The 143,191-nt window shown below is 50.8% G+C and overlaps 1 protein-coding gene across 1 annotated transcript; it reads right to left on the bottom strand.

Moving 5' to 3' along the window:
• Positions 1 to 61,511: 61,511 nt before the first annotated feature.
• On the bottom strand, positions 61,512 to 129,036 carry COL6A1 (collagen type VI alpha 1 chain). Its single transcript, XM_077829994.1, has 35 exons — positions 128,928 to 129,036; positions 127,738 to 127,867; positions 119,791 to 119,991; positions 114,439 to 114,598; positions 113,326 to 113,445; positions 113,165 to 113,185; positions 112,282 to 112,302; positions 112,136 to 112,180; positions 110,802 to 110,855; positions 108,413 to 108,457; positions 108,254 to 108,280; positions 107,269 to 107,295; positions 107,124 to 107,168; positions 106,150 to 106,203; positions 103,417 to 103,479; positions 101,216 to 101,278; positions 100,421 to 100,474; positions 100,301 to 100,336; positions 99,409 to 99,471; positions 92,377 to 92,439; positions 82,073 to 82,135; positions 81,249 to 81,311; positions 78,410 to 78,460; positions 78,288 to 78,323; positions 77,652 to 77,714; positions 74,864 to 74,929; positions 72,574 to 72,609; positions 71,734 to 71,770; positions 69,800 to 69,808; positions 68,765 to 68,898; positions 66,383 to 66,492; positions 65,413 to 65,599; positions 64,795 to 64,969; positions 63,064 to 63,093; positions 61,512 to 62,122 (listed from the first exon to the last, which is right to left on the bottom strand). Exons 1-35 carry the CDS (start codon positions 129,034 to 129,036, stop codon positions 61,512 to 61,514), a joined length of 3,072 nt encoding a protein of 1,023 aa, XP_077686120.1.
• Positions 129,037 to 143,191: the final 14,155 nt, after the last annotated feature.

The following is a 143,191-nucleotide window of genomic DNA, read 5'->3' as shown; positions in this document are numbered from 1 at the left end:
CCCCTTGAAGTGGGACTTCCCATGATCTGTGTCCACAGTGGGCCAGAGGTAGTGGAGTGCAAGCTGGTTACAGCTGCTGCTAGGTGGCAGCTCTGCAGGTTCGAGACCCCACCCCAGCCCTTACAATGCCTATGCTGCAATCACAGCTTTAATTTAGCCAGCTCAGGTACTGCAGCGGTGAAGCCACAGCGGCATGGTCTTCAGTACGGGTGGTACAAGCCTGCCTGGATCCTTGGTAATTACTTCAGGAGCTGGCCATGCTGCCGCAGCTTCACAGCTGGCTTCGGGCTGTCTATGTGAGCTGCAGTCATGCCCCAGGACTGGAATGTAGACATACCCATTGGTGGAAAAGGGAAATCGTTTCATGGAGGTAAGTGCCATTACCCCAGATTCACAGCAGCGTGGCGGAGTGTGCAGCTTAGCATGGTACGTCTGTTCCATCACATTGTATGAGGGATGGCTGTGCCTAGATACATTAGAAAATAAACGATAAATTACCCGGGACCCTCTCGAGAGCCCTGATCCTCACCGCTAGCCCAGCTCTGCTTCATCCTGTCATGCCCCTGGGCTGCTTGAAATTGTACTGGCTCCTAATGGCCCCCAGGGAGCTTTACCCAGCCAGCGCTACACCTCCCAGGATTCCTGCCTGCAGAAGGACTCTGCAGCTGCCAACATAGGGAACCCTCTGGCCCTCAGAGTGTGCAGTCGTGCGGCTTTGCATGGTAGCAGTGAGATGACTTCGAAGCGCACTGTATATTTAAGTGTAGGATAGTATGCAAGTGTGCTGACGCTGGCCCTATGGGCACAGAGTCACAGGACTGGAAGGACCTCGAGAGGTCGTCTAGCCCAGTCCCCTGCACTCATGGCAGGACTAAGTGTTATCAGTCTGTGCCTGACGGGTGTTTCTCAACCTGCTTTTAAAAATCTCCAATGATGGAGATTCCACAACCTCCCTGGGCAATTTATTCCAGGGCTTCACCACCCTGACAGTTAGGAAGTTTTTCCAAATGTCCAACCTAAACCTCCCTTGCTGCAAAGTAACCCCTTTGCTTTTTGTCCTGTCCTCAGAGGTTAAGAACATTTTTTCTCCCTCCTCCTTGTATCAACCTTTTATGTAGTTGAAAACTGTTCTCATGTCCCCTCTCAGTCGTCTCTTCTCCAGACTAAACAAACCCAGTTTTTTCAATCTTTCCTCACAGCTCATGTTTTCTAGACCTTTCATCATTTTTGTTGCTCTTCTCTGGACTTTCTCCAATTTGTCCACATCTTTCCTGAAATGTGGCACCCAGAACTGGACACAATACTCCAGTTGAGGCCTAATCAGCACAGAGCAGAGCGTAAGACCTACTTCCCGTGTCTTGCTTACAACACCCCTGCTAATACATCCAGGGGTGAAAGTAAGTCTAGGGACTTACCGGTACGGGGCTGGGCTGGGGCCGGCTCTGAACCCCGGAAGGGGCGGAGCCTCGGGTGGAAGGGGCGGGGCTGGGGGAGGTCAGAGCCAGCCCCGGCCCACCCTGTACCGGCAAGTGCCTCCTTCTCCCTCCCCGGGGTAACAGCGGCAGCCGGGGGCTCTGGCAGTGGTTTAAAGGCCCTGCGCGGTAGCGGCGGCCGGAGCCCTGGGCCCTTTAAATCGTCCCCGGAGCCCCACTGCCGCTACCCCAGGGCTCCGGCAGCAGTTTAAAGGCCTGGGGGCTCCAGCCGCTGCTGGGAGTTGCAGGCCCTTTAAATTACACCTGGGGAAGCCGACCCACCCCGGTACGCCCCACCGGCGTACTTTCACCTCTGAATACATCCCAGAACGAGGTTTGCTTTTTCGGTAACAGCGTTACACTGTTGACTCATATTTAGCTTGTGATCCACTATGACCCCCAGATCCCTTTCCGCAGGACTCCTTGCTAGGCAGTCATTTCCCTTTTTGAATGGAGTACTTTGCATTTTTCCTTATTGAATTTCATCCTATTTACTTCAGACCATTTCTCCAGTTTGTCCAGATCATTTTGGATTTTAATCCTATCCTCCAAAGCACTTGCAACCCCTCCTAGCTTGGTATCATCTGCAAACTTTGTAAGTGTACTCTCTATGCCATTATCTAAGATATTGAAGATATTGAACAGAACCAGACCCAGAACTGATCTCTGCGGGACTCGACATGTTATGCTCTTCCAGCATGACTGTGACCCACTGATAACTACTCTCTGGGAACGGTTTTCCAACTAGTTTTGCACCCATCTCTTAGTAGCTCCATCTAAGTTCCATTTTCCTAATTTGTCTATGAGAAGGTCATGTGAGACAGTATCAAAAGCTTTACTAAAGTCAAGATGTACCATGTCTACCGCTTCCCCCTGTCCGCAAAGCTTGTTACCCTGTCAAAGAAAGCTATCAGGTTGGTTTGACACGATTTGTTCTTGACAAATCCATGCTGACTGTTACTTATCACCTTATTATCTTCTAGATGTTTGCAAATTGATTGCTTAAAAATTCATCAGCCAAATAACTAGGATTAGTCATGGTCCATTTTCTAAACACTGAAATTCCAGATAGAGACAGAAATGATGTTAACTGTCTCCTCATCATAAATCCGATGTGTCATTTGTTGCAATACTCTGCTCAGTGCCAACTCCTTGGGTCATAAAATAGACCCCTGAGAGACTGACATTGCCGTATAAACTCCAGCTGTGCAGCACCAAACACAACATGTACAGTCTGCACTGGAGCCGAACAGTTTTCAGTTTGCATAGGCTGTTTTCTCTAAATATTATCTGAAAAGCAAATGTACTGGGATCAGGAAGATAGAGAGGGGGGAAAAAAATGGTTGAGGAGAAAACCTTTTTGTCATCTCTGGCCGCATATGGAAGGGAACTCCTGAGCCAAACAAACTCCTTTTGAGGTTCAGAAATCTCATTATTGTGGTGGTGCTCCCAGACCCCCATCCTGGACCAAGCCCCTATTGTGCCAGACATGGCCGAAACAGATGCTCCATGCCCCAAAGAGCTCACAGTCTGAGAAATACCTGCCAAAGGGCTGCACCGGCCTCCCCGAAGCATCTACAAAAGCGGTTGAGCACAGTGACCATTGCACCTCCCTCACCCACGTTAGGGGCGAGAGAGAAGGAGCGAGGGGTGATCCAGCTGGTAGAGTCCCAAAAGTTTCAGTAGGAGCATCCAGATGTGTGGGGCCTGGCTCCTTGTGTAACCCTTCTGCCAGGTGAAGCTGGCAGCAACCAGGGCCGGGTTCAGTATCTAGGGGTTCCTTTTCAACAATACAACACAGAACTGGCTTGAACCCCTACCCAGTAACCTGGGAAAATTACACACCACCCCTGGGTGCCTGAGAGGCAATCCTTCCCCACTCACAGGCACAGGGTCTGAGTGTAGCAAAGAAACTTTTAATGAAAGGAAGGAAATCACCCAACAATAATGAGGGAAAATACCACAAGCAGGATTCATAAACCTAAAACTGTGAGCAGGATGCCCACCCCAGAGTGCATGAGGCAGTACCTTCCACCTCACGTTCTTGACTTCTACAGCCAAAAGTTCCTTTTTCCGTGCCCCCCTCTGCTCCCTCACCATACCCCACTCACAGTTGTTGTCCTTGGTCAGTGAGGATCCAGGGTTCAGAGATTCATCTGTGTGAGTTCACCTCCCACCCAGGGAAGAAGGCACCTGGCTTGCTCTGCCATCTGAGCACTTGCTTTGGCTGGCTGCTTGTCAGCTACCTTCTGCTGCCTCTCTGCTGTGACCTCCGCTAGTCAGCCTCTTAGTGATCGTCAGCTCTTAGCATTGCAGGCTGGGCAGAAATGCTGACCTACCACAAGTGAGTTCAGCTCTTTTGCACACTTAAAATAACAAAAGGCTCCTAATGAAGCCTATCTTTGAATAGTGGGGAGAAACAAGCTAAATCCAACCAAGGACCGTTAGGAGTCTACATCTCCTAGCTGAGATACCTATCCCCACTCCTCTTACTTTCACAGGGGTCTGGCATTCGAGCCCCTGGCTTAATGAGGTCCTTTCAGCTGAGGGTGACCCTCTCATTTGGGACAGGTTAAGCACAGTTCTGCTCCCCTTTATTCATACAATAAAGACAACACTGATAACAGCATTTCACTACCCCCACATTCAGCGATTTGTAACCCAATACCCGTCAAAGTTGGTTACTTTGAGCAACAGCGCTCTATCTGCTAGATATCTAGGCAGAGTAGATGTGTTCATGTAAATACAGTTTGCTCCTGAAGTCTCTCCCCCTCCCAGCTAGCTGTCAGGGGAGAGCTCATTCATACCCTGCTTACACTTGCATCGGCATGCCCCCCATTTGCTTTCTGACATAGGCAGGCAGCTGGCAGTGTCGTCCTTGGGAGGATGCTGCAGCCAATCTGCTTTTGGAGCCAGACCAGGGCTGTAAAGTCTAAAGCAGAACTCCACTAGGCATGTGACAAGAGGCCCTGAGCATGCAGACCTTGAATTTGCCCACTTCATGGGTGAGATCCTCAGGGTGTGAAACCCCCTGGGGATTATGCATGGCTAATTTTAAAGAGACAGTACCATGATATACTATACCCTTTGTGGAGAGTGACTGCAAATGATTGCACCAGCTAGAAATTCATGTCCTTGGATTGACATTAATTTCATTGGGTGATCCCTGGTTCCTGTGTTACGTGAAGGAGTATATAGCACTTCCTTGTTTACTTTCTCCACAACAGTCATGATTTTATAGACCTCTGTCACATCCCCCTGAGTTGTCTCTTGTCCAAGTTCAACAGTCCCTTCCTTTTTAATATCTGCTCCTATGGAAGCTGTACCATATCCTTTGTCTTTTTCCCCCCGCCCTTCCCTGTACCTTTTCCATTTCTAATATGTTTTTTCTTGAGATGGGGCGACCACATCTGCAAGCAATATTCAAGATGTGGGCGTACCATAGATTTATATAGCAGCGTTATAATATTTACTATCTTCTTATCTATCCCTTTCTTAACAATTCCCAACATTCTGTTCGCTTTTTTGACTGCCACTGCACGTTGAGTGGATGTTTTCAGAGAACTATCCACAGTGACTCCAAGATCTCTTTCTTGAGTGGTTACAGCTAATTTAGACCCCATCATTTTGTATGTACAGTTGGGATTATGTTTTCCAATGTTCAATACTTTGCATTTATCAACATTGAATTTCAACTGCCATTTTGTTGCCTAGTCACCGAGTTCTGAGAGACCCTTTTGTAGCTCTTCACAGTCTGCCTGGGACTTAACTATCTTGAGTAGTTTTGTATCATCTGCAAATTTTGCCACCTCACTGTTCACCCCTTTTTCCAGATTATTTATTAATATGTTGAACAGCACTGGTCCCAGTACAGACCCCCTGGGGGATACCGCTATTTACCTCTCTCCATTCTGAAAACTGACCATTTATTCCTACCCTTTGTTTTCTGACTTTTAACCAGTTGCTGATCCAGAAGAGGACCTTCCCGGTTATCCCATGCCAGCTTACTTTGCTTAAGAGCCTTTCGTGAGGGACCTTGTCAAAGGCTTTCTGAAAATCTAAGTACACTGTAGCCACTGGATCCCCCTTGTCCACATGCTTGTTGAACCTCTCAGAGAATTTAATAGGTTGGTGAGGCATGATTTCCCTTGACAAAAGCTGTGTTGACTCTTCTCCAGAAAATCGTTTCCATCTATGTGTCCGATAATTCTGTTTTTTTACTATACTTTCAATCAATTTGCCTGGAAATGAAGTGAGGCTTACCAGCCGGTAATTACTGGGATTGTCTCTGGAGCCTTTTTTAAAAATCGGCATTACGCTAGTCTTCTGGTACAGAAGCTGCTTTAAGTGACAGGTAATTGTCTTTGCCTCAGCATGACTGTTAGAGGCTGGCTCTATGGTTTCTCCCTTTCTCCCTCTCTGTCCCTGAACTGGAGATGTTGATAATAACGTTGTGAGGGGCACTGTGATGATCTAATAATGGAGCTTTCATAGAATCATAGAATATCAAGGTTGGAAGGGACCTCAGGAGGTCATCTAGTCCAACACCCTGCTCAAAGCAGGACCAACATGAACTAAATCATCCCAGCCAGGGCTTTGTCAAGCCTGACCTTAAAAATATCTAAGGAAGGAGATTCCACCACCTCCCTAGGTAACGCATTCCAGTGTTTCACCACCCTCCTACTGAAAAAGTTTTTCCTAATATCCAACCTAAACCTCCCCCACTGCAACGTGAGACCATTACTCCTTGTCCTGTCCTCTTCTACTACTGAGAATAGTCTAGAACCATCCTCTTTGGCACCCCCTTTCAGGTAGCTGAAAGCAGCTATCAAATCCCCCCTCATTCTTCTCTTCCGCAGACAAAACAATCCCAGTTCCCTCAGCCTCTCCTCATAAGTCATGTGTTCCAGTCCCCTAATAATTTTTGTTGCCCTCCGCTGGACTCTTTCCAATGTTTCCACATCCTTCTTGTAGTGGGAGGCCCAAAACTCGATGCAATACTGCAGATGTGGCCTCACCAGTGCCGAATAGAGGGGAACGATCACGTCCCTCGATCTGCTGGCAATGCTCCTACTAATGCAGCCCAAAATGCCGTTGGCCTTCTTGGCAACAAGGACACACTGTTGACTCATATCCAGCTTCTCGTCCACTGTCACCCCTAGGTCCTTTTCTGCAGAACTGCTGCCTAGCCATTCGGTCCCTAGTCTGTAGCGGTGCATGGGATTCTTCCATCCTAAGTGCAGGACTCTGCACTTGTTCTTGTTGAACCTCATCAGATTTCTTTTGGCCCAATCCTCCAATTTGTCTAGGTCACTCTGGACCCTATCCCTACCCTCTGGCATATCTACCTCTCCCCCCAGCTTAGTGTCATCCACGAACTTGCTGAGGGTGCGATCTATCCCATCATCCAGATCATTAATAAAGATGTTGTACAAAATTGGCCCCAGGACCGACCCCCGGGGCACTCTGCTTGATACCGGCTGCCAACTAGACATCGAGCCATTGACCCATTGAGCCTGACAGTCTAGCCAGCTTTTTCTAAAAAATCAAATTCCTTGCTCTTTGGTATTTGGGCTGACTTTTCTGCTAACACCTTTGACTTTGCATAGGTCGGGCTTGACATGAACGAGTCACAGCTGTTAGCTGTTAGTCATTCATCTGCATTCCCATGGTAAGTAACGTGATTTATGAAGCATTATTATGTTGTTACTCAAGAGGCTGGGTAACTGCTGAGTTTTTTCTTAAAATTGAGCAGCAGCCCCGCAATACAAATTAATCTTTCCTGTTTAACTCAAATAGGTCTGCCCCAGGGATGGGGACCAGGAATCTCATGTGATTTCAGTGGTTCCATTGCACACACTGTGGTTACTCTGCACTCTACTTCAGTATCCATGTACTGGGAAATTCACTGTGCGTTGGTGCATTTTCAATAGCATGCACTGCTCCGTTGCAGGGTCTTGCTTGATAAATGTATATTAAGAGACCCAACAAAAGGTGTAGTCTTTGCATTATCAGAGCTGTCTCCCCTGCCTATATGCCGAGGAATGGAGTTTGCTTTCATGGTTTTTTGCAGGTGTCTGAAATCCCTGTTGTTTCCAGGTCAACCTGGAAGCACTGCAACCATCTCTCCCAACTTCCCTCACAAGTTCTGTGCCAAAGTGGGAATTTTCGGTAATATCTTTAGAAATTCTACACATGCCTCAGTTTCCCCCTGCACTTTGCATTGTCTTGGGGCAGGGCAAGACATGGGGCCTGGGTGTCCCCCTCTCAGAAGGGAAGCTGAGCAGAGACCCCAGCTCAAGAACAAAGGACTGAGACCCGTGTCCAGCAGAGGAGAAGTGTCGATGTTGACTGCTCTCCCCTGGGACTGAGTGGGCGGGGGGGCGGGGGTCAGAGAGAGACAGAGCATGAAATGGAGTCATTATAGCTTGGCTGCTGAATGGTGCTGGATTGGCCAGAATGGACTCTGCTTGAACTTTTATTTCTCTGTGCTAACCTATGGACTGCCAGGGTTGACTAATAAACCCTGCTCTGTTTTAAAAACACTGCGGCTGCAAATACTAGTGGCAAGGCAAATGCTGGCGGAGGTGCCTGACAAGCGTACGGGTCTCATGGGAGAATAACATGAGGGGAAAGGAGTCCAGGAGAACTGGCTGTATTTTAAAGAATCTTTATTGAGGTTACAGGGACAAACCATCCCGATGTGTAGAAAGAATAGTAAATATGGCAGGTGACCAGCTTGGCTTAACAGTGAAATCCTTGCTGATCTTGAACACAAAAAAGAAGCTTACAAGAAGTGGAAGATTGGACAAATGACCAGGGAAGAGTATAAAAATATTGCTCGGGGATGCAGGAGTGAAATCAGGAAGGCCAAATCACTCCTGGAGTTGCAGCTAGCAAGAGATGTTAAGAGTAACAAGAAGGGTTTCTTCAGGTATGTTAGCAACAAGAAGAAAGTCAAGGAAAGTGTGGGCCCCTTACTGAATGAGGGAGGCAACCTAGTGACAGAGGATGTGGAAAAAGCTAATGTACTCACTGCTTTTTTTGCCTCTGTCTTCACGAACAAGGTCAGCTCCCAGACTACTGCACTGGGCAGCACAGCATGGGAAGGAGGTGACCAGCCCTCTGTGGAGAAAGAAGTGGTTCGGGACTATTTAGAAAAGTTGGACGTGCACAAGTCCATGGGGCCGGATGCACTGCATCCGAGAGTGCTAAAGGAGTTGGCGGATGTGATTGCAGAGCCATTGGCCATTATCTTTGAAAACTCATGGCGATCTGGGGAAGTCCCGGACGACTGGAAAAAGGCTAATGTAGTGCCCATCTTTAAAAAAGGGAAGAAGGAGGATCCTGGGAACTACAGGCCAGTCAGCCTCACCTCAGTCCCTGGAAAAGTCATGGAGCAGGTCCTCAAGGAATCAATTCTGAAGCACTTAGAGGAGAGGAAAGTGATCAGGAACAGTCAGCATGGATTCACCAAGGGCAAGTCATGCCTGACTAATCTAATTGCCTTCCATGACGAGATAACTGGCTCTGTGGATGAGGGGAAAGCGGTGGATGTGTTGTTCCTTGACTTTAGCAAAGCTTTTGGTACGGTCTCCCACAGTATTCTTGCCAGCAAGTTAAATAAGTATGGGCTGGATGAATGGACTGTAAGGTGGATAGAAAGTTGGCTAGATTGTTGGGCTCAACGGGTAGTGATCAATGGCTCCATGTCTAGTTGGCAGCCGGTATCAAGTTGTGTGCCCCAAGGGTCGGTCCTCGGGCCGGTTTTATTCAATATCTTCATAAGTGATCTGGAGTACGATGTGGATTGCACCCTCAGCAAGTTTGCACATGACACTAAACTGGGAGAAGAGGTAGATACGCTGGAGGGTAGGGATAGGATACAGAGGGACCTAGAAAAATTAGAGGATTGGGCGAAAAGAAATCTAATGAGGTTCAACAAGGACAAGTGCAGAGTCCCGCACTTAGGACGGAAGAATCCAATGCACCGCTACAGACTAGGGACCGAATGGCTCGGCAGCAGTTCTGCAGAAAAGGACCTAGGGGTTACAGTGGACGAGAAGCTGGATATGAGTCAACAGTGTGCCCTTGTTGCCAAGAAGGCCAATGGCATTTTGGGCTGTATACGTAGGGGCATTGCCAGCAGATCGAGGGACGTGATCGTTCCCCTCTATTTAACTTTGGTGAGGCCTCATCTGGAGTACTGTGTCCAGTTTTGGGCCCCACACTACAAGAAGGATGTGGAAAAATTGGAAAGAGTCCAGTGGAGGGCAACAAAAATGATTAGGGGACTGGAACACATGACTTATGAGGAGAGGCTGAGGGAACTGGGATTGTTTTGTCTGCGGAAGAGAAGAATGAGGGGGGATTTGATAGCTGCTTTCAACTACCTGAAAGGGGGTTCCAAAGAAGATGGATCTAGACTGTTCTCAGTGGTAGCTGATAACAGAACAAGGAGCAATGGTCTCAAGTTGCAGTACGGGAGGTTTAGGTTGGATATTAGGAAAAACTTTTTCAGTAGGAGGGTGGTGAAGCACTGGAATGGGTTACCTAGGGAGGTGGTGGAATCTCCTTCCTTAGATATTTTTAAGGTCAGGCTTGACAAAGCCCTGGCTGGGATGATTTAGTTGGGGATTGGCCCTGTTTTGAGCAGGGGGTTGGACTAGATGACCTCCTGAGGTCCCTTCCAACCCTGATATTCTATGATTCTATGAGCAGAGTCTGGCTCAGTGGGACTCGCTGGGCACCGCTTACCGGGTGAAGCAGGAGGGCTGGGGCCCAGAGGCTCAGTCTAGGAGGCGGTGAGACTGCATGGCCTACCCTGAAAGAAGAGTGGGATCCCTTGGGGGGTCTGGCACACTAATGGGGTTCCCCCAGAGACCATTTAAAAGCTGGGGCGTAGCACAGATCCTGTGGATCCGAGACAGGGTCGCCTTCAGACTGAGGGATGCAGGTGGTTTCATTTGCTCCAGGCTTGCGCAAGATTTAGCTTGCCCCGGAGACCATGCAGGAAGGGGTCGACTGTTACAACAGTAATAACAAGCCTTGGCCTGACTGAGCACTTTTCAGCGGCAGGTTCCCGGGTGCTCCGAAGTAGGGCTGTCACAGGGTCCACTCGCTGCTCGTGGCGCCTCCTCCTGGCTGTCCTGGGGGCGAGCAGCATTCCTCCAGCAGTGTCTCTCCCCTCGTCCTCTCGCTGTTTGCTGCTCCAGGGGCTCCCTCTCCCTCCAGCCCGGCCACCACAGGTGTTTCCCCTTCATGGAGGGTGTCAAAATCTCTCTGTACACAATGGCAGTCCTCCTGTTACAGCTCCGAGCGTCCCACCCTCCCGGGGCTGGCAGGGGGATGCGGGGCTGCCCTTTCCTCCAGGTTCCAGTTCAGGGGCCCCCGGTCTGCAGCCACTGCCGGTGTCGGGGGGCTCTTGGCCCACCACTGACACTTATCAGGGTGTTTTAGTCAGCCCTCTCCCAGTACCAAAGGAAGGGGAATGGCCAATGAGAAATCAATCGCCTGAGACCAACAATAGCCGGGGGCAATGGGGAGAGCCCAATGATCCAAGTCAGCCTGATTGACAGGGTGGGCAGGCCAATGAGGGAATCAGGAGCGCGGGGTCCCATCCTCTGTGTGAGCTGGAGCTGCTGAGCTGGGGTAGGGCAGAGTTAAGGGGAGAGCAGCAGCCTGAGCTGGGCCGGAGGAGCAGCAATCAGAGCTAGACGGGCCAGAGCCAGAGCTGGGCTTGGGGCAGGGCTGGGCTGGGGGCGGTGCCGGAGGAGCCAGGGCTGGGCTGGGGGCAGAGCAGCAGCGAGGTGCCCGAGGACGCAGAGTGGAGCTGGAGCTGGGGCAGCGCGGGCCGGCTGCATGGACAAGCAACCAGGGCCAAGCTGCAGCGGGGAGCCGCGGGCCTGGAGCTGGGGGCAGAACCCGCTGTGCCAGAAGTGACGCTGGAGCCGAGCACGGTGAGTGGACGAGAGAGCAAGGGGGGCTCTGGGCCAAGGGCCCAGCACAGGGAGATGTCTCTGGACAAGGGGTCTGGCAGGCCGGACTCGGAGGGGGGTCGTGACCTGACCGGGGGGCGATGCTGGGGAGAAGGGTCCTGCCACCTCGTGCCTGAGGGCGAGTGGCCACCGCCAGAGCAGTGAGGAATGGACTGTGGGTTTCCCTCACGTCCCAGAGGCAGGGGTTGTGGCGTCCTCGCGCCACAGAGCAGGGGGGTGACCGGTTTTCCTTTAAACTTCCCCATTTTCCCCTTATTTTTTTTCCTGGTTGCTGGTTAATAAATTGTGTTTGGCTTGAACTCAATGCACTGATCAGTGGGCCCGGGAGGCGTCTGGTGCAGAGAGAGCACCTGGAGGGGGGACACCGTAGCCACTGCACAAGAGACTATGACAAGCCTGGGGGGGTCGAGACCCCGGGACTCTTGGGCCCAGCCTTGTCGGGGTTATGAGGACTCCGCCCCACAGGAGAGTGGACGGGGGGCCCTCGAGGTCAGGCAGGGTCAAGGGAGTGGGAGCGAGGACTCAGATCCTTTCGCTAGCCCACCCCACCGGGGTAGCGTATAAGCCAGGAAAGTTCTCCACAATAGCGGGACCATTCCCCTGCTTACACCTCCACTGTCCTACCTTGCTGCTTCCCTCCTAAGCCCTTTCCTGGCTTCCTCCCAACTCCCTCCTCCCAGAGAGTGACTGCAGCCTGCTTCCCTGCAGCCTTCTCAGCTCCTGGGCTTCACCCAGCCCGCTCCTGCCTCGCTGAGCTGCAAACCGGGCTCCGCTTCCAGGTGCAGCCTGGGGAGCTAATTGGCCCTGCGGACACCTTAAGCCTTTCAAGCCCGGTGTGGGGTGGACACCCCGTCACAAGGGTGGATAGCATTGTGCACCGAGGTATGTGAGGCACGCCACAAAGTGAAGAGAATTGCCCACGGTCAGCCAGCAGCTGAGGTCGAAGAAAAACGGAGGTCTTCAGTTGTCCCGTCTAGTGTCCTACACACCAGACCACGCCACCTCCCTGATCTCCATGCCAAGCCAAGGGCCACAGTCTGCTGTGCAGGATGCAGGAAACCCCCAAAGGCCCCAGATACATCGTTCCTGCTGCGTGGTCCACCCGGCCACTAGACACTGTGGAAGCCCTTTCAGATGGGGGGCTCTGTGGGCACAGGCTGGGCAGGAGTCAGAGCTCAGCCGAGTGTGTCTGAGTGGAAATCTGCATGGACATTCCCGCTGGGCATGCCCCAGAGGGAGGGTCCTGGAGCAGGGTCACCAGGAACAGTGCAGAGTCACTGCAGGGTTGCCTGGATGCTCCTGACCCTAGATGAAGGCGAGGCCTCCTGCTGGTGGGGTGTGTGTGTGCGTGTGTCACAAATTCCACCCCCCCCCCCCGGCAGAATGATTCAGGGCACATCTGCCGGGGAGCTCATGGAGTCACCTGCCTGCTTGGGGGGGTTGTGCGGGTGCAGGGTTGGAGTTCCCACCTTCGCTGTGTGGCTGTGAAATTGGGCACTGTGGGGAAGGCAGAGCTGACACGCTGTCAGATCTAGGCACAGATCAGTTAGTCCAGTCACAAGGAGCAGCTGTCAGCAGAGCCTGGCCCAGGGCCTTTGCCAAGGAGTATTCACACAATTTTAACAAAAATTTTCTATCACTCCTCCCCCCTCCTTCTCCCTCAGTATCTCACCTCCCTTCCCAGTTAGTCCTTAGCTGTAAAGAATGCACCTGTAGTAACACAGATATTCTCCACAGTCTCACCCAGCAGAGAAATTCATTCAGAAATGGCAGCTTTAAACATAGGCCTGGATTCTGGTTCCCCACCTTGGGTCTCCCAGATTCAGGAGGTAGCCAGACAGTTCTCACTGTAAGCTAGAGCAGCCCCAGGGTTACTCTAACCTCTTCTGCCTGCACAGCTTCCTATGTAGCTGGCAAGCAGCCCAGAATAGCTGGAGTGCAGTGTGCCGCGGCCACACCTCCCCCTCCCCTTCTCAGCTAAGCCCTGGGCCTCTGATGGAGGCTGGCATAGGTCTGTTGTGCCAACCTTACGCCACCAGAGAACTTCCCTTTGCTGTGATTACTCCCTGATTCTGTAGCTTCTCTACACCCCAGAGTTATCATCTATGGGCTGCGGAAGAGCCCTTAACCTTTCTACTATACTGATACGTCAGTTGTTACTTGAATGGTGATACAAGTGTTAAGAGGGTTGGCTGGGCCCCAGTCAGAGACCTGGGTCAGTTCCCTGCTCTGCCACGGACTTTTAGTGTGACCTTGGGCCAGGCACTTGGCCTCTCTGTGCCTCAGTTCCCCTCTGTCCAATGGGGATAACAGCCCTTCCCTGCAGAACGGGGGACGGGGGGGGGTGAGGGTAAATCCGGGAAAGACTGTGAGCTGCTCATGTACCATGGTGATGCGGGCCAGATAAGCACCTAAGAGACATAGAAGGGATTTAAATTCTCAAAATCTGCTCTCCTTACCTTCCTAACTGGGAAGACTGGAGCTGGAGGCCAGTGGAGTTCAACAGTGGGAGGAGAGAAGCAAAATCTGCTCTGAATCCAGAAATATGCATCCATTGCCCAAAAGATGAAACCAGATTAATACCCAGGATCTCTGCCCTTGGCTGGCAGTAAATCGCTGGATCCCCTCACTGCCGGCATGGAAACAGTTCCTCCCCAAAGGAATTTCTTAGAACAACAGGGTTGGAATGGGAGTGGGACCGCCCCGTACGTACGGCTCGGGCTGGGCGTGCACACGGGCAGTAGAACTCCTGCAGTTAGGGACTGGCGCACACCCTCCGCACAGCTCCATAAATGCTGCACCGCATGGGCCCAGCCTTTCCAGAGCAGCCCAGGCTCCCTGCAAGTCCACCTGGAAAATGCTCATTTACTGCAGCCCAGGGCTGTGAGAGGTTTCTCCACCCCTCTCTCAGGCCAGGAAATAAACATGAAGCAGCCATCAAAAGCAATTGTTTGACTGGTCTAGCCTGGGTCATTTTGGCGCCGGACCTGATAAGAGGGAGGAGGTGAAGGCTACAGGGTTGAATGGGAGGCATCAGCAAAAAAAGGCCGTGGAAGCTCCGTTTCAGCTGAATTATCCGGGGGGCAGGGGGCTGGGGGCCATGAAAGAGCAGAACTGAACCGAAGTGCCTTTGAATTGTTATGGCTGGTGGTATGACCCAGTGGGTGCTGGGAGACTGGCATACCACTGCATGGGATTTGAGGCTGAGATGAAAGAGAGTAGAAAAATGGTCCAGGGATTAAGGGGCTAGCCTGAGACTTGGCATTATTCAGCTGCAGCATCCTGGTGTCATCATGGTCCAGTCACTTAGCTTCTCCGTGACTCAGTTTCCCCCTCTGTACAATGGAGATACTAGCACGAGCTGGTGTCCCGGGAGTGGTTCTGATCTGGTCCTTTGCTCTAGCAATGGGGCTGCATAAGTGCCAGATAGAGCTCCTTGGGAGCAGCAGTGATATGCCCACAGCAGCCACTGGAAGGTGTGTAAGCTCTGAATCGATAAGCCAGAGACCCCGTTATGCCTGAATCTTGGCGGGCGGTGACAGCACCGACAGTCTCTCTAACAGCCGTGCAAACACGCACTGGCCAGCTCCCGCTCTGGCTCTGTTCCCTGGGAGTTCAGCCACTCAGCCAAAGGCTCCAGGATGTTTAGAAAGTTAACATGAACCTCCAAGTGCAGCTGGAGGCTTTGTATGTTCCTTTGGCTTTAACATGAAAATCCTATGTGCTCCTAGAATTGTACTTCATGTATTCAGCACCTGGGTGTATTTACAGATAAAAGAATGTTTATTAACACATGAAAGTGTACTGTTTAGAAATGGCTAGGACTGTATTTAAACATGGCTTAAGGGTTTTTCAACCTCCACTCACGCTATCTGGGCTGCCCAGTCCCGGTCCGTGAACTCAGGCTCTTTCACCCCAGAAACAGGCTGTATGTGGATAATGGCCCAGCTCCCCTGCTACACCAAGTTTGCACTGGATGGAGTGGTGGGGCTCTCATGGAAATGGGCAGAGAGAGATTCTTTATTTGCCGGCTGGTGCTGCACCCCGCACACTCCTGCAAAGCCTACAGCAGCCTGGGAGTCGCTCTAAACTCTGCGGGTTCCTGGGGCCAGATGGAGAGCAGCATGCTCTGGCCACGCCCCCACACTGACACGCCCCCTGGAGGCAGGGCCTGGAGGACAGAGTGTGGGTTGGGTCTGGACGCCAGGCAATGGGGTGTGTGTGGGGAGTTGGGGCCTAGGGCTGGGCAGAGATGATTGGGTGCAGGAGGGAAAGTGAGGGGGACAGTTGGAAATGGGGGCTGGGGAGTGGGTCCCCTCACTGCTCATGCCCAGCCAGGAACAGAAGATTCCTTTACTAGGACACCGGAAACGAAAGGTGCGATCCCCTGGGTGCTGGCATGCTAACTGTGACAGCACCCAGCGAGCCAGCAGCTCCCAGAAGGGGGTACCTGGGCACTTGTGCCCTCTGCAGCCCCTGCTCATGGGCAGCTCCCATGTGTCCCGCTTGCAGGCTGCCCTGTCCTCCTGCTGCTGCTGCAGCCCCAGGCCAGGCAGCTGCCTGCTTCCCTACCCAGCTCTCTGTTGCCAGCACCTCCTAGGGAGCTGTCTGCCCAGCCTTCCCTCACGCTGCCACCTCCAGCAGGTAGGTCCTGCTCACAGCCAGTTCCCAGGCTAGCCCGGCCCCCCGCCTGCAGGCACTAGCTGCCTCTCAGAGCTCAGCAAGCGGATTGGTTGGGCTGAGTTGAACTGAAGCTGCCTTCGGGTCGAACGAACCAGTTCAAAGTTTTTTGAAATTTTTCTCCTAATTTTTCTGTGGCCAAAGCTATCCAGTGAGCTCGACCCAAATTCAGAGCCATGCCCGGCCCCCCGCAGCAGCATTGTTCAGCCCATTTCCTGTCGGAATGCAAAGTTCTGCCCAGCTCCCCGGCCTTTCCCTGCACCTGGGGCTTGAAGAGCCCTCGGCTGGCTGCATGCAGGGTCCCTCGCAGACGCCTTCCCCTTCAGCGCAGCCGGGGAGTGGGAAGGTCTCACTGCCCCGTGTTCCTCCCTCCCCGGGGCCAGCAACGTAATTTGCCCTGCAATAATGACAGGCTTCGCAGAGTCATTGATGTCAAGGCCAGAGGGAAGCACTGTGACCGTCTAGACTGACCTGCATTGCACAGGCCAGAGACCCTTAGCGCGCAATTCCTGCATCCCACCCATCACTGCTGGCTGGGCTGGAGCAGATTTCTCTGGATATGTCCACACAGCAAAGAAAACCTGCGGTTGGCCTGGGCCAGCCGACTCCAGCTGCAGGGCCGGTTCATTGCTGCGTAGACTTCTGGGCTCGGGGACCCTCCCACCTTGCAGGCTCCTACAGCCCAGGCTCCAGCCTGAGCCCAGACATCTGCACAGCAGATAAACAACCCCCAGCCTGAACCTCGCAAGCCTGAGGGGGCTGGCAGCCCCGGGTGTTTAGTTGCTGTGTAGACATACTCTCTGAGTGTGGCTGCACTGCAGGGCAGGGGTGGGACTGCTGCGTGTGTGGATGCTCCCAGGCTAGCTTTGATCTAAGTAGAGTACCACTAGCAGTGAAGCCAGGGCAGCGTGGGCAGGATCCTGGCTGCAGATTCGAGTGGTTACCCTGTGCCATCTCTCCTGGTGCCATGGCTTCACTGCTCTTGGTACTCGAGCCTGCTTTGATCTCGGTCAGTGCTGGTGTGGGTGTCTACCTGTGCGGCCATCATCCCACCCCCCCTCCACTGCAGCATGGACCCCAGAGTCCTACGTCTGAGCATGGGCCAGAAAATTCTTATGTAACCACTCACGCCCAGGGGTCGCTCACGTGGGTCAGCTGATTCCAGTCCCACTAGCCCGGGGCTTCCGCTGCAGTGCAGACATACGCCGCCCCACTGATTTGCAGTGCAGTTCCCACAGGGCATTGCAGACCAGTTCCCCTGTCCTCGGCCAGGGCAGTACCAGGGTTAGCACTGTCGGTTTCGATGGTGGGGTGCACAAGATGGCTTTTTCCTCTGCCTTTGGCGTTCCATGGTGAAAGACAGCTCGAGCCGAGTGACCCAGCTGCATGTGTTTTGTTTTCTTGTCACCAGAGGAACGAGGGGGAAAATCCTGATCTTCCCAGGCAATCTTAACAACTCACGTATGTATTTTTTATGGAGAAAAGCCCGCTCCCTTCTCCCTGCCAGGCCCAGTGATGGTCCAACCCACATACATTTCTGTACTCCCTCCCTCTCCACCCCCCTCACTGCATACACACGCCTAAGAAAATGGATCTGAATTCCCTTTTTCTTCCTTGTTTCTAGGGAAGCATTTGCCTTTTACTGCCTGAACCTGAGGCAGCAACACCCCATGAAGTAATGCCTCGGGCTAAGGTTACGGACCCCATCCAGTTTCTCTGCTGTTAGCCTGCGTTGACTGAATGAATAATATCCCCTCGGGACACACTGGCTAACTCAAACCATGAAGCCACGCCGCCGCAGTGACTAAGCGGTTATAAATAGAGAGGAAAGGTTTTAATCGGAGCCTTAGCCATCAGAAGAGGCTCAGCAGTCTGGGAAAAGAGGGGGCTGAAGCTTAAAGGAGTCAGGGAGAAAACAAGACTTTCCTCTGGCTTTGTAGATGCGACCAAGCGATCTTCGCAGCTCTGGAACTGGGAATAAATCGTTCCCAACTGGAGTGAGTGTGGCTTTTCTGTGTCCATTCCCTGGGCGGGTCACTGGGCTGGCAAGGAAGTGTTAGGGATGAGAGACTGAAATCTCCATGGGAATCGCTTTTCTTGCCTTTAATCCCAGAGTCCGTGCACTGCCCCGCTGTTCTGCTTCTTAAAGGAACGTCCCCCCGTGTTGGCTCCTGAGTGACTGGGACCCTCGGGACAGTAATTCATGTTGTGTGGGCAACTCACATTTCACATGGCACTGGAAAAAAGGAATCATACAGCGGGAAGGAGCTGATCCCAAATCTGGTGAAGTCAGGGGGAGCTTTTCCATTGATTTGGCTGAGCTGTGGGTCGGGCCCTAGAAGACAGATAGGGAGTGGAGTTCAAGGTTATGCCTGTGATCAGGGCCACTCAGCATCAGCAACGGAGTTAATTAGCAAAAGGTACGTCCCCCCCCCACACACACACACACTTGGAAAAGGGACTGGCAGTCCCCAGCTGCCAGGCTTGTCTTTAGGAGCATGTGGGGGTGTGAAAGTGGAGCTGTCCAATGGGAACTGACTACAATCCTGAATGCAGGTGAGCACCCCGCATTGGTGGGGTTTGGCGGATGCGATCCTAGGCTGGGACATCTGTGCAAATACCTTTGTGAGAGACACCAGCTCGGACACTGACTCCTGAAGGGTAAAGGGCCAGCAGCCGGGAACGGAACCCAGCCTGGGCCAGAGAAAAGGACCTGAGACACTGCCTGGCACAATGGCACCTCCTGCTGGGCGGCTCAGAGGAGAACGCTCTCCTGAGACAGTGCCTGCTGCGAGGTGGGCTGTGGGCTCTTTAAGGCAGGGGCTGCTTCTGTCTGGGTCCCTGCACAGAACGTAGCACAAAGGGGCTCTGATCCTGCCAGTAAAAATATTAAATAATAAAAATAACGGAGAGATCTCTGCCCCGCTCTGACTTACCCTCTGGGCCTAGGGAGAGGACTGCAGTGCGGGCAAGCGTTGGCTTCCCTTCCAGCTGATTGGAACGCAGCCCTGCTTCTTCAAGCAGCAAACCTCAGCAGCGCCAGGCAGGCGAGACCCACTGACCGCTTTGCTGGCGGTGCATGGCCTGTGGCCATATTGGAGGGCCCCTGGAAAGCCCCACCTTTAGTTAGTTAGTTAGTTAATTAGTTAGTACCCATTATGTCTCTGGCGCTAATGGCAGCTCCTCCGCTGCCGCCTGTTTCTGGCACGTCTTTCAAGCGTTCCCCAGCTGTGCCCCAGGTTTTTCAGCTCGGCTTCCGCAGCCCTTCACCATGTTGTTTTTGGGTGGCCTCGTTTTCGCTTGCCTTCAGGTGTCCATCTGATTGCTGCTCTGGTGATGGAATCAGTTTCCATCCGAAGCACATGACTGATCCATCTCCAACGTCTCCTGGCAAGGATGGTGCTCAGATCCTCTTGGTTTTACTGTGTGAATAGGTCTTGGTTTGAGATTGTTCCGGGCCAAAAGATGCAGAGGATTTTCCTGAGACAGGTTGTATGGAATGAAGACAGTTTGGACATGTCAGACTCTCTCATTCCCCAGCATTCTGCACTGTAAAGTAGTGTTGAAACTACACAGTTCTGATAAATCTTGAGTTTGGTTTTGGTGTCGTATTTTCATGATTTCCAGACTGTATTTAAGCTCCTGAAGGTGTTCCTGGCTTTATTGATTCTGTTCCGGATGTCCTGGCTTGTTCCACCGTCCTGGCTGATGGTGCTGCCCAAGTATGTGAATGTTTCTACATTGGTGAGAACATAATCCTCTATCCGTACTGGTGCAGGTGAGGCAATATTAAAGGTCATGAGATCTGTCTTACTGCTGTTGATTTTCAGTCCGATTTGCTGGCTGAATGTGTTGAGTCGAGTTGTTTTTTCTTGTATATGGTGTTGGGTATATCATAGAAGAGCGAGATCATCTGTGAAGTCCAGGTCCTCAAGGGATGAGAAGAGTGTCCATTTCATGCCTCTTGGCATGTCTTCTGTTGTACGCCGCACCACCCAGTCGATGGCAATGCTGAAGAGGATGGCAGACATGATGCACCCCTGACGTGCTCCTATTTTGACTTCAAAACTGAGCTCACTGTGATCAATACTGCATGTAAAGTTGGAATAGAAGCTTTTAATGATGTTGATTATATGGAGAGGAATTTCATATACCCGCAGAATGCACCATAGGCTGGTCCTGTGACTGCTATCAGAAGCCTTCTCAAAGTCTACGACGTTTATGTAGAGTGGCCATTGCCATTCTAAGCATTGTTCTATTGTGTTTTGTACAGAGAAGATCTGGTCCATGGATCGATGCCCTTTCCGAAAACCGGCTTGCTCTTTTCTGAGAACACTATCAGCTGCCTCCGATATACGCTGGACATTGATCTTACACAATACCTTGTTTGGCACAGATAGAAGAGTGATACCACGCCAGTTATTACAGTCTCAGAGAGTTCCTTTCTTTGGTATCTTCACTAGAACCCCACTGGTCAACTCATCTGGCACCTTTTCCCTTTCCCAGACTGATGTAAATAGAGGAGCCAGGATAGATGCTGCTAACTCAGGATTTACCTTGAACTATTCTGCATTCAAATTGTCCTTGCCAGGAGCTTTCCCCTTTTTTAAGGATTTGATGGCTTGGATGAATTCGTCCTTTGCTGGGGTATCTGTAACCCACACATTTTACCTGGGGTTTATAACTCCAGCCCAGTTGCTGGTGTCGTCCCCAAGGCTTCCACCTCCTTGCGGGAATGGAAATGTGTTGCAGAGCAGCAGTACCTGACCCGGGGCACCCCGGGAGCCCAGTGATGCACATTCCTAGCCATACATGTGCTCACACGATTGCACTGCTTCCCACGGGCACTTGGGCCAGTTGTGCACACGATGGAAAAGCCTGCCCAAGCCTTCTCCAGAAGTCACTCCCCAAGTACTTGTCAGGCTTCCCCCTTCTCTCTGGTGGAAGTTATCAGAAAATCCTATCCCTTCTGTTCCAAGCTGCTGCACTTCTTGGGGACAGTGAGCGCGAGAGCCCCGAGCCTGGAGGAGGGTGTGACTAGCACACAAATGCCTCCACAGACAAAGGGCCTGATTCTTCTCTCACTTGCACTGCTGCAAACTGGGACTAACTCCACTGAAGCCAAGGTGACCAGCTAGCTCTGAGCCACTGGCTCCTTCTTGGGCCACCCATTTGTACTGCATGCGTTGCGGGGCAGAGAGTTCTGATGTGTTGATTCAGCACCTGGCACAAAGAGCCCCAGTCCTCACTGGGTTCTTTAGGTGCTATTATAATGCAAATAATCAATGTAGATGTAGCCACCGCTACACTCTGTCTGCATCACTGAGATTCGTGAGTCTACTGCTCCCTCTGGGCTAATGAGATCTCAGCCTTTAGCTCAAACCCGAAAGCGCCCAGAGTACCTCTTTTAATGATGCTCTTGGACAGGTTGTGAGCCGGGACTGAACCCAGGACACAGGGATCTGGAAGCACGCTGCTCTACTGCCTGAGCTAAAGAACATAAGAACGGCCAGACTGGGTCAGACCAAAGGTCCACCAAGCCCAGTATCCCGTCCTCTGACAGTGGCCAGTGCCAGGTGCCCCAAAGGGAATGAACAGATAGGTTATCATCCAGTGATCCATGCCCTGTCACCCAATCCCAGCTTCTGGCAAACAGAGGTTAGGGACACCATCCCTGCCCATCCTGGCTAATAGCCATTGATGGGCCTAGCCTCCATGAATCTACCTAGCTCCCTTTTGAACCCCGTTATAGTATTGGCCTTCACAATACCCTCTGGCAAGGAGTTCCAGAGGTTGACAGTGTGTTGCGTGAAAAAATACTTTCTTGTGTTTGTTTTAAACCTGTGGCCTGTTACTTTCATTGGGCGGCCCCCTGTTCTTGTGTTGTGTATAAAAGACCAGCTCTGGCACCTTGAGCCTGGCAGCAGACTCCTAAACCGTTATATAAAGTCTCGCTGCTCAAGGATGGCAAAGCACATTGACATCACGAGAGCCGGTTGCAATCCCACAGATAGATGGGGCCACCCGTAGATACACGCATGCCCCCTCCACAGTCCAATAGCAGACTCCTTTGGAAAACTGCTCCAGCAGCAGGGAAGCCTGTCATGGCAACCACTGAAAGAAGAGGCCTGTGGCCTGAAGATAACTCTGACATTGTCCTAGGTTACACAAATCACTTGTGCCAGGCACCCGGAGATGCACTTGCAGTCCTGCTGTACCCTGGGGAAACTTTTGCCCACAGAGGCCCCTTTCTGTCCGTCTACCTTGTAAAGCAAACGGATGAGGGGCTCCTGCCAGCCGGAGCGTGGCAGCACTGTGAGAATCCATCACAGCATCACCAGTCAGCGAGGCCTCAAAGACCGTGGCGAGCCATGGCTAGAACGCCATGCTGAAACCATTCGTCACTTTCACGCTGGCGTCTCCAAATCAGGAGTGGGAGCATGCGTGAGAGGGGAGTGCTGTGCGGCGAGCTGAGAGGCCTGGTGAATCCTCATCCCTGGACGCTAGGGCAAGCTAGGGGGTCTACCTTAGCTAGCTGGGTACACAAAGCTAACAGTGGGGCGCTTTTCCAGCCTGGAGGGACTTCGGTTTCTTTGCTCTTTCTGGCTGTTTCAATCCGGAGAGCTGCCCTGCTCTCCAAGCAGCGCTTGGCTGGGGATCAGGATGGCCTGTCCTTGCAGGAATCCAGCCATTGCTGTTAACGCTGCATAACCCTTCCACGGGTAGGTGGTACAGAACGGTAGGTTAGATTTTCTCCTGGCTCATGGGGGCACCATGGAAATGCAGGACGCCGTCTGCAGGCCAGTGGTGGCTGGGTTTTCACCTTTAGCGCATGATGAACAGACAACAGGTTCTTCGAAGGTGAAAACTCAAATGATCATTCACCCACTGATGAACAAATGATCGTGCACCTCCAGCACCCCTCTTGCCCTCTCGCCCTGCAGCTCAGCAGCAGCAGCTGCTGCCATGCAGGAAAGAACAAGGACGAGAAATGAACAAAGAAACCTGTTTACATTGTTTCATTACAAACAAATTGGCTGAGACACAACGGGCCCAACTCTCGGTTACACTATGGCCCTTTCGTAACTCCTTGGCGGCCGAGAGGGGACTGGAAGTGGGTGGAGAAAGCCCCCGGGGAATGCCACCTTGTCCGGAAGAGAAATAGCATCCTACTCCCAGCCCCTGGAGGGTGGTGGGGTGGGTCGGGGCGTGGCTGGGCTACACTATGGCTAGAGAGTGCCATGGGAAGCAGAGCATAATTTAGAGCAGCCTCAGGGCTGCTTACACCAGGGTTTAGGCAGGCCCTGGCACAGCCCTATAATGGAGAAGCTCCAAAGTATTTTGTCCCAGCTCTCCATCCCTGCCCCAGAACCAGACCCAGCAGTGGTGATGGTTTTACACGTGATTTTATACACTGTATATGTATAGAGCTAGACCTTCAGCTGGTATGAATGGGGGTGGCCTGAGTTCAATCCAGCCACACTGTTTTGTACCAGGCCCATAGCAACAGGGAGCATTGTACGTGTGTACTGTGTACAGGTTTCAGACATGTACAATCCCTGCTAGCTTGGTCCCTGGCCCCTGCTTAGCGGAGGCCTGTCTGCTCAAATGACAATGAGGATTCCTGGCCAGTGTGGAAGTAACTGTAGATATTTAAATCTCAAAAGGCCAAAAAAATCCCTCCGTTCTCCCCAGTGTTCTCAATGGACACCACACTGTCAGCCAGCGCAGAGCACAGGGTCTCGCTCCTTGCCCATTCCAGCTGCTGGGGGCTGGGCCATTGCCGCTGATGCTCTGGGGTCCGGCCGGGGCAAGTCAAGCCTGCTGTCCCAAGCCTGAAGACGTGGCTAATCCTAATTGCAGGACCACAAGTGCGCCGTGGAATGAAGCGCTCGTCAGCCAGCGCCGTGCACCTGGCTCAGCACAAGGTCGAAGTCACAAGCTGAGCTGTTCTCGTCTTCCTGCTCCTCTGTGCTCGCAGAGAGTCACCGGGCAGTGAGGTGCGCCTGGCTAGGAAAGTCTCCTAGGCCCAGCAGTCGTGCCGTATGTCAGGGTAGCTGCATGTGGGGAGGCTGCCCAGTGCACTGAGGTCGTTAGCACCTTCCTAGGATCAGACCCGTTTCCAATCGCTGGCTGCTTGTCAGCCGGTCGGAAGAGCTGGGTACCTGCAATACGAGGGACACACTTCTCCTTTGGGGTACGTCAGCCACACAGCTACAGCCCTGCCTGCAGACAGCTTCTGGTCTGGGCCACAGCATGTCAACCGCAGCCCGCCCCCTCCCAAAGCACCAGGAGCGAAGGGCCAGTTCTGGTGTGAGCCCATGGTGGCGCCCCCATACAGATGTGTGTACTTATGTCAACCACCTGCTTTCAGCTCTGCCTCAGTGAGCAGGGTAGCACGCGGTTGTCCAGCTCGCTTTGGCCAGGCCCCTGGGCGCTGCGCTCTGTAAGGCTCAGAGGACAGGTCCGAGTCTGACTCCCCAGGAGGAAGGATGCACTTGGGGTGGGGCTCAGGGGACCCAGGTTCCATTTGTATCTGTGCCCTGTGTGACCTTGGGCGAATCACTGAGTCTCTGTCTCAGCACCTCGCACAACGGGACCCATAGCTTGCTGGAGGGGGCTGGGCACCACCGTAATCCAAACCCTAAACCAACAATCAGGTGGAGTGCGGCACTGTGGCATGTTACTGGGAGACTGGAGGAAGAGCAAGCTGGGGACTGGGGCGGGTGGGGCAGCAGGCAGGCCAGGAAACGAGGCTGCAAAGGGGAGTGGGGAAGGAGGAGTTAGTAGGAAGTTGCGGGGCAGGGGGAAGGTGCACATCCCGTTCGGGGATCCTGCTCACGAAGACTGTGAGAGCAGCCGATGGAAAAGTCCCGACCACGTGCGGTTAAATTACTCAAGCCTTGACTCATGAGCGTCCAAATGCCATTGCCAGACCACTGCGTTGGCGGAGCTGGAATGTCGTCCTCTCTCAGGGAGAACTGCCTGGCGAGAGGAGACGCCATGGAGCAGAAGGAGGCGGTGTTCGGTTTTGAGAAAACCTCAGTCGTGGTTTGTGTTTTAAGCAAATGGCCAAACCGCCCCTGGTTCAGGGTTTGGCTTTTGGGGCCACGTGGGTAAGCGGAGGTAGTGGGAGACAGAGGAGAGAAAGCACCGTGTATCATGCAGGATCACAGCTAAGAGGAGCAGAGCCATAATTGCCAAGAAAGGAAAAAGCACATCTGGAACGGCATTAGCCTCACTTTTTCGTGTTGTCATTCGTTTACCAAAATGTGCTAGGTTATAAGAATGGCCAGGCTGGCTCAGACCAAAGGTCCATCTGGCCCAGTGTCCTGTCTGCCAACAGTGGCCAGTGCCAGGTGCCCCAGAGGGAAGGAACAGAACAGGGCATCATCACGTCCTCCATCCCCTGTCGCCCATTCCTAGCTTCTGGCAAACAGAGGCTTAGGGACATGGGTTCTGCCAGCAGGACTGTGAATTAGTGAGGTCCTACTGTAATCATCCTGTGACTGATTTAACATGCAGCTCCCTGTTAGGCCTGACTTGGGGGTGCTGCTTCTTGCTGCTTTGTCCACTGTTGATCTCTGCATGGGGGCGCAATTTGCCCTTCTTTCCAGCTTAGCCTTAGTCAGTTGGCTGCCAAGGTCGGCGTGCCCCACGTATACACTCAAGTCAGGGGTCTTGAAAGTGTTTTGTAGTGACATGCCCCAGCTAAGGAATTTACTGCCGGCTGCCATTAGAGATGCATAGCTTGCCCAGTGCTGGCTGGCCCGATCCAGCACCCCCTGAAGCTAATGGAAAGATGCCCATTGACTTCAGGGGGAATCGGATCAGACTTGGTGCGCTTCCTATTCCTAGGAACTGGTCTCTGCACTTTGGGTCCTCTTCCAGGGACCTAAGACAGGAGGGTGAAGGATGGAATATAACAACAGATTCTTCGTGGATCTCCCTCCCTTTAGGGAGCGCTGGCTGTGCCAGAGGCCCACAGCGAAGCAAACTCCATTTCATTAGGCGTTACCGGATTTGTTAAGGCATTCATCCATCCCGGGGTGGCTTTACCCACCCCCAGGCCTGTGTTTGCGGGAACGGAACGCGGGGTATCTCCTGCTAGACAGGATTCAACAGAAATCAGATCTGCCAAGTGTTGTCAATTTTGGCTGGAAAACTGAGGCCCCGTTTTCCAAGGCTTCTGCAGAAGTCACAAGACTCTGCACAGAAACAGGCCAAATATTTTAAGCAACTTTTTTTAAAAAGTTGAATAGTTTATCTCCAGTCTGTGTGGAAGTGAAAGGAGCCAGGGCAGCATCCTAACTCAGGGCTCTTTGCTCCCCTCTGCCCTGGCCAACCCTGCTTCTCAGTCGTGTCAAACATAAGCTGCTTGTCTTCATTTTCCAGTTTCCTGCCTCCCAGCGGCCTGTGACCTCAGTCCCAGCTGTTATATTTTCATACAAGCAGCTTCGTGCTTTCCCCGTGCTGCCCCTCACACTTGGGAGGTGTTCCCCGTATAGTCACAAATACAGCTGTGCAGTTTTCCACTTCACAACGCTTGGAAAACCCCCCATTCATTTCAGGGGAACTCAAAACTGAACCTTTGGAAATTTCCGGTGAATCAAACAATTCGTTCTGGGCCCAGTGAAACACTTTGTTTGACCTAAAATATATGAAACAAAATTAAAGGTGTGAAAGTAGAATGAATTATATTGAAATTATAATTCATTAAAGAAATGCTACTTGAAGGGTTTGTTGAAATACAGTTGTCAGGAAGAGAAACATTAAGGAGTGTGAGACAATGGATCCTCAAACTAATTAACTTAGAGCTCCTACTGAGCTAAGAGATTGGTAAACATTAGTATGCAAATAAGATATGTATGTATATTTGTCAGTTTCTGCTTTCTTTTGTCTCTTATGTTAAATTGGCTTTGGCTTAGCTGTATAAATAAGTTATCTTGAGCCTCAGAGAGGGGCTCACATCTGGGTGCATTAGCAAAGCGCTTTGCTAATAAACAGAGTGGTCTGACAGATTATGTGAGTCCTGAATCTGACTTTGACAAAGGAAATGTTGAACTGAAAAGTCAAAACGTTTCGTTTGGGAAATGTGGAAACTGTTTTGACTTTTCCAGTGTGTGTTTTACTATGAACAATTTGGCGAAACCTGATGTTTTGGCTGAAAAAGGCCACCCAGCTCCCACCACAAAGTCACCTCACAGCCCCCTGGCCCCCCTTTGCTGCAGTGCCTGCAAAGAGCTCAATGAGGACGAGAGCACTGCCCCTAAGGCTGACCAATGTGGTCTCATTGGTTCTTTTTATCGCATCTCTTGTCTTGTACTTAGAACATTGGGTCTGCAGAGCAGGGCCCATCTCTGTGTTCTCTGTTTGTACAGCGCCTGGCACCCTGGGGCCGTGGTCCAGGACTAGGGCTCCCAGGCTCTACCTCAAAACACACATCAATAAAATAAAATACCAATCCAGCTCTACCAGGACTCCAGCTGGCTTCGATGGCGGTTTCATGGCGTGGGAATTGAGGGGGAGGCTGTGGGATTTGGTGTCACAGGATGAAGTTCGGCCCTGTGCAGAGCCAGAATGAGGCCAATGCCCTGTTTTGATGGCTTCCCCATGGAGAATAGGTACATATGTTGTGAGCCAAAGCCGAGTAATCTCTCTCTCATCACCCCACCACATCCCTCCTGCTCCTGCCTTTCTGGGCGGGACCTCCTCCAGGGGGCCGGAGACTGCAGCGCTCTGCAGAACGCTCATTCATAGAATCATAGAATCATAGAATATCAGGGTTGGAAGGGACCTCAGGAGGTCATCTAGTCCAACCCCCTGCTCGAAGCAGGACCAATTCCCAGTTAAATCATCCCAGCCAGGGCTTTGTCAAGCCTGACCTTAAAAACCTCTAAGGAAGGAGATTCCACCACCTCCCTAGGCAACGCATTCCAGTGTTTCACCACCCTCTTAGTGAAAAAGTTTTTCCTAATATCCAATCTAAACCTCCCCCACTGCAACTTGATTCTCCCGGGCCAGGGCCGCATTCAGCCAGGCACTGAAGGATGCGCTTAGCACTAATCACGTTCCTCCGTTCCGTTGACGTCACTGGGTCTGAAGCACCCACTCAAGTGCTTGGCTGAATCAGGGCCTAAGAGGACAGCATCCGTCCTCGTCCCAAGCCCAGCGCTCTAGTGGAGCAGTGACACGCACGTTGTTCATTGAAATCGCTTCGGCTCGGCCGAAGCCCAAACGTTGCCCCAGGTTAGCCACGTAGCCGCACAGGCTGGATGAGCAGCGCTGCAGAGCCTGCCGGCGCGTGTGAGGGAGATGGGAAGGGGAACGCCTGATGAGGTGCTTACGACAATCCCGTCCTACGCAGTATTGAACACACCTCTTCCTAGCACCCGGAGCAACAGGCTTCTCCACCACCAGCTCCAGCCAAGGGCCTTTGGAATCTGTCCTTCAGACATTCAGAAGCCGTGCAGGTTTTCTTCCAAAGAAGCACCGGCCGGCTTTTGTAATAGGCACACGTGTAACATAGAGGAGGTTTGAATCCCAAATGCCGTACACCTGTGCACCCATTTCCTTGTTTGCTGAAGCTACAGCAATGGCACAGAGCATTTTGTTACCCCCCTGCCACCCCGTCACATTGTTCTGTGGTTACAATGCCAGGGCTCTCACGGCACAGAGCTCTCTCTCTCTCTCTCGCTTGGCCTGGGCTGGGCTTGCTCAGTAACCCCTTGGCACCATTTCCAGTACCCATGCAGTAACTCTAACAATCAGCTCAGTGGTTTTGGAGCATAACGAAGCCCCCGCTGCAGCCTCCAGTCTGTCCTGACAATATGGACTAGCAGCGCAATCTGGTCACTCTCCACTTCTCTTCTACACTGCACCCTGGAGATCCTGGGCCAGCCCCTCAGTGGGTGTATGTTGCTGTTTTACGCTGATTTACGCCAGCTGAGGAAATAAGAACATAGGAGCGACCGTACTGGGTCAGACCAATGGTCCACCTAGCCCAGTATCCGGTCTCCTGACAGTGGCCAATGCCAGGTGCCCAGAGGGAATGAACAGAACAGGTCATCATCAAGTGATCCATCCCCTGTCACCCATTCCAAGCTTCTGGCAGAAAGAGGTTTAGGGACACCCAGAGTACGGGGTCACATCCCTGACCATCCTGGCTAATAGCCATTGATGGACCTATCCTCCATGAACTTATCTAGTTCTTTTTGGAACCCAGTTATACTACTGGCCTTCACAACCTCCTCCGGCAATGAGCTCCACAGGTTGACTGTGCGGTGTGTGAAGAAATACTGCCTTTTGTTTGTTTGAAACCTGCTGCCTATTCATTTCGTTGGGCGACCCCTAATGCTTGTGTTACGTGACGGGGTAACTAACACTCTCCTAGTCACTTCCTCCACACCGCAGTCATGAGTTTATAGACCTTGATCAGATCCCCCCTGAGTCGTCTCTTCCAACCTGAACAGTCCCAGTCTTGTTACTCTCTCCTCGCCTGGAAGCTGTTCCGTGCAGTTGCATATGTAACACAAAGCCCCTAATCTCAGGACAGTCCCAAAAATATCAGGATGTCAGATCACCTAGTTTTATTGCCCAGTCACCCAGTTTTGTGAGATCCCTTTGTAGCTCTTCGCAGTCTGTTTGGGACTTAACTGTCGTGCTGTGTACCAGCTGCAAATTTTGCCACTCACTGTTTACCCCTTTTTCCAGATCATTTAGGAATATGTTAAATAGGACTGGTCCCAGTACAGACCCCCTGGGGGACACCACTATTTACCTCTCTCCATTCTAAAAACTGACCATTTATTCCTACCCTTTGTTTCCCGTCTCTTAACCAGTTACTGATCCATGACAGGACCTTTCCTCTTATCCCGTGACAGCTCACTTTGCTTCAGGAAGCCATATTGGTCCCAGGATATTGTCTCTCTCACCAACAGAAGTTGGTCCAATAACAGCTATTACCTCCCCCACCTTGTCTCTACTTTGCTTAAGGACCATTGGTGAGGGACCCTGTCAGAGGCTTTCTGAAAATCCAAGTACACTCTATCCACTGGATCCCCCTTGCCCACGTTTGCTGCAGCCCTGTTTTCCTTCATACCCACACTGCACATAGAATAAGCCATAGGCACATAGTGTGCTGGCAGCCTGAAGGACATGCCCAGGTTAGCATCATGCTTCTGTCTCTGGATGCCCTTGTGCCTGGACTCAGCAGGGCTCCCTGAGTCACTCGCTTTGTGCCAGAAGGACCCTCACGACGCTCTGGGAAGCTCAGCACGCCCAGGGTGGGCTGGAGCTGTGTGCTTCCTGGGCAGGCATTGGAAGTGTACAGTCTGGTGTACGCAGTGTGTGTTTCCCGCCACCTCCTCCCTTGGCTGCTGGAGATGCTCTTAAGGCTGCTGCCTGTCCAGTTAAGCTTTTCCATCTGTGCGCTGGTTTGAGGGAAAGAGAAGTCAAGATCCCGGCCATAAATGGAAACATTTGGAAGGGGCAGGCAGAGCTGCCAAGTTCCTGGGACGTTGACTGAACAGCGCAATTAAAACAAGCTATGGCCCCCTCGGTGGAAGTGCTGCTGCTCCTCCCTGCCAGGCACACGTGCTAGCAAGTGATTTTAGGACGCTCCGTCCTGCACTTGGAGAACGTGTCATTCGGCCTCAGGGGGAGGCTGGCAGCTCGTCAGCCTCCAGGGAGCCTCACCCTCCAACCCGTGCCAAAGCGGCCCGGCTGTAGTACGGGCCTCAAACCTGGCCGGCTTTAAAATGGTTCAAATCTGGCAGAGTGAGGGAGGAGGGACGCGTCAGGGAGTATAAACAGCGCTTCCCATCTCCGAGACTCGGCCTGAGCCAAAGGGGGGGAGGCAGAGGGCACCCCTATTTCTTCCCTTTTTCTCACTGACCTCCCCCATCCCCCCCCCCCCCCAAACGCTTCTCTGTGACATCTCAGAGCAGAGGCTTAACGCTTCCCTGCAGGCTCTGGGGTGGGGGAAGGTAGGTGGCCGGCAGCCCCAGCCCTGTGCTGGGCACCAGCCCCTCTCATTCACACAAGGCAGACAAGCATGACTTGTGCCTTGAATGGGTATTTTTAGTAATAACCCAGTTCCAGACGCAAGGCAGCATCCAGCACGAAAGCGAACCCTTGGGCCACTGGAGGAAGGCAATGTCTAGCGATAGGGTCACGTTTGCAAATGCTGCAAGTAGCAGTGGGTGTGAGCCAGCACTGGGTATACCCACGACCTGCAGGGAAGCTAGGGTCCAGGTCCAGGGCTGACCTCGGGCTTCGGCCCAGCTCTGCGAGGAACCACGGCGCTGAGGAGGAAGAGGAATAGGCAGTGGAGACACTCAGCTGCAGATCAGCGTACCATTCCTCACACACTGGGATCAGACCTCTGAGTAGGGTTGCTAACTTTCTAATCACACAAAATCGAACACCCTAGCCCCACCCCTTCCAGAGGCCACACCCCTGCCCCACCCCTTCCCTGAGGCCCTGCCCCCCTGCTCACTACATTCCCCCTCCCCTGGTGGCTCACTCTCCCCCACCCTCACTCACTTTCACTGGGCTGGGGCAGGGAGTTGGAGGGCAGGAGGGGGTGAGGGCTCCGGCTGGGAGTGTAGGCTCTGGGGTGGGGCTGAGCAGCTTGGGGTGCAGGAGGGGGCTCCAAGCTGGGGGGTGGGGCCGAGGGATTCAGCATGTGGGAGGGGGCTGCAGGTTGGGGCAGGGGGTTGGGGTGTGGGAGGGGTTGAGGGCTCTGGGCTGGGAGTGCGGGCTCTGGGATGGGGCCAGGGATGAGGGGATTGGGGTGCAGGAGGGAGCTCTGGGTTTCGGGGGGGGCTCAGAGCTGGGGCAGGGGGTTGGGGGTTGGGGCTTGGGGTTGGGGCATGGGTTTACCGCGGGCAGCTCCCAGTCAGTGGCACAGCGGGGCTTAGGCAGGTTTCCTGCCTGTCCTGGCACCCAGCCAGCAGGTCCAGTTCCTAAGCAGGAGTGGAGGGGGGGGTCAGGAGGCTTTGCACGTTGCTCTCGCCCGCAGGTACAACCCCCCCAGAGCCACTGGCTGTGGGAGTGCAGAGCTGGTGCTTGGGGCAGGGGCAGCGTGCGGAGCCCTGTGCCCTGCCCCCCCGCCTAGGAGCCGGACCTGCTGGCGGCTTCCGGGGAGCGGTGCGATGCCAGGACAGGTAGGGACTAGCCCGCCTTAGCCCCGCCGTGCCACTGATGGGACTTGTAACGGCCCGGTCGGCAGTACTGCCAGGGTCCCTTTATGACCGGGTGTTGCGGTCGAAAAACGGACACCTGGCAACCCTACCTCTGAGTTATTTTAAAAAAAGTTATTCCTACAGCATCAGAAGTGTCTGTGAGACAGTTTCTCATTGAATAATCTTATACAGGTGGCAGTAAATGTCCATTTTAAAAAACATAATAAAGCAAAATTATTGTCAAGTGGCCTAATGGAAATTTCTGCTTCCCGGAAAAGATCTGCACTGTAGCAGATCTATTCACACTAACGCAGCACAAATGTTCCCATAGTGTTCCAATGGCGAATAACTGTTTGCTAAAAATCAGCTGAAAAAACAGTGTTTTCATGTCAATTGTGGGCGCTGGTTTCCAGTTTCACAGCTCTATAAAGAGCACCAGCCTTTCATTTTGTTTGGCTGCCATGAGCCAAGGAGAATAGGAAGCTGAGATAAAGTTCTTACAGACCAGACACAACTGGCCAGGTTCCTGCTAATCCACCCAGAAAACACCGAGTAACATTGACAAAGTTCCTGTGTGACTGAGGGGCCAGAGCCCCATTTACACCAGGGCACGGCTACACTGGGTTTTAAAGCCTGCTCCAGCGAGTCTCAGAGCCTGGGTGGACGGACTCGGGATCGCACTACCGCGCTAAGAACAGCTGTGTAAAGCTGGGGCTCCGAAGCCCACCCCCTCCCTAGGCTCCTGCCCGAGCAGCAGTGTCTACACGGCTCTTGTTAGTGCTGTTTTAGGGTCGGCCGACCCGGGCTCTGAGACTCGCTGCCGCGGGTTTTTAAACCCAGTGTAGACGTACCCTGTGGCATTGAGAAGCTGCAGTCCTGTTAAAAGTCAGTGGGGACACAAGCCGCTGAGGACCACAGCCACCAAGGGATCCAGCCCCTCCAGATGCAGACAGGCATGTGGCGGGATTGCCAGCACACCCAAGCAGGGCAGGGGCCTGGCACCATTGACATCTCCTGTGTCAATGCCACCAACTGGCATCTCAGAGCCTCTGGAATGACTCCTTCCATCCAACATGGCCTTTTCTCAGCTTTCTCTTTTCACCAAACATCACTGGAAGATGCTCCTTTGGGGGTGACTTGGGGTTGAATTGTTCAGTTCAGCTCCCCGTCTGAAAAATCAGCTCGACAGGTACACAGTAGGTCACGGATCGTGGCGTGCACTCGGTGAAAGTGCCCTCCACGGGGTTTTGAGCCATAAACCATGTAACAGAGGCAACAGTTGGCTTGAAGTGCCTAATGCCTGCTATGTCTTAGAGGGGCCTCTCCCTCTGGCCCCATACAGGTGGGGGTAGAGGTTTCTCATGCTGTGGTCCTGCCCTCCTCTTTCCAAGACGGAGCAAACTTTCCTGCCTGAGCCCCCGGGCAATTGACCAGGTGCAAGTGTTTATCAGCCAGCTCCTCCCTGCCAGGCTACCCACCCCGCAGCCAGCCAAGAGGCAGCGCGGTCTCTCCGGGGTGTATACAGAGGACATCCTGCTGAAGTGCTTTCAGCACATTCTTCTTCCCGCCGCTCACGACATCCGCGTGTTACCCAGTGGCGGCCTCTGTCTTTGCTGGGACGAGGCGTCGATTTTGTAGCCAGAATGAGTACGGAATCGGCTGTCAAGTGGCAAGCCAGCCTGAAAGCGAATCAGAGAAACAACGAAACTGGGGGATGCCGTTGGTTCAGCTCCGGTACAGGCAATGGATCCTTTGCTGAGCACGCTGCTGGGAACAGCTCTGGCTCGCACACGAAGGGCATCCAGCCACCGAACCCTGCCGTGGACGAAGCGGAGAAACCCTGCGCCCTGCCGTAGTGTCACTGAGTCCAGGGAGCTCCACCCACGTTGGCTGCGGAGGCCTGCAGAGCCCATGGCTGCTGTCCCTCCCCTGCCCCACAGACACCGGGGCCAGTCCCAGCACCTGGCCAAGGGTCGGCTGCCATGGCCCGACGTGTGCCGCTGTGCTCTGTCCTGCCCTCCCTGCCCAGGCCAACCTCTGGGCTCTATGGCTGCAGGTCCCTGCGGTCTCAGGGGGACCCCAAACAGTTTGTGGCCAGGGGGAGGGTTGTGCTGCTCCGGCTGACGTGACGGCACTCGGGCTGCAGCATGTTCCTTGCCACAAGCCCGCTGTGGGTGAACCCAGGGGACACGAGCAAGTCCTGAGTGCACCGGAATCAGGTACTTTCTGGAGTGCCGAGGAGACACATTGTCCCCAAAGCCCAGGGGACTCTGGGCGGGGCTGGACGGGCCATGGGAGGTATGCAGTAGGGTACTGGCTGGCAAGGCGCAGTCTGAGCCTGTCTGCAGCGTGCGTGGCTTTGGGGAGGGCTCTGAGCCCTGTTTTCCAGGAGTACCAAAGTCACTGGGCCAAATCGTTAGCTTGTCAAGTCACTAGAGCCAGTGTGACTGCCTGCGGGGGAGGGGCCCGGCCCACTGTTTGTCTAATAAAAGTGGAATCTCACGTGGGATGTGGAGCGTTGACAGAGGAGGAAGATTCTGTTGAATGGGGACAGCGTGTCCCGTCCAGCTCCTGTGTCAGTCACGAGATGCACCCCACACCAGTCGAGCACATTGGTTGGTTTGGTGCATCAGGTTTGTACAGTAGATAATAATTAGAGTAGGACCTATAACAAACAAGGTATTTCAGGCTCATGCCTTCCTGAACAGTCCAATCGCTGCAGGCGGCGCCTCCTTGTGGCTGCTCTGGAGATCAGCTCTGGTGCTCTCTTCTGCCGGTTACTCAAGCTGTGACCCTCTCTCTCTTCACGGCTCGGCCCCCCAGCCAGGTCACTACAGTCCTCCCCTTTTGGAGTTATGTCTCCCCAGACCAGCTGTGAAGCTGGCATCTCCCCAGTGACTGGCAGAGGAGCCCAGGCCTGCCATCCACACTGGGGTCCAGGCCAGGGCCTCTGTAACGAGCAGCCGTGGTCTGCACAGTTCCACCCTTTGCTGCTGTTTCCATGGGCCTCTTTCTACCTAGCCCACTCAGTCTTCCTTTCCCCACAGCTCTGCAGGCGGTGACTCTTCTGCCAGGGCTAGACCCCCCCAGGGCTTATTCCCCTTCTTGGGTTCTCCCCCCGCCTCCTCTCTGCTCCCAGAGAGTGACCACAGCCCGCCTGCCTGCAGCCCCCTTCCGCTGCAAACTTCCTGGATTTATAATCCAGCCCACTCCTGCCCCGCTGGGCTTTTTGTTCCGTGAGGCCTGGCTCTCCTTCCAGGTGCCGCCGGGTGTCCTCAGTGGCCCTGAAGGCCCACATTCAACCCTTCAGGGCCTGTGTGGGGCACACACCCCATCACAGCTCTCTGTGAAATCCGAGGCTGGGTTTTGCTCTCACACTGCTGATATTGAGGCTAGTTCTGAGCATGGAGCAGGGTCTGTAAAACTGGGGATAATGCTACTTGCCTCCCTCTCAGGGGTGTGTGCGGATAAATACATGAAAGCCTGAAAAGCCCTTTGAAAGCTGTGGATGAAATGCTCTAGATAAGAGCTGGGCGTTATCAGACTTAACCTGTTGCATCTGTTCTCATCCCCTCCCTCCTACCCCCCCTTAATCCTCCTTTAACACACCCTCTTCAGAGGAGCTGTAAGGAATTCCAGCTGGGACTCCACTGGGGTGACCCAGCCGTAGGCGCCAGCGGCTGCATCCGGCTCTTCCCTGGGAGGCTCTCAGAGCAAGGGAACTGCAGCCCCTCGTTATGTCCAGCACTCCCCCTGACTGTCTGAGGTCAGAAAAGCCGCTCCAAGGGCATGAGGTACTTAAGGAAAACACCACATACGTGTCTACTCCATTTGCATGTTAGATACACGTCTAAAGGGTTCATTTAACAGCTGGGGAGACAGATCAGAAATCCTGGGGAGTTCTGGGCCCAGCCTCTCTGCTGGGGATGGAAGCAGGAACGTTTTAAGTGGAAGAGCAACAACTTAATGGGTGTGGACTCCTTCGCACACAGAGGAGAAGGACTTGGCTGGCTTGCGGAAGACAGTGCACAGCATTGAGTTACTGCGTGTTTCGGAAAGTCTGAGCGGCTGGGTTATGTAGTCGCGACCAGCAGTCTTGACTCTTGCTTAGCCCAGGCTTCCGCTTATCTAGACTTTACAAGAAGTTCCCTCCACAGGAACATGCCATTTAACGCCGGCCTCAGTCACGCAGCAGAGGGCACAGGGAAAGGGGAGCTGGGCTAGAGCAGAGAGCTGTGATCTCCACAGAGCAGGTGCTGCCCTTCCCTCCCGGGGGCTGACAGACGGAGCGCTGAGCCTTCCTGCCTGGCCAGCCCGATGGGGCCACTGCCGCAAGCTCTGAGACCCTCCCCTCCTGTGAGCAGCAGCTTCCCCAGAAGAGGTCTCTGGGGGTGGCTTGCCAAGGGCCATTTGCTGCCCGCTGTGTGTTATCTCCTGACCACAAGGAAACCGGCCGTTTCCTTCCCATCCAGAGAGGGTTCTCGTCTTCATTTGGTCACAGTTTGCTGATGTGACAGGTTCGGTCACAGAGAGCCCCTTGGGACTGTCACCTGATGTGCTGAGATTACCTCTGAGCCCGTTTTCCCTGCCAGCTTGGGCCTCCAGAACCTGCCTTGTCGAGCCAGACACGCCAGCCTGCTGCAACCCAGACCCAGGGTCTGAACCACGCCTCCAAAGCTGCAGGCTTTAATTAAAACAGCTTAGCAAGTGCTCCCATCTCCAGCACCCAGACACATATCTCCTAACTCACTGCGGTGCCCGGGCCAATCCAACCCCTTGTCCGATCCATCCCTTTGTGCTGCTCCTGGGGCTGGATAAATCTGCAAATCGGAGTGGTACCTCTCTAGGGACTCGCTGCTGGGCTGGGCAAAGAGCCAGGCAGGGCCTGCCCAGGGGCAATCGGACAGAGCTGAATTTCTTGGATGGATGCAGGTTTTTGGCGACTGTTAGGGACTCATGTTCTAACCTGCCCCCTGTCTCTTGTGGCATCCCCAGAAAAGTGACCAGCCCATATTCTGGTTTTCAGTTTAGAGAGGGTCCTTTTTTCTGGGCACTCTAAGCCCCATACTGAAACCATCTGACTGAAGCATGCCCTGCTGACCTGCACATACCCCAGACACCTCTTTCGACAGCTTGCGGGGGGTGGCGTTTTTCAAAGCAGTCTGCACCTGAATCCCTGTTTAAGCTCCAGGACCATTGAACAGCACAGACAGGCCCTGGGGTCCCACACTCCTTCTTGCTGAAAGTACCGTTTTGGCTTGTTCAACATACATTTTTCACAGTGCTGAGTCACGTTACAAAGGGGTTTTCTCCTCCACCTACCCAACCCTCCTTTGCAGCCATCTCTCTGTGCCAAGCTGGCCCAGGCCTGTTTGCTCGCAGTCGGTGGGGAGAGTGTCTACCATGCAAACACATCTCACCGAAGGTGGCCCAAGCTCTGGTGCTCTGTTCTGTTCATTATTTCCAGGTCAGAGAGACGTAGTCATTTGCCAGCAAAGTGAAACCCAGTCTCCTCTCTAGCAACAATGGGAGAGCCCGAGGCATGGGCCTGGTGCAAGGCCCGAGGCCTGAACCGAAGTCAGCCAACGGCACGCTCTGAGCAACAGTCAGGTGCCCGCCTGCAAGCCAGCACGGCTAAAACACACTGAATACGCAACTTGGGCTGCCAACTTTCTAATTCCAGAAAACCGAACACCCTTGCCCCGCCCCCTACCCCGCCCCTTCCCTGGGGCCCCAGCCCTGCCCCGCCCCTTGGTCACCCTAGCTGCAGGAGACTTCCCATGCCCGTGGGCACCGCGCACCTCGGGGCTGCAGCGCTGCCATGCTCGGCGTGAAGGTTGGGCCTCGGAGCGAAGGGGCCAGAGGCTGGCCGCCTGGCACTGAGAGGGCTCTGCTCTGCCTGGGCCCCGGGCTGCTGGCTGAGTTTCATTATCTGGTTTTATTGTCTTTTTATTTTCTCTCTGTGATTATGATGGTGCCCGGGAGGACGCCACTCTTCCAGGGGCTGCCTAAATCACCGAGCCGGGAAGGGAGGCGGGTGGGCTGGAGGGGAAAAGAAGGGGGGGGGTGGAGGAGAGAGGATGGGGAGGGAAAGAGGCCAAGGATGAGAGCACGGTGGGGGTGAGAGGGGAAAGTGATGGAGAGAGGAGAGGGCGTGGGGGTTATGTGGGGTGGATAGGGATGCAGGGGGAGGCAGAAGGCTAGAGGGGTGTAAAGGGACATAATGGGAGTGCAGCAGTGTACGGAGGTGAATGGGGCGCAGGGCTGTGGGGGGTGAGGGACATGGGGTGGTGGTTCTGGGATGTGGAGAGGATGGGTGGGAGAGCGCTGTAAGGGGTACAGGGCTGGGATGGGTAGGTGTGGGGGGCAGGGCAGGATGGGACGGTGGAGGGAGGCAGGATGCAGTGATGAGGGTGCAGGGCTGTGAGGGAGGAGTTGCCCAGAGTCCATGGGCAACTCAGGAGGACGACCCCTCAATAGCCACCTGCTGAGCACTCGCGAGTCGCGCTAGTTTGTCCCCTGCCCTGACCCGGCCAATGGGAGCTGCGCCTGTGGGCAAGGGGCAAGAGCCATGGTGGAGGTCAGAAACTGCAAATTGTATGCCAGGAGTCACCCTGGGTTGGGATGCCAGGAAGTCAAGCCAGGGGAGCAGAAGCTGGAAGCACAAGGCACCCAGTCCAGAGCAGGGTGGAGCCCAGTTGTTCAGACAGCTTCCTGTTCCTGCTGCTGGCTTAAGTAGGGACACTGGGCCAATCAGCTGCCCTGGGATTCTGCCAATTGGATCTTGGGGCAGAGCCTCACACTGGGGCTGGGCTTCATGGGTCCCAGATAAGCAATTGTCAGCAGGCTGCCAGGTGGAGGATAGGAGCATGGGTGCCCCTGTAGGCCTGGGTTTGAAACCCATGGGTTATGATACTCTCTTAGTATCTCAGTTGTACAGCAATTACTCATTCCTCATGGTTTGTAACACAGTGAGTGTGATCAGGTGCAGATGCTCCAGGAGCCCCACTCACAAAGGTCAATAGTAGTAGCCAGTCTGTGATGGGCCAGCATTTGGCTGGAGAACATGTATGATTCTGTGATTCTATATTGCAGGATGAGTTTGGTGGTCAGTGTAGCTGGTTCACTGGTTAGGTCCCCATGTGGCGCTAGGCGTGGGCACTGCTCCTGCTTCCCAGTTTTCATGGCATCAGCTAGAGCTGCCTGGCACTTACTGACGACAACGTGTGTTTTGTTTCTTGTGCCCTCCCCCAAGACCTGGCACTTTGTACTTCACAATGTAAGTTTGCATCTCTGTGTTGTTAACTGTTCAAGCAACTGCCCAGTTACGTGCCCAGCACCGTGTAATAAAAGAAGTGATAACTCGTGCAGTGAAAGAAGGCACTGCAAGGTTCTGTTCAACTTTCACAAACAGCTCTGCTTTAAGTGCTCATCGCACTAAAACCACTGGACGGCTTTTCTTCAAACTCACCGTATGTTTTTGATCTCACTGAAATCTACAAAATCAAGTCAAGATTGACGCTTGTAGGTCTGCATGTACTGCACAGTATTTATAATCAGAATGTATGGGAAAGAGTGCACTTCTTTTCCTGGAAGATATAACTCAAAAATAGTTTATGATGAGCCAATTTAGCTCAGGAATATAATTTAAAAAAGTTCACCTCCGGGCTGACATCAAGGTTGGAGAATTTCAGCCAAAAAGGGATTAGTTCGAAAATGACATCAGGAACTGAAAAAGTGGGGGAGGCGAAAGGAGGAGGGGGAGTTAGAATAGACGTCTGAACTTCATAAGAGTTATAGCTAATTTAAATTTAACTATTACGTACACTAAACACATTATAGATCTATAGCTATTCCCAGACCAAAAATAATAGAAAATAAAATACCAAATGGCTAAGATAGTGCTAAGGTTGAAATGCATATCATTAAATTCAGGCTAACACACATCACAAGAAGAAAAGGAGTACTTGTGGCACCTTAGAGACTAACCAATTTATTTTAGCATGAGCTTTCGTGAGCTCACGAAAGCTCATGCTAAAATAAATTGGTTAGTCTCTAAGGTGCCACAAGTACTCCTTTTCTTTTTGCGAATACAGACTAACACGGCTGTTACTCTGAAACACATCACAAGAGTGTTGTAATTATTGTAAATAAAACCAAGCGTTCTAAACCCAGGAATTTCAGGACTAGGGTAAACTTAAAAGACATTAAGATATGGAAATGCACAGTGAAGGCACGCAAGTTACATGAACACATAATTGAAATGGAATTGAAAGTTTCATGGAAATGATCTGATAACAGATGATGAAGCTTCTGCTAAAATGAAATTTGTACAGGAAAATTTCAATTTTGCCAAAACTTTTCAATTTTCTATTGGGAAAAATCAAACGACATTTCATTTTGGGTTTTTTTTTAACCCAAATTGAAATGGTTTGTTGAACTGCACCAAAACATTTTGGTATTGTCAGATTGATATTCAACTGCATCTCCTGCGCCCATTTAGATGGCTGGGATGAGTTAGCTGGGGATTGGTCCTGCTTTGAGCAGGGGGTTGGACTAGATTACCTCCTGAGGTCCCTTCCAACCCTGAGCTTCTATGATTCTCTCACATGGAGTGGGCTTCTTGGCCAGAATACATCTCCCAGGATACATCTGACTGAGTCCTGAGTCACATGGCTGTAGTGCATCCTGGGAGATGTAGTGGAGCAAGAAAGTCCAGCCCAAAGGGCAGAACAGGGTCAGCCAAATGAAAAACTCCCATGAGACACCATAGCACCATGTGGAGACGCAGTTTAATATTGAAGTGACTCCAAACACATTTTGACATTTCCAGACTGACTTTTTCTGAATTTATCCCCAGTGAACAAATAAATAAATAAAAGTTTCAACTTTTTGTCCCACTTTGGGACAAAAACAAATGTCCAAGTATTGGAATTTCCTATAAGGAGGATGTAACAGGTGGCTTGGAGGGCTGGACAGACTAGTAGTTAGAGCACACAGCTCTTAGCTCACTGCTTGGTTGAGGAGCCTCAGTCTTTAAGGCCAGGGAAATAGGGGGACCCAGGCCCTCCCTCTCTACCAGGTCCCCTTCCAAGGCCCTGTGTGCATCAACTCCTGTACAGGGGAGCCCTCCCTCCCTAGGTGCCCTGTGAAGAGTATGGTGTGGGTCAGTCACATCACCTCCTCCAGTAGTTTTGGGGTACCAGAAGTTGATTCCAAACTTCCCTGGGCTACTGGTCTTTCTCAGTGTGTCATCCTGACTTCCAAAGTATGGAAACACTGCTGCTTGATGACACTCAATGGTCTCCCCATTTACCACCACCACTAGGGTGCATGCCCGCCTCAGCATGTTGTCTGCTCATTGCTCCTCTATGAAGTTGGAGAACTGGGTCAGAATCCCTGACTCAGGTAATCGGGCGCCTCCTCGTGACGCTGGGAAGGGGCCTTGTCTTGCTGGGTTGGCTCAAATGCATGGGATGTCCCCTCACCCAGATTGGGGATCTCTCCCATGCCTGCAAGGGTCACTGGCTCAGCTGGACCTATGGCTGGGAGTGGGGAGGTCCTGCAGTCTCGTGGGGGGTCCCACAAGCTCCTTTAGCAACTGCTCAAAATAGTTACCATGTCAGCCGACAATAATGGGGTAGGCGAGCATTGGTGCAGGGCCAACCATCAGGGGTTTTGTGCCGTCCCCCACTGTAGAATCAATTGAATGCATGGATAGGGTTTCACGTCCCCAGGCACACATTGTACCCGGATGGAGCCCCAAGTCAGCCCTGGGTTAGAAATCATTGAGTTCTAGACAATGGTCTGGGCACACCCTGAGTCAACAAGCCCCACCATTTCTATCCCATTGACCCATACAGGGGTGGTCAACTTCGCAGGGTTCCCTTGTTGAGCTCATGCCCATGGGTTCGATCTTCCCAAAGCTGCATTCCTTGTTGGGGAAATCTCGGGACCAATGCCTGGGATGCCACAGGTGAAACATCTATCTTGATCTTGGCTGTGGTGACTGGCCCTCATCCTGGGTATTCGAGCGGTCTCGTCCCCAGGGGATCCCCTGAGTTCAGGCTTCTGCAACATCCCTTTCTTAACCTCTGGTGGGTCAGCCATTTCTTGGACTGGGGTGCGAGCTGATAGCCCCAGGTTTCTGGGCCAGAAGACCGTGGGGCCCCTAGATCTCCAGGCCCTCTGGTGTCCCAGTGATAGGGGAGTTAATTTGGGTCCCTTGAGATCCTGTCTTCCATGAAGAAAAGGAGTACTTGTGGCACCTTAGAGACTAACCAATTTATCTGAGCATAAGCTTTTGTGAGCTACAGCTCACTTCATCGGCTGCTGTAGCTCACGAAAGCTCATGCTCAAATAAATTGGTTAGTCTCTAAGGTGTCACAAGTACTCCTTTTCTTTTTGCGAATACAGACTAACACGGCTGCTACTCTGAAACCTGTCTTCCATGAGTTGCTTCCTCCATTGGTGTGGGGCTCTTAATTGCCACAGACCCCTAGTGATATGTCATTACTGAGGTCTTGGCAGCAGGTAATTTTCTAAGAGCCAAATGGCATCAGCTATGAATCATAGAATATTAGGTTGGAAGAGACCTCAGGATGTCATCTAGTCCAATCTCCTGCTTAAAGCAGGACCAACACCAACTATGGTCTCGGGATGGTGCCGTAACACCCACTGCTTTCCCCCAGGGGGCAGTGTTTGGGCGAACTGTTCAAGGGGGACCAGCTTGACTACCTGGACCCCCATTTTTATTTTGGGCTTGAGCCACCTCCAGCACGCTTCTCGTAACTTCGGGACAACCAGGTGGGGTCCTGCCCCCGGTGGGTACTGTTCCCAATGGAAGCACTGCTGGAATGTCTCTTCTGAGATGTCCAAGGCATCAGGAATGGCTGCCTTGGCATGTGTATGGACTTGGGCCTCACCAGGATCTAACACATGATCTGCAGCTTGAGCTACTCTGGTTAAGTACGGGGCCAGCACCACGGCCCATTGGTCTCAGGGCCACCGAGCTACTATGGCCACTCAAGGAAGGCCTCAGGATCATCATCAGGCCCCATCTTGGTAAGCCTGATCAGAACGTCAGTCCCAGCTGGGGTATAGTTTGCTGGCTTTGCTAGATTGGGTGGCCGGAATATCGTGGTCACCTGCTGAACCAGCTGTTGGGCTGCAAGTTTGTGGATCAGCTGCTGCTGCTTGTCAGCCATTTGCTGAAGCAGTTGTGGTTGCAGCTGCTGGTGGGTGTTTTGTTCGGCCATCTGTGTTAGTAGTGGCTCCATCTCCATTTAGCAGGATGGGATTTGCGTGCTGGTGGCTTAAGGGTTTCTTCCTCTCTCTCTGTTTTTTTCAGTTCCCTTATGCAGGGACGAGGACATCTGCCCGTGTTCTCCACCAATCTGTAACAGGTGGCTTGGAGGGCTGGGTGGCCGAGTGGTTGGAGTGCTAGACCTTTGGTCCCCTGCTTGGTTGAGGAGCCTCAGTCTTTAAGACCAGGAGGATAGGGGTCCCACGCCCGCCCTCTCCACCGGGTCCGAGCCCAGGGGCCTGTGTGCATCAACCCCTGAACAGGAGAAGCTCTCCCAGCAGGAAGTCTCAATCCTCTGCCCTGGGATACTTCCTACCTGTGTCCGTCCAGTTTGGGGTGGGGCCCTTGAGCCCAGTTGGCTGGGTGGCTTGCTTCCCATAGTACCCTCTTGTGGGTTCGCTCACTCAGTTACTTCTGGAGCTGGAGGCTCCTAGGTCTCCTTTGCAGTCTCCCTTGGCTGGGGAGACAGCACTCACTCACCGGTGGCTGCCTTGGCTGGCAGGCTAGTGCCCCTGCCTCTCAGGTCGGGAGGTGGCTAGCTCCTGCCCCTTCGCCAGTCATCCCCCAACTGAGCCAGGCTCCCTCCTTTTCTCCCCCCTCCAGGCCTGGCATTGGCTGCAGGTATAAGGGGGTGGGGCTAGCTGGACTCAAAGGCTGTCCTTAACCCCTGCTGTGCTGAGGGGCAGTTTCTCTGCCTCATCGCAGTGGAAATGCTGCTTTGTGATCAGCTCTCCTCCATAATGATCCCAGCTGTGCTATTATTGCGCAACCTTCCCGCCGTAAGAGGCGTAGAAAACAAGCTATCTCGCCAGCTGAGCAGGGTTCCCTATGGTCTGTAAGTCAGCTGCGGTGACATCTTCATGATAATGATAACTGGTGTTGGATAAATCACAATGCTGACTGGCTACAGAGGACATGCTTGTTTATGAGGATATAATGAAACACTTAACAAGAGATTAGTAAATTCCATTAAAATCAATCACAATGTTTTGGAAATTGCAGACTGTTCTGCTGGGCTGGCATACAGCAGTCCAACCAGCCGGGACCAATGAGGACCGTACCCCAGTGTTTAAGTAAAGACTTCTTACGAAGAGAGGCCTTTCCAAGTACTTTGTTAGAGTAGACAGAGGCTTGCACAACAATTAACTACAGTGTGTGCATCCTTCTGATATTAATCCAAAGCAGTGTCTGAAGCAGTGCGTTGGCCACCGGAACGCATTTCGGCATTGTCTGTCAATGTGCGCAGGACACAAAGCAAGGACAATGGTGCCAGGGAAGCTGGCTATGCTCAGGAAGTCTCTGTTTCTTCCATTGAAATAAATTCTTAGTAGAGGCACTGGGAAGCTCATCTCTTAGTTTCAATCGATAGTTTATCTCCCAAGCCCCCTAGAATAATTCTGAACTAAATGTTACAACAAACAGACAAAAGTGTCCTTTTGCCAGGAAAAAGAAAAAAAAATCTCCAGAAACATGATGTGAAGGATACGATGTGGCTGAATTATCCTGATGTCCCATCATGATTTCTCTCTCTTTGCTAATGATAATATTCAGAAAAATTTCTCCAGCTGTGTTTTTCTGGCCTACATATCGCAAATCCCAGTCACTTGGAAGCTAAACACAAGCATTTCATGGGGAACATGAAAACACAGCATTTCCTGTAAACATTTACTACAACAACTGATGAGACTGGGAGTTTTGTCCAATTGGGACTGTAAGCAGATGGAACTACGGCTTCTTGTGTACTAGTTTACTGGAATAAATTGGAGCCTTACTTATCAATCCCTGGTGGAAATACAATCTAACTCTCTTGGTATGCTTTGCTCAAAGGCATGTGATTGCTCCTAAATCACAAGTTTCCTGTCCAAGGGAGACATTGCTCATGGTTAGAACCTGTAGGAACTCACTGGGCCCCAATCCTGCAATCTGATCCGCTCACTGGGGCTGTTCGTATGAGCTGGGCTCCACCCGTGGGATTGCCTGTGTAATAGATATGGGGCACAAGCCAGGCATGCCTGGGGATGGAGAAGATCCACAGCAGACACTGGCAGCTCCTGGCGCTGGGAGCTGTTCTTCACTATGCCAGCTGGCTGTAGCCCCCAGGGACACATCCCCTTCCCCACAGCCACACCCTGACGTGCCTCTTATGCTTGAGGCTGGGGGAAGCGGGTGGTGTAGAGCCAGTGTTAGCTGCACAGCAACCACCCAGGCATTCTTCCAGGCCAGAGACTTCCCAGCTGATATGTTATACTAGCTTCCTGGGCCCTTTGCATCTCCAGAGCACCCAAAAGGGGCTGGAGTGGGACTGGGGAACTGGCAGCCGATGCTGCTGTTTCTGAGAATAAAGTGCTGTTGTTTGCACATACATGTAGCGTGCCTGGAACTCATCAACATGCCATCCACAGCAATCCCAGCCTTGTGTGTATGACACTCTGGCATGTTGGATGTAGCAACCAGCGTGGAACTCAGAGGGGTGAGCACAGGTTGCAGGAGGGAAGAGTGTGGAGGAAGCACCAGGAAATCAGTCTGTGTGCACATGGCTAGAATGCTGGCTGCAGCTTACTCCTGGGGGAATTCTGTGCCACTGCGCATGCGCAGAATTTATGTCCCTCAGCAGATTTCTTTGCTTCCCTGCAGAAAAATGACTTTCTGACGGGGAAGCAAAGGGAACCCACAAGAGTAGTCATACGATCCTCCTCAGAAGTATGTTTCGGGTGCCCAGGGCAGCCAGCAGAGAGGTAAATCACTGTGGCGCAGGGGGCGGGACTGGAGAAAACTTTTTCTGCTAGTCCCGGCTGGGCTGGGGAGGATGGGACTTCCTCTTCCCCTGCATGGCATCTGGGGCTGTGTCAGACCCACCCCTAGATTTCTCCTCCGACTGTAGGAAGCTCTGCAAACTGTCTCCCTACCCCACGTTTCCTGCACCCATCTCTTCTCAGCTGAAGGAGGAGGGATCACTGTACAGGGACCTTCTCTCACATCCACCCAACCCCCACACATCCAGACCATCATAAATATAAAGGGAAGGGTAACCACCTTTCTTTATACAGTGCTATAAAATCCCTCCTAGCCAGAGGCAAAGTCCTTTTACCTGTAAAGGGTTAAGAAGCTCAGTTAACCTGGCTGGCACCTGACCCAAAATGACCAATGATGGGACAAGATACTTTCAAATCCGGAGGCGGGGGGAAAGGCTTTTGTCTGTCTGTGTGATACCTTTGCCAGGAACAGATCAAGGATGCAAGCCCTCCAACTCCTGTAAAGTTAGTAAGTAATCTAGCTAGAAAATGTGTTAGGTTTTCTTTGTTTTGGCTTGTGAAATTCGCTGTGCTGAATGGAATGTAGATTCCTGTTTTTGTGTCTTTTTATAACTTAAGGTTTTGCCTAGAGGGATTCTCTATGTTTTGAATCTGATTACCCTGTAAGATTATCTTCCATTCTGATCTTACAAAGTTGTTCTCTTATCTTTTTTTGTTCTTCTAATAAAGATCTGGTTTTTAAGAATCTGATTGGTTTTTTTGGGGTCTTAAAAATCCAAGGCTGGTCTGTGCTCATCTTGTTTATTCTCAAGCCTCCCCAGGAAAGGGGGTGTAAGGGCTTGCCACGGAGTGTGGGGGAGTCCTGGCCCTGCACCCCTCTTCCTGGGATTCACTGAGACTCTCAGCCAGCCAGTAAAACAGAAGGTTTATTGGACAACAAGAACATAGTCCAAAACAGAGCTTGTGGGGACACCCAGGACCCCTCAGTCCTGTCCTTCTGGGGGAGCAGGGAGCTTAGACCCCAGGCCTGGGGTTCCCTGCGTTCCTCCACCCAGCCCCAAACTGAAACTAACCCCCCCCAGCAGGGTCCCTGCTGCAGCCTCTGTTCACATTCCTGGGCAGAGGTGTCACCTCCCCCTCCCCCTCCTGGCTCAGGTGACAGGCTCTCAGGTCTCCCATCCCCAGGGCACATTCCCAGGTCAACACTCCCCTCTCCCTGCTGCGTCACATCCTCACAGGGCTCAGGGGGATATTTTGGGGAGATAGGAACTCCAAGTGGTCCTTTCCCTGATTGTTTGTTAAATCACTTGGTGGTGGCAGCGTTTTACCTAATCCAAGGGCAAAAACTTTGTGCCTTGGGGAAGTTTTTAACGTAAGCTGGTAGAAATAAGCTTAGGGGGTCTTTCATGCGGGTCCCCACATCTGTACCCTAGAGTTCAGAGTGGGGAAGTAACCCTGACACCCCCTCATACCCAGACCCTCCTGCTGATCTCACCCAACAGAATGAAGGCAGGCAGCAAGTCCCCCCACTAACAGTGATAACACAACAAGGTGTAGGAGACTGGTTTGAAGACAGCACACTTGAAGGACTGAGGCTTGATAGGCCTCAACAGGCTGGCACTAAAGGGCTTGTCCTTGTAATGGGCTATCTACCTCTGGCCCCAGCACATCAGCAAATGCTTGCACAAGAAACATGCCAATGACAACAACACTTATTAAAAAGAAAGATGTAGCAACCTGCATGGGCCTTGGAAGGAGGAACATGGGTTGCAGCAGGCGAGAGTTTGGAGTGCAACCAAGATATCAGTCTGTGTGTGCATGGCTGGAATGCCAGCTACAGCTGCAGCACCTCTGTACATAATTCTCTTAATAAAGAGACAATTTACTTTAAGAAACATAGAGATCTCAGCTGTTATTATGTGACAGAACAATCCTGTCCGCATGTGTGACAATCTAGCATGCTGGGGAACAAGTGAGCCTCACAGGGAGGACAGGCTTATCTGTGGATTGGTGTCTTTCATCCCTTTGGGGGATATGTTCTGAAAAGGGGAGAAGTGACATATTTGCATTTGCATGTTACTGGGTTAATCCTGATGGTTATTTTGCCAGTTGATGAGTTACCCATTTTTACGGGTGTGCAGCAGGGTCTGCTTTACTCACTGCTCAGTGGCGCCTCCTTGTGGTTCATCTGGGGAATTAGCTCTGCTACCTGGTCTGACACCCCTTCCTGCAGTTACTCAGCCCATGGTTCCACTCACTCACTCCCTGGCCTCTCAGGAGCCGGGAATGGCAGTGCTTTTCTCATCCTGGATGAGCCCTCTGGCTAAGTCTCATTAAAGTTCTCCCCACTTCTAGGGTAGCACCAAAGTCTGCTTCCAGACTGCTTCTAGCTGTCCCCAACTGGGCTCTCTCTAGTGTGTCACTTCAGCAGTGACTTGTACGGGAACCCAGGCTCGCCCTCCACACCAGGCTTCAGTCTGGGGACCCTCGATCCAGCAGCTCTGGGCTTTTACTCTCTCAGCCCTCCCTGCCACTTCCCTGGGCTGCTTCTTATTCCGTCATTACACCTTCCTGCATCAGGGAATATGACTGCCGGTTTCCTCCCTGTAGCCTACCAACTGCCTCCTTCTCCAGCTGGACTTCATCAGCAATTAGGACCTAGCACTCCCTGGGTTTCCTCCAAAACTTAATTGGCCTAATTTACTCCTTTAGGCCAGTGGTTCTCAAACTTTTGTACTGGTGACCCCTTTCACATAGCAAACCTCTGAGTGCGACCCCCCTCATATATTAAAAACACTTCTTAACATATTTAACACCATTATAAACACTGGAGGCAAAGCAGGGTTTGGGGTGGAGGCTGGTAGCTCATGACCCCCCATGTAATAACCTCATGATCCCATGAGGGGTCCTGAGCCCCAGTTTGAGAACCCCTGTTTTTGGCCTTGTGTGGGTTGAACTCCTCATCAGAGGGTGATTAGCTGCTTTGTATGTGTCCATCTGCCCTTTAGGAATTCAGCTGTGCAGTGAATGTTCCTACAGCCTTCCTTATAAAGTGTGTTCAGCAATGCCAACTCGACTTCTCTCCTCACCAGCCCGGCCTAACCAGCAGAGCTCAGCACTGCTCACACCGACACCCCCTATCGCCTGTGGGCAAGGAGCGGCTCAAGGACACGGAGCAGCACTAGCCTCAAACAAGGAAAGTTACAGTAAAAGGCTGAGAAGTGGGCCAAAGTCTGTCTTTGTTATCGAACACCTCCCTCCCCCAGCCCTGCTGTACATCTGCATGGCAGCTGAGAATTAACAAAACAGGCCTGCAGGGGCTTGAACCTTCCTTGGACAGGAAGTTAAATGCAGAACGAAATGACAGCAGTGACCGAGTGCAGAAATGGGGACAGGAAATGCCCAGCATTTATGGGTTCACCCTGCCTTCGGGGCACAGACCTCCTCTGGACTGGCTGTTATGCAAATGGCCCAAGGATGAACAAAAGGCACAAAATACATATTACACTGAGACACTGGGAATTAATATTACAGCTAGGCAATGTCTCTGAACCTAATATTTTTTGTCAGAAAATGTGGCTTTTGTGACATTTTTCACGGAGAAAATTTCTATTTTTCAACCAACTCTAATAAAAATGAGACCCCCTTGAACTTCAGTGATGTTCCAAATTAATGTGTCCTGGGGCACGGACTCCCCCTTACCTCAGCGGAGGTTCTCATGCCAGAAGTGAAAATTGGGGGGGCCTTTGTCTGGTAAACCAAGACTGGATGTCTTCCTTAAAAAGAGTTTTAGCTCAAACAGACGTAATGGGAGGAATTCACTGGTGCCATTTCCTGGCCTCTGCTCAGCAGAGCTCAGATGAAATGGTCCCTTCGGGCCTCAGAACCTATGGGTATGTCTGCCCAGCCACTGGGATTGAGCCTCACCGCTAGACACCTGAGGTCTAGAGCACTATAAATAGCAATGTGGGTGTGACTCCTAATTTCCGGTTAATCGGCTTGAGTCTGAGCTCGGGGTCACTTAGCCTTGGTCTACACTAGGAGTTGAGGTCGAATTTAGCAGCGTTAAATCGATTTAACCTGCACCCGTCCACACAACAAAGCCCTTTTTTTCGACTTAAAGGGCTCTTAAAATCGATTTCCTTACTCCACCCCTGACAAGGGGATTAGTGCTGAAATTGGCCTTGCTGGGTCAAATTTGGGGTACTGTGGACACAGTTAGACAGTACTGGTCTCTGGGAGCTATCCCAGAGTGCTCCATTGTGACCACTCTGGACAGCACTCTCAACTCAGATGCACTGGCCAGGTAGACAGGAAAAGGCCCGCGAACTTTTGAATTTCAATTTCCTGTTTGGCCAGCGTGGCAAGCTGCAGGTGACCATGCAGAGCTCATCAGCAGAGGTGACCATGCAGAGCTCATCCGCAGAGGTGACCATGATGGAATCCCAGAATTGCAAAAGAGCTCCAGCATGGACCGAATGGGAGGTATGGGATCTGATCGCTGTATGGGGAGAGGAATCCGTGCTGTCAGAACTATGTTCCAGTTTTCGAAATGCGAAAACATTTGTCAAAATCTCCCAGGGCATGAAGGACAGAAGCCATAACAGGGACCCGAAGCAGTGCCGTGTGAAACTTAAGGAGCTGAGGCAAACCTACCAGAAAACCAGAGAGGCGAACGGCCGCTCTGGGTCAGAGCCCAAAACATGCTGCTTCTATGATGAGCTGCATGCCATTTTAGGGGGTTCAGCCATCACTACCCCAGCCATGTTGTTTGACTCCTTCAATGGAGATGGAAGCAACACAGAAGCAGGTTTTGGGGACGAGGAAGATGATGATGATAAGATTGTAGATAGCTCACAGCAAGCAAGCGGAGAAACCGGTTTTCCCGACAGCCAGGAACTGTTTCTCACCCTGGACCTGGAGCCAGTACTCCCCGAACCCACCCAAGGCTGCCTCCCGGACCCGCCAGGTGGAGAAGGGACCTCTGGTGAGTGTACCTGTTAAAATACTATACATGGTTTAAAAGCAAGCATGTTTAATGATTAATTTGCCCTGGCATTCGCGGCTCTCCTGGATGTACTCCCAAAGCCTTTGCAAAAGGTTTCTGGGGAGGGCAGCCTTATTCCATCCACCATGGTAGGACACTTTACCACTCCAGGCCAGTAGCACGTACTCGGGAATCATTGTAGAACAAAGCATTGCAGTGTATGTTTGCTGGCATTCAAACAACATCCGTTCTTTATTTCTCTGTGTTATCCTCAGGAGAGTGATATCATTCATGGTCACCTGGTTGAAATAGCATGCTTTTCTTAAGGGGACACTCAGAGGTGCTCGTTACTGCTGGGTTGTTTGCCTGTGGCTGAACAGAAATGTTCCCCGCAGTTAGCCACGGGGAGGAGGGAAGGATGAGGGGCTAGCCATGAGGTGGGGGGAGGCAACCTTAGAACGAAAGCACATGTGCTATGTATGTAATTTTAACAGCAAGGTTTACCGTGAAAGAGTGTACCCATTGTTCTATAAAATGTGTCTTTTTAAATATCACTGTCCCTTTTTTTTTCTCCACCAGCTGAATGTGTTTCAAGGATCACAGGATCTTCTCCTTCCCAGAGGCTAGTGAAGATTAGAAGGTGAAAAAATCGCACTCGCGATGAAATGTTCTCTGAACTTATGCTATCCTCCCACACTGACAGGGCACAGATGAATGCGTGGAGGCAGACAATGTCAGAAAAGCACAAAATGACCAGGAGGAGAGGTGGCGGGCTGAAGAGAGTAAGTGGCGGGCTGAAGAGAGGGCTGAAGCTGAAAGGTGGTGGCAGCATGATGAGAGGAGGCAGGATGCAATGCTGAGGCTGCTGGAGGATCAAACTAATATGCTCCAGCCTATGGTTGAGATGCAGGAAAGGCAGCAGGAGCACAGACCGCAGCTACAGCCCCTGTGTAACCAACCGCCCTCCTCCCCAAGTTTCATAGCCTCCTCACCCAGATGCCCAAGAATGTGGTGGTGGGGCCTCCGGCCACCCAGCCACTCCACCCCAGAGGATTGCCCAAGCAACAGAAGGCTGGCATTCAATAAGTTTTAAAGTTTTAAACTTTTAAAGTGCTGTGTGGCCTTGTCCTTCCCTCCTCCACCACCCCTCCTGGTGCTTCTCTCCTTCACCACCCCGCCTGGGCTACCTTGGTAGTTATCTCCCTATTTGTGTGATGAATGAATAAAGAATGCATGAATGTGAAGCAACAATGACTTTATTGCGTCTGCAAGCGGTGATTGAAGGGAGGAGGGGCGGGTGGTTAGCTTACAAGGAAGTAGAGTGAACCAAGGGGTGGGGGGTTTCATCAAGGAGAAACAAACAGAACTTTCACACCGTAGCCTGGCCAGTCACAAAACTAGTTTTCAAAGCTTCTCTGATGCGCACCGCGCCCTCCTGTGCTCTTCTAACTGCCCTCGTGTCTCAACCTCCCACCCCGCCATAAATGTCTCCCCCTTACTCTCACAGATACTATGGAGTGCACAGCAAGCAGTAATAACAGTGGGAATATTGGTTTCGCTGAGGTCTAACCGAGTCAGTAAACTGCGCCAGCGCGCTTTTAAATGCTCAAATGCACATTCTACCACCATTCTGCACTTGCTCAGCCTGTAGTTGAACAGCTCCTGACTACTGTCCAGGCTGCCTGTATACGGCTTCATGAGCCATGGCATTAAGGGGTAGGCTGGGTCCCCAAGGATAACTATAGGCATTTCAACATCCCCAACAGTTATTTTCTGGTATGGGAATAAAGTCCCTTCTTGCAGCTTTTGAAACAGACCAGAGTTCCTGAAGATGTGAGCATCATGTACCTTTCCTGGCCATCCCACGTTGATGTTGGCGAAACGTCCCTTGTGATCCACCAGTGCTTGCAGCACTATCGAAAAGTACCCCTTGTGGTTTATGTACTCGCCGGCTTGGTGCTCCGGTGCCAAGATAGGGATATGGGTTCCGTCTATGGCCCCACCACAGTTAGGGAATCCCATTGCAGCAAAGCCATCCACTATGACCTGCACATTTCCCAGGGTTACTACCCTTGATATCAGCAGATCTTTGATTGCGTTGGCTACTTGCATCACAGCAGCCCCCACAGTAGATTTGCCCATTCCAAATTGATTCCCGACTGACCGGTAGCTGTCTGGCGTTGCAAGCTTCCACAGGGCTATCGCCACTCGCTTCTCAACTGTGAGGGCTGCTCTCATCTTGCCTCAGGGCAGGGGAAAGCAAGTCACAAAGTTCCATGAAAGTGCCCTTACACATGCGAAAGTTCGCAACCACTGGGAATCGTCCTGGACCTGCAACACTATGCGGTCCCACCAGTCTGTGCTTGTTTCCCGAGCCCAGAATCAGCGTTCCACCACATGAACCTGCCCCATTAGCACCATGATGCCTGCATTGCCAGGGCCCATGCTTTGAGAGAAGTCTGCGTCCATGTCCTCATCACTCTTGTCACTGTGCTGACATCGCCTACTCTCCCGGTTTCGCTTTGCCAGGTTCTGGTGTTGCATATACTGCTGGATAATGCGTGTGGTGTTTAATGTGCTCCTAATTGCCAAAGTGATCTGAGCGGGCTCCATGCTTGCCATGGTATGGCATCTGCACAGAGAAAAGGTGCGGAACGATTGTCTGCCATTGCCCTGACGGAGGGAGGGGCGACTGATGACATGGCTTACAGGGAATTAAAATCAACAAAGGGGGTGGCTTTGTGAGAAACAGAATGGCCCCCTCAAGGATAGAACTCAAAACTGGGTTTGGCAGGCCGTTGATTTCATGGAGGGAGGGAGGAGAAAATGAATACAAAACAAATCTGGTCTATTTCTTGTTTTGAGCCCTTTCATCTATCTTTATACATCTTGCTGGCAGCAGACTGTGCAGTACGACTGCTAGCCATCGTCATCTCCTGGGTGCTCGGCAGAAGACAGTGCAGTATGACTGCCGGCCATCCTCTTCTGCTGGCTGCTGATTAAAAGACAGTGAACTGCTGGTAGGACTCAATCGCCATGAGATGAAACTTAAAAGGGAAATGACCTGGCTGAGTCACTCCCATGTTTGCCCAGGCGCCCCTGACCTCATCAAGGTCGGTTAAAAGAGCACCCAGGACTACGTCGACGACGGCTACCAGTTATACTGCACTGTCTGCTGCCAAAAGGCAATAAACTGCTGCTGTGTAGCAATGCAGTACCAAGTCTGCCAGCACCCAGGAGACACACGTTGATGGTGAGCTGAGCGGGCTCCATGCTTGCCGTGGTATGGCGTCTGCACAGGTAACTCAAGAAAAAAGGTGCAAAACGATTGTCTGCCCGTGCTTTCACGGAGGGAGGGAGGGAAGGGGGGCCTGACGATATGTACCCAGAACCACCCATGACAATGTTTCAGCCCCATCAGCCATTGGGATTTCTACCCAGAATTCAAATGGGTGGAGGAGACTGCGGGAACTGTGGGATAGCTACCCACAGTGCAACACTCCGGAAGTCGACGGTTGCCTCGGTACTGTGGACACACTCCGCCGACTACATGCACTTAGAGCATTTGTGTGGGGACACACACAATCGACTGTATAAAAACGCTTTCTACAAAACCGACTTCTATAAATACGACCTAATTTCGTAGTGTAGACATACACTGGGACAGTGTGTCTGCCCGGCCCCAACTCCACCATGACTGGGGAGGCCAGTCTGGACACAAACTCACGATACCTGCCTCTACATTTAGGCACCTAAATAGCAGCGAGCTGATTTTCAGGGGGGCTGGGTGCTCCCAGTTCCCAGTGCAGTCAGATCCACTACCAGACAGTCCCAAATGGAAGCAGGTGAGGATCACACTTCGGAACTGGAATTGCTCATTCGATAAGTTGCATAAATTGGATCTAGTTGGTGCTAGTGAAAGGTGGTGGGACAACTCCCATGACTGGAATGTTGTTGTCATAGAATCGTAAAATATCAGGGTTGGAAGAGACCTCAGGAGGTCATCTAGTCCAACCCCCTGCTCAAAGCAGGACCAACACCAACTAAATCATCCCAGCCAGGGCTTTGTCAAGCCTGACCTTAAAAACCTCTAAGGAAGGCGATTCCACCACCTTCCTAGGTAACGCATTCCAGTGCTTCACCACCCTCCTAGTGAAAAAGTTTTTCCTAATATCCAACCTAAACCTTCCGCACTGCAACTTGAGACCATTACTCCTTGTTCTGTCATCTGGTACTACTGAGAACAGTCTAGATCCATCAACTTTGGAACCCCCTTTCAGGTAGTTGAAAGCAGCTATCAAATCCCCCCTCATTCTTCTCTTCGGCAGACTAAACAATCCCAGTTCCCTCAGCCTCTCCTCATAAGTCATGTGCTCCAGCCCCCTAATCATTATTGTTGCCCTCTGCTGGACTCTTTTTAATTTTTCCACATCCTTCTTGTAGTGTGGGGCCCAAAATTGGACACAGTACTCCAGATGAGGCCTCACCAATGCTGAATAGAGGGGAACGATCACGTCCCTCGATCTGCTGGCAATGCCCCTACTTATACAGCCCAAAATGCCATTAGCCTTCTTGGCAACAAGGGCACACTGTTGACTCAGATCCAGCTTCTCATCCACTGTAACCCCTAGGTCCTTTTCTGCAGAACTGCTTCCGAGCCATTCGGTCCCTAGTCTGCAGCGGTGCATGGGATTCCTCCGTCCTAAGTGCAGGACTCTGCACTTGTCCTTGTTGAACCTCATCAGGTTTCTTTTGGCCCAATCCTCTAATTTGTCTAGGTCCCTCTGTATCCTATCCCTACCCTCCAGCGTATCTACCTCTCCTCCCAGTTTAGTGTCATCTGCAAACTTGCTGAGGGTGCAATCCATGCCATCTCCCAGATCATTAATGAAGATAATGTAAAAAACCGGCCCCAGGACTGACCCTTGGGGCACTCCACTTGATACCGGCTGCCAACTAGACATGGAGCCGTTGATCACTACCCGTTGAGCCTGACGATCTAGCCAGCTTTCTATCCACCTTATAGTCCATTCCTCCAGCCCATACTTCTTTAACCTGGTGGCAAGAATACTGTGGGAGACCATATCAAAAGCTTTGCTAAAGTCAAGGAATAACATGTCCACTACTTTCCCCTCATCCACAGAGCCAGTTATCTCTTCATAGAAGGCAATTATGTTAGTCAGGCATGACTTGCCCTTGGTGAATCCGTGCTGACTGTTTCTGATCACTTTCCTCTCCTCTAAGTGCTTCAGAATTGATTCCTTGAGGACCTGCTCCATGATTTTTCCAGGGACTGAGGTGAGGCTGACTGGCCTGTAGTTCCCAGGATCCTCCTTCTTCCCTTTTTTAAAGATGGGCACTACATTAGCCTTTTTCCAGTCATCCGGGACCTCCCCCGATCCCCATGAGTTTTCAAAGATAATGGCCAATGGCTCTGCAATCACATCCGCCAGTTCCTTTCGCACTCTCGGATGCAGCACATCCGGCCCCATGGACTTGTGCTCGACCAGCTTTTCTAAATAGTCCCGAACCACTTCTTTCTCCACAGAGGGCTGGTCACCTCCTTCCCATGCTGTGCTGCCCAGTGCAGTAGTCTGGGAGCTGGCCTTGTTCGTGAAGACAGAGGCAAAAAAAGCATTGAGTACATTAGCTTTTTCCACATCCCCTGTCACTAGGTTGCCTCCCTCATTCACTAAGGGGCCCACACTTTCCTTGGCTTTCTTCTTGTTGCTAACATACCTGAAGAAACCCTTCTTGTTACTCTTAACATCCCTTGCTAGCTGCAACTCCAAGTGTGATTTGGCCTTCCTCATTTCACTCCTGCATGTCTGAGCAATATTTTTATACTCCTCCCTGGTCATTTGTCCAATCTTCCACTTCTTGTAAGCTTCTTTTTTGTGTTGAAGATCAGCAAGGATTTCACTATTAAGCCAAGCCGGTCACCTGCCATATTTACTATTCTTTCTACACTGCAGAAAAACCTGAGAGTCTCTGGATTAAGTTGAGAAGTGTGGCAACAAGAGTGATGTCGTGGTGGGAGTCTGCTATAGACCACTGGACCAGGGGGATGAGGTGGACGAGGCTTTCTTCAGGCAACTCCCAGAAGTTACTAGATCGCAGGCCCTGGTTCTCATGAGAGACGGGGATGGTTTGTTCCTGCACCCTCAATAAGGGTTCTTTAAAATACAGCCAGCTCTCCTGGACTCCTTTCCCCCTCATGTTATTCTCCCAGGGGATCCTGCCCATCAGTTTCCTGAGGGAGTCAAAGTCTGCTTTTCTGAAGTCCAGGGTCCGTATTCTGCTGCTGTCCTTTCTTCCCTGTGTCAGGATCCTGAACGCGACCATCTCATGGTCACTGCCTCCCAGGTTCCCATCCACTTTTGCTTCCCCTACTAATTCTTCCCGGTTTGTGAGCAGCAGGTCAAGAAGAGCTCTGCCCCTAGTTGGTTCCTCCAGCACTTGCACCAGGAAATTGTCCCCTACACTCTCCAAAAACTTCCTGGATTGTCTGTGCACCGCTGTATTGCTCTCCCAGCAGATATCAGGGTGATTGAAGTCTCTCATGAGAACCAGGGCCTGCGATCTAGTAACTTCTGGGAGTTGCCTGAAGAAAGCCTCGTCCACCTCATCCCCCTGGTCCAGTGGTCTATAGCAGACTCCCACCACGACATCACTCTTGTTGCTCACACTTCTCAACTTAATCCAGAGACTCTCAGGTTTTTCTGCAGTTTCATACCAGAGCTCTGAGCAGTCATACTGCTCCCATACATATAATGCAATTCCCCCACCTTTTCTCCTTTAAACATGAGTTTATGAAAAATAGATTCTGTCAAACTAACTGGATAGCGTTTTTGATGAGATTGCAAGTTTGGTTGATAAAGGTAATAGTGATGACCTAATAGACTTCTGTAAGGCATTGGACATGGTACCAAATGACATTTTTAGTAAAGAACTGGAATGATGTAAAATTAACATGGCACACAGTAAATGGATTAAAAACTGGCTGCCTGATAGCTCTCAACATGTAACTGTACATGGGGAATCGTCATCAAGCAGGTCTGTTTCCAGAGGGATGCTGTAGAGATCAGTTCTTGACCTACACTATTTAACATCTTTATCAATGACCTGAAGAAAACATAAAATCATCCCTGACAAAGTTTTCAGATGACACAAGAACTGGGGGAGTGGCAAAGAATGAAGGGTTGCTGATTCCAATCACTCTGGATTGCTTGATAAATTGGGCGCAAGCAAACAATATGTGCTTTAATATGGCAAAAGGTAAATGCATACTTCTGGGAACAAAGAATGTCGGCTGTACTTCCAGGATGAGGGACAGTACCCTGGGAAGTAGTGACTCTGAAAAAGGTTTGGGGTGAGGTGTGCTGTGGTGGATAATCAGCTGAATGTGAATAAATAAGTGCGCTCTTCAGTCTAGTAGAGAAAAGTATAAAACGATCCCATGTCTGGAAGTTGAAGCTAGACAAATTCAGACTGGAAATAAGGTGTAAGTTTTTAATAGGGAGAGTAATTAGCCATTGGAACAATTTACCAAGGGTTGTGGTGGATTGTCCAGCACTAACAATTTTAAAATCAAGATTGGATTTTTTATTTTCTACCAGCTCTGCTCTAGGAATTAGTTTGGGGCAGGTCTGTGGCCTGTGCTGTACAGGAGGTCGGACTAGATGGTCACAATGGTCCCTTCTGACCTTAGAGTCTGTGAATCTATGGAAGAGCAGCTGTAGCTGTGGTAGGGGAAGCATCGCATGCCTCAAAATATCACTGTATTGCTGTGGGGCATTGCTTGGAATTTGCTTCAAAATGCTTATGCAAGTGTGGTGCAGGTTGAAGGGGGAGGGCTAACCAGGGAAAGAAGGGAAACTGTTTACAGCTGACTGATTCATGATGAGGGCATGGGAGGAAGTGGGTCATTTTATTTGCTTCTGCGGGAGTGGGGGAATTGGTGGCTTTTAAAACAGGAAAAAAGTCTGAGTCCAGATCTTCACGCCTCTTTGGAAGCATTTGTGTTGTAGCCTCGTCTCTCAAATCTTTCCCACTGTTTCCACAAGGCCCAGGTCACCGCAAGTTGGGCACCGCAAATCAGTGGACTCTTATGACCTTAATCTCTCTGTGCTTCAGCTCCCCCTCCTTAAAACGGGGCTAATACCCACTCAATTCCCAGGTGAGCTAAACTCATTATTCTTTGCGAAGCACTCAGACACTGTAGTGATGAACCCAGGCGGTAATTATCAATTCTGTCGCTGGAGCAGGGTTTGACTAGGCAGCAGGAAATAAGATCTGGGGGCACCCATTGAACAGTGAGAAAATGAACTATTGAACAGCTGCTCACACAATGAGCACTGTCCCTCCTGTGCCCTGAATGAGGCAGGGAGCCCGTGGAAAAGTACTGTGTGACTGGAATCAGGGACTATATCAGAATGCATACATGAAAGGGGGCCGAATTTAAGTTGCATGGATGAACCTTAATTCCAGCATTTCTTCAGTGCTCAACTCTGCAACCTTAATGTTCTTTTAATGTAATATTTGTATGTGCAAGAAATACATTGACCAATAGATCCCTGGGACATGGAACTGGGCACATTTCTGAAATCAGGAAATCCAACAGAGACCATTTTTGTGAGCTATAAACACTGGTTCCCTTCCCTTGTATTCATATGCAACATTCCCATGCAGCTCCGTAGAGACTCACAGATCACCACAGGCTCTTGTGTGATGTACTGGGAGTTAGCCACACTTTCCATGCAGTGGCTCCTTCCACAAGGTATGAAATTGTCAAGCTAAGTCCATCTCCCTGGGTTCCATTTACACACAGACAGCCTGCCAACAGGACTGTGGGAAACCATTTATTTGGACAAACTCTTGACGTGGAGACATTTCAGTAAAACAAGCATAAAATAAAACTAACTGGTAAAATGGATCTTGGTTACAGAGTAAAATAGACTGCAACATTGGCATCATCAATGGCCTTCCTTTTCGAAGCACGACTTCATAGCAAGAGCACCACTGGGAACACTGAATGAAACTTCTCCAAGCCAATCCACGTCTTCAGCGTGGTCTTGGCAATTACTGTGTAAACATATAAGGCAGATATCACCCAGGTGAGGGTAGCACCTTTGTTTGTTACCATATCTGATCCCAAACCCACTGAAGCTAATGGCAATCTTTCCATTGACATCACTGGAGTCTGCATCAGTATATACTACAATGTGCCTTGACAGATTTTCCAAAGGATATTTTGGAACACAACAGATCATAAGATCACAGGTGGGATTTCCAGCTTTGTTACATGGGAATGAGATTAGCTAGCACAGGAGCACTGTTACCTTGTTCCTCCACTGTTTCCCCCTCTGGTTATTCTCCAACTCTTTTTAAGTAAAAAGGTCCAATGGGATTGGATTTATGCCCCGTTGAATCCCATTGATATGGATGGGAGTGCGTGGGGGCCAGCTGTGCTTCATCACCTCCACTACTGCCCTGGGAGAAATGGATATGCTGAACAGAGTCTAACCCATGGCACTGAGAGCCGTTTGCACTTTGGACCCATCTCCGGCACCGAGATGCTGAGGATGGTTTTAAAGCCCATTCGTCCCCCACTGGAGCAGGAGATGTGAAACAAACCTGCCAGCCATGACCATGATCCTACCTCTCTACTGGCCAGAGAGATGTTGGCACTTTAAAGTTTAACCTTAAACACGGCACTGGTGAGGCCCCTGGAGAACAGGGCAAGCAAAGAGCTTTAATTTGAATAAAGAAAACCAAAAATTTGTATGTAAAGTGTGTGATCAATCTTGTAAAACCGGGCAAGTTCTTAGTGGTCTTCGTCTCATCATAATTCACCCCAGGGATCTGTATGTGTTCTGAAGGCTAGTAGCTAGGCTGCCCCTGTGTTTGTCTGCTGTGGGGACTCAGAGGCTGGGGAAGGCAATTCAGACCCAAGGGGAAGAAAAGGGAGCTCCAAGCAGGGGCAGGGGGTTGTGCACAGACAGACTCTGGCACTATGGCTTTATATAGAAAAACAAGTTCATCAAGAATATTGCTAACTTTTTCATTTTTAAGAGACGCAAAGCATACACAGCCTGTCCTCTGGGCTGGGGGAGGTCCTCCCTGCAGCTCAGTCAACAGCGATCTTCCTGGAGACTGTTTGGTAGAAGACGCCTCGTAGCAGGGAGTTGTAGTCAGGCACTCGGAAGAGGTGGCGCTCCCCATAGGCCACATCGTACTCTGTGGTCTTCCCAGTAACAAGGACCTGGAGGTTGGACTCGTGGGCTTGGCTGCCTACCGCCAGCACGTATATCTCAATGTCCTCCCGCTGAGCCTCCTGCACTGCCCTCTCTATGTCACTTCTCGTGATCCCTTGAGAGTTGCCATCTGAGAAGATCAGAACCCTTTTCTTGGCGCCGGCCCGGGAGGACTGCCGGTACAGGTTGGTGACATACCGGAGGGCGGCACTGACATCTGTGGCATCATTCATGAACTCCATGTCATCAATCACGTCGGCGATCACTGTGTAGTTCTGCAGAAACTGTGCCTCTAGTTTCTGCTGGGTCTTGCCGCTGTACTGGACGACGGAGACGCGCACAGAGTCCTCCGAAGGCATGCGCGCTGTCAGGAACCGCTCCGCCTGCCGCTTCACGAACTTCTTGCTGAGCTCAAAGTTCCGGCTCCCCACGCTGGTGGAGCTGTCCACCAAGAGAGTGATGTCAGCTGGCTCTGTGAAGGTGACTGCATCGAGAAAGGTTCTTTGTTATTTGCATGGCTTATCCTCCCTAATTGCTCCCCTTCCCCATCAAGAGTCCAGTGGACTCATTGGTTGTCTCAGGCTTCCTGCTACTGAAGACTCAATGAATTTTGAGTCTTTGCCTCTGTGCTCTTCTATCTATGCTTCCCTGGGTTTCATCTCACACTTTATCTTGCTCTTGTCTATTGGCTTCTCTCGGGTAGATTCTCAGGTCTGTATGTAGCTTGAAAAACCTATAGTCATTTAAACACACTAGGCTGTTTTCCTTGCCCTCCTGCTTCCTTTTTCGTCTAGGAGCGTGAATGCCTTCTGGGGCTCTGATTTGTTTGATCCAGCAGCCTCCATCCTGAGTCTAAGGATTTTTTTACTTACTTTTAGCTTTAGGGTGTTCTGGATTAAACTCCACATTAAAAAAATACCCCTTTCTAAAGTTTGCTAATTTCTGTACCTTTCCCTCCCCAAGAATTCCGACCCTAATTCCGCCGTGGTCATTATTATGCCATGGTTCACGTGTGGCTGCTCTCTGAAGCAACTTCTGGGTGTCACTTAGGACTAAACCAAGAATGGCCAGAGAATAGTCACAGCTCCAGCTGCTCTGAAGGCAACTATTCAGTCTTCTCTAGCACTCACTCCACTGTGTCATTTGTCCAGAGAGTCTGCGGGTAGCCAAATTCCTCCATGATCACTGTTGACCTAGCTGCCTCTTCCTCACCACGGTGTGCTCTCCATCGGGGCCAGCAGTACAGCCCGGCAAGCCTACAGTCATCTTTTGGACTCAGAGACAGATCCTGCTGTGTGGTCCTCTCCACTCAGAAACTGCAACTCAGATTCCCTGGCACCTCCTCGGCACAGTGCTCCGCCCCCACCTCTGTGCCCCCACCTGCCCTCCTTCCTGGGCTGCCTCTCACGAGTCGGAAATACTCACTTGTGCAGTTGTAGTCTGGACATTTCTTCTCTGCAAGAGAAACAAGCAAAACAAACCACCTTAAATCGTTCCCCTCCCTCAGGAAGGGTATTTCTTGTCTAGCCCCCAGGCCGATGGTGTCCTCCTGGCACCCCGGGATTGGAACATTCAGTCGATGCAGGGCACCATCCCCCAGAGCTCCACGCAGTACGCGGCGTTTATAGCCAGATCGGCAGGAGCGGGCTGGGGCTCCCTGCTGCACACCCGCCGCCCGTTAGTCACCGTGGCACAACACAGTGCTATTGCCAGATGCCACAGGATGGCTCTCCCTGATGGTAGTGGCGTCATCAGGGCAGTCGCCCCTCGTTTGATTGCACGGTGCCATGCTGGATTTCACGGGCAGGCCGGACGCGACGCCCAGCACCACTGCCAGGTGCGCCAGTTCTTCTGCTCCCCGAGTGGCGGAGAGTGAACCCCACAGCTGCGGTGCAGCTTGGTGGTCCCTGTGGCTAGGCGGCAGTGACTGATCCTCAGGGACAGGCCAGGAGCCCAGGAAGGACTCAGGGAGGGGCCGGGCTGCGAGCTGAGGCTCCCTCTGTTCCAAGAGGAGGCAGAGTGTGTGTCTAGCTGGGTACGTGCCAGCTGGCAGTGCTAATGAAACAACCCTACCGGAGCTCAGCACTCGAGCGTGGGCATGCCAGAGCAGGTCGGGGAGTGGCGGGGGGGGCCTCGCCTTGAGAAGGGAGCTCTCCACTGGACCTAGAAATGGGTCTCAGGAAGGGCTGGGCTGTCCCAAGGCTCAGCGTGGGTGTGCAGGGCAGCAGGGAGATTATAGAGTTACCCCAAGCCCACAGTCGTGCTAGGGTACCTGGATTGCAGTGCCAATGTCTAGAGTAGGCCAATACCACCCCCCCACCATCAGCAAATGGGCACGGAAGGACCGGAAGGCCCTGGTATTTTTAGTCAGGGATTGGTCCTGCTTTGAGCAGGTGGTGGGACTAGATGACCTCCTGAGGTCCCTTCCAACCCTGATCTTCTCTGAGTCTATGATTTCGACCATGATTTCCAGGAAGACTTTACCACAGCCTCCAGTTTTGTGCCTGTGTTTTTAAACCTGCAATTAACTGTGGGCACATTTGACAGCACTTGGGCGGGTAATTGCTGGATTTAGTGGTGAAATCACATTGCTGTGATTTCTTATTTGTACTGTGATAGCGCTTAGAGCCTGGACTAGCTTGAGGCCCCCCTGTGCTAGATGCTGTGTGAATCTATTAGACAGTCACCCCACGGCACAAAGAGGCAGGTACACAGCTGAATAGTGCTTTCGAATCACAGGGTCTAACTGCAGTGCTACGTCCTGCCAGTGCAGTGTATTGTCAGAGGGCCACTGTCTGCTAAAAAATCCCTTGGCTGGAGAGAGGCTGGCAATTTCGAAACATCTAGAGATTGTTGTTATTGATTTACCCAAAGTCCGAGACATTTCAAAATGGTAGAACCCCTCATTTATCAGACTCCTGAATCACCTCCGTTCCCCTGACTTCAGAACACAGGCTGCTCCCTTTTGGAATAACAGCTGAGAACATGATCAGCTGGGACCTGATCAGGCCGTGACCACCCCTCCCCCATTAGCCCCCCGGCTCCCATTGCGTATTGCCTCCCAGCATCACTTCTGGCTCTCCAGCAACACTGCAGATGGGTAAGCAGCACGTGGACACCATCCCACAGCAAGGCCAGCGGAGGACGGTCACCCACCTCGGCAGATATGTGAGGTGACGTTCTGGAGGAACGTGTCATCCAGCAGCTCAGCGTAGTTGTCCACTGGAATAGACCATCCTGGGTGGTTGGATGTGCCTTGACACGCAATGACACCGAGCTGCTCCGAGTTAGGGGATGCTTGGAAGATGTCACCTATGCCCAGGGAAACAACCTACGGGGCAAGCACAGATTCGTTACTGGTGTTTAACGGGTTGGTTGTCACTCTGTCTCTCTGTATTACGGTGATGCCCAGGTGCCTTCAGTCAGGCTCCGGCTCCCACTGGGCCAGGTGTGGCATGCACTGTATGAACATGAAGAGTTTTCTAATGAAGATGACTGGCAGCCAGGCAGGGAAGAGGGGTGTGATCCCAGCACACACATCACATACACACTAGTAGACGGAATTAATCGATAAGTGCTCATCAGTTGCACTGACACGAACTCTCGCTGTCTTGGTGGTTTGAGCTAGCGCGCTGTGGCACCAGGAGTGTGGGCGTCAGCTGCACCCGCGTCTGCCTAGATGGTCACTACTGCTCAGAGCAAGGCTGCCCTCTTCCTCTAGGGACCCTCCCTTCTTGGGAAGCACCAGCTAGCCTCAGGCCCAGGCTTGCCTACCTGGGTGTTGATTTCACAGAGCGAGGAGAGCGGGGTGAGGTCCCGCAGCGTGTCAGACCGCCCGTCTGTGATGACGATGGCCACCTTGTTGTCGGAGGCAAACCGCGACAGCAGTTTCTCCTTGGTGAACTGAAGGGCCTCCCCAGTGTAGGTGCCACCCGCTATCCAGTTCAGATTCTTCACGGCCCTGCAAACAAGCGGCAAAGGGAGGTCAGAGCTAACAGGCCCTGGTCCTAGACGATCCTCTCCCCCTAGACTTCAGAAGTCAGATGAGTTCACAGCTGGGAATGAGCTGCTTTTGGGGCTGATGTGCTGGCATTACAAGACAAGAGGGGTTTGCTAGGCTGCTCTATATTTCATGGCTAAATCACCAGCGAAAGCAAAGACTTCTGCTCCCAGGTGGAAAGGACTGTTAATCTTAATCTGGGAGAGCAAGTAGGGGGTTTGGCCTTCACTGGCACAACTTCTTGCATCCGCACCACGGAGAGGGCTTTATAGCCCTGTGTAGTCCGTACATGCCAGCCAAGGGTATAATCTCTTGTAAATGGCTCATGATATGACGAAGAGCCAAGCACTTGTGGAGATGGACACGGCTCAGAGCTGTCACTGCAGGATGGGGTTGATTGGGTGTGTTGTCAGGCCAAGCTAAGGAGAAATACAGTCGCTAGGGACTGTGGAAATAGCATGCCACCCACCTCTGACCACCACCCCCTGCCTTTTGTCTCAGCCCATGGGGACAGGCCCTCCAACGCCCCGCTACTGACTCTGGGTGCGTCTCCACAGGGCGGGGAGGGCTGTGACACACCTACAGGTAAAATGCAATTAGTGTGGTGCTGCTTATTCCAGCAGCAGAACTCAGCGATGCAGGACCCGGGCGGTGCTACGTGCAGGACCGTAACTGCTCGGTCTGGCCCTGGCGCTGGTCTCTGAGCGGCTGGCCGAAGCCCAGCTCTCAGGCCTATCGACTTACTCCTTCAAGGCTCCGATGTTGTCAATGTTGGCATCGCCCATAGCCACCAGCTCCTGGGTGTTGTCATGGCTGTACTGCACGACACCCACTCGGGAATCCCCCGGTTCAAACTGTTGAGCAATGGTGAGACATGAATGGAAGCTGTGACCAAGGTAGGAATTTTCTGTCATATATTTAAGAGTTATCTGCATGATTCTGTACCTATCACCTGGGACCAGGGAAGCCGCTTGTCCGATATTAAACTGGATAGTCCTCTTCTCGTCGGGCGTGTCCCCCATCCAGTACTGGGACAAAATAGGACATGATTCTGTCCGGTATTGGACGGGGGCACCGCTTCACCCCCTCTGGCTCTTAAAAATCCCCCCCGGTCCTTGCAGGGTGAGCATATACACACTGACACACCACTGGACGGGGGCAGGCCCACGCTGTTCCTGGAAGGCCCTGAATGTCCGGTTTTCCAGGGACACGTGAGTGGCCCCCCCTACCTTGGCATCCATTGTGGGGGAAAGAATTCGTGTTCTCCGTAGGCCACGGGAGATCAGCCTAGGGACTTGAGACACAGAGACAGTAGGACTCCCAAGGACTGACGATTAACTCCTCGCTGCAGACGCAGCTGAACGTGGGAACACAGCCCAGCTGGGTCCAGAGAACAAAGAAGTGTAGAGCTGAGCTCTCAGGGTACATAGCAAAGAAAAACTCACGGCTGGCCTGTGCCAGCTGATTTGGGCCTGAGGGGCTTAGGCTGCGGGTTTCACTGCTATGTAGACTTCCTGGATTGGGCTGGAGCCTGAGCTCTGGGACCCTCCCACCTTGCAGGGTCCTAGAGCCTGGGCTCCAGCCGAGCCTGTAAGTCTACCCCGCAGTGACACAGCCCTGCAGCCCGAGCCCCACAAGCCTGAGCTGGTTGGCAGAGGCCAGCTGTGGGTGTCCGAGAGACACTGGCCTCACCTGGAACTGACAGACAACAAGACAGAGAAAGGAAACCAAGATGGTTCCTACAGCAGCATGGGTCAAGGGAGCGCTGGCGTTAGTCAGTACAGATGATGTCTAACCTTTGCTTCTCTCTGCTAAGCGAAGGGTTCTGTAGCCAGGTGCCCAATAGATGGTGACCTGGTTTGGAGACGGCTGCCGAGTGTCACTGCAAATATACGCTGGGAGCCCTGTACCCAAAGGAGGCGGGAAACAAGCCTCTGGTAGGACTCTGGCATGGCTGGACTCACTGCAAGGAGCCATGGAGAGCGACAGGGATTGCTGGCACCCGAAGGCCCAGCTTCAGAGCTGTGGAGGCCAGGGCCTGCTCCATGGAACTGTGTGGGTCCTTAGGGCCTGGCACACTAAACAGGTCACTGCCAAGGGACAGGTTACAGGCTGGTGCATTGACCAGACCCGGTGGATCTGTGACAAACGTCGTCAACCACATGTTAGCGAGAGGGTAATGCACCATGGGGCCCAGAGGCAGCTCAGAAAGACCCGGCTGGGGACCCATTTTGTGCCTCCAGTGCCTAGGGATGCTGTGGCTCCGGCCTGCTCAGGAAGCCCCTACACATCATCACTGACCCACAATGAGTGGAGGGAGGGCCCCACTCCCAGGCCCATCCCCTGCTGCTGGGGAGGAGAGGGCTCGCCGTTACAAGTCCAGGTCTATACTCAGCAATGGGATCTCCCCTCCTCTCCTTCTTCATTTTGTTCCAGCTGGACGTGGCGTAGGAACAGATGGAGGCGGCCAGGAAGGGCGTTAAACCACCTTTGTGCTTCCCTGAATCTTAGCCTGGCCCCGGCATAACTTAGAGCAGCGTTGGACGGTGTTTTTGCGTCCGCTTGGCTGCCACAAACTCCTAGAGGCCACGGTGGCGGCTGAGAGTGGCCTCAGCACAGCAGCCCCCTTCCCACACTCCTCTCCCAGGCACTGCCCCCGCACTTCCCAGGACATCTACATGCGGCTTAGGAGCTTAACGGCAGCAACCCATGTTTGAACCTCTCGGCCACAAGTGCATTAGCTAGGGAGCTTTGTAGACTCAAAGGGAGCTGGAACGGATCTCCCCGTTCATCCAATCCAGCCACCCAGAGAGCGTTCCTCAGAACAAGTCCCCTAAGAATTGGCTATTCTGAGGCAAGGGAGACAAGCCCATGGCAAAGAGTTCTGGAGAGTGCAGGATTGGTATGTTGTATTAGGAGTTTCGGCTGCCGCTGCTCTGCTCAGCTGGGAAGGAGCCCCCTGTAGTTACATGTGATTTACCAGCTGAGCCTTATGTTGTCAGCATACAAGTGAGGAGCGTTTGCCTGGTGTGTGAGTCTGCACCAGGTGGGGTGGCTCAGTCCCTCCATTCTGCATGGGAGGGAGATTTGTACGTGCACACAGTACACGTCCCCTTGAAAACTCACCTTCACAAGCTCATCTTTGTTCAGCCTGTCAATGACTTTAATGATGAAGTCCTTGGCAATCTGGAAGTTCTGCAGGCCGATACTCTCCGAGCTGTCCAACACGAAAAGCACATCGATGGGGCCGCATTTACACTCTGCAGCAAAGCACAGACCCAGAGGGATGTGTGTTAGACAGTCTGGCTGCTTTGACACAGCATCGTGCAGCTTGCACGAGCCCGTGGAGTGACAGCCGGTGTCAGTCCATAGTGACGTGCTCGCTTTGCCAACAGAGAAGATGTAGCCCAAAAGCAAGCAGCAAAATCACCACACGTAGGATTGGAGATTTAGTTAGCTAGTTATTCCTTTTGATTTCCCCATGGCCTCTCCTGACCTTTAAATGTTCTACCCAGCTTATTAGACACACAGGCAACATTTCAAAGAGCCCAAACTGCACTAACCAGGTCCCTTACAATTCTCATTTCTTCCAGCTAGCTCTCCTCTAGGGCCCGGTCTCAGCTACAGATTCACTGGGCCATCTGGGTTTGGTGGGGAAGCTCCACCATTGGAAAACAATTTTCCTCAGCCACCCCCTGCTTCCCCCTCCCGCCTTTGGGTTCCTAAACCACTCCATCAAGACACTGTAAAGGGAAGCGAAATGGCAACTCCCTCATCCCAGGGTGGGGAGAGGAGGGGAGGGGAGGATGCGGCAGATCTGGATTTACATGTGCAGAATTGCTGTCTCTTTCAGTAGAGAAATGGTGGGAAAAGGTCTCCCAGAGCATTGCTGGCCATGGGTCATCTGGACAGTTATCTTCTAGAGATACAGCACAGATGCATGCTGGCCTCCTTATTGCGAGTGCCGGAGGCCCTCAAGCTTTCCCTGCTACAATTCCTGCCTGGTTCTGAGGCTGTGTTATCTGAGCTCTTTCGGCACGATCAGACTGAATTGCCTGGCTAGTTACTGTGGCTTCAAGTACTGGGGCAGGAAGGAGGTGGGATGGAAAGGAGCAAAAGAACCAGGAAACATTCCCAAAGAGTTTGTAAAGTGACACTCACCGCAGCAAGCTGGAAGAAAGGGAGAGAGGGAGAAAGTTAAAGCAGAGTGTACTGAATGTTCTTCCCCACAATAACTCAGGCAGTACAACTGCAAGAGCTGCCATGAAATATTACAGCATGAGTGATGGACACAAGGACATAGCAAAATTATAATGTCTCCATTCAATGCTTCCCTCACATCTGGTGCATTTCAAAACATCTCCTAGGTTCAGAACGTGCACGTTCCGCAGCAGGCCTAAGCACCAGCTAGGCAAGAGAGGTTTTAATGAAAAGATTGACGAGCCTCAGGGAATGTGTGTGGAGAATAAATTACTACCAGATGATACCAAAACAGAATCTTTCAGGGAGTACGCAAACACATGTCTGCAATTCAGTGGACTGGCCAATCATTTTCTAAACAGAAGAGGAGGTTTTAGAATAGACTGTGTACAAGGAATCCTGCTTATTTGTGCTGAATACGGGCTGGGAAATGTTAGTTCAAATTTAAAAAAAACAAACCCATGCTGTCACCATGCACTGAAAACTTTCCCAAACACTGTAGATAGCGTCTCTTATCACATTCTGCAGGTTTGGATGCATTAGGTATTAGAAAGTTTGAAACAATTTACTTGGCCAAGTTCCTTTCTTAGGTACAGTGATTTATTACTTTTAAAAATATAAATAAAGGATAAACCCAGAAAGATGAAGCAATTGTCAGTCAGGGTGCAGACTGCAAACTCAGCTCCCCAAACACTGTGAATCCCTTGCTGGCCAGGGTAACTGAGCACTACATGGAAGGCAAACAACATCATACTCTCTGGTAGTCACAGTAAGAAACGTTAAATCCCTTTTTTAATGAAAAATATTAAGGGCTTGATTTTCAAAGTCAGAGGCATTCAAAAATACATGCACAGATGTGCACATAATTTGTATGTGCAGTTACCAGGAGCACGCGCAAATCCAGTGTTTGCATGTGCAATTCAGGTAGTTGCATGTGTCTCACTGGCCACCACCAAATACCTGATTTGCACATGCAGTTGCAAAAATGGTATGTGTAAATTGCACATGCCTTTGCACACAAGGCATTACAAATCAAGCCCTGGCAGTCTGGGTGGCACAGGGGTTGCCTTACGGAGGGCAGTATACAAGTGTGAGCACCTGCATTTTCAGATGCTCTCCCAGCCGCAGAGAGGGTTAGACCGTGGCTGAGTTGCCAGACCCTCTGGCATGTTGGACAGGAATGGTTGCCTGCTGCTCCATCTCTGCCCCTTCTGCAGTGACTAGTCCCACGGTTCATTGTGGGTGACAAGTGGCAGAAGCTGGTATCACCATGGGCGACTCCTTGACAAAGTAGCGATGCCGAGATTTTCCACCCGTGCCATTTCACTCCACCCAGCTAAGTGGAGGACGAGGGTCTGAAAGCAGGGCCCTCACGCCCCAATGCTGTCAGGGGACTGGCTGGCACACCAGGATGGCTGACCTGCCACCCTGGGGTCGTTCTCCGTCTGCTTTGGGCACAGGAGCGGGTCTGAGCGGAAATGCGCCAAATAATGGGCTTTGGGCTCTACTCTGGCAGCACGTGGGCACTGCAGGGTCCACCCAGAGGCAGGCGCGCTGGCCCCAGGCTCCCTTCAACCCCAGGGGGACAGAGCTGTGCTCTGCCGTGCACTGGGGTGGCCAGCATGGCCTCACGATGCAGCATAGCTGCCGCGGCTCAGGAGCTGGGCACGCGCCACGCTTCCCTGGGCTTTGCTCAGGTTTTCACTTCAGGCAAGAATCTGTTTAAGACGTTTCCCTCTTTTCACGGGGGTTTTCCTGCAGCAACACTGGCCGTCATGTGGGCTTGTCTGGCAGGTCACTACCCAGGGGCCAGTCCCAGATCAAGGCCTTGCAGGTGGCTAGCTGGCTTGGCAGGCTGCCTGCCTTCCCAGACCGACCAGGAGCGGGATACTCACAGCACATTTTCATGATGATGTCTAAAATTTCACATTCCTGAAAAGAAAGGAAAAGAAACGCTGAAGGGCCAGGTGCAGACTGACTCCCGCCCTCCTTGCCAGGAGCGACTGCTGCCCTGTGTGAGCGTCACAGACGGCTGCACCTGCAGCCTGGGCATCTGCTAGACAGCCGAAAGGGGAATGAGCTGCAGGGGGCATTTCTGAGTCCACAGCAGGTGATCGTCACCGCTCTGGAGAAAATCGATAAGATCCGTTGCACAGGCCAATGGCAGAGACTATGTGGCCGTTTCCATCTTGCTTTATCACTGCAGCAATGGATCTTACACCCTGGACACGTCTGGCCACTCCCTCCCCTCTCTGGCAGTGAGTGGAGCAGAAGTAGTGTCCCAATCGCAGCATATGCGACAAGCTCATTAGTGTACCAAGAAGTCATTAATCTCTGTGAAATCACAGTCAAAGGCTGCCAGTTCTATTACAGTGGGCACGTTTCATGGAACCCACATTGATGCTAAGGGGTGAGGTATATGCTTGTTGTGCCCTCCTCAGTGGGAGGAAACCCAGGCCCTTACAGCTGCTGCGTCCCAACAAAACACAGGGCTTCAGACTGGTGGAAAAAACCGATTGGAATTACTGGGAGGGCATGCGGGGAGGAAGACACAACTGGGTTTGGCCTCCTTCTGGATAAGCCCTGGAGTTTACACAGCCCTACTGGGGACTTGCCCTGCACATGCTGCTGTCTAAGAACCTTCTAAAGGAACATGGTTCCCCTCAAGCCATAGCACAGGGCAGCTGAAAGACAGAGAAGGAAAGCAAGCAGTGCACACAATCGGTGTCACTCACATCTGGTCCTGTAGGCCCCGGGGGTCCGGGAGGTCCCTGTCAAACCAAGCATTGAAAAGACGGGTAAGAGAGGAGCCAGAGCTTTCTGCAGTTCTCTCCGGACTATCTGCTGTTAAACAACACAGAGCAGAGTCTGGAAAAGCAGCGTCGCTCCCAGGAATCAGCTGCTGGAGCTGAGCTCTGAGCAGGTCCATCTGCCTGTCTGAGCAGGCCCATGGAGCCAAGCCACAAGGTAAATCATCAGAAGCACTTTCCCAAACCACTCCAGCTGTGTAATGAGGAGCCATTTGCTGTGGCAGCTCCCAGCTTCTGTGCACCAGCCTTATCCACGTTCGCCAGACGAGGCCAGAAATGCACTGCTAAAAAGAGTGGAGTTTCTGCGGTGGGAGTGAACGTCCCCTCCATCTCTGTCAGAGCCATGGCACCCTCCTCCCTCTCCCCCTGACATCAGAGCCAGTGGCCAGCTAGGACTGGGCATGCTTCCAGGTCTGGTGCTACCACTCTGCCAGTGGCCGGAGCTTGACCACTGAGCAGCAGCAGCCCCTCCCGCTGCCTCGGGGCAGGTCACTGGCTAGCCTTCTCTGCCCAAGGATTGGGCTCCTTTGGGATCCCCAATGTGAATTAGCTCTCCAGCTGTACAAACACAGTAGAGACAAGGCTGTGCAGGAAACTCCTGGAGACCAGCCCCAGGCGGGGGTACAGTGCTGACCTCCCCTAGCCACCTCGTGGGCCGCGATGGAAGAACCTGGGCTCCGCTCAGGACCTTGCCGCAAGAAGACATTCGGGGCCACCTCTGGGCCCCATGGATGCCGGGGCATCGTGGGCGCAGGGGCTGCAAACACCAGCATTCAGCTTTGGGAGTTTTGCTCATTTTCCCAGGAGGGCAGGGCAAGTGAGGAGTTGGGCCCTTGGCTCTCATCACCCTCCCACAGGCTGTATTTATCAGCTGGGCTCAGATGCCCTAGTGAAGGCATGTTCTGCATTATAGCATTGGCTAATTCAGGCAAGGGTCTATATCCCATCTTCACTGGCCTCCATCTGAATTCTCCTCTTCAGTAGAGAATCTGCTTACCCAGGGGAAAAGGAGACATTTATTTTACGCATCAGAGTCAGTGTGAGGTTGCCATAGGCACATGGAAAACTGAACTGGATGTGTTTGGGTATGTGTGGTATAACAGTGGCCCCGCTGTGATCCGTCGGTGCAGCAACATGGTAGAATTCATGCACAACGTACAGTTAGCGCTGGGTGGAATTTTCCACTGGGATGGTTTTCTCTGAGGGAGTTTTCCACTGGGATGGTTTTCTCTGAGGGAAACTACTCAAAATGTAGTTTCTGCTTCACTGAAATGTTCTATGAGAAAATTTCAACTTTGCCAAAACCCACTGTTTTTCTGTTGCAAGTAACGTAACAAACTATTTGGCTTCTGATAGGTTCAACCCAAAACCCCAAGTTTTCAACACAAACTCATTTTGCTGACCTGACCCAAAGCATTCCATTTTGAGTCCGTTCAACATTAAACTACATTCCTTATTGTGGTGTATGCCTCCTGGGAGTTGTATTTCAAGCCCCTATTCTCTCCTATGGGTGGGGCTCGCAGGCGGACATCTCTTATGAGACAATGCAGACTCTCCACTGACCAAACTGTGTGGTATATCACTGGAGTTGCAAGACTGTGGGTGCATCCCGGGAGCTGCAGTACAACCAGGGGAATGGCCCATAGGGGATAATGGAGGCATCAGGCTCCCAAATGACAACTCCCATGAGGCAATGCGCAAAAATGGTGAAACGTGGTTTAACGTTGCACCGAAGTGTTTCTAGTCAGTTTGCAAACTGAAATAAAATGTTTCTATTCTGGGAATGTCTCAATGATTCGTTTTGATCGACAATGCTGGAAAGAAATGTTTAGACAGTTCTGAATCAAAATTTTTCGGAATAGTGTGTTTTGTGAAAATTTTTGATATTTCAATATTTCGTCACAATTTGGGATGCAAACAATTGTGGAAATACTGGAATTTCCTGTGGGACCGACATTCAAAATTTCGCTAAGTGCCGCTTCGAATGTCTGTTATAGAGTTCATAGAGCTCTGTCACTGCTCAGGGCTTCAGGCGCTCACAACCGGGTTCAAAACTGGACACAACAATCTCTGTCAAACTGGCCTGCAGTTCACCACAAGCAGGTCAGAAGAGCAGATCAGAAAGCTCCCAGTGGCCCTAGCTCCTCGGTGCTCTGCCCCCTCCAGTCTGCTGTGCTTTTCAATACAAACTCTTTCACAGAGCTGGGTTACTTACCGGGGGGCCTTCTGGGCCTCGGTGACCCTTGGCCCCTTTAACGCCTTTGGGACCAGGGTTGGGATTCTGGAAGAAAAGAACGTGCCATTACTGAGGGACGAGACTGCAGTGGCATTGTCAGCTCTGCTGGGTTACCGGGATCGTTCGTGGGACTTCGGGAGCTATGACTGACTTTGGCCCCACACATCACCCACCCTGGTAGCGTTTTATAGAGCACTTTCCACTTGCAGACACGCAGCATTATTATCTTGATTAAATGATATGTGATTTCTGTTGCCAACTAAGAATACACCAAAACAAGGACTTTTGAAAGACCACTGCAAAAGCCCCAAGTCTGGATAGTGTTTTTAAAACCAATGGCCAAATCATGGCTGGTGGAGCCCATTTCCAAAGAAGGCCAGCGTATTACCTCCAGGATGCCCTCCTACTGGCACTGGTGAGCACTCACACGAGTAGATTTATAGCACGTGGGCGACGCAAGTTGTGCCCTGTCAGTTATTATTGTGCTGCTATAAACTGTGGAATAGACTAACACCAACATGGCAAAGTTCAAGTTATACCAACAGGAGCATGAACTAATTAGGGCCAGTGTCTATATCTCCTGGTGCCACAAGTAATCCTTGTGTGAGTAGCCCCAATGAAGACAGTGAGGTAAATTGAATGAGCAAGGGGTGCAGGATTGGCTCCTCAGCTTTCCCCGCATAACCTCTGACTACACTAGATCAACCAAACTGCTGAAGTCAGATTTGCAAAAGCACATTCCCCCAGATCAGTCTGACTGACAGCAGCTGCCCCAATCCTCACCAACGTTTAGCCCAGTGCAATTTGAAATTGATTCATGAGAGATGAGGTTGATAACCAAACTAAACCGTAGCACCGAAGGCCCATGGCAGTAGGATTAAAGCTACTTGATAACTTCCACAGTGAAAAACAAGTCATGAGAGGGCAGATCCATGGGAGACACCAGTCCTGACTGTACAATGTCTCCTAGTAAATCTGGCATGTCCGATGTGGCCAGCAGGCCAGATGGAAGTGTGTGTGTATTTTGAAATGATTTGCACATGTCCTCTGGGCCTTGGAGGGGTGCCTCTTAAACACGAAAGCTCATGCTCAAATAAATTGGTTAGTTTCTAAGGTGCCACAAGTACTCCTTTTCTTTTTGCATAGAAATAGTGGCCACAGCCAGGGTGAAGGCTCTGCTCTGTCAGCCTGGGCATTTTCTTTCTGGCCAGGCTGCTTTCTGAAGCTTGTCCTTAGAGATGGAAAACAGGCCCCATGGGGGAAAAGCAAATGAATCTGAAGCATGATCTGCTTTCTCTGTCCTGCCCATGGCGGGGAGTGAAGGGACCCTTGGGAGAGGGGCTGCCTGGCTGTTGCTGAGCTCCTGGGCTGAGCACCCTGCCGGCACCAGCCGGGGTTAGTGCTTTCGCCTCCAGCGTTTCTCATCTCTGGCTCGGGGAAAGCGCCCCTGATTGTGCTGACTGGGCGTGTGGACCTTGTCACAAACCAACCTTCTCACTGGCTTCTGAACCCATAAACATCCCTGCAGTGTCCAGCTTGCTCCTGGTGGGCTGAATTTCAGTCTCTGCTGGGGCTGCTGATAGTTAGTCTAGCAGCCCAAGGGATAGCTACCTTCAGCTCCTCACATTGACCCCTGGCTCTCAACCTTTCCAGACGACTGTACCCCTTTCAGGAGTCTGATTTGTCCTGTGTACCACCTGGTTTCATGTCACTTAAAAACTACCAGCTTACAAAATCAGACATAAAAATACGAAAGTGTCACAGTGCGCTATTACTGAACAATTGCCGACTTTCTCATTTTTGCCATATAATTATAAAATAAATCGTTGGAATATAAATACTGTACTTACATGTCAGTGTATAGAGTATGTAGAGCAGTATAAACAAGTCATTGCATAAAATCTGAGTTTGTGCCGAATTCACTAGTGCTTTTCATGTTGCCTGTTGTAAAACTAGGCGAATCTCCAGATGAGCTGATGTACCCCCTGGAAGACCTCTGTGTATCCCCTGGGGTACATGTACTCCTGCTTGGGAACCACGGGCGTATTCATGTTGATGGCGCATCAACAAACACAATGGGCCACGCAAGAAGCTTATCTCCACCTGATGAACTTTCCTGCGGATGTTCTAGCTAGGATATGGGTAATGGCTTTGCTATGAATGGCTGGGCAGGCAGCGGCTGCAGCTTACGAGGTGTTCGTACTGCTTCACGGTTCTTCACTCACAAGTGCGTGGAAAAGTTCCCCTTGCACAGGGGTGCCTGAGGACTTAGACCGCACGGCGATGTTCCCAGCCGCTGCCCAGCAGAGAGAGCAGGAGTCCCAAAGTCTGTCAGCTACCTGCTTCTCCCGGGCCTCAGGGCACTCGGGGTATGGCTAGCCGAGCCTGTCCTCCATTCATACTTATGGTCAGGGACTTCGTCATTGGCATCAGCTCCAGAGCCCCTTGTTATCTGTCCTTTGCTCTGGGGCAGCGAACTAAAGAGGAACGCCGGACACCAGGGCTCCAGGCTACATTCACAGTGTTGCTCTTATGGAAAACAAATCAAACAGATCTGGAGCTATGACCTCCCTGCCATCCTCCCCCATAACACTTTAACAGGGTAGTACCACCTGGGCAAACTGCACTCCGCAGACTGGGGAGCTTTACAGCACTGCAGCAGGCTGCACCAATAATTTAGAACAGGAGCAAGGCCTCTGGATTCCCCCGCCGGGGGGAACGATTCAGCTTTAAAAAGAAAGTGATACCAGCCTCCTTCTGCACTCACATCATCCCCAGGGTCTCCTGCTTCTCCTTCATCGCCCTTGGGACCAGGATAGCCTCTAGTGCCCTGAAAAACGACACCAATAACACTGCGAATTAAAAGCCAGGCATTAGAGTAACAAGCGTCCTCCCTCGCCTACAGCAAGCGTGAGAACAAGCTGCCAGAGCAGACATCCCTGAGGAATCACAGCTGGTCTTTATTTCTTGATGCTGAGTTACAATAAAAGTGTGTTGTCGAGACAGAGACCTTCTTTCTTGGCATAAGTTACCATACAGCCCATACTGAGGTAACCTTGTAACACATGCCAGCGATTCCATCAGCTTTTGCAACCCCCCTCCCCAAGTTATTACGAGTTGCCCCAGAAAGGGAAACCCATACAAAGCCTGTCTATAGCTAAAGATGCCCACACAGCACAGGTACGGGGGTAGCAGGGGACATCCCAACCTTTTGGAAACAAGGCCTTCGGGATGAGCAGGGCTGGCCAGCCAGCGCTGGGAAGGCCATTTCAGAGCACGGTCAGCCAACGGGCTCTGGAGCAAAGTGGCCAGCGGTGAACAATGCGAGGGGCCATCACCAGGATGTACTGTTCAGGTAGTTTTGTATTATGTAGCCCTGTAGGAGAGACGGAGGCAGACTTACATTCGCACCAGGGTTTCCTCTGTCGCCTGGATAGCCCTGAGGGGGAAGGGAAGACAGCGTGTTAAATCAGAGGAATAGAAATACTGTTAAATTATTGCGTAAAAATTTTCTATGTAACTTACTGGGAAGCCCGGGAAACCATCTGTGCCATTTCCTGGAATGCCGTCCGCTCCCTAGTGGGAAGAGCAAAAATAAGTGAGGTGTCAAAGCCAAACCAGTTAGTTCACTTATCTGCATGTCCCACTTTCCCTAGCAGGCAGCCATTCCCCCACAGCATGGTGTTCACACATTCTCCTGCTATTCAACAGAGCCCATAACTTCTCACTGGGATGGGACACTTGCAGGTCAGAACCCTACCACATTCCTCCGGGCCTTCTCTAGAGGCACAGTCGTGATGAATAAAGTGAAAGTCCTCAATGATGGGCCAACTATCAATACGTCCTGCTGGTTTCTCCCCTGTACCAATTGTCATTAGGCATATGAATCACAAGCTTTAGTAGCCACTTCTAAGTGGAAGCTCTTAAATCTTGTCCACAACTACAATGAACCCATTACAATCACCATGTGAACAGCCTGTGCTTTGTAAAAGGGCGTGACATGGAAATCAGAGCTTTACTAGACCCTCAAAGTGGTAATGAAATATAAAGATGATATGCGGCAAGAGACAGGATCAATATAGAGATAGAAAGAGTTTTTCCAGGTTGCATATCATTAAAGATGCTCTTTATCTTCTTGAGATGACTACCCAAAAATGCTTAATGTGTCATTAAGATCAGAAAAGTGACTGTGACATGATGGCATCTCCTTGCTGAAAAGATCTGCTCATTTTCCTATCTGCAGTGAGTTTGGACTCCAGTTGGTTCCTATTTGCAATGCAGAGCTGTGAGAAGCCGTGCTGGATTCTCCTGGGGTGCAGCATCTGTAATGGAATTGTTAGCTACGTCTCCCTCTCTTGTTAGTGGGACTGCAGCTTGACTGTCAAACTCCAGCCTGATTTCACAGTGCTGACGGAAGAAACGAAAACACCTTTCTACCTGTACATTGAGTGTGTGTGATCTGGAGCTACAGAGAATAGGCACGGATGCCCCCAATGCTATTTTTATAGGGCCATTGTTTAGGAGCCACCACAATTCATATTCAGTCAAGTTAAATATAATTTTTCCTGCCTCATCTCTCCTGGGGCAGAAACCTGCCCCCACATTCACACACCTACTCAGTGCTATAGCCCCATCCGCAAACGCGGAGGGAGCTGGTCCTTTTTAAAGCTGCTGAGCGTAGCAGAGAGGCTGGGGGTGGGGTTACTGCTCTAACTCCCTCTCCACCTCCAATCGTCATCTGTCTCTTCAGGATCTCAAGCCGCATGAGTGCCTGCTCTTTATTCCTGAAGTAAAAGGGAGAGCGGCAGCGGGGGCCGGCAGGTGGGAAAGGGACAAAGATCTCCTTTTCCTCCACTGGAGTTTCACTGTGATGGGGACATTTCAGAGATCAGGCATAAGGGATCTGGCCATTGGAAAGAGGGTGCAGCCAAGACACTAATACACATGCGTTATATATACACACCCCAATAGATGAACGAGCAGCTTTAACAGAAGACTGATATTTTAGACCTCTGGGTCCTCTACTGAAGTGTGTATTGAAGGCACGACTCCTCCAGCCTGCAGAGCTGGAGGACGTAGTGAAAGGACTCTTTTCAAAGGGCTGGCGAGTGACAGTATGATAGACCTACAATTAATCCCACTTCCACCGGAAAATGTGTAGGCCAGACGGGCTGTTTTTTCTCCTCTGGATTGGATGAGTCTTGTTACCGCAATGAACCTCCATTGCAGTGCAGTGACTTGTGCCATAGAAATCCTTTAGGGAACTCCAGCTGAAGGCTGCAAGCTAGTAGTGTGCTGTTGCCCACACAATAAGTAACAGGCATGCTGGTTTCAGTTCTATGTACATCAGAGAAGTGAGACGGGAAAAGTTCAGAAGAGAAGCAATCAGAGAAGCAAGGAGAGTTTTGTGGCTGAGCTACTGACAGGAAAAGCTGCCTGTCTCTGGGACCAGGGGCTGAGCTTGTAATGGCTCACTTCTTCTCTATAGAAACTAAACCCACAGAAGCAAACCCAAACGATAACACGGGTTTATAGCATTCCACTGACACAATATTCTGAACTTCTCTGTGGAGAGCAACGGATTCAGCTCCAACCATTCGCAGGACAATGAATGAATTCACAATACAAAATGAATATGAAGCAGCGGGGGTGGGGGGATGAAAACACAAAGCAGGCAAGAATGGGAGACCCATGTGGAGATCCTCAGCTGGCGGGAATCAGTGTAACACCACTGACATGGATGGAGCACACCAGCTGGGGAGCCGGTCCAGTATGCTAAGTGCGTTTGGTACCAAGGGACACAAATTGCAGAGTGTGACTTGAGAGTAATGGGTTCCAGGCTGGTCTCTGTCAGGGCCTGAATGTATCTGAAGAACAAAGTAAACCCAGGTGTGTACACTGGCCCGCTAGAGTCTCTCTGCCCACCCCGCTGGCAGATGTTATGCTTTGATTCCTCTCCCCCAGCATCCTGACATACCATGCAGCACAGCTGGAGGCCAAACTCTAGAATGGGCTTCACCTGCCGGTTGAGTCTACCATTCTGCGGCTCTACTCCATGGGCCAGATCCCCAGCGGGTGTAACTCAGACGTAGCACCGTTGGCATGAATAGGCCAGATCCCCAGCGGGTGTAACTCAGCATATCTCCAGCTAAGTCAATGGAACGATGCTGATTTTCACCAGCTGAAGATCAGCCCTGTGTATGTGCATCGTGCGTGGGACCACAGGGGAGTATCCAGTGGGGACTCCTGCACAGCACTCAGCAGTCCTGCTGGGGAAGCCAAGGAGGGGGCGGGGGGGGGGTTCCTCTTGTCCAGTTGTAAGCCACTTTTCATATGTTATATTCCACTGTGAAATACCACTCACCCTTTCACCCATCACGCCAGGGTCTCCAGGCAATCCGGTGGGTCCAGGGGGTCCTTTGAGGCCCTGAAGGGAGAGGGCGAAATGGTCAAGCATATTGTAAAGGACATGAATGCACAGCAAATGATCCTTTCAAAGGCAAACCAGCTGCTTTCATTTTCCTGTGACATTTTGATCCCTCACTTCCTACCTTAGAAGAACCCTGATGCGCTGAAGGATACAAATGGGAACATTGCAATATTCCAAGTGGAGTTGTTTATTTGTGGACAGCACATGGCGTAAACTGTGCACCTTTGCCATTGTTTCAATTCCCCCTTTTCCTCAGGGCAGTGGCGCAGGCCTGTCAGATGATCCATTCCGGAGTAGGCCCAGACAAAGCCCACAAGGTGCACTGTAGAAATGATCCAACCCGGGCTTGTCAGGTTAGACTAGTGTTCTAAGAGGGCCCCTCCTGTACATTCTGTAATGTTGTTGTTGCAGAAATCAAAGAGTGTAGACAGGCTGCTGTTAATAAGAATCACCTACTGAGTAGCTATACTGTCTACCAGCTCTGCTCAGAAAACTGACCCCAGAGATCTGTGGGTCCACACTGAAGAAGAAGCGTTTAAAATGCTACCATCCCATCATGGACGTGAATTACTGTGTGTCTTGGAAAACCAGCTTCTCTGTTCCTGTTTATAAGGGCTCCACGTGGTTTTCCAAGATCCATAAGGCTAGGCACCCTGTCCATTGGGATGCAGAAGAGAGAGCCTTTTTTGATCACCGCCCTCTGGTTTATCTATCACACAGCCATGCCTTCCTTCAAGACAATGATAAAGAACACTAACCTCAGGTCCCAAGGGTCCTTCGTCTCCTCTGTACCCCTTGGGTCCAATCGGACCAACTTCCCCCTGTGAAAGTAAAAAGAGAACTGAAGGTTTCATTTCTTCCCTGTCTCGCTGGTTACGCTCCTCTGGAGGCACTGCCCAGAGGAACGCATAGCCGTCTCCCATGCTTTGTGTGCCTGGCTTGTGCAGAAATGTGATTCCCCCTATCCTGCTATGGGGCTGGACCCTGGTCACCACATCACAAACCTCACCTTGGATTCTGAGCATCCAGCAAGACAGCAATGCGAGTACTGCACAGTCACAGATGCGGTGGCTGGCGGCCCAGATTCTGCCAGGTGACTCATTCCCAAACTTCACCCTTGCAGGCCTCACGGTGCTTCAATTCACGTCCAAATTTAGCTCACCAGGGCGGGGAAATATTTCTTCATTTCATGACCCACAGGGTGAGGGCTGGTGCCTGATGAACCCATTACACATTAATGGGTCATGCCCAGCTGAGTCACAGTTTACAGTGAGGTTTCCATTTATAAATACAGGCAGTCAGACTGGATGACCACAATGGTCCCTTCAGGTCTTGGGATCTCTGAATCTAGCAATCTATAACACATATTACTCCTGTCAGGAACAAGCTTATATCACTATTTATACATGGAACCTTAATATAAACTGTGGCCTCTAATTCCTTTCTGCTGGCAGCAAAAGCCATTCTTCCATGCAGGCTTTGGTAACGTACATAATACACATTATTATGTGTTGTGTCTCTTAGACTCACAGATCTTAAGGTCAGAAGGGACCATTACGATCATCTAGTTTGACCTCCGGCACATCACAGGCCAAAGAACCTCACCCACCCACTCCTGTAACCCAGACCCCGAACCTCTGGAGGAGTTACTGAAGTCCTCAAATCAAGATTTAAGGTCTTTAAGTTACAGAGAATTCACCATTTATACTTGTTTAAACCTACAAGTGACCCCATGCTGCAGAGGAAGGCGAACCCCACACCCTACCAGGTCTCTGTCAATCTGACCTGGGGGGAAATTCCTTCCCAACCCCAAATATGGCCATCCGTTAGACCCTGAGCGTGTGGGCAAGACCCACCAGCCAGACACTTGGGAACGAATTCTCTGTAGTAACTCAAGAGTGTCCCATCACCGACCACTGGAGATATTTGCTACTAGCAGTCGCAGATCAGCTACATGCCACTGTAGACAGTCTCATCATAACGTCCCCTACGTCAGCTTATCAAGTCCAGTCTTTTTTTTGCCCCCACTGTCAGGTTTTTTGCCCCCACTTCTCCCCTTTGGAGGCTGTTTCACAGCTTCACTCCTCTCGTGGTTAGAAACCTTCACCTAATTTCAAGCCTAAATTGCTGATGCCCAGTTTATAGCCATTTGCTTTTGCCCGGCTGCACAAGCCTGTCCTTTCCTCTCTGCAGCTGGGCAGCCACATCCTTGCCCAACAACCTGCAGCAGCTTGCATCGCCGGGCACTGCCGCAGCCAAGAGCTTCGTTGCAGCAGACCAGTGCTGCCCCAAGGACGCAGTAAGGTAAAAGCCGGGATGAGGAATGGAGTCTCTAAGTCTGTAGATAATATGTTGTGATCACAGCTTTGTTCCCATCTCACCGCTAGGAGAGTCGCCTTTCAAAGGCCTACATTTTCAATTGATCTCACCGTTATGTCCTGTTCTAGGGAGCGTGATGAATGCGGCATCCCATGTGAATGCTTTAACCATCAAGGTATAAGCTATTCTGTGAGGTGGGCTTGTCAGTCTCCCCTACTGGAACTGTTCCACTTTATATTCTCCATAGCCAGGTAGCCTGATGGGGAGCCCGGGAGTTCCACGGCTCAGGGCTTCCCATGCACCCAGAACCGCGCCAGCCTGTCAGGTTAGGTGACAGGAACCTGGAAGGCCTGCAGCCATTGGCTTGTGGCTTGTCAGCAGCCCAGGCTCTAGATACCATCTGGCCCTGGTGACTTATTACTGTTTGGTTTATCAATTTGTTCTAAAACCTCCGCTAATGACACCTCAATCTGGGACAGTTCCTCAGATCTGTCACCTAAAAAGAATAGCTCAGGTGTGGGAATCTCCCTCACATCCCCTGCACTGAAGACTGATACAAATGTAACCCACCCAGCATCCTGTTCCCTGGCACGCTCTGAGGTTGTTCAAGCTGGGATAAGTCTGCGCTGGGGCTTATTACACAACACTGGGATACTGGGCCTGAGGCTCCTCCATGTGCCCTGCATTGTGTGTCAGTGTGTGTCACCTCAGACCAGACCCGCTCAGACAAATCATCAGCAACAAGGCGTTATTCTGTAAGGAAACCGAACAGGATTCCAGTCCAGCAGCCTTCTGCCAGCTTGCCTGACTCGGGCTCCCAGCTGAAACGTCCTACTGGGAGGGCAGAGGGTGCATCTTGGCAGGAGCCAGGACGTTCTCCCAACGTGCCACAGTTTGTCGTCTGCAACTTGCTGCTCCCACTGCTGCTGCTGAAGCACGCTGCACTTGGGATACACCAAGAATTCATTTAGTTTCTTCGCAACGGCCTTATCTTCCTGGAGTGCTGCTTGAGCACCTCTATTGGCCAGCGGCACCACTGATTGTTTGGCTGGCTTCCTGCTTCTCATGTACTTACAGTTTTTCAAAAAATTTTTTGGTTTTTGAGTCTTTTACTAGTTGCTCTTCAACTTCTTTGTTGGCCTGCCTAATTGTACTTTTACAAAAAGAAAAGGAGGACTTGTGGCACCTTAGAGACTAACAAATTTATTTGAGCATAAGCTTTCGTGAACTACAGCCCACTTCATTCTCTGATCACTCAGTGACAGACTTAAAGATGGCAATTTTGCAACAGAAAAACTTCAAAACAGACTCCAGCGAGAAGCTGCTGAACTTGAATTAATATGCAAACTAGATACCATTAACTTGGGTTTGAACAGAGACTGGGAGTGGCTGGGTCATTACACATATTGAATCTATTTCCCCATGTTAAGTATCCTCACACCTTCGTGTCAACTGTCTGAAATGGGTCATCTTGATTATCACTTCAAAAGGTTTTTTTCCCCCTGCTGATAATAGCGCCTCTTAATTAATTAGCCTCTTACAGTTGGTATGGGTTCTTCCACCTTTTCATGTTCTCTGTATGTATAAATATCTTCTTACTATATGTTCCATTCTATGCATCTGATGAAGTGGGCTGTAGCCCATGAAAGCTTATGCTCAAATGAATTTGTTAGTCTCTAAGGTGCCACAAGTCCTCCTGTTCTTTTTGCTGATACAGACTAACACGGCTGCTACTGTGAAACCTGTACTTTTACAGTTGACTTGCCAAAGTTTATGTTCCTTTCTATTTTCCTCAGAACAATTTGAATTCCAATTTTTAAAGGATGGCTTTTTGCTTCTAACCACCTCTTTTACTCTGTTGTTTAGTCATGGTGGCATTTTTTTGGTCCTCTTACCCTTTTTTTAAATTTGGGGTGCGCATTTAATTTGAGCTTTTATTATGGTGTTTTTAAAAAGTTTCCATGCAGCTTGCAGGCATTTCACTCTTGTGACTGGTCCTTTTCATTTCACTAGCTTCCTCATTTCTGTGTAGTTCCCCTTTTTGAAGTTAAATGCCACTGTGGTGGGTTTCTTTGGTAGCCCCCCCTCCGCTCAAGGATGTTAAATTTAATTACATTATGGTCGCTGTTACTGAGTGATTCAGCTATATTCACCTCTTGGACCAGATCCTGTGCTCCACTTAGGACTAGATCAAGAATTGCCTCTCCCCTTGTGGCTTCCAGGACTTGCTGCTCCAAGAAGCTGTCATTAATAGTGTATAGAAATTTTATCTCTGCATCCCGTCCTGAGTTGAAATGGGGTTAGTTGAAAACCCCCCAAGGGACCAGTCTGTGATGCAATCACTCCTGGATCCCACCAATTATCTGAGGCATGTCTTACTAAGACCTTCTCTTCCACATGAAAATTACGCAGTTGCGTATGACTATTTGTGGCCACTTGATCACAAAGTTCCTTACAAATGTCCCTACTGATATCAGGCTTTAGCACGTCCTGACGAGACCTTAAAGGATGTCTCGTGAGCAACATGGCTGGTGTCTGATTTGCAGTAGTATGGACTGCATTCCTAACATAGTAGCAAAGTTAAATCCTCTAATCAAACTGTCACACAATGGATAGGAATAGTGTTGGTCCATACAGGGCACCAACTCTTTGAATAAGGACAAGAAGTTCATATTCCCTGAAATGGCCCTTACCCACAATAATGCAGCTTTGCCTATAAAATCAGTTCCGATATATCTGAATAAATCTTTCTGCTAGTTCACTTGTGGAAGGATGGAACACAGCTGATATGACATGTTTGATAGCCTTTCTTTTGACAAATAGTTGGGTCTCTTCAGATATGAATTGGGTCCCATTGTCAGTTACAATCTGTTCCGGAACTCCCTTCCGAGAAACGCGTGTCTGCATGCTCTCGGCATCTGCGCTGAACTAGTTGAATTCATACAGAATGCTTCAATCCATTTAGAAGGAACATCTACTGCAATCATGTACATCTGTCCCATAGATGGCCTGGAGTAATTTGCGTTGTACTGTGTCATTTGTTCAATTTGTGCCCTATAGAACATATTGACTGTCTCTGGTTCCATTCGGTATCCTTACCTGCCTCTTCCATGGGCCAGCGTGACAAGCAGTCTGCATTCCCATGGTGGTTCATAGAATCATAGAATCATAGAATATCAGGGTTGGAAGGGACCTCAGGAGGTCATCTAGTCCAAACCCCTGCTCAAAGCAGGACCAATCCCCAACTAAATCACTGGCACTTTTGAACTCAAATACTGTTACAGCAAGCACCCAAGAATATCATCCCATTGCTGGGACTGCTCTTTGGGTTAAAAGGTGAAGATCTGTAACTAGAGTAATTGTTTCCAGATGGAGAGTGGTGAAACTTTAACTCCTCAGACTAAGCTCAGAGCTTCTCCATCAATTTGACCATAGGTACGTTCTGCTGAGGTAAGCAAAGGCAATTGGTCTTTCAATGTGATCTTCCACCACGGGACATTACTGCTCCTATGTCACATGGGGAAGGATCACAAGCAAAGCTACACGTTAGCTGGTAAGGGCATCCGAAGCCTGGGCAATGCTGTATGGACAATCTTCATCTCTGTCCCTTGTGTGACAGGTGGTTTGGAGGCTGTAACTCTGTCATTTGTCAAGCAAGAACCTGTGGAAATGACAGACCATCCCTAGAAAGGAACGTCGTTGTGACACATTCAGAGGCTTCAGCTTTCTAATGTGATCTCTTTCTCAATGGCTTGGCCTCAAAACACACTTGAATTCACATTTCTCCTTGTTTGCTCTAAGTCCTCGCTCAGCCAGCCTCACGAGGAACCTTGAAATCACCACAGATATGGGCAGCGCCAGTCTTTCCATCACTGCCATGACAGGGGCGCTCCTCTCCTTCAGGTCACCTTGGATATAATTCCACCATCCTGTAAATGCTGCAGTTCAGTCTCTGCCTCTGGCCATATATCAAAAGGCACTGGTTGAGCTTTGCAAAATGCAGAAACTACCTCCTCCTAATGCTCAGTTTTTGCTTTCATATGTTTTGAGGTTTTGAGACCATCCTGAAAGACATCAGCTGCCTTGTCCGAAAGCTCTGCTCATTTTAGTCTGGGCCTGGAGTTTTGTTTTGTTTTAAACCTCCAGGCATGTTAGGCTTTGCCAGTCCACCTGAATCTCTCCCAGCCATTCTTTACCATGTAGAGCAGGACTTCCTTGCTTCCCAACATAGAGATCTGCAAGGCGTTGTTTCCAGTCATGTGTTCCCTTCACTGTAATAATGCCCAGGGATTTCCCCTGCGTGATTTTAGTAGCACTGAGGTTTTCTGCAACTTCGCCCTATTAAGTGGTCTCTGATAATCCTGCTGTGAAATTAGAAAGAGCAGATGCTGTATCTAGCTCCATTGTACGGTTTACTCCTCCCACTTGAAGGGGAATCCAAATAACATTTCATTTGTTGTCTTCTCAGTTTAACAGTTGTAGAGGTAGGCTCCATGCTGTCATCTGGTATCCCATCTTCATCTCTGATTGTTGGGTCTTTTGCTCTTTGCACGAAAAAAATAACATGAAGAAACCACAGGGGTACAGCTGGGTCCCAAATAACCGTATTTACTGAATAGACCCAAACACGCAAGGCCTAGCTATGTACACGTGGCTGCTCTGGCTGGGTTCCGATGACTTTTAAAACATAGAACACAGTGAGTACCACTAGAAGGCTCACTGACTATTTAAAGGGATGCTACCTTATTCCTACCTACTACAATAAACCTGAAAACAAGGAAAGCTGGGAAGATGGCGGTAGTGCAGACAGAAAACTGCCCTGTTTTATGGTGCCTGGAACCCTGACAAATATACTCTTGGCTTGTGCTGTCCATGCCATTTCTACAGACTTGGTACCATGCCTGGAGTGCATTTAGGGTTCTGTATGCAGCAGATCTCAGCAATTCCCATCCACCTACTGTGTGTGTGTACACTGTAACGTGGGGGTGACACACACATGTGCACACACACAGAAGGTTACACCAGGGCTTCCAAAGAGATAAAAGAAAGAATACACTGACCTCTAGATTCTCTCGCAGACATAAAGAAAGTGAAAGGGACTCAAGGGTTAGCAGGAGCCCTACATTTAGCCAAGAGAAACACATTCAAAGAGCCAGAACTCGCAGATAACAAGCCTTGAAAAATACTGTTTGCCAAGCTCCTTCCCTTCCCAATGCCAATTATATATTTATTTTCTATTTGGCTGAGCAAAAGCATTTCCCCCTAGCTTATGGAAAAAACATCTCAGAGCGCAACCGCTTTTGAAATCTTACTGGAACCCTGTATCTATTTTAGCTAGACCTGACCAAGATACTCAGCAAGTCTCCTGTCTGGGAAGAACTCAGATCCGAGGTTAGAACATATCCTGCTCTTCTGACAGGCGACTGATTGGACCACCATATCTTCCACGGAAGGAGGGAGACTGTGTCTTCCACATATTGCAGCACAGAGACAGGCCCACTGCCTGGGATTCTTACTAAACAGTGGTGGATGGATTTACTGGGGGCAGAGTATACTCACCCTGAACAGATTCCCAGCAATGAACCTACCCTAAAATCTTGGTCTCAAGGTTTGCATTGAGGCTCAGACAAATGCCTGTGTTCGTAGTTCAAATCTGGAACAGGCCTCAACCACAAATGAAGCATCTTAGTGGCCAATGGATATAGCTTGTCCACATTCCAAGAAAGTGACAGAATAAGCGTGTGTCTGTCTGGAATAAGCATGTGTCTGTCGTCTCTGGCCCTTTCTTGACAGGTATCCAGCACATACGCAGTCTGTCTCCTCCCCGCCATTCTGAATATATATTTTAAAAGAACAAAATGGTACGAGGGCCTGAAGTGCTTCTAAGTCACAAGTCAAAACCTACAATGTGCGTCTCTCCTTCCCAATGGTTACCATCCCTCTCATGTCCAGCAGAGAGCCGGCCCTCCCCTTCTGACCGGGAGAACAGGCCCATGCGGTGCACTGGCTCTCAGATCCCTGCTGCCGCTTCTCTCCTTCCCCCAGATGCTAAAGAACAGCCACTGCAGGCTGCTGGCTTCCCCTGCCCATATCTGTGGTCCCAGGCCCCATTTTGCAGCTTTGCTCGCAGGAGCTGGCTGCTCAGACACGGCCGAGCGAGGGCTGGCTCATGTTGCAGATTTGGGGAAACTGGGCCAATTCTTCCTGCTTTATTTCAGAAAGGTAAAATGAGGGCAGGGGAAGGGGCAAAGCCCAGCTGGGCCAGGTCTCCTGCTGCAGAGTGGCTGGAGATGGGGAAGGTATAGGCAAGCACTTCGGAGCCCTTTGAAATGGCTGCTCTTGGCAAAAGCCTTTGCAAAGAGTCTCAGCCAGCACAGGGGAAATACCATAAATGCTCATAAAAATGAATTGCTTTTCTACAACCAAACTCCCTCCCAGACCCAAACCCTTTCCAGACGAGTGACAGCACAGAGCTGTATAATGTAGAGCCGTCAGCGGGCCAGACCCTGCCGCCTTCGGAGAGTTAAATGCTTTGGCTGCAGCAGGAGCTTGGCTCAGTTAAGGATGTCAGGATCTGGCCCAGCAGCATCCCACTACTAACTGGATTCAGTGCCCAGTGTCAGCACAAAATGTCCCCCTCCCTGGGCTGACTCAAGCTGTGGCTGGCACCAAGTTACAGACCAGCTCTGATGCCAGCAGCTGCGCTTCATCTTTCCATGCGGCTGCCTTTAATTAAACTCTGCGTTGGAGGGCGGGGGGGGCGGAGGGGCGCGGGGGAGAGATGGGGCACATCAATTAAACTCTGTGCTGGGGGGCACGCTGCAGTGCCTCGGGGGGGATCTCAGAGCTCCGTGCACAGGCTCCGGGGGAGGCGAGGAGGCTAGTGTGGAAGCAGCCGTGCTCCCTGTCCACACAGACCTACCTCCTGAAGACACGTCCCACACCAGAACGCAGGGGCAGGGTTAGCCCCACAAAGCCGCGTTCCCTGGGGCCCCTTTGCCCGAATGATGCCGGCACAATAGAGTGCCCCAGAGGTTCTTACCCACCGGGGACTGGGTTGATGCAATAGGCCACTGGGGCCATGGCAACCAGGGCACAAATTAGGCCAGACCTGGCCTGCACCAGTTACCTGGCCCTTAGCAGCCCCGGATTCGGGTGCTGCCTTATCTCTGTCCCTGCCGTGGGGGTGAATCAACTGTATGTAGGACTCATATTCCAGCCACTTGGGAATTTCTGTAACATCGCCTAGCTGTATCTTGGGTCCAGCCGAGAGTTAGCCTCCCCCCTAACTTGGGCAGAGGAGGGCACGTCCTCTGGCCCCATCACTCAGAGCTGAAGCCCTGGTGAGCTATTGTTCTAGTGGTTGTTTGCCATTTGGCCCGGGGGCCCGCGTGTATCGGCAGCTCAGCTCGGTGTTACGGGCTGGGGTCGATTAAAGCTTGGGGAGAAGAGCTTGGACAAGGAGCTGGAGGTGGGTCCCTGCTAAGCGCTCCCCGCTCTGGAGCAGCAAAGCAGGGGAGCAGCGCTTCCCGCCGGGCTCGGGGCACTCCGCTGCGAGCGGGGCTCCCGGGGCACGGCTGGGGCAGCACACAGCACAAGTCTTCCCGCGGGAAAGCAGCGACAGGTGGGGGCAAAGGGCTCTTTCAGCGTTCAGTGGATTGAAGCAGAGAGGCTCAGGACTCACAAAGGGCAGGGATCAGTGTGCGTGGTGACAAAGATAAACAGCTGCCTTAATCCTCCCGTTGGAGTTTGCCGAACTAGGGCTGAACATGGCAGGGCAAGTGCAGTGGGGCCTAGGTGCGTTTCCACAAGCCCTGCCCCGGGGCCTCCTCCTTGCCTGCCCCCCACACCCCCCCAGCTATGAGGCAGCAAGTGCAGGATGGAGGCAGATGCCTTGGGGGGACATGAAACACAGAGCGGGGAGATCAGCATGGGGGTGCCCTCCTTGCCGATGATTTGGGGGATGTTTGGGCCCCTGGGAGCCAGCTAGCACAGAGCGATAAGAGCTCCGAAGGGGAGGGGAAGCAGCATTCGGCTAGCAGCACAGCACCCTCACTTGTATTCAGCGCCCACCCCCCTGCCGTGGAGACGGCCAGGGCTGCTCCCTGCTGGGGGAGGAGAAGTCTCCGTGGAAATGTCCCCGTTCCCATAGCAAACTGCTCTGGGCCCTGCAGCCTCCCCTTCTCTCATGACCCTGGCGCACACAGCTTTGGTGATGGGAGGAGCAGAATTACTGCAAGAGCACTCTGGAAAGCCAGGGCTGCCCAAGAAAGGAGACCTCCATCCGTGCATGCTTTAGAACAGACCATATCAAGATGAGGGGCTCTAGATGACAATGCAGGGGCCAAATCATGCCCCAACTCCCCGCAGTAGCCCACTGACTCAGGTGACAAAGAGGACCTAGGTCTCGCCCTAAGGCTTAGCATTCCTTCACTGCTGCTGTTCAGATCTGTAGGTTTCCAAATCTGCCGGACTGACTTTCTGGCACCTGTTTCCACTGGAAGGAGGAAACGACATGGAATTTTCTCAGTCCCAAACAGCAAGCCAAATCTCCATTTTCTAGGCTTGCCCAGGTCCTGGACTCTGGCATGCACCACTCCCACTGCCTCTCTTCTTGGGGGCATGTGTCCAGGCTGGGAAGGAAAGGCTGGGTGCACCCCATCTCTAGTCACATCCTAGTCTGATTTTAACACGCTCCCCATTTCCCCCCTGCCCCAGGCGGAAGGATCAGCCATGTTCTTACTGGGTCTCCAGGCACTCCGAGCGGTCCTTCCCGTCCTTGGTCACCCTGTGGGCCAGGCTCACCCTGAAAAGGCAGAAAAAATATATAACTCAAGGAGTCACTTTGGAAGCCAAGAGTCCTGCAGGTACTGAGCAGCACAGAGACAGAGAGAGCAAAGCGGCATGGGTGGGCAGAAAATGGAGTATTTCAGAAAGTAGACCTTTATCCACACACAAAGCACCTTGGATCATTAGCCCTCTAGCGAGATGGGTCCAAGTCACAAAGATCAGGTGGGAAATTAGCTAGTGCTCCAGGGAGTTTGCATGCAGAGTTGAGCATCAGCAAATGGGGTTCATCTGGGACGATCAGAATGGATTGGGAGCCAAGCTCGCTCAGTACAGAGATGTTTGTATCTAGGGTTTTGGTTTGGGCCCATCTCTGCCTTAACGACTCCCATGAAGTTTTATTTATCATTGTCAATGAGTATGGCAACGGCACCCCTTGTCCCCAATCAGGATCAGGCCCCCCTGAGCTAGGGGTTGCATAAGTCCCTTCCTCAATGATCTTATAGTCAAGCCAAGATATCTGCCCAATCTCTCTCCCCACTGTTTGGTGGGTGCCTGCATTGCACACGAACAAGATACTTTTATCACTGCAGGTACACAGAGAGCGGAGCTGGGGCCCTTGTTTCCCAACTGGGCCCTAACCTCAGCTCTGCTTTGGAAAGAGGTGTGCCATTGTCCTGTGTATCTCCCAGAGTGCACAGGGCTTCCCAAACCCGCTCATTCTGGGCTATTGCCAGGTGCTTAGGGACTTTGTGCTCAGAAAAGGGAGGGGCAGGAATTGGCCCTGTTGAAATATTGAGCAGGGAGTGGGAGCAGAGAGCCTGGAAATGTATCTGCTAACTGGCCTGGCTTGGTGAAAAGGAATTCCAGGGAGCAAAGGCCAGGAACAATCCCTGTAGTGGATGCTGGGATGGGGGGGGGGGTGCCTGCAATGCCAAGGGGATGGCCATGAAATGGCTCGTCACTTCCTGCTTTTAAAGGGTCAGGATCTCCACATTTCTCCCTTAACGTCCCCTTCCTCACACCTATTGGCTGTACAGACTGCCAGGGCTCGCTGAGAGCCGGGGAGAGAGATGGGGCTGAGAGGTGGTGACTGGACACAGGAAGCAGGGATTCTCCTGGGAACTTGGTACTGTTAAACTTTCAGAGCTTTTCCTACAGCTGAAACGGATGATGTGCTGGAGCTGGATGTCTCTCTGTCCTGCTTTGGAGAGCCCCGCTCAGCGTAGCTGCGAATGGAAACTCATGGGCAGATGTGCGTTTAGCATTGAAACCTTGAGCCCAGGATTGCTTCTTTCAAAGCGCTCTGTGGTAGGGGCCAGTGTCAGGGAGTCCCAGGCTGCCCAGTTAGTGAGGAAACCTTGCACTGTGGCTCTGCAAGTCAGACCCCCCACGACTAACCACAGTGCAGGGCATTGCATAAAGGAGAACACTATGGAGAAAGCCCAGAAACTGTGCCATCCCTGCGCGCTGACTGGCCGTCCCTGAATCTCAGGATATTTGCCACACCAAGAAAGGAGACTGGCAGGAGTTGCAACATGTAGCTCTGAACAGTCAGGAAATGCCTCATCCCCCAGGTTTCACTGTGAATTCAGAGCCACGTAGGCGAATAGCCAGTTCTCTGCAACGCTAAGCTAGCTCCTCTCCCACGCACAGCACATTGTCCCTTAGCTGTGTGCTTATGAGCCCGGCAGCAACAGACACTGTGCATACTCGCCTCCGCCCTGAGATCTGCTGGCCCTACCATCAGGCCCACTTGATGGGAATCTCGACTCTTCCACTTCTCCTTCCATGCTTCCATAGCCTGCTTTGAGCCCTGCATTCCCTCAGCCTGGCAGTGCCGCACTAAGCATTGGCACATGGTAAAAACTAGCAGATAAATCTTCCATCACTTTTATACTTTACTTACAACCTTGCCTAATGGCTAAGGGTCGGGGGGGGGGTCTATAAAATGAAGAGCAACAAAGCTAGCTAGACACTTCCATAGGGCGTAAAGCAGTAAATATAAACTGTAACAGTATGAAGGTCCTGAATACTGATGGAGATGTTTCTGGCAATGCGCTCATCCCTCGAGCCAGAACGGAGCCTTGGAAATTCGCCTCTGCCTCTTTCTGGACAGTTTCATTCCAAAGCACTATTGTGGCTTCATTCTAATGAACATCTGCCTTGCAAACAACAGAGAGTGGGCCTGCTGTTCCCAGGACACAATATGTAAACAGGAAATTACAGTTCTGGCATTTTCCAACAACAAGCCGGACTAGAGAACCCCACGGAGTTTCCTTTGTGCTTTTCTGTACACGCCCCACCCTGCATGTCTATAACGCCAGGTAGATCTCTGCCGCGCTCACGGCTTCTAGTGCCAATGCTCATTGCAGCGGGGTGCATACCAGTTTGCATTCTCTTGCTGTCAGCCAGCCTCTGTAACTAGATAACAGAGGTGTGATATGAGAAATAAGTTACCATGTCTAACTGGTGGAGATGATAAGAGCTGTGTAAATCTTTCCTAGCTCGCCCCAGAGGGCAGGAAGAACTGGATCTTTAAGTCTCTTGGGAAAGCCCAGCACTAGACCTATTCATGGAAGGCATCATGGCATCTGGCAAGGCACAGCTGCCTGGCACAGTCCCATGTGACATTCTCATCAGCAAACTAGGGAAATGTCACCAGATAAATTTACTGCACGGTGGGTGCACGACTACTTGAGAGCAGTTATCGATGGTTTGCTGTCAAAGTGGGAGGTTGTTTCGAGTGGGGTCCCACAGAGGTCAGTCCTGGGTCCAGTACTGTTCATCATTTGTTATTAATTATTTTGATAATGGAGATGAGAGTATGGTTATCAAATGTGCGGATAACACCACCCTGGGAGGGGTTGCAAGCACTTTGGAGGACAGGAGCAGAATTCAAAACGACCCTGACAAATTGGAGAATTGGTCTGACATCAAGAAGATGACATTCAATAAAGACAAGTGCAAAGCACTTCACTTAGTAGGGAAAAATCAAATGCGCAACTACAAAAGGGGGACTAACCGGCCAGGTGTTCGTACCGCTGAACAGTATCTAGGGGGTAGATGAACGTGAGTTAATGCCATGCCGTTATGAAAAAGGCTAAGCTCTGGGGTAGAGTAACTGGAGAGTGGTATGAGGACATGGGAGGTAACTGTCCCGCTCTCTGTGCTGGTGAGGCCTCAGCTGGAGTGTCCAGATCTGTGTGCCATGCTTTAGGCAAGTTTTTAATCTTCCGGTGTGTTAAGGGCTGTTATAAAGAGGATGTGAACAATGGTTCTCAGTGTCCATTTAAGGCAGGACAGGAAGTAATGTGCTTGTCCTGCAGCAAGGGCAGTTTAGGTTAGACACTAGGAGACACTTTCTAACTGCCGGGGCAGCTAAGCTCTGGGCCAGGCTTCCCAGGGAGGCGGTGGGATGCCCATCACTGAAGAACAGGCTGCAGAAACAGCTTTCAAAAATGGTCTAGGTTGCCTTGGTCCTGTCTCTCAAGGTTTCTTCCAGTCCTGCCTTGCTACGATTCTATGGCAAGTGCCCAGGCCCTAAGGATCAGCAGGAAATCCCAGCTCTGACCCCATGGACGCTGACCGCTCATGCACCAGCCATAGCCCCCCCACAGGCAAGGCCCCCTCTCCATGTGGTAGCAGGACTGGCTTGCTGGGATACCTTTGGCTCTCTCATCAGGTGGCTTCCACCTCTGAGAGCAGAGTTGATGCAGAAATGAGTGACACTGGCCTAAGCAGCCTGCTGCTTATGGCAGCTACCCCATAACTCCTCTATTCCCCCTCTAGCTGGGCCACCTTCCCAAATGGGGCACATTCAGAATCACATGGAGTCTCCCAGAGGGGCTGGGAGTGGTTCCACATTGGGGCACACATGGCTTTTAGCAGCCTTTGCCCCACTCCTCCATCCACTGTCCATCCAGCCCCACTGTCACATCCTCAGGACACACGTGCTGTCCTCCCTGCCGTATGGCAGAGGGAAAGAGATGGGCCTAAGATGCTGGCAAATCCGCTCAGGTTTTGGGAGATCCTCCTGGCTGTGATGCTCTGCCAGTCAGAACCACGGGCAATGGCTTGCCCAGCCCATCGGGAGTTGCTCAGCTCTTTGCTGCATGGATAGACGATCCCCATGCCCAGTTTAGCAAACCGCACCATACTGATCAGATGCAGCAGCTTAACATTGCAATTCTTGGCTCTCCCTGTGGCTTTGTGGGGCTGATCCTACACTTGCTGAGTACTTCCTACTGCTGCAAAGCAGAGGGCCAAGGTGTGCGCGGCAGCGCTGGCCGATGACATGGGAGAAGAAGGGGTCGACAGAAGACCCAGACCAGGAGAAGCACAGAGAGCCATGGGTGATGGACGGGGCCTTTGGGAAGTGACTCACTTGGTGACTTCAGCTGTTGAAAGTGGATTGTTGTTTAGAGCCTAGGTTTGGGGCAGAAGAAGGAGCCGGGGTATCAGGATTAAGGGCAAAACAAAGGAGCTTGATTGAAAGACCCCCCCACCCTAACACCAGACTAGCAATCCACCGCACACAGCAGGCGGTCAGTTTGCTGGTGCAGACCTGCTCCCCCGTGCGCACGTGGAGATGGGAAGCTTCAGCAGGTTACTTTGCACTGGGTTTTAAAGGGGCTCAGCCACGCGGGCAAAGTGAGTGGGCGCTAGCTCCACCGAAGGCAGGTCTGACCCTGCGCACCGTGTGGGTCGGCGCTTCACAGGGGGTTTCATGGGGCCTTTCTTACAGCGTGTGGGGGGAGCACGGCCCAGCTAGTGAGCTGGCTGCCTCGTAAACGCAGCTGTGGCAGCCCCATAGCCATCTTGTGGGCAACAGGGCAGGACAGATGGGAATCCATCCGTGGCAAGCGAGCACAGTACGTCCTGCTGGTGCTGTTCTGATTCCTCACCACCGCCGCCTCTCGAGGCAATTGTACACCCCCCCCACCTGGCATGACCTGTGCCCGCGCCCAGGGTTTGCAGCCTGTTGGTGTTGGACAACAGAGTGCCCAGGGCTGGGCAGAGCCTGCTGGATGAGCCACCCCGCGGCAGACGCACGGATACTGTCCTGCTGGCTCCCAGCCCACGCGAGGTGCTCAAGCCCTTATGAAAGAGGAGCCTCTCCTGCACACACGTTTTCCTGCTCCCCACTGCCAGATCAGCACCGTCCACCCACTCCCCCCTGAGTCTCCCGTCCCCGGAGCCTGCACACCGGCACCGCTGGGAGAGACTCGCCCTCAAAATAGCTCTGAAGCGGTGAACTCATGAAGCTAGAACGCCGGATTGTTGCTAGTACAGTGAGAAAACGTTAAGCCGTTTATTTCCTAGCACCTCTGCCATGCATGCAGCCGGTCAGCTGGCTCCGCAGCCCCCTGGGAAGGGCATGGAGAGTCAGACCAAGGCTGTGGCTCATCTCTCTCGCCCTTTCCCTTGCTTTCGGGAAGCTCTTTCCCACATGGTCATTGTTTACTTATGGGCTCCGAGCTGGGGGTTGCAGTAATATTCCTGCCCCAGGCTGGCTCCTCACTGCAACGTAGAACGGAGACTTTTCTACACTTAGCCACAAGTTCCTCCCACCAGAGCAGCTTCTCAGCGGCCTCCTTCAAGGCTACCATTACCAAGCTGAGAGGGATTTCAATTCAGAGCCTTGAAACCCAGCCTGGGCCCAAAGGGGCCCAACTACACCTGTCGGGCTCGGCTCATGTTGGGAAGCAACCCAGCTGTGCTGGGCTCGGCTCAGGTCATCTCCGATCCCCTCCCTGGCCTGTGAGGTTGGCGTGGGAGTGGCTGGGTGCAGTGGAGTGAGTGTGACGATGAGTTGCTGCTCAGCACACACAGCGCAGCTGGGGGCGGTGGCTGGCAGGAGCGGGGCACCAGGGCGGGAGACAGGTCGTGGGCATTGGGCTTGGGGAGTGGGCAGCCAGCACCAGGCCGAGCCCCGAGGATGAGGCACAGCGTTGATACAGATTCAGGGGGGTATTGGGTCAGGTCTGAAAAGGACTGAACACTCTCAGGTCAGGTTCAGGTTGGCTGGGCCCGAGACAGGTTCGGGCGTTACCTACCCCAAACCATGACAAATGTGAGCCATCCCAGTGTGGGAAAGGTGGGGGATGCTTTGCACATGGCTGGGGTCTTTGCGACAGTCGCTTCCCACAGTGCTCTCCTCTCCCAGAGACGGGCAGGAGCAGAGCGCATGGCCAGCGTTTCCTATCACCTGCACCATGAATCCCGCCTTCTGGAGCGGCCAGCATGGCTCTGTGGGGCTGCCGGGGGGAGTGTCCCGCCCATGACATACCCAGACACCTCAGCAGTGCCCCACAGGTGCATGGGGGTAGCTGGGCCTTTGAGCAGCTGTCACCAGCCCTGGGTTTTAGTGGGTAAGGCATGCCCCCCCAGAAGGGGAACATGACGCCTCCTTCCCTCCCAGCTAGCCGTGCCCCCCTGGAAATAGGTAGCTCACTTCGTACAAGTAGCCATGGAGGAGCCAATGCTGCAGATGGAGGAATTTTACCACATCACTACCTTCCTCTTCTGCCTGCCCCAGCCCCATTCCCCTGGGAACTGCGGAGCTGCGCTGGGCAGGGCTGGGAGCCTAGAACGCCCGAGCAATGAAGGGACATGAAGCCAGCTTTGCACAGCCCCTGCCCCACACCCTGGTTCTGTCCCCTGGGAGTCTAACGCTGCAGCCGTCTGAAGCGACGGCCATGGCAGTGCATGCTGGCACTGACAGTCACGGCAGGAATAGCCGGGTAGGTGACAGGCAGCAGGGCCCCGGGTATGCAGCCTTGTGGCTCTTGGAACGCCCAGTGGAGTCAGCGGGAGCTTGGCATGGCACAGCACTGCAGGACTGGCCAGCCGTCCGGTGGGGGCTGGAGGCTGGGAGCACATTGCAGCTCCCTGCCTGTCCCGGTTAGTGCCTTCGTGCCGAAGCAGGTGTGCCGAGCCCAGCCAGCCAGGAGCGAGGTACAGCTGTGTGCACGCGAGTAGTTACCTTGTCTCCTCTGGGCCCACGAATGCCGGGGGTGCCCAGTGGCCCTCGTTCTCCGTTGCCTCCCTGTTTAGAAAGAACCAGAGTGCCCGATCAGAATCTGCTCTGCACGAGGGCTGGGGGGGCACAGCTAGGGCAGAGCACAGGGCCCCAGTGAGGATGGCAAGGCCGCCCACACGTGGATATCTACCAGGTTTGGAGATGGGTCCAAACCCCTGTCCTCTGATGGAACAATAAAGGGGGGGGGGGAGGGTCTCCACAGATTTCCTCCCCCCGAGCCTCCTCCCACCGGAGGAATAATCCAGCTCATTGTGCAGAGATTTCCATGGTTCCTAGACTATCATCTCTGAGCGACTACACCGTACCCCGCACTTCAGACTGGCTCCCTCGGCTTTGCGGATCATGGGGCACAGGGTTATAACTGCATTAAGTGTGTACCATTCCAACACACGAACACAGCAATACATAAACTAGAAACAGCCCTTTGCTCAGCCAGTGGGGAGAAGAGGAGAGTTAACCTCGGTTTGAACTGGTTTCTAAATGAGGCGATGGAGGAATGTATGGCCAGATTCCGGCCTGTTCCATCAGTGTTACTTGGGGACAGATTCGAACGCAGGGTTTTAATCAAACACTCCCAGGTCGCCCCTGAACCCTCCAAAGAACGGCATGACTTAGCTGCAGAACTCCCAGGGCTCCGAGCAGGCTAAGTGCAGGGAGCTGCTGGAAAGGAGGCACTTGGAGGGCTCCCCGACCGTTTTCAGCCGGTCCCAGCTTGTGTCTGCTCACGCCTCCGTTACCTCAGCCCCTCTGATGGGTAGCCAAGCCCAGACATGCCCGGGACCCCCTCCCGCCATGGCTTGTGACCCAGAAGTACAGTATAGCAGGGCGCTCTTACCCTTTCTCCAGGTGGGCCGTCTGGGCCTGGAGCTCCCTACACAGACGTAAAAGCAGTGTTAATTCAGTTGAAAGTGCCAGCAAATCAAATCAGCCAAATCCAGGCGCACATGTGACTCACCTCATCCCCCAACTCCCCTTTCTCTCCAGGGCCACCAGGACCTCCAGCTTGTCCCTAAACAGGCAAATCAGACAGAAGAAAAAGAAGATCAGTCACGGGGGTTTGGAGTAACAAACTAGCTGTCCACTAGTAACACAGCTGCAGACTACACAGTCAATCTATTCGCCAGAGAAAGCAATACGGCCGGCTGAAAGGGTTTCTCTTTCTGATCAAAAGGGTTAACGCCATAGGTGCTGGACCTAGGAGTGCTGTCGTAGCCCCTGGCTTGAAGTGGTTCCCACCTTATCCCGGGTTTACAGTTTGGTCCAATGGCTCTCAGCACCCCCACTACACAAATTGTTCCAGCCCTCCTGGTTACGGCCCTGCTGTTGTAAATACTTCTGCATGGGCTTACCCTCACTCACTTGTAATGGAGCTCCTCGGGTGAGGACAGCAACACACTAGCATAAGGATTCTGGGGATGAAGGCCAGGCCATATAGCCCCACTGATAAGACTCCCCCCAGCTAACCACTGGACTCAAAGAGGAGCTGCGTAAAGAACCAAACATTTCCCCACTGGTCACACTGCCAGCACATCTTGTGACATTTCCCCCCGGGGTTTGTGAAAAAAAAAACAATTAATTTTTTCTTTCAGTTTGAATTTTTAGAAGAAATCAGAGAGCAAAGGCCGAGAACTGCCCTTGCCCTGCATGGGTGCTTGGCAGTTACATGGCAGCTCTGGCCACCAGTAACAGGGGCAGAGCACAGGGATAGAGCACAGGGACTGAGGGCAGTCTGGTTGCTAAGGTGGTTTACCTTGTCTCCAATGTTTCCAGCATTCCCAGGTCTGCCAGGTTTCCCATCCACCCCAGGTTCTCCCTTGATAAAAGATAAAGGGTGTTATAAATACGAAGCACCACTCCCAGCTCACACTGGTCCGTCTTGAACCCTGGAGTTTAGTTGTATCAAACTTCAAGCAACTAGACCCAGCTCCCAGCTCTTACCAAAAGCCATTTTTCCTTCAAGTGTCAGACCAATTTTTGTCATTGGCCACAGAGAGCTCAGCCATGGGTAACAGATCATTAGGGCCCTCTCCGCACCAATGACAGGGATTTAAGCCCGGCAGATTTACCCTCATGCTTGCTGACCTCAAAGTGAATTCGCCACTTTGAGCCATCTGCAGTCAAGGCTGTGAAGTGGCTGGGTTTATACCTCTCAGAGGAGGAAGGTATCTTAGAAATGAGGAGATGGTTTTATGAAACCGCGAGGCTTCTGCATCCCTGCATCCATTTTGCTCTGCCCCATGGTGTTCCGGGATTGCTTGTGTGTATTCTGAACTGTTCTGTGCTCTCTGCTACTATCTCAGGCCGCTTGGAAAGCTGTGAAGAAGCGGATAACACTAACGGAGGAAGTGATGCATCGCAGTGGCCTATGTATTCTGACTGCTGTGCCCAAAACTATTAATCTCAGTCTTCCAAGAATGCCTTGTCTCTTGTTGGGAGTTGACGCCACATTCACACAACTCTTCAAGTCTCTCTTTTGGCTTGGCCCCCATGGTGTGAACCTTCCAGAAACAAAGGTCTGGAGACTAACCTTCATGAAAAGCACGGCAGCATTACACTGCCGCATGCCAGATGAGCACTTTTTGCGCCCTGCTTCCATTAAAGGGAGCTCGGAGACTCCCCTCAGAGCTGCACAGCAAACAGCTCAGCACATGCTGGTGAAAACTTGCTAGGAACCCGGAGAGCCTTGGGACGAGTATGATATCAGGGCTTCAAAATTGCATCCCCCTTACATTTGCAGCTGCACATTCATCTGCTGGGAAACATTTCTGTTCTTTAAATCACAGGGCCATGAGCCACAGAGCTGAAAGCGGCCCAGTTAAGCCTCTGACAGGAAACATGGTGCCCTGCAAACTTCTAAGAACCTTTTGGTGGCCCCAGTAGTCCGTGCCAGTCTGGGCCTTTCCAAAGTGAGTTGCAAACAGTAGAGTCTGAACCCGGAGTCTGTGTTTAGGCTGACGTTTTAAGCCCTTTTAGAACTCACCCAGTGTCAGCCAGTAGCATTCTTTTTTATTACCTAGACTTACAAGGCCTAATGCCATGATAACATTTTCCATTGCACAGCTCTCCAGACACCTGTTTTGCTGTGTTCATCACCAGTCTGAATGACTGATCTAGACAGACGTCTATTATTGGTGGCCAGTGACCTGTGCATTTCAGCATGAGGACACTGGTGATGGATGAACAACTGAGCAGCTCCTACGCCCCATTTCCAAGGCTGCTCGACCAAGGAATGTCCTTGTTTGCTAGCTGGGTGCTGCCAGGACTGGTGTGTTTTTTAACACTACTTAGCCTCTTATGCTGGGGCTCATTGTCGTACCAGGTGGCGTAACATTCAGCTGCTGGATTCACTGGTCTCCAGAACTCCACAACGGCAGCACCGCTGAGTAGACATACCATTGGGCTGTGGCAGGGTATTTATGTTTATCCGTTAATGATAATGAAGTTTATGGATCGATGGAAGAAAAAAGGGCAATCGCAAAATGGAGACCATTTGACTTTCCTAGCCCTGAAGAGAGAAAAGCCCTGGGTATCACAGGTCTGCTCTGGGCACCTACAGCTCCACTGGCTTCAACCAGAGGTTTGCCCCAAGGTAGCCCTGCAAATTGAATTTAACGAAGTAGGAGCTGCAGCATTTCTATTCACTTTGGGACACGGATTTGCTTGCCAAGGAAACTTGCACAACAATTGGTGACACCTCGCACTCTGTTAAACAATTAAATCCCCGTCCACACGGCAGGCAGAGAACAAGGCGAGTACCGCCCATCTACTGTTAATAGGAGCATGATTTCCAACTCCCTTGTGCTGGATTGGACACGTATCCTCCTGGCTTCTCACTTCATCCTCCCGGCATTAACCTTTAGCGGGGGCAGAGCTTAGAGTAGCTGCAGCCCCCACAGCAGTGACAGAGATGTATCACGGCTGATTTAATACTGGGTGTGACTCATGGCTCACCTTTGCTCCTTTGCGGCCGTAAGAACCGGGATCTCCCTTAGGTCCAGGAGGGCCTTGTAATCCCTATTAAAAACAAGGCAATTGTCAACATATGCACAAAATCAAACATCGCAAGCGTCACTAAACCGCCTATCGCATTCTGGGGACTCGAAATGGAGAGGTGGATAAGTAAACTAGTCAGAAACAGATGGATTGAGGAAGTTTAAAGTATGCTTGAGCTAGGTATCTCTGGGGTTGTGAGAGTCACATTCCGACACTGCGTCTTCTTATAAAATGCTGTAACCCTTGACTTGCTTTTGAAATTAAAAATAAATTAAAGCAGAGCCACTTTTGAGCCTCATTGGTGGATTCTAGTGAAAATGTTTAAATTTGAATGTTGTATTAATGCCAATAAAGCAGGATGTGCTGTGCCATGAAAAGATGGGAAATAGCTGATCATCTAACCCCTGGCAAACGGAACAATTAAGAGACTGACATAACTTGGCACACAGAAATGAACAGGCAAAGGCTATAATAATGTGGTTATTTTACAATTTTTAGAAAAAATGGGGTCCTGACCCCCTTAAATCCATCAAATGGAACGGATACATTCCCCACCCCTCTGTGATCAATTTTTAGGTGACCCATATCCAAAACACAAGAATGAATCAAGATCTGCCCTAGTTACACTGTTTCTGTCTTGAACATTTCCCAAGCATTCGTCAGAGGAGATTTTATGATTTCCTTTAATTAGTTAATCTGCCTGTACACCAATGAAACTGCACAAACCACAGTTTGTATAAAGTGCAACCAAGTGGAGCATGTATAAAAATTTCTGTTTTGATCCTATTTTGGACTACACCTCCTGGGTGAATACTCACATTTAGAGTATAGCAAATGAAAATGTATTACACACTGAAACACCCTTCCTAGAAAAGCAGACCAGTGGGTGTGGAATAACAACCCCCTGAGTGATGAATGATGTAACCTGAAAAGTCAAGGCAGAGGATTTGCACGTTGGACTATTCAGGCCTTAGGTTTTGAAAGTTTTGTTTTAATAAAATTACTCTTCTTGGCAAATTTCAAACTATCTGAGGTGCTATAAGATGCATGGATTTATTACAAAACAAGGTGTTCAGCTAGGAAGGAAACACTCACACATACACAGCATAGCTAGACTGAATCGTCTCCTTTGGAGGTTCCACTATAATCAAAGGATTAGCTGGACTATTTCTGTTTAGTGGTCAGGGTTCTCTGTTGATTTTAGTACATTAAACTCTAAGGTCAAAATTTTCAGTTAAGTCCCTAAAGTTAGAGACCTTAATCCATCAGTATTTAGTGTCCAGTCTTGCGAATGCTCACACATGGGACTAACTCTACCCACAAGCATAGGTATTCGCAGAATCAGGCCTTTGGTCATCTCAGTAAAGTGTCCTGGTTATCAAAAGCACTGAGCATCCACTAGTCTAGCTAAAATCAAAGGGAGATGCAGATGCTCTGCAGCTGTGAATATCAGCCCATCTTGATTGAGGCTTACATTTGAAAATGTTGACCAACCACTTGGACGCCGTGGTGATGAATGACATAGAAAGTCCCAGACAAACTTACACTCCACATTACTTCTTTCAAGCCACACTGTGATAACAAGGTTCTCACCACGAGCAAACCACATTTTCACAAAGATACAAAGTATGAAATACAGCCCCGCTGAATCAATGGGAGTTTTGCCACCAACTTCAATGGAGCCAGGATTTCACCCAAAGCAGCTTGCAGACTTGCCTATATATAATGGTTTCAAAACCGAAAAGCCACACAACGAGGACCTATGGGTGAAAAGCTGCCAAATCACCCCAGAAAACCCTGTTACTCCTGGAATTTCCTATGCAACTACTACTGTACTGTCCAGAAAACCGCAGATAGGAGGGAATTAGTCATGTGAATTACCTGCACATTCAAATCTCTAACAGCTGTAAGGATGGCCATTGGTCAGTGCAGCTGAGACCATGAAACCTTTCCTCCATTACAAAACTTGGCAGGGGTTCTGCCCCTTCAGCGGAAGAGACCTCCTGTACTGTCCAGCAGCTTGGGTGACCCAGTATTTCCTGCTGTCTTGCAAACGATTGCCCGAATTTCAGATACCTGACTTATGCTCTGGAGAAAGCCAGAGACTGGCACTGCAGTGCCAATAAACCCATTAGGCATTGCCCTGTCATTCCTTACTCGTGCTCTGCTAGCTGAAGACTAGGCCATGCTAGACTTCCTTGTTCTCTATAGAGGAGGTTTTGTCACAGGCAGCTAGGTTTTGTAGTCTGCCTGGGGTGATTTCTGGGCTTTCACATTGGTCACAAATCTCAGATTGCTCGAGCGAATATCATCTTAAATGAGCCCAATTTGACCAGTGCCCTGAATGCGACATACAGAGCTAGACCCAAATATGGCTAACAACCACACCCCATACCCTGCAGGGGGGAAGTCTTAGCCAATCAGAGTCACAACTCAACGGGGAAAGGGGGAACAAAGCCCTTTTTCTGCTCTCTCAAGGCCCCAGACAGCACACGCAGGTCCTATGCAGTAGATGAGGAAGGCCATCATGCCTCATGCTGCCCCCCGCTGGGACAGCACCCAGAGGCCCCCCACTTTGAGATTCTCTTTGACTGGTTGCCAGTCTGCCCGGCTCCCAGGCCTAGGCTCCACCACTCTCCCCATCGAGCTGTATTTGTTATTGAAACGAAAAGCAAACCAGCCAATACGTACATCAGATCCTGGTGATCCCTTGCAGCCTGGCAATCCAGAAAATCCACTCTCCCCCTGGCAAAGGAAAGGAAAAGGCCACCAATGAGTATCATGCTACGTGAGCAGGCAATGCCCATGGGACGTGAAGGCAGTAGGAGCTGCGGACCCCACCTCCACAGATCAGCAGCCTCCGCTGACGAGCCCTGACAGATTAGGGGCCACACAGAGGGGCACTGGCTGGCTGGAGGACTGGGCAGGAGTCCCATGCCCGAGTCCCAGCTGCCAGCCCCTCTCCCCACTGGTGACAGCTGGGTGACAGCTGCTGATAAAACTGGGTGTTACTGGTAGCGGTGCTGGAGGGAGTTCTGGGGGAACTCCTGCCTCCCCGAAGGCAGCAGGAGGGGCTCCATCCCCAAGCCAGGGGTGGGAGTTTGCGACTGATGATGGCCAGCCAGGGGGCACAGGCCACTGAGCTGATGAATTGCTTTATGTCATGCAATGTGCCCAGACACAGCTGTGATGGGCTGCACAGTAACTGGCTACAGCCGGGAGCACTCTGTTCCTGAGAGGGGCGGGGAACAGCTGAGACACCCAGCCCAGGCCCTGTCCTAGTGACGGGCCCCTCACTGGGAGTCCAGAAAGGAGCCCTCAGCACACGGAGCAGTTGGATCCCCAGCTGGATTCAGGCCAGATTTCTTCCTATGGGACCTGTGCTGTCAGGGGGGAGGTCAGGCCTGGGCAGTTGCCTCACCTTTCTCCCTTCCTTGGCTGCTCCCATCCCAGTAGCTGTATGGCTTTACCGCAGGTCCCAAGATCAATGCCTGTTCCTGCACCCAGCCCCCGATCACTCCGTGCCAGGACCCCACCCCTGAGGGCATGGGGAGCCCAAAACGCCCTGGAGTCAAACAGAGCCTCCCGGCCCACAGGTGTCTCTATGGTAAGCAGCGTACAGAGACAGCGCTCCCGGCACGCTGTGCCCCAAGCACGAGACTCACCTTCATGCCATCTATGCCGTCAATGCCACGCCTGCCCTTCTCCCCCTGGGAGGAGAGAAACAAGAGAACGGTGTAGAAACCATTTCCGGCACACTGCCCACCCCGCCAGAGCCCACCAAGTCATAGGAAAATCCCAGCAGCTGACCTTATATCCTTTGGATCCTCGCGAGCCCTGTCCGGAAAGGAGAGGAGAGGTTAGTGACAGCAGACAGGTCATGTTCACCTCCCGGCCATGTGTGGGCTATGCGTTGGCTTGGCCCAGCTGACCAGGAAGGACGGGAGACACAGGATGCAAGCTCCCCTTCGAAGTTGGCCCGCCTCTTCCCTAGTAAAGGAGGCAGGGCTTTCCCCCTCCCCTCGTTAATGGGAGGAAGGACAAATTCACACCGGCGGGTAACTGGTGTTTCAAAGTAACACTTCACTCTGGTGCATATTCCAGCGCCTGTCCATAGCACTTTGTCTCTGTCTCAACTGCCCGGGTAACCTGCTGCTCCTAGCCGGGCGCTGGAGAAGAGGGAAGACATGGCGGGTGGGCGAATGCCCAGCATGCTAGGCTTGAAAGTTCATGGAAAGGATCATCAGTCTGGACTCCAGCTCTCTGAGCCCCAGTCCCTCTTGACTCCACAGTGGGGAGTCTTAGAGCGCCTCTCCCTCTGGCCTTGCCTTGCTGGACTGTGAGGACAACATACACAGCTGTGTTGTGGTGCTGGGCCGCCCGCACTCAACTTGCCAATGTTTGGAGATGCAGACCCCTCTAGGGCTGAATCAGCCAGGGTCTGAGTCCTGCCGCGCCTAGGAAAAACCTGCTTCTCTTTACTCCCCTGAGGTAAGCCCTTCTGGTGTGAGCGTCAGGAGGGGAAACCAGTGACCCGCAGCAGTGTGTGTGTTTGAGAGAGAAGCAACCATAGACTCACTAAGCTGACAAAGGAGCACAAAGGTAGATAAACGTAGCTGATGGATCCCCCCGCCCCGCGGGACATGGTGTTGGCAGTGGCCACATTTCAGTCTCCAGGAGAAAGCCTAGTCATGCTGCCAAAGGGGGAAGGTGTCACAGGAGACTGTGTGGGGAAATGAGCAAAACCTGCGGGGCTGGCAAAGGCCACTGACTGCACACTGCATGCCATACTCACCTTTTCTCCTCGAGTGCCTTTTTCTCCCTAAACAACAAAGGAAAGACAACGATTAAACTGAGACAACGAAGTGTGCGTCAAAACTCAGCTCTAAGATGCCATGATGATGCTACTACTCCTCATCACCCTCCAATAGACTGCAAAGAAAATTGTACATACCTTCATCCCCTGGTAGCCAATGGGTCCCAGGTCACCTTGCTTGCCCTAGGGTACAAAACCCAAACACATTAGAACCTTTATAGCAGGAAATAGCTAGCCACCACTCCTCCTGTTCAGCAGCATACTATGTACATATAAGGGGAAGATGGTATTCAAGTTCTCTCTATTTATGACGTTTTTCTATTTCTAGGTTTTAAAACAAATTCAGCAAAAACCCACACACCAAAAATCATGTTCCTGAAATATCTCTGTCCACTTCAGAACTTCATTCAACTGAGCTGCACTTTTCATCGTCCGCATAACACCCACCTCTCTACATCTGGGCTACAATCTTATCAGCAAATACAAAGGAAAGTGAAGACAAATTGATTCATTTCTGCCACATCTACGCTGGGTATTTCAGTGCAAATTTTGCTGCTGGGTTTCAAATCCAAACTTTACCAGTGGGTCATACAGAGCAATTCCTCTTCACATACCAATAAACAGGGAGTACTCATTAACATTTATGTTGCAAGCATCTAAACATCTCAGAAAGTTAAAGGAAACTTAATTGCTTCCTTGGGAAGGTAAGGAAGCATTCATCCCCTTAAAGCTCTCCATGTGAATATCTGAAAATCAGGTCCTTTCCAGGGCTGGGGAAACTGAGAGCTACAAGAGGTGTCGTTTGGGATGAAAGTTAAGTCTCAGAAAAAATCTACAAAGAAGAAAATATATAGTCACATGTTTTCCAAGCTGAAAACACACAAGCTGACTGTGCACTGATGGGTGTGGGAGAAATACACCTACAAAAATAAATGTACCTACTAAAAAGGGGAGGAGGAAAAATGTTTTCCTCCTCCTGTTAGCAGATTAAACACCTCCCTGTAACACTGCCCTGTCTATAGTGGGAAAGGCGCATCAGAGCCAAAGTGAGGCGGGCATCCATGGGATGGGTGAGTCAGAGAAATACCCTGTAGGAAAACTAGTTATTTTGGGTTTGGCACTCAGAAGCCTGTTGGCTACAAGTTTGCAGTGAGGCGATGAAGGGCTCCTCATCTGAGTCATCAGACCACTGTCATCACTCTCGGCACCATTACCATGGTGTCCCACAGAAACACTTTGGCCCTGACTGGGAATGGGGGAGCGGAGAGAGCACTCGTTGGCCGGTCTACTATTCTGTTGTAACCAATCAGCGGTCGCTACCATCTACCTTTTCCCTCTGAACTGTTCCTGTGTGACCAGCGTGGGACCCAAACATAGACCTGCCTATGAAACCCCTCCGACCCTGAAGAGAAGCTGAAGTGAAAGCAATCTCTAGGCCAGCTACTACTGAAACAGTGCATCGTCATTGGAACTCATTTCTGCTCAGACTCAGGCCGGTCAGGGATTCAGACTCCGCACCGCCTTGGGTTTTCTTGATTGACCCACTGGCCGTGGGAAGGCCTGTCATTACCAATCCGTCTCTTATATTTATTTGGCTACTTTGGTTTGCTTCCCGGTTGGCCAGCACAGGGCTGTCCTTACTCCCTAACAACGCTGGAGACTGTGGCCAGGACGTCCCAGCAGGCTGGGTCTGTGCAGAGAAGATAATCAGAAAGCCACAGGTATGAGTGGCCTAGTGGACAGCTGCTGCAGAGATTTTATTTCCTAAGACCCCTTAGTCTTGGTCCCCAAGAGAAGTAGGAGGTGGGGGAAGGAGGACAAAAATTCCAGATGGGTCACAATAAGGGAAAGTATGATCTAGCAGACTGGACATTCGCATGTAACAGGGTACATCCTATTTATTATCTGGAGTCCGGGGCATCATATTTCCTGCCGTGATGGACCATTGACAGCTAGCACTGTCAACATAACGAGGAGTCCTTGTGGCACCTTAGAGACTAACAAATTTATTTGGGCATAAGCTTTCCCAAATAAATTGGTTAGTCTCTAAGGTGCCACAAGGACTCCTCGTTGTTTTTGCTGATCCAGACTAACATGGCTACCCCTCTGAACACTGTAAACCTGTTAGCTCACCCAGTGTTGGGCAGAGCTACAGGACAGACTGACAGACTTATTGGTCAGAGCTACAGTTGACTGGAAAACCAGCAACGTACCGCCCCGTGCCCCAGGCGAACGCGGCCTGTGCCGCAGCACGCTAGTGCGAACCTCACCGTACCTGACACACTGAAACAGAACGTTACACCTGCAAACGTCTTCTTGGAATGCAACAAGCTAGCCCAGAACAAGGTGACTGTCTAGCGCCATCCCACATGTAGTTAGCCCAGAAGAAGGTGAGCATACAGACCCATCCCACAAGGGAGTGCTGTCCCAGGGGCTCTCAAGTGTTTCACACGAGCCATTAAGGGTCAAAGCGTAGCCTCTGGTTCAATCTCCCCCGTCAAAGCGCTGTGTGTCCTTCCCTACTTACCGGCTCTCCAGCATCTCCTTTCTCACCGGGAAGACCTGGCTTTCCTCTTTCCCCCTGAAACACAAAACATTCATCAATGTAGGACACAATCTTTATTTATATATAGCTTTATCAAGTGATCCAATTTCATCTCCAGCATAACTTCCTGGAGTGACTCTCCCGCAAGGACAGGTGGCCCCGGGCATGCTCCTTGTCATTAGCTTAATGTTTCTGATCAGCTGGATGTGTGTCTAATCTTATTGTCTAGGACCAAATGACTTCATTTGCTTTGGGTCTGTGACAGGCTGCTCACCAACGAGGAGCTTCCTGATTCATAAACAGCGATACCTCCGGGCAGGCCAGCTCACTACATCTCTAGAGCTTCTGAGAGAGAGCAGTGTGGTCCACTGAGCAAACTGGAAACTGTAGCCAATGGGCCCAAAGGATTTTGCTCCTGTTCTCCCCATGACTGGTTCCTTATTTCCCAATCTCATGTGTCATCTCCCACCCCAGCCTAGGGGGAGACTGGAGAAAAGCAAACATGGCGCTGACTTTCCCACAGGCAATGGAACATGATCCTGGCAATGACTGGTCGGTAAGTCTGACTTCTGCTCCTTTGAAATAGAAACCAGTGATGTACGGCTAAGAGACCGCGTGGAAGGGGAACTCTTGTGAGCCGGCGTGGCTGCAGGAGTCACAGGGCTTGCCACAATGGATTGACTGGTGTTCATTTGAGGGTCACCACCACCCTAGCTCTCCTAAAGCTCAGGAAAGCACAGCTGTGATCCCAACACATGCCCACCTTGGTTCCGTTCACACTGTCCCCCTCTTCTACTTCCCACTGCTGGGAGCCTTGCTGGGGTGGTGGCCCAGCGTCAGTGCTGCCTGCTGACCCTGGGGAGTGACAGGGCTGTCACAGGACTCCAGTGCCAGCTCCAAGGAGAGGAGTGGCCTGGCATGGCCCACCACTGGCATTTGGGAGTGTGAATAGCATCTGGGTAGGATCCCAGCTCTTCTTGCCTGGAGGATGCAGCTGTGTTGTGGGGCTAAGGGAGGGCTGGCTTGTAAGCTCTCAGACAGCAGTGATTCTGGGGGGAGGGTGGTCTAACAAAGGGGCATGAAGTTAAAGCCACAGATACTGTTCTCTGCTTAGATCCTTAATCTATATTTTCTTGACCGAGGCAGCCTTGCTCAGGAAGGCCGCAGGGCAGAGCACAAATCAGATGGCGATTATGCCATGAGTATCCCTGTCCAGTGGCCTCCCCACGTCCCTCCATTGGATCTCTGCTGTGGTGTACCCCATCTCAGCCTCACTCCCATGGCAGGGAAGTTGCTGGGTGCGTTTATTTACTGACCTCATATCCTGGATCCCCAGGTGGTCCCAGAGGCCCTCTAGCAGGCTGCAAAAAACGTGTAATGATTAGAGCAGGGAAACGTGCACAGACATGGAGAAAGATGTATTCAATGCAAGCTAATGGAGGGCTAGTCGCGCCCAACTCACCTGGCACTCAAAGGAGCAGCACTGCCCAGAGAGAAGAAGAAAGCACAATGTTAGAGACATGGAGGGGCTGGGCTACCTCAATTAACCTGGGCAGAAACTGAAACACTGAATTATCATCTTCCCACCACCATAAACCCAGGAAGGGGCGAGCTGGACCAGACTGTAGGTGTCCAGGCAGGCAGTGCCCGATGGCGACTTACGCTGTTATAAGGTCAAGAAGAGCCTTGACGTGCCACAGTCTTCAGGCTAGCCACTCTCCCTATACAGGGAGTCCAGGTTATTCTGATGTGATAATAAGATACCCGAAAGTCTCTTCCCCCAGTATGCTCAGCTGCACGCACCAGACCCGAGGGGGCACGGCACTGTACGTTTGGATGCATGGCCAAGCTCCATCCCACTGGGTACTTGCTAGAAGCTAGCAACAAATGCTAAGAGAGGGCATACTGTACTTTTTTGCCAGCAGGAATAAGAAGAGCTACACACGCACCCTCCCCCCGAGAGCTGAACTGTGCATAGGCAGGACACTTCAAGGCATGTCCGCGAAAGCTCTGCCTACCCCTGGGGGCCTGGAGAGCAGGAAAGGCTCAGGGGTAGCTCTCCAGGCCTGGCATAGTTTGTTCCCTACTGCCTGGAAGGGAGGAGTCACGCTGCGTCCCTTTACTGCCTCTGGGCTATAGATGAAGATAGCCCAACGGCCCTGGCTCTGGGCTCACTGTTGTGTAGGATGGAGTGAGAACAAGCTCTGCCTTTCATCGCGTCTCATAGGAGAGCCAGCTTGACTCAGACAGCAAAGGAGAGGGGGCTAGAAAGGGAACACGTTCAGCTGGAGAGGGCAGTGGGCCCCTGCTGCACAAGTGAAAAGCCCGGAGAACGCAAGACTCACCATTTGTTCCACATTCTTTTTCTGAAATAGCAAAAACAATACGAACATTTGATGAGCCCCTTTAGAACAGTGTGGCCAAATACCCCGCGGCAGTGGGCTGGGGTAGACAGGAGAGAAGGGGGGCCAGGAGCAATGGAGGGGAAGAGCAAGGGAATACTCACAATCATATCTATGATGGTTTCTATTGTACTGTCAGTATCTACCGGAAACTGTACAAGGCTGGTTGCTGTGAAGTTGCGGCGATAGTTGTTGTCCGTGGCTATAACATTCAGCCTTGGTTCCTGGGGTAAAACAACAACAAAGCAGCAAGGCTGGACTCAAAGGCGATCAGGAGCTGTGATGCCTCCTAAGTGCCCTTCCATCCATGATTAACTCAAGCAACACGACTTGATGGCATTCCTAAATGGGCTAGCCTTGCAAGCTACAGTCTAGAAATGCCCTGCACATGCAACGAATTCAGTGTCCCAGGAACTGCAGCATCTGTCCTGGGAATAGGACAGTATTATCCAGGCTTGGGGAAGCGGCTGAGAAATTAGAGAGGCCGTGCCACGTTCTTGGCATTCAGGAAGCCAGCTGAACTTTTCCCTGGGCCGTGAACCTCCTCCTGTTTCTAGGAGGACCCATCAGCCAAACATGCTTGATCATCTTTAAATCATTTTGGGTACATCTACACTTCAGCTAGGAACGAGTCTCCCAGTGTGGGGAGACAGGCTTACACTAGCTGGCTCAAGCATAGCATGCTAAAAGTCGCTGGGGTTGGGCCTTGTGTCTGCGTCTCTCTTTCCCAGCTGGCATACGCTGCCATCTTGCATAGCATGGTCCAGAAGGTGTCATACCTCAATTTCATCTCAGTGTCTGGGCCTGCTGGGATCTGACGCTTTTGCTCAGCCGAATGTAGAGATAGGATCAATCATAACATTCGGCTATGGAGCGGAATCCAAGTTTCCCCAGAGTTAAGGTGTGGGTGTCAGATCCAGGAGTTTGTTTTGGGACCCTCTGCGTTAATTACAGGCATTGGACCAGATTCTCAGCTGGTGTCAACTGGCATAGCTCCACTGGTACTTTATTTCTAATCGTCGTTTTTTCCCCCCAGCTTCAAACTTTATACTCACTGGCTGCCCTTCCTGGAATTGCTGTCAGTCATGGGACCCTCTGCATCAAAGAGAGGATTAATTGACTCCTCTCAGTAATATCCTGTTTCTAATTATATTCCTTTCCACTCCAATTATGAAATACCTAGGCGATAACAAGGGCCACATTTGAGCAATTCATACCAGATGGTCAGGAGAAATGGCAATGGAGAACACTTTGATTCCCAGATGCTTTGCTTCATTGGCAGCATCTTCCAGTCCTCCACATGGCTCTTTGTACCCTTCCAAGGGGTGTCCATCTGTCACCACAATCAGGTATTTGTTCTCCTTCTGATGGGAGCCGCTGTAACAATTCAAAATGGTTAGCTGGGAATATGTAGCTTTGATGAGTGCCCCCCACTTCTATTTTGACATGACCTACACTCGCTGTGTTTCACAGCATTATGGCAATGCCTGTTTGGGGTACATTGATGCCCTCATGACGGAAGGATTAATGGTCTGCAGGTATACAGCACTGGAAGAGGGCAGAGTTCAAACACTTGGCATCTCAGCCTGATTGTGTTGATGGTGACACGCGGGGAGGGGGGTGGGGAATTCACAGTGTTTTTCTGAGGTTCTCTTTTCTTGAGAAAATTTTTGCCTCATTTTTAGGACAATAATAATTGATCAGCATTTAACATGGATGTATTTAAATTATATCATAGATTGGACTCCTGGGAAGTCCTGCATTCCAAGTGATGAACTCCCACTAACACAGGGATCACCCCCCTCACACTTCCAGCAACCTCCAGTACTGTACAAATCGTAAGTGTGAGATGGGGGTTGGACCAAGAGTTTGTAAAAAACTATTTTTACAATGTTGTCTCAATTTGTAGGGTTGTTTTATGGCTTTAACCTGAACCTTACTTATCCTGCAACATGAATGTAATAAAAGGATATTTGGAATGGAATTAGATTTCCTTGGGCGATGGTTTAATACTACGTCTAAGGATATTTCTATACAGAGAACTTGAATTATTAAACCAACAACACACTGAGCCAGATCTTTCCCTTTTCGTGTCACTCGGCAGCAGGAAGCAGAAGCAGCCAGATAAACATTATTAATGACTATTTACAAAGAGCGTATATGCTGCATTTCAAAAAGAAACACAATGCTCATAATTTAATCCCCAGACTATCTAACTACACAGTACGACATCGCTCAACTCAGATCCACAGGTAACATCTGTGTAGACAGCAGCTTAACTTCCAACAGGAAACACTTCCAATGAAGGGACACAGAGGAGAAAGGTGAGTGCAGTACTTGCAACCCCAGGCCAAGCTGATCCGCTAACTTTTGACGCAATCTGGAAGGGAAGGTGGGTCGGGGAGAGCACATGACAATTCCTCATCACTGCAGAGAACAGAAAGCCTTTTACTGGGGAGTGCAGTAACCCACATTTGCAGTTTCAAGTCAAGTGTCAAAAGGACCAGGATGGCTTTTGTCAGCCTGGTGGAGAAAGGCAACGCTCCAGCTGAAGCTAAGCGCATGGGCATTAAGCTGTGTGCACTCACACATGAAGTGAGGGCATCCGTTAGGTTCTGTGACATAATGCCGAGCTTTTCTCGTCACAGCACAAGAGGTGTTGCTTCTGGTTGCCATCTATGGGAGTGAAAATTTCAGGCCTGAGTGACAAGACGGGTTAACCGGCATGCTAAGAAGCATACAGAACTAGGATGGACACACACAGTCTCTGACTTCACCTATTACAAACAGCTGGTCCTAATCTAAACCTGATTCACTGGTAACCGGGGGGTGTCACTAGCTTCCTGCTCCACTTTGGCTTACCCTGAAACAACAGTTCCCAGGAGGCACACTGACTGGCACTGGAAGCCTGAGACCTGGCTGGCGGGTGTTGCTGGAAAATGGCTCCTCTGCTTCCCGCACTGAATTGGGTTGCAAATGGCTGGGCTTGGTTTGCCACGAGGCGGGAGGCAGAAACGCCGAGGGGCAAGTCTCTCAGGTAGCTGTAACTCTAACTTGTCTGAAGACTCTTTCTGTTTCTGTTGGGAATGTGTTGTAACTGCTGCTGGTGAGCAGCTCCATCCAACTCCCACTGGAGTCCAAGGCAGGGTGCCGACTGACTTTGGGAAGGGCTAAGCAGGCCCAAATTGACATAGCCTTTGTGGTTTGCTCTACATTCATTGGTGACTTTCAGTCAAACTCCGATAACTCTTAGAAAACAGCAGACTCCTTTCAAAGGGTCAGCAGCACTGCCAGACCCCAGTGTGCAGAAACCAGGAGTCAGGCCCCCGAATGGTGAGACTGGCTTACAAACCATGGGAGTCTAAAAAACAATCCTCCTTGCACTCTGTTTATTCACCCTTCTAGGTTTTGAGCCTTTCGGGCGCATGTTTTCAAGCCCTTCCCTGCCACCAGGAGGGCTAGAAACTTGCTTTTTTGTAAAAAAACAGATTCAAGTCAAGTCCTCTGTGGAAAGGCTGCCAATTACAGGAAAGTGGATGGCGGTGAATCACTTCATCTGAAAGCCAAGGACAACATTCTCTCTGCCATCTTTCTCTTTGGTTTGGTTCAGAGAACTGGCTTCCTCAACAGCAGTGTCGCTACAAAATGTACTTTTGTCATCGCCGGGTTTACGCTGCCAGACTTGCAGTGTCCTAGGTTTTTACCCGGGCAATCAGCGATGTCTTCCCCAATTAGACTCAGCCCACCTGCTGATAGTGTGGGAAGGTCCCATTTCTAATTCTCTTCTGAGGGTGAGGAAGCTCTAGGCCTCAAACACTGACTCTCATTCAACCTCACCTGTCCTGATTGTGCCCTGGGCAAAGTGGGGCATCACTCCAGGGCAGCTGGTCCGGGTGGCTGGGGCAATTCTGTCACTCTCATTCTGAGATACAGTTTTCTGAACTGCTGGCCTGCTCCCATTATATAAAGCTACATACAAATTGAAGATCATGTCACTAAGAGGTGCTCTTAAGACTGGTGCAGATTCAGTCTCCTTAGAGAATGAGACCCAAATCACGACCCATGTGAGCTGGTTAAAGGGGTTGGCTCCTCCCTGAGCCACATGAGGGAAGGATCCTCTCCCATTAGCTCAAGAATCCAGTATGTTAATGGAGAAAGCTGGCAGATACTCTACTCAGTTTACCTCCACAACAGAGCTACTATGCCGCAAACTTTAGCACTGAACTGTGCTGTTTTCCCAGCAACAAGAAACACAGCAGCGCAGACCTGGGACTAGCGCTGGGAGGAATATTTCTGGCCACAAATGCAGATTCAGTGACATCAAAAGGTTTAGTGAATTCATGTCGATTTCACCAAATTATTTTGGTTGAACTCCCCTCCAACTCAAATTAATAAAAAAACCCTCAAAACATTTTGAGTTTTCAGTTTAAAATAACTTTTCTTTTCCAAATTACCGTTAGCTTTATTAAAGACCATCAAAAATCTTCTAAAATGTAGAAAGGACACACTTTGTTCGACCTTAACATTTTTTCCAACTTTTCAATTCACTTCAGGTTCAGCTTGAAGCAAATTCTTTTTTGGGGATTGCCCACTAACTGGGAAATCGGCGATTTGCCCAGCTCTCCTTGTGAGGCTTACTGAAATCTGGATGTTTTACTCACTGACTTGCTCTGTAATTGTTCTGTGACCCCTGTCCCTGCCCGTCTCTGTCCCACCAGTGTCTCTTGGGACTGCAAAAAAGCTCAAAAAGTGGAGGGAAGGAACTGGGGAAATTTATTTCAACTTTTCAATTCACTTCAAATTTGGGGGGGGTTTCAATAAAAATAATTAAATAGAGAAATGGAGAAGTTTTAAAATGTCTAAAAATAGACATTTGCAAGGTAAATGTAAATTCAATTGTTTTAGATCGCTTTTGTAGACTCAGATTGTGCGCTCTACTGGACTATAGAACTGCATATTCTTACTAGAGTAGACCTCCCTCCCCTCCTACAGTTTCTTACCCTCACTTGGGTCTTTTCTTGATCTAGGCCCCAAACATACAAGTGAGTCAGTACAAATTGAACTCTGCACCTTGTGCAGATCCCTTTCTATGACCTGAGCCTTGGATTGCAAACTGTCTGGGGAAGACCCTGTGTCTTTCTGTAGGGGCCCCGGGAGCTACTGTAATACAACTGATGAGGGTAAATCCATCCTCATCATTGTATCCACTCATTATACTCCACACCTGAACATAGCCATTATATGAACAACAAACCTCATACCTCTGTACTTTGACCCGTTAACCTTTTACCCCCAATTGGGGATTTTGCAGATTATGTATTCCTTACGCCATCCGATCCTAAACCGAACTTTGCACCCCCTGATAATCTGTATGTTATTCCCTGATAAACAGGAACTTCTGTGCTTAAACTCTGTGCCGTTTTCTTTTTATTTTAACACCTTAATACAATTTTTAACTAATGAAGGATTTCAAAAGGAGGCATGTTCCACATAGAGATGGAATCCCCTGTGTGAAATGCTGAGAGCTCCTTAGAGAAACAAGGCCGGGGAGGTAATAGCTGTTCCTGGACTACCTCCTCTTGGTGAGACAGACAAGCTTTCAGGCTGACACAGAGCTCTCCTGCGGGCCTGGGAAAGGTACTCAGAGTGTCACAGCTACAAAGTGAAACAGATTGTTGAGCATAAGTAGTGAACACATATTTCAGGCACCATTCAGGGTGAAGTGGCCCATTCGCTCCCCAGTCAGTATTCAGAGCGGTGAGCCTTGTGTGATGAGCTCTGCCACACCTTTATGGCTACATTTGGGTAGCCATACTACTGGGCCCAAAAAAAGAATTAGATAAGTTGATGGAGGATAGGCTATTAGTCAAGATGGTCAGGGACACAACTGCATGCTCAGGGTGTCCCTAAACCTCCAATTGCCAGAAGCTAGAAATGGGCAACAGGGGATGGATCACTTGATGATGACCTGTTCTGTTCATTCTCTCTGGGGCACCTGGCATTGGCCACTGTCAGAAGACCGGATACTGGGCTAGCTGGACCATTGGTCTGACTCAGCCTGGCCGTTCTTATGCTCTTATGTACATTTGCAAAAAGAGGTTCTAGTCAATGTTAGAGGTAACATTTTTCTACATAATTAACTGCAGGCACAATTAATTGTGCCTGTAATTACACCCATTTAGAACTACAGCCACCTGATTGTGTCCATCGTGGACACAGTCACTAAATTATGCTCAGAGCACTTGAGCCTGGCTGAGGTGCAGCTAAATGTAACGGGGGGCAGATCCTTAGCCGGTGTCCATTGTCAGAGTTCTGTTGAGATTTCTCCCAGCTGAGGCTCACCAGCGGTCTCCTGGAGTGTTTTGGAGGTAAACAGAAACAAAGAGCCCAGAGAAGCGAAGGGGGAAGCTCCCTGGTGGAGTCAGACCATAGTGCCTCTCCAGAACGTTTCAACCGGCAGCAGAGAATGACTGTGTCCCAGAACAAGGACAAGGACAAGGCGTCTCCCACCTCCTTCTCTCTCCTCTGTGCTCCTTGGGCACTGTGTGGGAGGCACTGTTCTCACTCACCGGATGAGCAGCTCCTCAATCCCTCTCTTGATGGCGCAGTCTGTATAGGTGCCTTTCCCGATGTAGTCCACAGCAGACACTCTGCTCTTTAAGTCATTTTGTCCAGCGGGCATTCGGTCAAGCCCTTTGATCAGCACGACCTCATCGCTGTAATGCAGAGCTCCGGCATTCCACACCAAGTTCCGGTCACACCGGTAATACCTGGAGAGACAAAAAGGGACACCCACCTTCAGTGTCTGCTTCCCCCACCCCTGCAGTAACCTCCCCTCATCACCGCCATGGCCCCCTCCCAGTTCCCACACATCTCTGGCTTTGTCTCTCTGGCAGCGGAGTGGCCCTGTACAGACCTTCTGCTCTCTCAGCTCTACCTAAATATTGCCCTGACTTCAGCATCTTACTGACTTACAAACAACATCCTCGGTAATGGTACAGCCTCTGCCTCGGTCAGAGTCCTGCCTCTCTAGGTCTTTCTTTCAGGTCTGTCTCTCATGCGATGCAGGGGATGAAAGATTAAAGGACTGGAAAACATGCATTATGGTGACACTCCAGGAGCTCAGTCTGTTTATTTTAACAAATCTGATTAGCGTAAAGAGTAGATTAAGGGTGACTTCATCACAGTCCATAAGTATCAAGATGGCGGATAGAAGTTTGAAAAGAGAAGTCTCTTCAATCTAGCAGACAAAAGTACAACAAGATCCAGTGGCTAGAAGTTGACGTTAGAGGCTTTCATGGTGTAAATTTTTAACAGTGAGGATAATTAACCATTGCAGCAATTTACCTAGAGACATGCTGGAGATTCACTGGAGATTTTAAAATCAGGGTTGGAGATTTTTCTAAGAGATTTGCTGTTGTTCAAACAGGAACTAATTCAGGGAAGTCCTACGTCTAGATCATCACAGTGGTACCCTTTGACTTCATAATCTGTGAATAAACCTGGGCGTAGAATCAGTTCCTTATGCACGTTTTTAAGGCTGAATGTGTCTCATGTATCAATTCGAAATGAGAAGAAAATTCTCGGTGTAAATGGGTGTGCATAGAGGGGTGTAATGCATGGGTGTGAAGACTGTCACTAAACTGGGAGGAGTGGTAGATACGCTGGAGGGTAGGGATAGGATACAGAGGGACCTAGACAAATTGGAGGATTGGGCCAAAAGAAATCTGATGAGGTTCAACAAGGACAAGTGCAGAGTCCTGCACTTAGGACGGAAGAATCCCATGCACCACTACAGACTAGGGACCGAATGGCTAGGCAGCAGTTCTGCGGAAAAGGACCTAGGGGTGACAGTGGACGAGAAGCTGGATATGAGTCAACAGTGCGCCCTTGTTGCCAAGAAGGCCAATGGCATTTTGGGGTGTATAAGTAGGGGCATAGCGAGCAGATCGAGGGACGTGATCGTTCCCCTCTATTCGACATTGGTGAGGCCTCATCTGGAGTACTGTGTCCAGTTTTGGGCCCCACACTACAAGAAGGATGTGGATAAATTGGAGAGAGTCCAGTGAAGGGCAACAAAAATGATTAGGGGACTGGGGAACACATGAGTTATGAGGAGAGGCTGAGGGAACTGGGATTGTTTAGTCTACGGAAGAGAAGAATGAGGGGGGATTTGATAGCTGCTTTTAACTACCTGAAAGGTGGATCCAAAGAGGATGGATCTAGACTGTTCTCAGTGGTAGCAGATAACAGGACAAGGAGTAATGGTCTCAAGTTGCAGTGGGGGAGATTTAGGTTGGATATTAGGAAAAGCTTTTTCACTAGGAGGGTGGTGAAACACTGGAATGCGTTACCTAGGGAGGTGGTGGAATCCCCTTCCTTAGAAGTTTTTAAGGTCAGGCTTGACAAAGCCCTGGCTGGGATGATTTAGTTGGGATTGGTCCTGCTCTGGGCAGGGGGTTGGACCAAATGGCCTCCAGAGGTCCCTTCCAACTCTGTTATTCTATGATTCTATGATTCTATGAAATGTGTATGAATAGAGGGTAGAGTAGATGCATGGATGTGAAGATAGGGGTTTGTGTGTGAATATATGTGGGAGGGGGGGAATGCTGAGACCATAAGGCATCTGACTCTTGTTATGGCAACAGGTGCCATCCCGCCTGACAAGGAGCGTGTCTCAGGAGAAGGGTTTGCACAGACGGGAAGCTGACATGGCCTGTCACGTTTGATCGCTCTCCCCTTTCCCCACCCTGTTCCATTTTTCCTCTTTGTAACTCTAGCACCCTCTCTCCACCCCACACCCCCGAAAAACCCTATCTGGGCACTGATTATTGCTAACCCCTCATTCACAGGCCATCTTGCCTTCCCTGCCATGAGGCCAATCCACGCCTCTCTGCCAGGGAGTGTCGGTGCCTGGCCCACCATGCCATTTGGTGCATTGGCTGGCAGTGCGCACCATTGGCTGGCCCTATGCATGGCAGGATGCAGGAGCCCTCACCCTCCGGCACCCTGGAAGCCAAGTTGGCTCCTGAAGTAACCCCCAGCTCTCCAGCATCCTGGCCGCAGTTCCTGGCAGAGTCCCATCCCAATTGTCATGTCAAGCAGTACACGTGGGGCTAGGCGGTTTTCCATACCCAGTGAGAGCTCTCCTGACATGGACTGGCCAAGGAGAGCCCATGTCAGAGCACGTGGGACGGGGATCCTGACCCACTGACACAGACTTCATTGTTACTGAGATCTGCTGAGGAACCAGCAAAAGGCCGGGTCCCTGGAAATTGGAGTGTCGTTGTTTATAGGCAGGAAGGGCTAGGGTCTTGCTACGAAGTTCTGCTGCCCAGGGTGTGCTGTAGTGGGTCAGCTGCCATGGGCAAAAACAGCACGCTGGTGAAAGGCTGGGGAAGGGAGTCTCGGAGGAGCATAGAAGAACATCAACCCCCATCGCCACAGGGACAAACTTCTCAACCGCCTTCCCTGATGCTTCTGAATGCCAGATCCTCCTAATCCCTAGGCCAAGCTCCATCACCTTCTGGACAGCTCCCCTGCCCTCCTGCATCAGCCAGCCAGCTTCCCACCTGCTCCTGGAACCCCCCTCCTCTGCCCCTCTGCCCCACCACAAAGCCCATCCTAGACGCCCATGAATGGTGCACCCACAGCATCCACATGCACCACCTTGCTTCTCTCTCTGAGCACCTCTGCCCAGCCTCGCACCCAGGCAGACATCCTCCCCTACAGACCAGGTCTCTCCTGCTTCAGCACTGCCGTGGTCCTCCCCAGAGAGCACTACCCTCCACCCGCCCTCTCTCCTCCATGGGCTGGTGCCTAGACACCCATCGGAGCCCTTTGCCTCCCTCCATCCCCTCTGGACAAGGCCACACTGACCGCGCCAAAGAGCAGAGTGGCAGGATCTGTCCCCACCTCTCCACTCTCCTTCCGCACCGTCTCCCTTCTCCCCCGTCCCCGCCCATCTCTCCTTCCTGCTCCCTTATCTCGGCCTCTGCAGCAGGGTCCCCTCCAGGAAGATTTGCCACCAATATTAATCAAAAGTGAACTCCTTGTTCTCCCCCACACACCTCCCCTATCCTCCCCACCGCTGGCATGAACACTGCCCTCCTGTCAATCAGGGGCTCATCGCTGGCTTCTCCTCCGCTGGTCCCACACATCCAGGCCAGGTCCCCGTCATGCCTCTTCTGCCCCCCCAATGTTCCTAGACGCCAACCTTTCCTTTCTGTTCACATAGCTATGCTTCGATCCCAACCCTCTTCCTGCACCCCGGCTGCTAAGGCCATCAGCCTGAGCCATCAGCCCCCTCCCTTCGCTCACCCCCTGCCACTGCATCGCATTGAGGCGTCTCGGCCTGGCCTGAAAGCCGCTCCCCAGCGGTGGCCGTCACACACATTCCCACAGACAAGCCCCGAAGGGCTTTAATGGAGCCACCTCAGCACAAAAATGAGCTCCCCCCATTCTCTCCCTCCACCCCAGTGTCTGGCTGCACCCACCCGCCTGCAGGGCTGTCACGACGGCATGCCGGGCTCCGGCCGTGCAGCCTGGGGGGGCTTCTCTCCAGCCTGGCCCAGCAGCAGCGGCTCACTCTGCTCCCCTTCCCCGATGGGTTTGTACGACGGACCGGCGGCCTGCCTCTCCACGGCCCGGCAGCATGGCCACTCCTACCAGTGCGCAGCGAGTGCGAAATGCTCCCCACCCACACTGCTTGCAGGCTACAGCCCCCCACCCACGCTGTGCATGGGAGTAAATGGCTGCCCAAGTCACAGGCGGGCCTCCTACGCCTCGAAGGCACACCTGGAGGCATATCAAGAATAGGGCCCAGCAGAGCCAAAACCTAATGGGGAATCCCCGCAGGGGTCCCACAGGGAGGCTGAGCCTGCCCGGGAGGAGCCTGGGAGATTGTGAGGAGCGGCAGAGTGAGATCCAGAAGGCAAAATCAGAGCGGAAGGGGGCTGGGGAGCTGGGTGGCCGAAAGGAGAGAAGAGTTGGAGGGTGCAGTCCGGAGCGGGAGGGGAAGTGGGGAGGAGTGGCGGGGCAGAGATTGGAGTGGGAAGAGCAACACAGGAGAAGACATGACACCCCTGCCATGATGCTCTGAGTGTGGCACGTGGGAGGAGGCGAGCAGCTGCCTGGGCAGCGTCGGGCGGTCTAGGCCCAGGGCAGAGCCAGGAGACGAAGGAGCTGTGGACAGCCGTGATCTGTTGGAGCCAGAGCGGGCGAGGCGGCAGGAGGGAATGGCTGTGAGGTTTCAGAGGGAGGGACAGCGTGGGGGGCAGATGTGGTGACCCAGAAGAGGGAGGGCATGGAGAGATAAAGGAGAGGAGGGAGGAGCAGACACTGGGACACGGCAGAGGGGTGTGACCAGAGCCCTGAGTGCCTGGTCATCGTTACTGAACAGATGTGCAGCCAATCAGCCAATGGATGACCCAGCGAGCAGTAAGCTAAGCCAAATGGTTACAGGGGTGGCAAGGAATCAGTGAAGGAACCAGATAAGAAAGGGGGCGAGGTGGTTAGCAAAGAGACAATACCTTATTCCCATACACAGTGTGAGATCAGTGGAGGTGCAATGAGCAATCAGGTGTGGGGAGAAGCAGTCAGTGGGGAGTCCATACCATAGAAGATTAGGGTTGGAAGGGACCTCAGGAGGTCATCTGGTCCAACCCCCTGCTCAAAGCAGCACCAATCCCCAACTAAATCATCCCAGCCAGGGCATTGTCAAGCTGGGCCTTAAAAACCTCTAAGGATGGAGATTCCACCACCTCCCTAGGTAACCCATTCCAGTGCTTCACCACCCTCCTAGTGAAACAGTGTTTCCTAATATCCAACCCAGACCTCCTCCACTGCAACTTGAGACCAGAGCTCCTTGTTCTGTCACCTGCCACCACTGAGAACAGCTGATCTTCATCCTCTTTGGATCCCCCTTCAGGTAGTTGAAGGCTGCTATCAAATCCACCCTCACTCTTCTCTTCTGCAGACTAAACAAGCCCAGTTCCCTCAGCCTCTCCTTGTAAGTCATGTGCCCCAGCCCCCTAATCATTTTCGTTGCCCTTCCCAGGACTCTCTCCAGCCAGGGCATTGTCATTCCCAGCACTGGCTGAACACCTTCATGCTCCCTGGGAACGGACTCTGGGAAAGGAAACTGGGACTGCCATACGCCCAGGACAACAGCCTCGAGGGGTTAATCTAGTGGGGAGCTTCAGCCCTATGTTTTAGTGGGGACCCTTACCTTGGGGCTCCCTTTCCAGGACCAAGAGGAAAGAGTCTCCCATCTCCAGAATAGCAGAAGCCTTTGATCAGGCAGAGTCATTACATCAGAAAGAGCTGGATAAGGAGGCTGCAGGGACAGCCCTGTATCCAACCCCAGCCATTTGCAAAGTCTGTGCCCAAACTGCCTCTCCTGCCCCTCCTCCCTCCACGCTGCACATCTGGGCACCAGCCTCCTGCCGCCCAGGGGAACGCGAGGAACACTGAGCATGTGGGCTGGTGTGGGAGAACCAGCCTGCTCATGGCTCTATGTACAGAGCTCACCAAGGAGATGGGGATGGAAACTGGGGCTCTCAGACGTTCAGAGAATGATGGCTAGGAAAATACAGGGGAAACCACTCTCCCCAGTGCTGGGGACCTCTGCGGATGAGGCTGGAAGGAATGAGCTACGTGGCAGCCCTCAGGCCCCCCTTTGGGGAGCCAGCTTTGAGACAAGGCTCCCTTGAATATTTTCCAGGAGTCACTAACATCTGTGACATTTCCTGTCCCCAAAACCTCCTCCCCACCCCACACAATTCCATCCAGTCCATATTCTTCCCCACTCCAGTCTGTCAGTCCCTCCACCGGGCCCCACCCGGCTTCCTCACCCCCAGCACTTCATGGAGGCTCCCGGTCCTAGATCCCAGTAGACCCCTCATGGGGACACTGCCAAGTGCTGTGTCAGGACGTGCTGGTCCCATTCTCCCCACGGAGTGCCCATGTTATTTGTGAGCATTGCCCGCCCACGCCAGGTGTCACGTGTATTTAACAGGATGGGAGCTAACATTTCTAACATTTCCTGGCACAGACATGTCCCCAGCAGGGCAGCCAAGCCTGCAGCCAGGGCCGGTGGGCTTCTGAGCAAGGGGGCAGCAGGTTCTTTCCTGAGTAGGGCTATTGGGACGGGGAGAAGTGGATCCTTTGGTTCTGGGATGACAGGGTTTCCTCTGACTGCAGCAGGTCTCCTCGAGTTGGTGTGGCGGGTTGGGTGAGGAAGGCAGGTCCTTGCTGGCTGGAGTAAGGGGCCAAGTGGGAGGACAGACCCCCACCCAGTTCCAGTGCCTCAAACTTTAGGCTTGGGCTTGGCAGACACACCCCAGTGAGAAGAGACATGGCTTGCAGCAGCTGGGTCCTCCGTCCAGTGCTCCTCCCCCTCGAGAAGTGCTGGAGAGGCTGCCAGGGTGCGGTAGGGCGAGGCCGCTGTGCCATGCCCTCCATGCACTGGTGGTGGATGGAGAAGGGGAGTTATACTTGCAGCAGCTGCCGCAGCTGAGGCAAGCCCCTCTGAAGCCTGGGAGCTACCCTCTTGGTGCAGTGTCCCTCACCACGAGAGCGAGGGGCTGTGCTGGTTTGTGGGATTCTAGGAAAGGCTTTGCAAGGAAACGTGCAAGGAAAAGCCTCTGTTTAATAAAGTTTCTCCTTCTGTTACCAAGGTGCTCCTGCCAGCCCCATCCAGCAACATGGTGTCCGGGAGGGGGACCTCACCAGCCCAGCCCGGGCTCACCCCCAGCCCACTCCAGCTTTCCCTGCAGCAGAGCTGGGCGGCACACCATGCTGGACGTGCGCACGATGCTGTGCTGCGGAGAGGGCCCAGCATGCACCCACGCTCCCCTCGCAGGGTGTGCAATCACAGGGCGCTGCACATGCCCGGCAGAAGGGCTGCAGGGGACAAGCGACTGTGCGTGAAACCGAAGGCGGAGGATAGGCCAGGGCCCAGCTTTGATTTGAAGCACAGGCCTCAATTATTTCAACTACTCCGATTAAGCCCTGGCTTTTTAAAAAATGATCCTGGATGATCATTCTGCCGTGAAACACGACAGCCACACGACCGTCCCCACCACAGGCCTCCACCTCCGGGAAAACGCAAAGCAAACCACATGGGGCAGCAAACCTGGCTACACCAAGCATTGCTGAAGGAATACTGCCACCTGCAGATGGGGATGGAGAAGTGCAGAAAACTCCCGTTGCAGACAGGAGAACACTCAATCTAGCAACTCCAGCCAATGGTCCGAGAATGAGCGCATCAAATCCTTCGTTGCTGCAGACAGTTTCTTTCCATTTGTTACATAGCCATACACAATAACGTTTCCCGTGTGCACACAGTGATCACTGACAGCCTTAATGCAAGACAAATACAAATTCCCAAGCAGAGTCCCAAATCTTACTGGTGTCACTTTTTCTATTCTGGCGAATCTATTCTGGTGAACACCCATGGAAAAGTAAAATAAAATAAGCAGTGCAGAAAAAGTAAAAGCTTTCAATACAGTTACCTGTCTGTTAGCTTGTCAATGAACCGGTTGGTAAATTCTTTCACTTGTGTAACTAAGGCTCCAAATGGCTTTACCCTTAAAGCAACACTTTCTGATGTATCCAGAACAAAAAACAGATCAACGGGGCAATCTGTTCAAAAACAGAGAGACAGCAGGTTTTAAGCACTGTGTTACTGCATCTTCCAGTTATGCTACAAGATATGTCATGGTGGATTGGGTCTCCCGTGCATCATAGTGAAGCATGTGTATTCAAGAGACATAACCAATGCATTTTCCACAGTACATGTGCAGTCTGTATCTCTATTACATTGTTACATTTTTATACTAAGTTAAAGTTTACAGCTTGCAAATAATAACTCAGTGTGTTAGAATTACAAACATATGCACACACTCACACTTGCATGGCATTTGTGCTAGGTTGGATTGAAAATGAACATATATTCAATAGATTAAAGCCAATGAGGACACACTGTCTTTTTCTGAAAAAACTTGGTATTTTTCTTTACATTTACTGTGATTTTAAAAATGAAAGATTGTTTTCCCAGGCTTCTAAGCGCTATATCTATTTAGAGATGAATCAATTCATTACAATGAAATATCAGACAGATACTATTTAAAATAATGTCCAGATGTAGGGTTACATTTTCGCGTGTATACATTTTCCATATAAAGAATAATCATTTTAAAAAGTCCCTATACAAAGGAATTTTATTTGCAACAGGAACACAAGAGATTATTACAAATAAAGGAAAAAACCCAAAAAATATGTTTACAGATTTTGATAAAATTCTCATCAAATTTCTGTGAAGTATTCCGGAATATTATCCTCTACGTTAGTTGTTTTTAGTCCCCTTCTTTGCTAAATACCAACCAAAAATGATCGCATATGAGATGGGACAGAGCTGAAGATAACTGGAAAAAAATGGCTTCAGGATAAACTGGGTAGGTGGGTGAAGGGAGCAGGTAGATATTCAATACATGTGGAAGGAATAACTAATCAACAGACATTTGAAATATACCTTTTTTTAAATGTTCAGGCAAACCTAAAGTTACAACAGTATAAACAACCTGAGACGTCTGTTTAGCAGTACATGGCATACAGATCTGAAGGCAGATCTCACCTTTAACAGTCTAGAAAACTATCCGCACAGGAAAGGAAAAGAAAGTACACCCCAGAGTGACATTCTTACCTTGAAAGGTTTCAATTCTGTTGACTATTTCTGTCTGTTGAGCCAGCGCCCCGCTCCACAGGAAACAGACTTGAAGCAAGAAAGTGAACAAAAAGTTTGCTAACTTCATCTTGCTAATTTCAGATTTACCATTTATTACTTGCAGAAAGGAAGGGAGGGAGAAACGGAAGGAGACAGAGGCCAGGAATGGCAGCAAGGAATTTTTATCTTAGTTGGGAATTTTTTCTAATTTTCTACTCTGTCCCTGAGTTTCTGTGGAAGGAGGCACGGGAGAGGGAGTTAAGATGAGGAGGAAAGTAGCAGGAGCTGCCCAACTCCAGAGGGGGAGGGATCTCAGAATGTCAATTTCAGTTGATCCTTAGCATAACCAGTGAGTTGCTGAAACACATTGTCTTGGGGCCATTTCTTCTTTTCAGCTATGGTTGTGCCTGCAAAACCATCTTGATCTGCATCAAAACATAATTTAGTTCTATTTAAAAATATTTTGCCACCCGCTTCCCCCCGTATATCTTGTATCTATGTTGGCTAACGGATTACGGCATAGCCACAGTGATGCTGTTCTAAAAAGAAGAACGGGAATGTCGCAAGCCTAAGGATATAATCCACACCATTAAAAAAACTCTCTGTATCATTTTTGTGCTCATATTTATAACCCCACGTTGGGCCCGTCCTAGCATCGTTACTCAAAGCTCCACTGAAGTCTGTGGGAGTTTTGTCAATGTAAGGACCGTATGACTGGGCCGTCAGTATGTTTTATTATTGGATGCTTTTTGGCCTTCCAGGCCAAGAAATGCTCATCCCAATTTCCTAGTTGTTTTGTAAATGTATCTTTGGGAGTTTATCAAAGCGCAGACTGAATCCTGCAAGCGCCCTGCTCCTGCCCCTTCCACCCATGGTGAGCACCCAGTGCCCAGCATTCCCACTCCCTGTGATGAGAACTCTCACAGGACCAGGGCCTTCGTGTCCTTCCAGAACAGAGACATGGGGCCTCATTCTGCCCTGGCCTGCACTTTGGGGAGTCACACACCTGAGCACAGCAGGAGCTGAGCAAACATTGCTATTCTGGCTTGCAGAGATGTAAACAACTGCCAGATGTAGAGCAGTGACAAACTGGGTCCTCTAGCTTCTCGCTTCCAAAGGCAGTCCCTCAAAGCCAGGGATGACTTAATATAAATGTCCATGTACTAGAGTGAGAAGCTTTAACCAAAAAGAGGTGACCTGAATACCTGTCAGTGGAAGAAACCATTTGTATAGCCAGGATCTCTGAAACATGGTGAAATGACCAAAATCAAGGTGACAATGCAATACCTGCCTTGAACTATACAGAAGGAGCAGATTAAGTTGCAGAGGCTGAAGACCTAAACCCAAAAGACTGAATAGCATCCTAAACTCTAAACCTAAAAGATTCCAGAGCATTTAATGGACACGATTTCTGAGTGGAGAGGACCACACAGGTGAGTCCAAATCCTACTCATGGGAATATAACTATCCTGGTTACATTACTGGTTTCCACTTGTGGAAAACGATCTTGAGTGTGCAATGCTAAGGGAGACCAAACAGGCAGGTAACAGTAATAATTAGTGACTGAAACTTCCTGCATATAAAGTGGTTAAACATTGCAACATGACAGAGTTTAAAGAAGGGTTTCAGAGTAGCTTAAAGAAGCAATTCCTTCACAACTTGAACCAGGGGTAGCCAATAGGTGCCAAATCTGGACCACCAGACTAGAATGGACCCCAAAATATTTTATTTATTTATTATTATCATCATTATTGAGGTTTTAAAATGTTTATTTCCTCCGGAGTCTAGACCTTGACTAAACCTTGACCAAGAAATTTGGACTTTGACAAAAAATAATTGACTACCCCGACTTAAACCATTGCCTCATGGAACAGCTAGTACTAGAGCACAGAACCCTCGAGGAGAGACTGTTCTTGATTTAGTCCGAAGTAACACCATAAAAGCTGATTCAAGAAAAAAACCACAGGGTAGGGCTCATAATAAAAACTAGCATGGTGACATTAAACTTTAGAAAAGGGGATTTTAAACAAGGAGGAAACTAGTTTAAAAGACTCTGAGGTCCTTTAAATTAAAATCCCTTAGATTCATGGAAGCTACCTAACCAACCACAGCATTCTCCCAGAGGGCATACATTCCCCTCGACAAAAAAGGACCAGGAGGCAAGAAAATAAAGTGTAACTACATGGAAATTCAGTAGGATATTTGAAGCAAACAGGTATTCTTTGAAACCTGGAAATCCAGCCCGAAGTGACACCCATAGAAATGTATCTCAACTATGGCAGGAAGAGGTAAGATGGATATTTGAAGGCTCAGAGGCAATTTGAAGACAATTTGAAGGCAATTTGAAGGCAAACAAACAGAGAGAATCATAAAAAATAAATTCTTTCAGTATATCAGAAGCAAAAAGCCTGCAAGAGACCTGATGGGTTAAAGAGGATAAGAACAGTGCAGAAAACCTGAATTACTTCATGTCCACTGAAGGTAAGACAAACCATAATGGACTTAATCTGCAACAAGGGAGATTTAAATTAGATATTAAGAAAAACGTTCTAACTCTAAGGATTGCTAAGCTCTGGAGCAGGCTTCCAAAGGAGGTTGTGGAATCCTGATCATTGGAGGTTTAAGAACAGATTGGACAGACACCTGTCAGGGATGGTCTAGATTTATCTGGCCCTGCTTCAGTGCAGGGGGCTGGACCTGATGACCTCTTAAGGTCCCTTCCAGACCTACATTGCTATGGTTCTACTTTTTCGCATTAGTGTTCACCATAGAGAATATTGCATAGATGCCCACCCCAGACCAATTGTCTTCAGCTAAAAAAGAGACCAAATGATAAATTAAATAGCAGCAACTCACATGAACGATCTGATACACACTCCAGAGTATGGAAGGCACTGAAGAATGCAGTGTCTGTGCTGATGGTAAATATATGCACTCTCATTCAAATCAGCCAGAGGTTTGGATTGTAGCACATGCTGTCCTTACATCAGTACAACATAAACGGATCAGAACAATGCAGAATTATAAAACACCTAGCAGAAAATAAGTTGATAAATGTACAGCAGCATAGCTCTTACGAGGAAAATTGTGCTTATCCCATCAACAAGGATTATTGGAGCACATCAGCAAGGTACGATCATTATTTGTCTGGCAGAAGCCCCTGGAAGCCGCAGGCATGGATGAGGGTTCCATTGTTCCAGGTGCTGTACAAACACTGAACAAAAAGACAGTCTGTGCCTCAAAGAGCTCGCAGTCTAAGTAGATAAGGGAAAATTGGTAGATATAATTTCAGGAGATATAATTTGTGTGTCAAGTATCAGAGGGTAGCCGTGTTAGTCTGTATCCACAAAAACAACAAGGAGTCCGGGGGCACCTTAAAGACTAACCGATTTATTTACAATTTATGTGGATTTTCAAAAAGCCTTTGACAAAGTACCTTTGTGACCCCAAGAGCCTTTATGCCAATTGGCAAAGGGCATAGTCAATGTGCTGGTGTCAGAATATTTAGCCAGACAGCGTCCTGTAAGGTATCATATAAAAACTAGTGACATGCTGGCCACGAATATGATTGAGTTACGCATGTAGGGATTGTATGTAAAGAGGGATGTGTGTGTGTGTGTGTGTGCGTGTGTGTTGGAAATATGTTCTTAAAATATGTTTTGGAGGGAAGCCCACCTCACACAAAGGAATGTGGATTTACCTGTCTAGGTCAAGCTTTGTAAGCCATAGGCAATGAAAGTACATTTATATATAAGGTAAACCAACCATCAAGGTAACGAGTGATAGCTTGGCGAGCACACTGCGGGATACACGGGAGTCTGAACCTCTGGGAGGTCTTCCCATCTCTTGAGGCAAAGATAGGGACTTTGGTAAATATAAGGGGAGCAAAAAGACCTAGTTAGCCATCACTTAGGAGCCAAAGGGGACAGCATCCTCTGATTCTGTGAATGCTGGAGATGGTGGTAGCTTGATGTAAGTGAGAAACTGTATTAGGCAAAGACATAGCTTGCTAGAGTTAAACTTTGGGCCCCAAAATGTTGTTAGTTTTGCTTTCTTTGTAACCCTTTTCAATCTCTTTTATTCTTGCTTGGTATCACTTAAATTTCTGTTCTTTATTAAAAAAAACTTATTCTTGTTTTGTTACAAACCCATCTCAGTGCTGTGTATTAGCAGGGGAGGGTGAGTCCTCAGCCAACCTAACAGGCTGCTGTGTGCCTCTCTGGAGGCAGTGAACTTAATAACTTCTGTGAGTGTCCAGTGAGAGGGACTGGACACTGCAGGGAGACGTCTCAGAGGAACTCGAGAACTGGGGTTCACTGAATGTTCCCTACAAGGCAAGGTTCAGACTGACAGAGTCTCATGGAGTTTTCTGGTGAGGCGGATGGATGGGTGTGGCAGGGAGATGTCTCACAGTCTAATCTCCAGCAAAGCTCTCTTGCTGAGGCAGAGAGGTAACGGTGGCTTACATTTCTGGATGCCCTGAGAAGAGTGTCACAACCTCACATGAGGTTGTTAAGAAAGTAAATATTTGTAGGGTCACGGTCATGGCTGACAAACTGGCTAAGAAACAAAAAAAACAGGAATAAAAGGCCAGGTTTCATCATGGCAAAGGTGCCACACAGTTCCATGACAGGACACGTGTAGCTTAATATATTTGTAACTCTTCTTCCAGGTGGTGTCGGCAGCAACAAGAGCTGGGTTGAATATCTAGGGGGGTTTCTTAACATTACAAAACAGAACTGGCTCAAGGCCCCATCTGAAAAACTGGGAAAACTAAGCACCACCCTGGGGCATCTCTAAGAGGCAATATTTCCCCGCTCACAAGCCCTGGGTCTGTGTACAACAAAAGAAAGTTTTTATTACTAGGGAGAAGGAGCACAGCATTAATTTGGGAAAACATCACAACAATGACACGAAAGTATGCAAACCATAAACAAACAGCTGCCCCACAGTATCTTGGACAGTGTCTTTTGCCTCAGTTTCGCACTTGGCAGTGTGAAAGTCTGACAGATTAATGTCCCTTTAACACGCTCCTCCCCTGCACGCCACTCACAGTTGGTTGGCCAAGGTCAGTGAAGTCCCAGAATTTAGGGGTGCGTTCTTGTGGTTTCACCTCCCTCCCCGGAACGTGGGTGGGGTGGTGTGGGGAGGAGAACAAAGAACAAAGACATGTCACTGACAGTCATTAAAGTAGGTTTTGGAACAAATTGATAAATTTAATAGTAATAAGTCACCAGGGTCAGGTGGGATTCACCCAAGAGTTCTGAAGGAACTCAAATGTGAAATTGCAGAACTACCAACTGTAGTCTGTAACCTATCATTTAAATCAGCTTCTCTACCAAATGACTGAAGGATAGCTAATGTGATGCCAATTTTTAAAAAGGTCTCCAGAGGTGAAATCATGCCTCACCAATATACTAGAATTCTTTGAGGGGGTCAACAAGCATGTGGACAAGGGTGATCCAGTGGATATAGTGTCCTTAGATTTTCAGAAAGCCTTTCACAAGGTCCCTCACCAAAGGCTCTTAAGCAAAGTAAGCAGTCATGGGATAAGAGGGAACATCCTCTCATGGATCAGTAATTGGTTAAAAAGATAGGAAGCAAAGGGTAAGAATAAATGGTCAGTTTTCAGAATGGAGAGAGGTAAATAGTGGTGTCCCCCGGAAGTCTGTCTGGGACAAGCACTATTCAACATATTCATAAAAGATCTGGAAAAAGGGTAAACAGTGAGGTGGCAAAATCTGCAGATGATACACAACTACTCAAGATACCTAAGTCCAAAGAAGACTGCAAAGAGCTACAAAGGGATCTCACAAAACTGGGAGACTGGGCAACAAAATAGCAGATGAAATTCAATGTTAATAAATGCAAAGTAACGCACACTGGAAAACATAATCACAACTATACATATAAAATGATGGGGTCTATATTAGCTGTTACCACTCAAGAGAGAGATCTTGGAGTCATTGTGGATAGTTCCCTGAAAACATCCTCTCAATGTGCAGCAGCAGTCAAAAAAGTGAACAGAATGTTGGGAATCATTAAGAAAGGGATAGATAATAAGACAGAAAATATCATGTTGCCTCTATATAAATCCATGATACACCCACATCTTGAATACTGCGTGCAGATGTGGTCGCCTGATCTCAAAAAAGATATATTGGACTTGGAAAAGGTTCAGAAAAGGGCAACAAAAATGATTGGCGTATGGAACAGTTTCCATATGAGGAGAGAGTAATAAGATGGAGACTTTTCAGCTTGGAAAACAGACCACTAAGGGGGGATATGATAGAGGTCTATAAAATCATGACTGGTATGGAGAAAGTAAACAAGGAAGTGTTATAATACATAATACAAGAACTAGGGGCCACCAAATGAAATTAATATTGTGAAAGCCAAGACTATAACATGGTTCAAAAAAGAGCTAGATAAATTCATGGAGGATAGGTCCATCAATGGCTATTAGCCAGGATGGGCAGGGATGGGGTCCTTAGCCTTTGTCTACCATAAGCTGTGAATGGGCGACTGGGGATGGATCACTTGATGGTTTCCCGGGCTGTTCATTCCCTCTGGGGCACCTGGCACTGGCCACTGTCGGAAGACAGAATAATGGGCTAGATGGACCTTTGGTCTGACCCACTATGGCCGTTCTTATGTTCTTACCTACCTCCTTTGCTGGGATCTAAATTACCTGCGACCCCTCAGGAAAAAGAGATGGGGTCTCTGCGGAGCACTAATGTGGGTATAAATACCAGGGTAGCTGCAATAGCATGGGCAGAAGCATCACAGCTTAGCCACATCAAGTATAAACCTGCTGAATCCCTTGGGTACTTGCTTGGCACAGTTAGCCCTTGTCACCACCACCAGTTTGAGGATGTGTAAGTGAACTGGGAATTGCCCCCGACCTCATCCTGTAGACATAACCAGAGAGCAAAACTGATTCGAGACAAAGACTCTTGTAGGAGGAGAGATTGACAAGACAGGGACTGTTTCATTTCTGGAGAAGATGAAGCGGGGACATGCTAAGGGATGTATGTGTGGAAGATCTAGAGAAGGCAAACTCCTATTTACCCTGTGTCATAACACAAGAGCAAGAAATTGAATGAAACGGAAAGGCAGAAAATTTGACAGTGAAACAAGGATATTCTTATACACACAGTGTATTGTACCCTGTGAAACTCACTGCCACAAGATATCACAGAAGCCAAGAGCTGACGAGGATTCAAACAGGGATTAGGCATTTCGATGGAAAACTAAAATTTTCAGAGTTATGGTAGGCATGGAAAAATTGTGTGTTTATAAGGACTATAAACCTTCCTCTAAGAGAAACAGAGAACAAAACCAGCCTATCCAGAGAGCAGATCCCCAATTGCCACACAAACTGTTTCCAGGCACATACACCACTAGCCACCCCCCCCCTCGCATCCCAGTGTCCCCTCCCTCATCCCCTGCAGCCCCCACCACATCCCTCCCTCATCCTCCCCTAACACTCTGTGATCAATGCAGAGACGAAAGGAGAGGAGACAGGAGGGCTCCAGCTGATCAGCCTCCTCAGAGACCCTGTCTTGGGCGCAGGAAAAATAAAGGGGTACTGAGAGGTGGGGGGCGGGGACTGAGAAGAGCAACAGCCAGATAGACAAACAAACAGCCTGCCGGGGTGACTTGTTTCCATTGTCAGGAAACAGTGGCCTGGATCTCCTCATCCCTGCTGAGTTCTCCTGCTCTTGGCTGCGCTCCAGGAAGTGGAGGAAGTCGGCTCACTCATAAAACCCTCATTTAGCACCCGCTTTGCAATAAAACCAGAGGAGCAAAACCCAAGCTTGCAAGAGAACAGGCTGAGAGCCCTGTGTCTCCATGACTGGCTGGTCGACTCCCACCCCCACTGCCTGCCCCAGAAGAAAGCAAAACTGGCCCCTGTCCGGGTAGCAGATGCAGACCCAGGGGAGGGAGAAGAATCTCCACCTTTGGAAGGAACCTGCCTGCTCCTCCGTCTCTCTAGGACTGGTTCCCAGCTCCAGGTCCATCCCCCACCCATGGCACTCTAGCCCCACTACCTTCTCTGCTCCCTTCCCTGCAGCTCTGCCCGCTTTTGCCTTGGGGAAGGAAGGCAGCAAGAGGCAGAGGGCCTGGACCTGGCCCGGGTTTCATAGCCATTGTGAGATTTTCTAAAAGGGCCTAAAGACTGAGCAGCCTGACTTAGGCACTGGAGAGCCACAATCCATTGAAAGTCACAGGCACTGGGGCCCTTTTAAAATTGATACCCTTAGGCTCCTAAAAGATACTGTGGACAAACTATGGCAAAGAGAAACCAGATCCCCTTCAGAGCCTGCAGAGAAGCAAGCTCCTCCTGCTACTTTCCCTCCACACTCCCTTCAGCTGGAGAGCAGGGCTTCGGGGTGCCGCAGCCTCCCCTACTGTCTGCCTTGCCCAGGGGAGGCCCCGTGCTTTGTGGCTCTGGGAACACCTGACTCTCTCACCTCTGTCTTTGCTGCTCCTTTCACCCTGGCCCCAGCGCAACCGCTCCCAAGGACCTCGGAACAGGCCAGGGTACCAGGAGACCCTGTTGACTCTCCCACCACCAGCCCTTCCCTACCTGGCTGTAGAGTGGGAGAAGACAGGAAACGGGGTCCCCCATCCCCCTGTGACAAGATGGACATGGGAGTCCCAGCCACCCCGGCTACCCTCTGGGACTTCTCAGATGTGCAAGCATTTGCTGGAGTGGGTGTTGACCAGCAGTTTAGCCTTTTCCCGTTTTGCGATGTTCCTGGTGGCACATGATTCCTGTCGGAACTAGCCATGTGCTAGCGTATTTCTTTCCATCACATTTAAATGAAGTTCTTGTAAAAAGCGAGTTCTTAATTTTCTTAAATTCCAGCCTAGCTGCTCTTTTCTTATTTGGATGATTCAAGCCTCTGACACTGAAGGGAAATCACTGAAATGCCGGATTCTTTACTAATCTCCGTCATCTTCTGTTCAACCCCTACGTGTCAAACCTAAAGTTATCATCATTGCTTCTTCTGTTACAGCTACTCCATTTAGAACCCCCCCCCACTGCCAACCCCCCAGGAAAGGGTCCATTGCTCCTCTGTGGGGCAGGAAAGGTTTTATCATCTCGTCATGCAAATCACAGCCACCAAGCTCTTAATCCACAGATCCTTGATTCCCAAATTGTGCCATCCTTGTTTAGTACCAACAAATAGTTCTAGGAATTGTCCCAGATGCCTCCAGTACTTTTCTCTTTTTCAAAACAATCCAAACCCTGATATTCACTGTAGAACCGCAGTAAATGATTAATAAATCCCTTCTTAAATGTGTGAAAGGCAAACTGATCAACCGAAGAGATGAACACCAGACACCTTTATCTGTAAATTCTACAACCATTACTTTAAGATGTCACTGATGGGGATATCTAGAGGTCTCAGAGAAGTCTGAAGTCCACATTTGCAGCTAATTATATGTTACCCTACCTCCACTGACTTAGATGGCCATCCGGAGCTGGTACGTTCATGTTTGAGGGTGTTTAGGTTTATGCCACTGGTAACAATCTGGTCAATTGCCCCTGTAGCTGAAATGGCCAAGAGTTTCTCTGCCACCGAGGCAAAAATGACCAATGAAAGCTTGCAAAAGTGCCATTCTGGTCTCCTGTGTGTTGGTAGCAAATATAAAATCCATGTCCGGAACTTTCAAACATTAGCCAAAATAGCTAATGCTGTATCCCCTTGCCAAGCAGTTGTAAAGCCTGAACATTGACATCTGTGCTTCCCCAGAAGGGCACTGGCCAGCAGTTGGTGGAAGGAGAGTTGCAGAATTCACATCTTCATTCTCAAGCTGCCCTGGCCGGTGGCTTCAGCAAGGGTGGCCACTGTACTTCCATCCAGTGCCCAACAGGCATTGCAGGGTTGGCAGGTGATTAATGAGCAACTTATCAGTGTCCAGTTCTGCACCAGCTGTGGTCATCTTACCATCCTTGCAGCGTATGGGCCCACCAACATCAATGCCATCATGGGACTGCAAATCATTTTTACCAGCAACTGCAGGCAATCGTAATGAAACTCTGAGGAGAGATGTCATTGTGAACCTGGGCAAGTGTAATGTCTAAGGAGCGAAGGATTACGACACCTGGGCAAGCGTACTTCAGAAGTTTGGTATCGGGCAGAACAGGAATTGGCAGTGACTGCAGGCATTTGTGGCTGCAAATGACCTGGTGTTCACTGACTTGCTCTTCCATCATCCAAGGATTCACAAGCAGAGCTGGGACAGCCCAGATGGTTGTGCTAGGACAGTTATTGTCCATGTCCTCATTAACGGTCATTGGCCGTCAATGGCCACAGACGTACGAGTCTGCAAAGGTGCTGAACTTGACAATGAGCATCAGCTTCTGTGGACAAAAGTGCACCTCCGACTTCAAAAGCAGCCAGTTAATTGCCCAACATTAGTTGAGTTCAACCAAAAACTCGTATTACAGCCAAGCTGCCAGGCGTCTTCCCTTTCTGAGTGGCTTAGGGTCACTGAAGCATCAGAGACTGAAGTCTCACTCCTTCTGTCCTCTGATGAGGAATGACATTGTTCCAAGTCATCAGTGCTGATCACTGCCAGCTCAGCGTTGGAGCCTCAGCCCTTTAAACGTCATCCACGGATTAGTGAGGAGTCACTCACAGCAGATGGAGCTGAGGAAAAACCAAGGCTACAATTTGAATTTTCAAAGACACACTTGTAGAGAGCAAAAGCATAAGCTGAATGCATTTGACTTCCGAACGTCGTCAAGTCATTGTGTAAGAATGGTGAGGAATTCTGGTGGTTGACTCAAGCAGCCAGTCTAGAACAGCCTGCCAGCTAGCATGGTCTCCACACCCTCTATTCAGCTTTGCAGTGTTTGCAGCTTCCCGTAAAGACTTGGGATGGCAGCATCCACCAGAGCTTGCAGGATCAGTTGCACCAATGAGAAGATCATTTCAAGACACTTCTGAATTGTTTGTTGCTTGCAGTCCCTCTTCCATGTGAAGAGGGGCAGGAAATTCCAGTAGAGGTACCTTCCTTTATCCAAGAAGAGATCCATATCACAGCCCACAAGCTGAAGTCTGGGAAGGCATTAGTGGTTTGTCAGAGTATTGCTGTACTGTGGCTGCATAGTCTCCTCCAGACCACCAGGCACACTAATACCATCTCCAATGACTGGGGAAGGGAGTTATTCTGCCTCTGTTTGAAAAGGGTGATAAGGTCGAATGTAGCAACTTCAGAGGTATCAAGCCATGACTGCTCCCAGGAGAAGTCTTCACTTCTGTGTTCATGTCTCAAATCATCAATGCACTTTGTGGCAAAGACCAGGATACTCATAACGGCTCTACGTTCCTCTGTTGACCAGATCGTCACCTTGAGACAGCTTTTTGAGAAGAGGGCTGAATGTAATGAGCTGTGCATGGCACTTTTTATAAACTTCTGCCAGGCCTTTGATTCAGTGCATTGGACAAGTTTCTGGGGTCCGATGAGGCATCTTGGCGTGCCTGGGGAAATCGATAGATGACAACTATAGATTCCACTGGATAAAACACTTAGGTACCCCAAGTACTCAGCTAACTCCCATCTAGAAAAATTATATGATTCAGATTATGTGTCTCTGTTGAAAAACCTTTATAAAATTTAATAAAATAGGCCAATTTGATAATACCATGGAGCGGTAGAAGCTTAACTGTAGAAATGACCATTCTCCCCAGAGTTACATTCTTCACAGTTAGAGTTTAAGGTCAGAAAAGACCTCTTCATATCACAGGTGAGGGAATGTCACCTGATAGCCCTTACGTCACACACCCCCAGTAGAAATCCCGACCAAGAAGAAGTGGTCTTGTGCAGAGAGTGTTTGCCATTTCAAAAGACTGACTTGGCTTGAACTCCCCGTGTCTAAAATGGGAGATCCCACTGGAACCCATTATCTCTCTCAACATGGAAGAAACTTTAGAGGTGCAGCCCTTGTATTAGAACAGTTGCAATCCTCCATCCGATGTTTGATTTGGGGCAATATTATAGCTGGGTCTAATTTTAAAAATGTACCTACCTCAGTTTTTGGAAGGAAGCCAAATGGCTCTGCACCTCAGGAATAGTATTTGCGTACACAAATACCCATCTTGATAGCCCTGTGGAATGAGGATAACAATAAACACCAGAAAAAGCCATAACAGGACACTGACACTTACCCCATCTGGGTCAATAATTTATTTCATCCAACAGCTGAGTGCTATTCAAATGCACTTTCCCTAACTTTGAAAATATGCGGGGGGAGGAGGGGGGAATAAAGTGAGAGCCAGCCCTCTAACAGTCAGGTACAACACTATAATACTACAACGATAGGGTGGATTGAAAGCTGGCTAGATTGTCGGGCTCAACGGGTAGTGATCAGCGACTCGATGTCTAGCTGGCAGTCAGTATCAAGTGGAGTGCTCCAGGGGTTGGTCCTGGGGCTGCTTTTGTTCAACATCTGCATTAACGATCTGGAGGATGGCGTGGATTGCACCCTCAGCAAGTTCACAGATGACACTAAGCTGGCAGGAGAGGTAGATGCGCTGGAGGGTAGGGACTGGGTTCAGAGTGACCTAGACAAATTGGAGGATTCGGCCAAAATAAATCTGATGAGGTTCAACAAGGACAAGTGCAGAGTCCTGCATTTAGGACAGAAAAATCCCAGGCACTGCTACACACTGGGGACTGACAGGCTAAGCGGCAGTTCTGCAGAAAAGGGCCTGGGGACTACAGTGGACGGGAAGCTGGATATGAGTCAACATATCCCCCCCTTGTTGCCAAGAAGGCCAATGGCATATTGGTCTGCATTAGTAGGGGCATGGCCAGCAGATCGAGGGAAGTGATTGTTCCCCTCTATTCGGCACTGGTGAGGCCACATCTGGAGTACTGCTTCCAGTTTTGGGCCCCCTGCTACAGAAAGGATGTGGACAAATTGGAAAGAGTCCAGCAGAGGGCAACGAAAATGATTAGGGGGCTGGGCACATGACTTATGAGAAGAGGCTGAGGGAACTGGGATTGTTTAGTCTGCAGAAGAGAAGAATGAGGGGGGATTTGATAGCTGCTTTCAACTACCTGAAGGGGGGTTCCAAAGAGGATGGAGCTCGGCTGTTTTTAGTGGTAGCAGATGACTGAATGAGGAGTAATGGTCTCTAGTTGCAGTGGGGGAGGTCTAGGTTGGATATTAGGAAGCACTATTTCACTAGGAGGGTGGTGAAGCACCAGAATGGGTTCTCTAGGGAGGTGGTGGAATCTCTATCCTTAGAGGTTTTTAAGGCCCTGGTTGACAAAGCCCTGGCTGGGATGATTGAGTTGGGGTTGGTCCTGCTTTGAGCAGGGGGTTGGACTAGATGACCTCCTGAGGTCTCTTCCAACCCTCATCTTCTATGATTCTATGAACACTAACTTCCCTTGAGGAGACACAGATCCCATTTTCAAATCACGGGGAAAAGTGAGCTTGAAAGAGTGGGCCAGTTAAAGAAAGCAGGGAGTGTGATGGACCCAGAGACATTAATGTTATTGACAGTTTCCTTCACAAGACCAATATTAATTGTGATAAAACAAAAACATTTTCATTCAGCTCCCCAGGATGTGTCAGGCTTCCACAATCACCTAGAGAGACTGAGAAGGTGATTGCGAGTGCTCGAGGTGCCATCATTTCCAAAGAGCAGAGTGAACTAATTAAGTTTGGTGTGGGAAGCACAAAGAAATGGGGAAAGCCTCAGGATGGCCCTTCAGCTTGCACACATGCATAAATACCTGGCTGACTCAGGCCCTTAATAAAGCCTCCAGCTAACCCTTTCCATGCCTGTCTCGGAGTGGGCTAGCACATGTCCACCAGAGCTAACAAAAGACGTTGCTCAGTAAGGCCAATTAACCAGGGCAGACTGGGGGTTCTAGACCAAGCTACGCTGAAGACATTAGGAGTCAAAAAGCAAAGATTAAGTGGGAAAAAAGGTAAAGGTTCCAACCCTATCACTTTACTCCCCCCACCTTTTGACTGGCACCAGCTTCCCAGAAAACCACCCCCCTCTTGGGATGAGATGCTGCGTGTGGCTTGTGGAAAGATCCATTTCTCTGGGGAGAAGGCTGACAGTGGGGCTTGTACTGGGAAGCTATCTTCACCCTGCTGAGGGTGTGGCTACCAGCAATCAGTGATGCAGCCCTGACCTGTCTCCGTGGCTGGAAAGGCTCCCTTGGCAGCAAAACTGGGGTCATTCCACTGGATAAGGGGG

Source organism: Eretmochelys imbricata, chromosome 11 (assembly GCF_965152235.1).
Source record: "Eretmochelys imbricata isolate rEreImb1 chromosome 11, rEreImb1.hap1, whole genome shotgun sequence".
NCBI lineage: Eukaryota > Metazoa > Chordata > Testudines > Cheloniidae > Eretmochelys > Eretmochelys imbricata.
This window is presented reverse-complemented; position numbering and strand designations above follow the sequence as displayed.

Coding starts and splice junctions, on each gene's coding strand:
- COL6A1 (XM_077829994.1), bottom strand. CDS start 129,036: ATGAAGTTAGCAAACTTTTTGTTCACTTTCTTGCTTCAAGTCTGTTTC. Junction 112,181..112,281: donor GCTGCTCCTTTGAGTGCCAG/GTGAGTTGGGCG, acceptor CGTTTTTTGCAG/CCTGCTAGAGGGCCTCTGGG. Junction 108,281..108,412: donor TTGGCTACCAGGGGATGAAG/GTATGTACAATT, acceptor TTTGTTGTTTAG/GGAGAAAAAGGCACTCGAGG.